The following is a 144,179-nucleotide window of genomic DNA, read 5'->3' as shown; positions in this document are numbered from 1 at the left end:
TATTCCTTAAGCTTCAGAAATCTACATCTATGACTACTTATGGCTGTTCTAATAAGTCTTCACTCCTTTCAGGGTCCTGAAAATCAAATGCTCCTGTGTCCTTTTCTAGGTCCAACTGCATCCTCCAAATCACCCTTGTTTGAATTTCTCCTGCAAATTTCATTCTCACTTGTGATTCTTTCGCGGGGCAGTGACGGGGGGGTGGGGGGGTTGCGCACCGCGGGGCTTGTGGGATGTTAGTTCCCCAACTAGGGATTGAACCCAGGCCCTCTGCAGCGAAAGCCTGGAGTCCTAACCACTTGACCACTGGGGAATTCTTTTTAGGAGATTCACTTCCTGCTTACCTTCTCTTTGCTATTTCTTCCTCTATAAAGAAAGGGAGGAAAAATAATAGAAAAATATGAGAGTTGCTCCAATTTTTCTTAAGGCAAAGAAAAAAAAAATTATCCCATCATTAAGAAGTGTTCCCAAGGAGCTTCAACTGATACAAACTTAGGTTAGTGCTACTAGGAATCAAAAACACTGACCTTGATAACAGAGCAGGGATAATTATTACACTCTGCAAAGAGAAATTTTTTTTTTTTTGGCCACACTGCATGGCTTGCAGGATCTTAGTTCCCCAGCCAGGGATCGAACCCAGGCCAGGGCAGTGAAAGCACTGAGTCCTAACCACTGGACCTTCAGGGAATTCCCAGAAACCATTTCTTTACAGAGCCACAGATTCAGTATATATTTCCTCCAACATAGAGTACACATGCCCTTATTCTAATAATTGAGAGGTGGAAGGGGGAGAAAATAATGCAATTCAAACACTAGCAAATAGAAATCTGATTGAGAAGATAATACAAAACAAGCAACAGTATGTCACACTGGGATAAGTGCTATTAATGAACCACAAAAATGTACGCTGAGCAAGCCCTGAATGAGATTCTTGGAGACATTAAAGAGAAGGTGATTTGGCTTGTGTCTAACAGCAACTTCTCCGCTTTTGAATTTCACTAGGCAAAGGGGATAGACTCTACATTGTACTTTATAATGACTGGGATGGCTCTAATGTCCTGACTCCCCTGAAATCCAGATACTGTTGTCATTGAGATCTGCTTTATATGCATTATCTTCACAACAACTTGATGCTAACCTCTGAGGCAGGTGCTATTATTATTCCCATGTTACACCTGAGGAAGAGGAAGCCCAAGTGAGCAACTAGGCCCTTGTATCACAGGCAGTAAGTGATAGAGCAAGAGTACAAGCCCGGTTCTGAGCCCCAGAGTCTGTGTTCTTAGTCATTATACTGTAGTCCTTCTTCTTTAACATGTGCTTTCTCAGTCCGCAGAGGCAGCCAACTACTCTGACTCTCCCTGAATCTGTCTCTTCCTTCTGGCCCTCTGCACCATTTGCTGGAAGAACTCAGGAACTGAGTCCTGAGACAATGAACTGGGAACTCTTCCTGCAGCTAGGCACCATCATCAGTAGGAGCTTCAGCATCTCCATCCTCTTCTCCCTACTAAGCCTGGGAAATGATGACTTCCCTACAATCTTTTTTTTAAAAGAAAATCACTGAGGGTAGGGAATGGTGCCATCATGGCCCCATTACCTAACAGTATACCCTATGGAACTGCTATGGGTGGTACTCTGATTGCCTAAAAATGAAACCAAACATCTTGGATAGCAATGATAGTGATACTACTTCTAGACCACCACCTTAGAAGGATGGAAAATAACGCATCATAATAATATAATTACTCATTTTCATACTTAGTCTATTTTCTTCCATTAGGTTGTACAAGCTCTTTGAGGGCAGAGATCATATCTGTTTTGTTCATATTTTATCCCCTATGCATACCAAGGTGCCTGGCAGATAGCAGGTACTCAGAAAATATTTGTCAAATGAATAAATAGGTGATATCCCCCCAAGCATATTCAACTATTCCCTTTTCTTTATTTATTCAATCATTCAACATTTATTGAACAGCAGCTACAAAAAGAAACAGCTTATTGGAGTGATTAAGTACACAGAATCTAAACTCTGATTTCCTGGATTCAAATACTGGTTCTGTCACTTACCAGCTGTGTGGCCCTGGGTGAGCCAGCTAACCTTTCTGTATTTTATACTCCCAATCTGTAAAATGGGGGAGGTAATAGTACCAACCTCACAAGGCTGTTATAAGGATGAAGTGAATTCACATAGATGAAGTATTTAGAACAGCACCTGGCATATAATAAATAGTAGGTGTTTACAATCATGATGAAGATGAGGATATTCTAAGCTTCAGGGCACTGGAGGTACAATAGTGAAGAAATCAGACAGGTCCCTGTGTGCATGTTAACTTACATTCTAGTGGGAGAAACAAACAATAAACTTACAAAGGATCAGTGAAACAATTTCAAATAGTTTTAAACACTGTGAAGGAAATGACACTTTCCTGGTGTTGAGAAATGAACACTGAGGTGGAATTTTAAGAATTTTACTAAGGAGGGATCAACCTCTGTGGAAGGGAGGAAAAGGAACCAGAAGCAGGCAGAAGGAGAAGCTGCACTGCAAAGCAGGCCCAACGATAGCCCCAGCCCATGCTACAAGGAGAGCTGGAGTGGAATGACCCTTTGGGGTTGTCCCGAGTGGGGCTGAGGTGACCAGACCTTTAGACACCTCTCTGGACGTAGGCTACCCTAGGAAGGGTTATGACCTTGCTCTCTGCAGCTGAAGCAGTCCCTAAAGGGGCTGACAGCTGAAGACTGCCTGCTGCCATTGAAGGGAGATAGGGCAGCACAACACAGTACGCATTCCACCCAGCAGAGGTGATGGTGGGGGTGGGTCACTACCTAAAAAATGTGGTCATGGAAGGCCTCTCTGAGGAGGTAATATTTAAGCTGGTAACTATACAGTGAGGAGGTGGCAGCCACATAAATAGAGCGGAGAAGGCATTCTTATTAAAGGAAATAGCCAGTACAGTGTCCCCCAGGGCAGAGCAAGTCGGGAGTGTTCAAAGTTCAAACAGCCAGTCAGGCCAGAGAGTTGTATAAAATGAGGTCTGAAGAGGCAGGCAGGGGCGAGAGCATGAGAGCCTTGCCACAGTTTGGATTTTATTCTAGATAATGATGAGTAGCAATTGGAGGGAGGAGGCAGGACCTGATTTATTCTTTTAAAAGATCCCTCTGGCTGATATGTGGGGAATAGATTAAAGAAAGGATACAAGTGAAGGCAGAAAGGCCAATTAAAAGGTTGTGGAAATTTTCTGAACAGGCAATGGTATGTTGATGAAGATGAGAAAAGTGGCTGTATTTATATGCAGTATTCTGCAGGAAACCCCACAGGGCTTGCTAATGGATTAAACGTGGAAAGTGAAGAAAAGGAGACTCAGGAATGACTCCTAGATTTTTGGCTTGAACAACTGGAAGGATGATGGTATGTACTGAGATGGCAAAAGGCAGATTTAGTGTTGAAAATAAAGAGTCCATCTTGGATTTTTTTGGTTTGAGATACCCACTAGACATCAGTGGAGATGTCAAGTAGTCAGCTGGATATACAAGTCTGGAGCACAAAAAAAGAGACCTCAAAGCCTAAAGATTTATATTTGGGAGTCATAGGTAAATAGATGTTGCCATGTAACCATTCCCAACACTCAGTGGCAAAAAACAACAATTTATTTTTGCTCACATCTGTAGATTGTCTGGAGTTTAATCTAGGCATCTCTGCTTCAATCTGCAGGTCTATGGGTCAGACAGGTAGCTCTACTCTATATGTCTCTCATCCTCCATCAGGCCAGCCAGGCAAAGGCAAAGGCAATGGCAGAGGCTCAAGAGGACAAGAGGAAACATGCGAGGCCTTGAGAAAGTCCTAGGAAATGAAAACAGGATGTGAAAAAGATATCTGCACTCCCATGTTTACTATAGCAGTATTCACAGTAGCCAAGATGCAGAAACAACCTAAGTGTCTGTCAGTGAATGAATGGATAAAGAAAGAAGATGTGGTATGTATGCATACACATACATACATAATATTTTATTATTATATATTGTGGAATATTATTCAGCCATGAGAAAGAAGGAAATCCTGCCATTTGCACAACATAGATGGACCTTGAGAGCTTTAGGCTTAGTGAGATAAGCCAGATGAAGACAAATATTTTATATCACTTACCTGTGTAATCAAAAAAAAGCCAAACTCGTAAAAATAGAGAGTAGGATGGTGGTTAGGCCAGGTTCACACTTCCAGGCTGCTGTTCAGACTTATTCCCCCAGTCCCTGCTGCTCTCCTTCCCCCATCCCAGCCCTGTCTGTTCTCCCAGACTGCTCACCGCACACTGAAAATTCACGGAGTTCAGAACATGGCGATAGCCCTCACCGTGCTAGCATAGGCTCTATTCTTTCTTCTCCAGTCCTCCTCATCTCAGGCTTGACATCTTTCCACCTTGCACAAATGCTTTTCCTACTTAAAGTCCCACTTGGCCCCTCTAGGGACTCTTAGCAGGGGGTTGAGGTGGGGAGAGGGTGTGAGCAAGTAATGATCCTGAAAAGCAGCCATTCTGTCTACTACATGGCTTAATCTGCACCACTTTCCAAGAATCCTAAAAGGCACCAACAAATATCTCACATAATGAAATATTATTGTTGGTATTATATAGTAGTTTGGCTTGGAGAATTTATCCTACATTCTCATGCCAGGGCTTCCATCAGAACAGGTGTTGTTTCCTGGAACACAAGGATTACTTGAAATGAGCTATAGTCTAAAATGAGAAGTCACTATGGAATAGATGCTAGGATTTTCCTTGTTGATTTTAAGGGACCATGATGTTTATCTATAACTCATACATCTTCAGTTGCTATGCATGGTATTTTCCTGTTGTCTGTTAGCTAAATATTCTTTCGCTGACTGGTCCTAGTGAGGTATGGAGAAAATCATAAAACGAAATTAGGAAATAATGACATCAGCTTTCAAATCACAAAAGACAATAGGGAAACAAATAGTTATTCCCTGGTACATGTGGGGCACTGGTTCCAGGACCCCCCACAGACACCGAAATCCACAGATGCTCAAGCCCCTTACATAAAATGGCGTGGTAGTTGCATAAAACCTACAGACATCCTCCCATCCTCCTGTATACTTTAAATCATCTCTAGATTACTTATATACCTAATACAATGTAAATGCTATGTAAGTAGTTGTAAATACAATGTAAATGCTATGTAGACAGTTGCCAGTTTACGGCAAATTCAAGTTTTGCTTTTTGAAACTTTCTGGAATTTATTTTTCAAATATTTTTGATCCTTGCTTGGTTGAATCTGTGGTTGCAGAAACCGCAGATAGGGAGGGCTGGCTGTATTCTGCTTTAATTCTGGTTCACACTGTTAACAAAGGATTGAATTTGGCAAAGCTGGAAACTGCTAACTGCTTGGTCACTGCCATATAGTAAAAATTTATTTCCCTAAACTCAACAGTACTTCATCTGGCTGTGGTGCTCACTGGGAAATTTCCAATAACATGTGAAACTCTCTCAGATTTCACCACTCCTGGGTTCTAGTTATATCTACTTGCCACAAAATCATTTTGTGGTCTCTGCCTCTTCCTTCATTCTTTGCCCTGCAAATAAGGCAAAGAGTAACTATGGTGCCCACCTGATGACAGAGCCACTCAGAGCTTCCTGTGCTCACATTAATTCAGGCATCTTCAAAAAACAGCTTTAACTTTGGTCCCTGCTCTCAGGCTATTTCATTATTTGATTTACTTGAGAGTTTGTGATACCCAGACTGAATTACTTTTGCCTGGTGGGGACCAGAGTCTCTTTAGTCTCAGGCTCCCTGCTGCTCCCTTCAGCCATGGCTCGCCCCAGTGGCAAAGCTCTTATACGTGCTGATGCCCCTTGCTGCCTCAGGAGTTGGTTACACTTCTTAGAGGGACACTGCAATACCTTTGTCAAAAGGTGGTTCATAGCAGTTTCTCCACTGAATATACATATTGCTTGCATAGATAGTATCTCATAGCTCTTCCCAAAAAGCCTTTTTTGAATTAAACTTGTGTAAGACCCTAAAAATAATTAAAGTGGGGAAGCTAAAGGAACACACCACAGACACACTCAAAGCTGCCGTTTGACTTTATCATTTGGGTCTCTGAGGCAGGACACGGGCCCACTGACTCTCTTTCAGCTCATGTCTTTGAGTGTGTTCTTGGCCCTCCCTGCATGACTACCAGCCCTAATACCACCCCCAGATGAAAAAGTGGTGCATGTGCAAAACAAGCCTTGAGTATTTCTTAGTTCCCCCAACACAGACCTACAACACCCTAGGTTATACTCGTAAAGGAATGGATTCTATGACTAGAGCCTGTGTCAGAGTCAATTCAACTTCAAATATTTACTGAGAACCTTGTTTATGCCCAGTACCAAAAAGTTCTTGGCACCCAGCTATCATCACTAGTCCCGACAGGTTTCTCTGAAAGCGTCATTACATCACATGCTTTTCACAGCCCTCACTGCCCTCCAGTAGCTATGGTGCAATACTGGGTAACTGTGGACTGTTGAATGGAGCAAAAGCCTGGGCCACAGATGGACCAAAGACAGACGCAGTACAGCAGACTCCTCCATCCCTCCTGTACCCTCCAAAAGGCTCCAAGTAAAGAGTACCTCTATGTTACCGTCATTATTTTGTACTTCCCTCCTTTGCTTCATTACCTCATATCTGTTACTTAGACTGTAAACATAGACCAAATGCCAAGACAGAGATCAAGTCACTAGGAAACCCAGTTCCGTGTGCCAGACCCACCTTTGTGCTATGTTTATTTAGAGATGTCAGGGAAAAGGTGCCACATGGCTCACTGCTCATTTGCTTCCTGCTCTGTTAGGTATTAAATCCCAGAAACCTGCGCAAGGCTCAGTCTCCCTTACTATGGCCAACTGACTAGAACACTAACCCCCAGCTTTATGCTCAAAGAGTGTTTTCTCTTCTCCTCTCCTCTTCTCTTTGCTTTTTACTTCTCTTCTCTTCCCAAGGGCCTGTGAACCAAACACCATAACATAACAAGCAAGAAGTATATGTTGCAGAGACTTCTCTTCTTTATGGTTCCACTCATAGAAAAAAATAAATAAAAAAGAACTGTTGATTATCTTAACCTGCACATAACTTGTAGGACAAAAAGATTCCTGTGAAATAATCCTCCCTTAATAAATTCCCTTCGCCATTGTAAAGTAAGACATGACCTTCAAGCATTAATAACCAGACAATACAACATTTGTGTGTTATTTAGCTTATTGCTTTTGTTAATGTACACTCCTATGGTTACACTACTTTCCACTCAAACTTGAAAAAATATTTTTACCAATGCATCCATACTTTTGCTCCATTTTTTAATTATTATTTTTTTACCTCCTAGCCAGGATCTTTTAATGTTTTGAGATTATCTCATAACAATGGCTAATTTATTAAGTCCTGGAAAATTATAACAACAGTAAGTTTTTGTGCAAACTTTTGGCATGCTGGAGATTTTTGGTTAAAAAAAAAAAAAAAAAAAGATTGTGACAGATCCAGCAGAGACCACTGTCATTTTTGTACCATCTAATCCCCACTATGAAGTGATTTTTATCAAAATGGGAAGTGATCATCTGGCAGCATAAACAACCCTGGAAAAGCTAATTCAATAAATCAGAGGGGTTATTCCATGTCATCTACATGCTCAAACAAGAGGGAGAGCACATGGGCTTTAATAAATCCTCAGTTTCTAGCCAAAGGCCTTTCAGAGCTCTTGGCTGCCTGATCATTTGTCTGGAATTATGAAAGAAAGGAAGTTTTTGGAGATGAAGGAGGAACTCTGATTTACCATAAAAAGAAGATTTGGACTGTACAACTTGCTCAGTATTCTACATGGGTATCTAATAATCATGTAATTATCTAATAATTATTATCTCATTTTACCTATGGGGAAATAAGACTAAAAAGAGTTAAGAAATTTACTCATTGTCAGGCAGCTGGGAAATGATGGATCTGGAATGCTAACCTTTCCACAACGTCCACATCATACAAGAGGATATCAGAGGGTGCTGCTGGTCTTTATCAGTGATTCCATTTCAGTCCTACACATTGCCTGGTTACTGGGCATGATGTATATCACTGGTGACTCAGATCACAGTGTTGATGGGGCCCAGAGTCACTCAGTCATAACAAATATTATTGAGAAACTACCATGTGCCAGGCGCTGTTCTAGGTGCAAGAGATACAACAGTGAATAAATGGACAAAGTCCCTGTTCCCACTGGGTTTACATTCTAATAAGGGGAAACTGACAAACAAATACGTACATAATAATGTCAGGTAGGGACAAGCACTATGAAGAAAAATGAAGAAGCTTAAGGAGGAAAAGAGAAAACTTCAGTGGGGGTACTATTCAATTTAGATGGTCAGGGAAACCCTCTCTGATAAGAAGACCTCTGAGCAAAGACTGAAGGAAATGAAGGGAGGGAGAAGAAAGTGAACCATGTGATATCCATGGAAAGAGAATTCCAGACGGAAGGAACATCAAGTGAAGAGCCTAAGGAGGGTGCTCTGTACATTTAGAGGAAAGCACTGAAGATGCCAGTGTGGCTGCAGCAGAGTAAACAAAGGGGAGAGTGCAAAGAGATGAGGTGGAATGGGTGGCAGGGAGGGAAGATCATTAAGGACCCTGTAGATTCTGTAAATGTTTTGAATTTCACTACAGTAAGTCCCCTGCATACGAACCTTCAGGCTGTGAACTTTCAAAGATGCGAACGTGTGTTCCATTAATGTCAGGTGTGAGTGAAATTGCAGCTTGCCCTCCATCTCCTATTGCTGACGATCCTTCAGCTCTACCATCTGCCAACTCCTCTCCCTCCTCCAGTCAGTAACTCTTCTTGCCTGTTCACTTGATGCCAGCCCCCGTATGCCAGCTGTTGTACTGTACTTTTCAAGGTACTGTACTGTAAGATTAAAAATGTTTTATTTTTTGTGTTTGTTTTTTATGTACTAATTGTGTGAAAAGTATTATAAACCTATTACAGTACAGTACTATATAGCCGATTGTGTTAGTTGGGTACCTAGGCTAACTTTGTTGGATTTAGGAACAAATTGGACCTACGAGCGCGCTCTTGGAACGGAACTCGTTTGCAGGTAGGGGACTTACTGTAATGGAAAGTCTTTTGGAGGTTTTCAGCTGAGGAATGACATGGTCTGGGTTATGTTTTGGGAGAATCACTGTTAATTAGCCTATTGACTTGGCTGCCTCTAGTCAGTAAGGCCCCAAACTACAAATAGAATGAGAAGTAGGATGGTAGTGCAAAGAACATGGGCTTTGGAATGAGACTGGTCTGGGTCCAAACCTTAGGGTCAATCATCTGCTGCTTTATTAACTTTACACTAGTTATTTAAGCTCTCTGAACCTCAGTTTCCTCAACTGCAAAAGGAGAATAACTTAACCTACTCTACAGAGCTATTAATTAAATGAGATATTTATAAAGCAGCTGAAATATAGTAGTCAGCACTAAAAAAATAAAAATAACTAACCATTGTAGTTATTTAACTTAGTGATTAAGTTTTGGATTATTTTATCATTATTATAAATAATACAGGCAAGCCTCAGGTTAAATTATATTTCTTCTCTGCTATGAGAATAATAACAATAACTAATTTATGGGAAAAACAAAGGAAGTGCTCTTTCTCCCTCCTTAAAAAACAACTTTGTATTTGGGGAAATTTCCAAATATATACAAAATTAAAGCAAGTAATCTAACGAATCTCCATGTACGCAGTGTCAATAATGAGCATTTATTCAATCTTATTTCACCTTATTTTTCTGGAATGTTTTAAAACTAAAATATATTATCATTTCACCTATAAATACTTCAGTTTGTATCCCTAACAGAAAATAACTTTTTTTCAACATAACATGATCATATCTAACAAAACTAACAATCATTTCTTTTTTTTAAAACAATCATTTCTTAATATCGTCTAGTACCCATTCCAATGATCAAATTTCCCCGTTGTATCAAAAGTATCTTTTTACAATTGTTTTGCTCAAATCAGGATCTCAACCAGGCCCACAGATTTTGGTTGGCTGACATGGCCCTCAAGTCTCCTTTTATCTGTAACAGTACATCCTCCTTCTTCTTCTTTTCCCCCCAGGATGTCTGTTTTTGAAGAAACTGTCATTTGAAGGATAAGCTAATTTAATGGCAGGTTAATAATGTTCCCTCCATGTGCAAAGGATAAGAAAGCTACATATTGTACTGTAGACACGTTCCAAATGCTTTCAGAGAATAAGAGGAAAGTTTTATTTTTCTAAGAGAGGAGATTGACACTAGCAACTCTTGTAGAGAAAATGCCACTTAACATGGTGAGGAAATGACCAAGAGTGGACTTAGACTCTTTATGTCTAAGTCCTTTAGACTTAGACATAAAGGACTGTTGTGGAAATGGACCATATTACCTGAGGGCTTTCTTCCAGTCCTAGAATCCTCTGAAACCTATCATTAGATATGTATTCAGAAGATCACCATGGGATAATGACCAACACAATTCCTGTTTTATGTTAAAGAGCAATCAGAAATTTTCCTTGTTGGTAGGAAAAGACAAGATTACTTCCTGTCCTAGTGAAAAGGGGATGGGTCAGTTATTACTATGGAAGGCCTAGATTGCCCGTAGAACTGATGGCGCAATTGGGTTGGGTTAGCTAAATTCAACTCTCTAGTCATAGCTAGAGCTAGCTGGGTTTCACTAGTTCTTTCAGGTAATTATCTAGAACAAGACCCAAAAGAATTAAAGGGCTACTGATAAATTCTGATTGAGCATAAGTGATTTTTTTGAGATGGGAGGAAAGAAAACCAGGTAAAGGTAGCCTCTATTGATTCCATATCATGTTATGAATAAGTTTTGCCAAAGGCTCACTTGTAGAAATAACTACTGAGGAGCTAAACTGTCAAGATCTTGTCCAGGAACTGACTTCTGGAAGGAAGTCAAAAACTTAAATTTAGATATTGGTTCCCGTATACTTTATTTAACCATCAAGTACAAAATTCCTTTATAGACCTCAATTAAAGGCCAGAATTAGAAATGAAGTATTTGTATTCATTGCAAATTATTTTGGACTTGGGGATCCTTTGAAATGTCCATGTGAGTCAACATGGGGTGGGAGTTGGAAAAAGAAAGCATGGTCTCCCACTCATAGCTAATTCTGGCTCTGGTAATCAGGGAAACACAAGAGGCAGCCAAGTATGGACTGGCAGCTCCGACTAGCTTATTTTGTTATTTTGTCTTTCGCTCAATAGTCAACCTTCCTTCGGCATTCACTGGAGTATGACCTAGCACTAGGCCCACTGTGTTCTGAGTATAATAATTCTTCATCAAAACATGAAGCCAGGAGTCTGGTTTAACACTGACACTCACTCTTAATTAAGATGAATAATTCAGAAAGAGATTATTGTTGGCAAACAAACCACAGAAGGAAATTAGCGGTCTACAGCAGTGGTCCTCAACCTTTTTGGCCCCAGGGCTGCCAGTTTCACGGAAGACAATTTTTCCATGGACTGGGGTGGCAGGGGGGAGATGGTTTTGGGATGACTCAAGCGCATTACATTTACTCTGCACTTTATTTCTGTTATTATTACATTGTAATATATAATGAAATAATTATACAACTCACCATAATGCAGAATCAGTGGGAGCCCTGAGCTTGTTTTCACTTGCCACTCACTGATGGGGTTTTGGTATGAGTCTGCAAGCAATTGATTTTATTATGGTCTCTGTGCAGTCAAACCTCTCTGATAATGATAATCTGTATTTGCAGCCACTCCCCAGCGCTAGCATCACTGCCTCAGCTCCACCTCAGATCATCAGGCATTACATTCTCATAAGGAGCACACAACCTAGATCCCTCGCGTACACAGTTCACAGTAGGATTTGCGCTCCTATGAGAATCTAATGCCACTGCTGATCTGACAGGAGGCGGAGCTCAGGCAGTAATGCGAGCGATGGGGAGCGGCTGTAAATACAGGTGAAGCTTCGCTCGCTGCCCGCCACTCACCTCCTGCTGTGCGGCCCGGTTCCTAACAGGCCGTGGACTGGTACTGGTCCATGGCCCAGAGGTTGGGGACCCCTGGTCTATAGGACACAAGGTAGAATAGTGGAGAGAAAACAGAATGACAGGAGAAGAACACAGACAGGAGAAAGAAAGAACATTTTTTAAAAACATACCCCAAATATCTGATGAAAAGGAAAATAGAAGATATGGGGGGAAAATGTGGGAAAAGAAATTACAGTGATAACTTTGGGTACAAAGATGTTTTTAAAAGTTGGCACACTTAGGATTGGGGGGGGGAAATGTCAAGTCTCTTCTGTGCTGGGCTGGCTGTGGGGAAGAGCAGGAGAGGTCAAGCATAGCCTAGTATGTGCTTCATCAGTACTAACAAAAAGAGGAATGAGTGAGGCTCTGTCTTGGGTAAGGCCTCCCCTGTGCAAGCAAAGGCCTGAACTGCCCCACCGGGGCTAGGTCTCTGGGGTATGGGGAAGACATGACCAGCCTATCCAACCTATATACGCTTTTTATATTACTATTCATCTCTCTTAAAGCTCAGAATTGACAGAGAGCAGACTTTTTTTTTTAAGTCTTTAATTTTAAATTTCAATGGGAGGAATTTTGGTTAGATTTAATCGACTTGATAATAAGTTGCTTTAAAAGAAAAAAATGAAAAGCTGTCAACTAATAAGGGCTTTTCCTTGGAAGAAAGCATAATGTATTGATTGTGTTTCTTCCAACTAGAATCAGTAAGACCAATGGGAAAATATGGGGAGACAGATTTCAACTCAATACACATAAGGACTTTTTAACACTTTTATCAGCCCAATCATGAAACATGCCACCCCTTGAAGAGGTGAGATCTATGACACTGGAAACAGTCAAGATGGGATGACTTCCCATCAGGAAAATTGAATACTAGTGGTTTCCAACATTTGTGGGTATAAGGACCCCTTTTAGGTTTAGTATTTGTGCTCTTAGTATCTATTAAGAAACCGTGATGACTAATGCCACAGAACTATCCACTTAAAAATGGTTAAAGTGGTAAATTAAAAAAAAAAAAAAAAAGTGGTAAATTTATGTTGTGAATAGTTTACTACAATAAAAAAAATCACGATGGCAAAATATGAATTTAGTAATGCTTTTAAGATAAATTTGTATTTTTATGACACATATGTTAGGAAAAACATGTTCATTATTTCCTTTATTTGTTTATTTATGTATGGAATGCATAATATATCCCAGGCACCAAGTGAGGCACTAAAGATACAAGAGTGAGTAAAAACCAATATGGCACCTGACTTCATAAAGCACATATATATGCAAGACTTGTTATTTATTGATCCACAGACAGTGCTGTTTCACATGCTGATTAGAGAACCCTGTCTCTAATTCCCCAGTATCTCAGGAGTCCTCAGCTCACAGTTTGAGAACTACTGGTATAAAGCAATCTCCTCCTTCTTTAACCATCAAATCTCTACTGCATGCATTATAAATGAAAACACAGGTCAGGAATAACACTTGGCTACAGGTAATATGTTAAAGTGTGAAAAGTTCATCCCATGCTGACTTGGTCACAAGAAGATAGATTTAGGATCTTTTTCATGGTAACCCAATATGCCCTTGACAGGAATATGAAGGTGATTGATACATGTTGATTTGTTATTCTAAGTTTGGACTTTTGTTGCTATAGTACGAAAGCTAAAAAAGAAAAGCACACTTTTTTAAAGTTCTTATGAAGGATTATTTAGGGGCATCTAAAATAGGACTATGAACAACTAGTTTAAAATAAAGAGGTTTTGCTTTAACATCACACTCAATTTTGGTGTTGTAAAAGAACAGTCAGATAGTTAACAATTTACCTGATATCTTGGGTGTCTGCCAAGGTACTTTCTGATTTCATTCTAAAATGTGTCCTGCCAGGGGCTACAAATGAGAGGGATTCCTCTGTTTTGTATCTGTGTTTGATACATGGTTTTTTAGGAGAGGAGCCAGGGGAGAAGGAGGGTCTTTTTTATTCAGCTATACACTTTGACAACGCAGAGCCCCTGAATAATCAGATTTTTTTTTCCTCCACTTGGCCCCCAACTGAGCAGGTTGCAATCCTTTCCTAACTGGAGCGCTGCAGGGGGTGTGACAAGTGGAGACTTTACTGGACATTTGCATTCAAAGAATTAATAAAAATTCCTCATTTGCCTGAAAGCCCCATGAAGTTTATAACCTTGACGCTTTATAACCCCCTACACTGGTTTCTCTCCTGGTATGGCCAAACAAACCAACATAAATCTGTATTTTAAAGAATGCAATTACTAATGTGCTACTGGACCACATACTGGAACTATGCAGTTCCCTGGCCACAGAATTTCACAAAAGGGAAACAAACAATACAGAACAATGAAAAGCATTCCCTGGGCTATATTAACCTTTAGGTCACCATATTAATGGCAGCTATTCCATGTGAACATTTCTTATTTCAGGCAAAGTCTATTGAGGACAAAAGGTCAAAATGGCCTTTCTTTGGGGTTGACAGAGAAGAACTTTTTTCCCCTTATTCTTGGTTGGAAATTGATATTATTGGTGCTTCCTGGGGGTGATTTTCAAGGTTTAGTTTGCAAATCTACCTTAGGGTTCTCTGTGATCCATTTCTACAGCAGTACCTGATCCCAGTCTGCCTCTGTGGTCCTCCTGTACTCTACTTGGGGCAACACAGAAAGAGGTAATTAGGGCTGTTGCCAAGACCACAAGACTCCTGAGAATGGGTCTGGCAGGAGAAAGTGATAGACTCTACCATCAACACCCTGCAGTGCAGGGGGAGCACCAGGAAGAGGGTACCTAATGGAAAATTCAAAAATGTTTCCTGAGCCAGGGGAGAGAGAAGGAACCTGGCCCTGCGCATGGCACTGAAGAAGATAGAGAGCACAGGACATCGATTAAGACCCCACAGGGCTGCCTCTCTTGTGTAACCTTAAAAAAGGAATTTCTTAGAAGTGGAGTCCCAAACTAGCTAGACCACTGAGGGCTTTGATAGAGACCCAGGCGCCATCTAGAGGCGACACTGAGGTTTCCAGTCACTGTGTGGCTTGAGAATGTTTGGGAAGGGGTCGGGGGTAGTTACCAAACACATAGACTGGAGAAAGTCCCCAAGAGCAGCAGTACGATTGGGAGCTGCCAAGGAAGCCCAGGTGATGAGAATGGTTCCCAAGAATAGCAGTGTCGGGCTCTGTCTTCTCTTCCTGTTTGTCACCCTTGAGGGAAACTGAAGTCAGTCTTTACTGACTACATATACCTGGGGATGGAATAGGGAGGGAGAAAAGGTGGTCTTCCCTTCTTTTGGAAACCACTCTGTGATCTTGAGCCCTAAATTTATCCTAAATTAGCTAGATCCTGGACTCCAAATTATTTCCTCTTATTTCTTCCCCTGAAAAACCCTTGCAGACTTCAACATTGCCACCTCCCCAGCGGCCTGACTAAGGCTGCTGCCTCTCACAATGACCCTGATGAGACAGTTACTCTATTAAGCATATCTTTCTTCAGCTGGGTCACCACCACTGCTCCCACTGCTCTGGCCTTGGGGATGCAGCACCATTCTCCTCTTGGCCATACATTTTTAAGCATGCAACAGGCCTTTCTAGTAATTCATCACAGCAGACTACCACCTATAAGAAGACTTCAACAAAGAATCAAAAGTAACCAACTGGAAGAGACCCTAAGATTATCTGCTGAATTTTGAACTAAATGCATTAGAATTATCTGAAGTGTTTGTTACAAACAAGATTAAGGGCCCCACTTCACACTTAATTAGAATTTCTGCAAGTGGCTCTCAGATATCTGCATTCATAACAAGCTCCCCAGAAGATATATATGCACACCAATATTTGAATCACTGCCATGGGAAGTAATTTATGACTGCTATAAGATGTGGCTTCTTTCAGAGCCCACAGGACCAGCAGCCAACAGGAGGAAACCTCAAGGCACATCCATGCCTCCTAGTTTTTAACCTGCATTCATGTGGCAAACATTGGCTCACCCCCACCACTGGTAGTGTACTGGCATGTCCATGCAGCAAAACCCAGTCAAAACACCAACAGGTCCAGTGAGAGAAGAGTTCTCCCCTCATCCTGTCTAAGGCTCATCCAAGTGCTGCTTTATTTCCAGTCCCAGGAACTGTTTCTTTCAAGATGACTGAGTTTCCAACATGACAAATTTCCACTGGCATCATGGAAACCACCACCCCAAACCCACAAAGGTATGGTCTTACTCTGAGAATCTCAAGGATAATCACTTCAATATACTTCCAAAAGCCTGGGTCATTCCTTTCCCAAATAACACCAGAGCTCAGGCATAACAGTCCAAGTTGACTTCACCAATTTCAATCCAGTTCTTTTTAGAGTCCCGCCTCTCTTCTAAGATAAAGATAGTGCCTATATCCCCTCCCTATAGTTCTCTTGGTCCTGGCTTGGACTATGTGATTAATCTTGCTTAACTAGAATACAACAGCTCTTCCCAAGAAAAAGAGGTAACACACAGAGGAGTCTTGATCCATACCTGGAAAAGAGACATTCCAAATTCTTTGATTCTAAAATGCCATCAATTCTCAGACAGAACATCAATAAAATGCCGTTTTTTTTCAGTTACTTGCATACTATCATAAATACTTAAATTTAAATTTGGATCCCTCAATGTCACTTAAAATAATTTCAAGATTACACTTTAATGTAGCATTGAAAAGCTGTGTATTTAAAAAAGCATGAAAATAGAACAGTATACTAAACGTACACAAAAATGTTTTACTCATTGACAAATAGTATATATTTATCCATATAATTATTCTACTTTATTATACAATATTACATAGTTTGAGACTTTTTTAATTTATAAACTTCCACATCACTTCTTATAGACAGCATGATATGTGACATCAAACACTGACCTCCATTTGGCCTAACACTTGCTGATTCCCTTTACCACTTTTAGGATTAACAAGATAATTTCAAAGCATAGTAATTAAAGAATGCCAGGATGGAGAGGGCAGACAGCAGAAGCAAGAAGAACTACAATCCCGCAGCCTGTGGAACAAAAACCACATTCACAGAAAGATAGACAAGATGAAAAGGCAGAGGGCTATGTACCAGATGAAGGAACAAGATAAAAACCCAGAAAAACAACTAAATGAAGTGGAGATAGGCAACCTTCCAGAAAAAGAATTCAGAATAATAATAGTGAAGATGATCCAGCACCTCGGAAAAAGAACGCAGGCAAAGATCGAGAAGATGCAAGAAATGTTTAACAAAGACCTAGAAGAATTAAAGAACAAACAAATAGAAATGAACAATACAATAACTGAAATGAAAAATACACTAGAAGGGATCAATAGCAGAACAACTGAGGCAGAAGAACGGATAAGTGACCTGGAAGACAGAATGGTGGAATTCGCTGCTGTGGAACAGAATAAAGAAAAAAAGAATGAAAAGAAATGAAGACAGCCTAAGAGACCTCTGGGACAACATTAAATGCAACAACATTCGCATTATAGGGGTCCCAGAAGGAGAAGAGAGAGAGAAAGGACCAGAGAAGGTATTTGAAGAGATTATAGTCAAAAACTTCCCTAACATGGGAAAGGAAATAGCCACCCAAATCCAGGAAGCACAGAGAGTCCCATACAGGATAAATCCAAGGAGAAACATGCCGAGACACATAGTAATCAAATTGGAAAAAATTAAAGACAAAGAAAAATTATTGAAAGCAGCAAGGGAAAAACGACAAATAACATACAAGGGAACTCCCATAAGGTTAATGGCTGATTTCTCAGCAGAAACTCTACAAGCCAGAAGGGAGTGGCATGACATATTTAAAGTGATGAAAGGGAAGAACCTACAACCAAGATTACGCTACCCGGCAAGGATCTCATTCAGATTCGACAGAGAAATCAAAAGCTTTACAGACAAGCAAAAGCTAAGAGAAGTCAGCACCACCAAACCAGCCCTACAACAAATGCTAAAGGAACTTCTCTAAGTGGGAAACACAGAAGAAAAGGACCTACAAAAACAAACCCAAAACAATTAAGAAAATGGTAATAGGAATATACATATTGATAATTACCTTAAACATGAATGGATTAAATGCTCCAACCAAAAGACACAGGCTCTCTGAATGGATACAAAAACAAAACCCATATATATGCTGTCTACAAGAGACCCAATTCAGACCTAGGGACACATACAGACTGAAAGTGAAGGGATGGAAAAGGATATTCCACGCAAATGGAAATCAAAAGAAAGCTGGAGTAGCAATACTCATATCAGATAAAATGGACTTTAAGATAAAGAACGTTACAAGAGACAAGGAAGGACACTACATAACGATCAAGGGATCAATCCAAGAAGAAGATATAACAATTACAAATGTATATGCACCCAACATAGGAGCACCTCAATACTAAGGCAACTGCTAACAGCTATAAAAGAGGAAATCGACAGTAACACAATAATAGTGGGGGACTTTAACACCTCACTTACACCAATGGACAGATCATCCAAACAGAAAATTAATAAGGAAACACAAGCTTTAAATGACACAATAGACCAGATAGATTTACTTAATATTTATAGGACATTCCATCCAAAAACAGCAGATTACACTTTCTTCTCAAGTGCGCACGGAATATTCTCCAGGATAGATCACATCTTGGGTCACAAATCAAGCCTCAGTAAATTTAAGAAAATTGAAATCATATCAAGCATCTTTTCTGACCACAATGTTATGAGATTAGAAATCAATTACAAGGAAAAAAAGACAAACACATGGAGGCTAAACAATACGTTACTAAATAACCAAGAGATCACTGAAGAAATCAAAGGAAATAAAAAAATACCTAGAGACAAATGACAATGAAAACACGATGATCCAAAACCTATGGGATGCAGCAAAAGCAGTTGTAAGAGGGAGGTTTATAGCAATACAAGCCTACCTCAAGAAACAAGAAAAATCTCAAATAAACAATCTAACCTTACACCTAAAGGAACTAGAGAAAGAAGAACAAACAAAACCCAAAGTTAGCAGAAGGAAAGAAATCATAAAGATCAGAGCAGAAATAAATGTAACAGAAACAAAGAAAACAATAGTAAAGATCAATAAAACTAAAAGCTGGTTCTTTGATAAGATAAACAAAATTGATAAACCATTAGCCAGACTCATCAAGAAAAAAAGGGAGAAGATTCAAATCAATAGAATTAGAAATGAAAAAGGAGAAGTAACAACTGACTGCAGAAATACAAAGGATCATGAGAGATTACTACAAGCAACTATATGCCAATAAAATGGACAACCTGGAAGAAATGGACAAATTCTTAGAAAAGCACAACCTTCTGAGACTGAACCAGGAAGAAATAGAAAATATAAACAGACCAATCACAAGCAGTAAAATTGAGACTGCGATTAAAAATCTTCCAACAAACAAAAGCCCAGGACCAAATGGCTTCACAGGCAAATTCTATCAAACATTTAGAGAAGAGCTAATACCTATCCTTCTCAAACTCTTCCAAAATATAGCAGAGGGAGGAACACACCCAAACTCATTCTACGAGGCCACCATCACCCTGATACCAAAACCAGACAAAGATGTCACAAAGAAAGAAAACTACAGGACAATATCACTGATGAACATAGATGCAAAAATCCTCAACAAAATACTAGCAAACAGAATCCAACAACACATTAAAAGGACCATAAACCATGATCAAATGGGATTTACCCCAGGAATGCAAGGATTCTTCAATATATGCAAATCAATCAATGTGATAAATCATATTAACAAATTGAAGGAGAAAAACCATATGATCATCTCAATAGATGCAGAAAAAGCTTTTGACAAAATTCAACACCCATTTTATGATAAAAACCCTCCAGAAGATAGGCATAGAGGGAACTTACCTCAGCATAATAAAGGCCGTATATGACAAACCCACAGCCAACATCGTTCTCAATGGTTAAAAACTGAAACCATTTCCTCTAAGATCAGGAACAAGACAAGGTTGTCCCCTCTCACCACTATTATTCAACATAGTTTTGCAAGTTTTAGCCACAGCAATCAGAGGAGAAAAAGAAATAAAAGGAATCCAAATCGGAAAAGAAGAAGTAAAGCTGTCACTGTTTGCAGATGACATGATACTATACATAGAGAATCCTAAAGATGCTACCAGAAAACTACTAGAACTAATCAATGAATTTGGTAAAGTAGCAGGATACAAAATTAATGCACAGAAATCTCTTGCATTCCTATACACTAATGATGAAAAATCTGAAAGAGAAATTAAGGAAACACTCCCATTTACCATTGCAACAAAAAGAATAAAATACCGAGGAATAAACCTACCTAAGGAGACAAAAGACCTGTATGCAGAAAACTATAAGACACTGATGAAAGAAATTAAACATGATACAAACAGATGGAGAGATATACCATGTTCTTGGATGGGAAGAATCAACATTGTGAAAATGACTATACTACCCAAAGCTGAGCACATACCCTGGGATTTCCCTCCCCTCACCTGGCCTTTAAAATGTTTTGCTGAAAACCCTTCAAGGAGTTAGGGGGTTTTTCTGGCAACAAGCCACCTGTTCTCCTTGCGTGGCCCTGCAACAAACCTTCTCTGCTCCAACTTCGACGTTTCGCTTTGTCTGGCCTTACTGTGCGTCAGTCACAGGAACTTGCGTTCAGTAACAGAAATAGAATCTTAAGCCAGTAAGTCAGGAACTACCCAATCAACACTAGTGAGGTAATCTGCCTGACAGACCCGTGCCATCCCCTAAAAGAACGTGACCTTGACACAACCAATCCACTCTTTTTTTTTTATTTTTGTATACAGCAGGTTCTTATTAGTTATCTATTTTGTACATATTAGTGTATATATGTCAATCCAAGCCATAAAAAGGAAGTAAATTGGGTCATTTGTAGAGACGTGGATGGATCTAGAGACTATCATACAAAGTGAAGTAAGTCAGAAAGAGAAAAATATCGTATATTAACGCATATATGTGGAACCTAGAAAAATGGTACAGATGAACTGGTTTGCAGGGCAGAAGTTGAGACACAGACGTAGAGAACAAACATATGGACACCAAGGGGGGAAAGCAGCGGGGGGGGGGGGGGGGGGATGAATTGGGAGATTGGGATTGACATATATACACTAATATATATAAAATGGATAACTAATAAGAACCTGCTGTATAAAAAAATAAATAAAATTAAATTAAAAAGAAAAATAAAGAATGCCAGGATATATTCTGTACTCTGCATTTGTTTCTATTTTCTTAGTTGAATTACATATGACTAAAAATCAGACAGCTTTCCTTGACTATTATCTAGAAAATTTTGACTTATATTTAGTGCCTGAATCTTTCATGTGTGAATCAGTCAAACCAATCTCTCCTATACTTGGCAATTTCCACTGCCTTTAACTGCATTGTCAGTCCTCTGACATACGTCACAGTAAGAAAATTAAACAGTATTTGTGTGCGGCTCCCCTTCTTGGAACCAAGCATGTGGCTTTTGCCAATCAAGAAAATACAGACAGCAAGCCAGTCTTAGAATGACAAACTTTTGTTCCCTCATAAAAAAATTTATATCCCACAGATTTTTTTTCATGCCCTTTTGAATATACAGTAACTTTACAATGCTACATTAAAGTGTAATCTTTTTGAAATTATTTTAAGTGACACTGAGGGACGTAAATTTAAATATTTATGATACTATGCAAATAACAACCAATGTGACAATCAGATGATAGAAATTTCTATACAGGGCTAAGTTTCCATGTACCTATAAAATGGTAACTATGTAAAATGTCTTTTGATGCACAGCTCTGTTGGCAGTTGAGAATTTCAGAATCATTAAAATGTAAAGAGGGAAAAAAAAACCTGGAAAGATACAACTCTACTTGCACTGTAAAAAAATCTATTTTTTAACATTCAGACATGAATAAGTAGTTTTATATGTAGAAAAAATAACTCACACTATAGACACACACACACACACACACACACACACAAATCAGCTCCAGGAAGTTTAAAAATTTAAATATGAAAAACAAAACTTTGACACTGTTTAGAAAAAAAATATAGGATTTAGAAAAATGATCAGTAAACATCTAAAGACATATTCAATCTCACTAGTAATCAGAGAAATGTAAATGTAAGCAATGAATGAGATGCCATCAGATTGACATAAATTAAGAAGTCTGATAATACCCAGCGATATTGAAGGGGTGGAAAAAATAGGAACTCTAATACACTGTAATTTGCATAACAGAGCAATTTGGCAATATCTAACTAAGTTAAATGTACATCCCACTTGTTGGTTTATACCACAGAAAAGCTCTCACACATGTGCATAAGGAAACACATCAAGTAAAAAACCTAAACATCCACCAAAAGAAGAATAGGTAAATAAACTATGGTATATTTAAACAATGGCACCCTGTACAGCAGTTTAAATAAATGTATGAGAGCAACATCTGTCAACACATATAAATCTATTATGTTAAGCAAAAAAATAATAATAATTTGCAGACTATAGGCACAGTATACCATTCATATAAAGTTTAAAATCATGCAAACAACCCTACCTATTGTTTATGGATGCATAACTCAAAATAAAAAGAGTATAAAACAGGCAAAAATAAGACAAAAACAAAAACAGGCATGGGATGATAAACACCAACTTCAGGATAGTGGTTATCACAGGAGAGGGACAGAGGAGGGGAACACACCGTATCTCAACCAGTATATATTACTTTTTGGTACTCTTATCCCAAAAAAAGAAACAAAAAGATCTGAAAGAAATGTAGTTAAATGCTAAGATTCTTTTAAGCTAGGTAGTGGTCATTTATTATTTATCATATTATTTTATATACCTTTTTTGTATGCTTACTATATTTTATAATTTCATAAAGGGGAAAGACATTATATAAGATAGTAACAACAGAACTTTAAGACAACTGATACCTTGTTAGCTTTGTCTTCCACTGTAGATGAGAGTTATTCCAAGTAGATAAACGCAAGTCAAAAGTTTTCTGTGACATACTTTAAACTTTAAAGTACTTTAAAGCATCAGCATAGGTATTCGGTATTTTAGCATATTGATTATTTCAACACAGGGGAACACAGGCTATTTCAACTAGACATAGCCTCTTAATCAAATCTGGACATTGAATTAGTTCATCTCTAAATTCCCTTCCACTCTTGACTATGAATACGTTAATTTATCTTGAACAGTATATAGTAAGATGGTGGTAAGTGAAAATAAAAAGCAAAGTGTAACCTCCAAATGAAAGGTAAGCATTTCAAAACTCCCAACCAGTGGCCTAATAGTCTAAATCCAGAATACAATTTATTTAGGCATCAAGTAATAATCAAATCAAATGGTCAATTGACTCACAGAGGTATTTCTAATCTAACACTATCTGAATGACCTTCTTGGCGCTTGGGAAAAACTGAATTGTGGAGAATTTAAAAAATTAAGAGAAGGACACTATAATCTCTTGTTCTCAAACTTTCTAATGTATCAGAACCACCTGTGTCTCTTGTGTTAAATACAGCTTCCTGGGCTCCACTGTAAAAATTCTGAAGTTTGAAGTGGGACTTAGCTTTGTCCTTCATGAGCCCCACAGATGATTTTAATGTACACAAACATTTGAGAAAGATACCAGCAGATTTACTGGTCATTTTACTTGGTTATTAATTACAGAATTGAAACCACATGGTTACAATTGTTCAATTACTATTTACCTCCTCACTTAAAAAAAATTGATGCAACAGTGATGATAATGATAATGATAGCAGTTAATAGCAAGCATATATTAATCTGAGGCAGAAATCATCCTACAATGCTCTACATTAAATAATCTCTTTAAAACTTCATAACAACCCCAGGAGATAGGTAGTATTACTATTATTATTATTAGTAGTAGTAGTAGTAGTATTACCATCACCTGGTCCGACTTAACAGTTAGTGAGTGGCAATGCCAGGATTCCAACTCTGGCAAATTGACTTCAGAGCCCATAAGGCCCACTATCAGTGGTCAGAACCCCAATTCCTGCCCAGGTTTCTCCTTTTCCTGGCATTTTACCCTTGTCCTGTCTGGGTCAGTCATTCTCTATGATACAGTGACTCTAGAAATGTAGTGTCCATTATATCTGCTTCTGAAGGCCAAATATTCATTTTGAATACATACCTGCCCCTTAAGGATAAGTTTTAATTTTCCCAGCCTTTTAAGGCAGTGGTTCCCAAATTTTGTTTTGACTGCTCAACCCTATCAGTAAAACATTTTGAGCACTAGTCCCACTCTATGCATATTTATTTATAAATTATATCATACAATAGGTACTCATGTATCATGTATTTCATAAAGCATGAAAAATGTACATTTTAAATGAGATTTTAAAAATACAAATATACAAATATTTGTAATATTTTTTTCCAACATCCCTACTTTGGAGACTATATAACTGTAAGAAGCTCTCACTAGGTCGATGGCCAGAGTCCATGATCACAATTTAAAACGATAAAGCTTCAAGACAACAGCTCCTAACCTGACTGAGTTGAAAAACTTTTTTAAAAGATAGAATCTCAAGTCCCCTCCCCGCAAAGATTCTGACTTAGAACCTGTCAATGCCTCAGCTGTAGCTGATGCTCAGATGTGGAAACCACAGCTCTAAGAGACCCAGCCCTGGCCAGAGGACCACAGGGTCACTGACAACAGGGATTACATCTGTTTGGTCCTAACATCACCTCTCTCTATCTCATGTCTCTGATAAACTCTGTCTCACAAGATTTCGATTATCCTTCTTATCTCGCTTTAATTTGGGAGGAGGGATTATTTATGCCTATGCTTTGGTTTTAGGTGGAAGGAAGACTGTCCTAGGTAACAACAACTTTCCTGGTGGGCTGGTGCTCTATCCCTTTTAAAGAAAATTCCTTATTGTTCCATAGTATTATAGCAGTGCAAGCACAAAATAGCTTTTACTGTTTTTTTTTTTTTTGGCTGTGTTGGGTCTTCGTTGCTGCGCACAGGCTTTCACTAGTTGTGGCGAGCGGGGGCTGCTCTTCGTTGGGGTGCGTGGGCTTCTCATTGTGGTGGCATCTCTTGTTGTGGAGCACAGGGTCTAGGCGCTCACGCTTCGGTAGTTGTGGCACTCAGGATCAGTAGTTGTGCCTCCTGGGCTCTAGAGCACAGGCTCAGTAGTTGGTGGCGCACGGCCTTAGTTGCTCTGCGGCATGTGGGATCTTCCCGGACCAGGGATCGAACCCATGTCCCCTGCATTGGCAGGCGGATTCTTAACCACTGTGCCGCCAGCGAAGTCCCACAAAATAGCTTTTAAATCTTCTGACTTTGCTCAATGCATAAAAATTATTTATTAAAAATTAATTATTGGGCCTCCCTGGTGGCGCAGTGGTTGAGGGTCTGCCTGCCAATGCAGGGGACACAGGTTCGAGCCCTGGTCTGGGAGGGTCCCACATGCCGTGGAGCTACTGGGCCCGTGAGCCACAACTACTGAGCCTGCGCGTCTGGAGCTTGTGCTCCGCAGCAAGAGGGGCCGCGACGGTGAGGGGCCCGCGCACAGCGATGAGGAGTGGCCCCCGCTCACCGCAACTGGAGGGGGCCCTCGCGCGGAAACGAAGACCCAATGCAGCCAAAATGGATAAATAAAGAAATAGCGTTCCCTTAAAAAAAAAAAAATTAATTATTGCTTGTCCATGACGTTTGGGTTACATTTGCACTCAAAACACTACCACTTCTGAAGTGAATATTTTTAATAATTATTTTGATTCACATGGCTGCATTTTGGGGCGTGTTGGGGAGAGGTAAATGATTGAAGCGGAATAAAACTGTGCAATCTGTTCCCAGGGCCTACATCTTAATAACTAAACTGTATCCAATACTCAAATGTTTGCATAAGCCATTGTATTTTGGCATATTAGGACAAGACTGTCACTAAGCCAGCTGACTAGCATTCATTAAAATAGATTAAATTATCTACTCTGGTTCTCAGACCCATTCTGACCAGCCTCAGTTCTCACCATTTATTTAAGTCCTTCTTGCCTGATTTGGTATTAATTCCTAATCTATCTTTGGTCACCAGTCTTTGTCTCTACCTCCACCCTCCAAAACCTTGCCCAAATGACAGGAGTGATAATGTCAAGCCTGTAGCTGTAAATGGATTGCTGTGAATGAAGCAATGAGGCACTCATGCAGAAGGGGTCTCCAAGGCAATTTGTTCCCCAAATACATTTTGCAATGCTTACAAAATCACATACACAGAGCCACTGATATAAAGTTTCATTCGTTGGACAAGCCAAAACTATCTTTACCATTAAAAAAGAAAAAAGATTATTTTGTTAGAGAATTTATTTCTCACATATAGAAACTGAAACTGTTGACTTGAAAATAATAAATTTTTAAATTATTCACCCATTAAAGTCGAGGTGACTATAACTTTGGACTCACTAATGTTAAACTTAGGAACTTATCCTAAGAAAATAATCAAGATGCATCCAAAGATTTATGTTCAGTGGTATTCTGCTGAATGTTACTATAAAAAGGAAAAATTGAGCCCAATCTAAATGTCCAACAATAGATATTTTGTTAAATAAATTGTGGTATGTTTGTCTGATTAAGCTTTAAAATCATCTTACCAAATAATACTGAAAGAAATAGTAAAATGTATAAAATATCACATTGTGAGAGCAAAAGCAGATAGTAAAACACTGTTGGATTTATATAGATTTTTATATCAATTAGGTAAAAGAGAAAATGGTTGTGTGCATTTTTTAAAAAAGACTGGAAAGATGTAACAAAGTATTTGTTTTTATCTCTGATAAAATTTTAGGTGAAATTTTTCCAAATTTTCTACAACAAGCATTCTTTTACTTACATACAGATATATATATATTTTTTGGTTTGTTGAAACACTGAAAAATGATTTTATTATGGAAGTATGCTTTGGTCCCTAAATCACTTTAATTTGAAAATCAGTGTAAATATAACTTTCAACATTTTATTATGGAGACCACTCAGTGATTACATATTATTTATATTACTAATTTAATTGTCATAAAATATTTATTTAAGCCTATTCATTTATATATATATAATATTTATTATATATATATATATTTTATATATATATAATAAATAATATTCCTATGTTGTTTTTATCTCATCTGCTTTTCTCATTAACTATGCATGAAAATAATATAGAGAAAAATATTACCTGACATCCAGTACTAAAGAATAATAACAATAAGCATTCAAAGGGGCCTGCTAATAATAATATTGTTTCTTCTGTAGGAAAAGATAAATTTTAAGACAGTTAATCATAACCAATAGATGACTTTTGCTATGCAATGATACAACTTGGGTTTCCCATGATCCTGTATTATCTGTCTTTATATTAAACAGTGTCAGCTTATATAATTGGGGGGCTTTAAATTACTAACACTAAAAATGATCAAAAAGAGAGCTACAGCTTATTCCTCAAGGTTCTTAGTCTTTTCGAAACAGTAAAAAAGGAATAAAGTTTTCAAACAGATATTTAAAAGTGTTGGCTTTTGTAATTCTTAATAGACCATCTCTTCATGGGATTTACACCATTGAAACCACAGATAAATCACAGAAGGAAAGCACCATCCGTCTTATCATTCCAATGAGGATGTGGCAGAGAAAGGAAGGGGGAAGTTTCCACCCAACAACCCAGCTTCAAGGCTTCATGGGTTGTTGGGACATAACAGCATGACCAGTTTTAACACGCCCATAAAACGGTATTCCTCTGACCACTTATTTAAAAGATTAATGCCACACACTAGAGGGAGGGTGTGAGTGTGAAGGCTGAGTTTAGTTGGTTTAGCGTGGATCGTTAAATTGAGCCATCAAATAATAATAATATTTTTCTCCAACTATGCAACATAGGACAAAATGGGAAGCTTAAAAGAGCTATTCATCCGAACAAAATCTGAGCTCTGAGTCAACTGTTTACACATTGCAAATGTATTTCATCCACTTTAACACAACACCACCCCTGGGTGGCAATGCCTGCCAAGCTGGAGACTGTCAAGTTTAAGGGCCCAAAGAAGTTGACTATGGACTTTAAAATGTCCCCAAATGTACTGTTATCTCAGATGAAAAGGAAGCACCTGGATTTTGGACTAGCCCTTCTCATAAATCTGCTGCTGTATAAACTCCCAGCTTGGAATCTCTTCCTTCTACTTATACAGATGGTATCATAACTGGAAAGGGTTTCCCAGATAAAAAGTAAGCATGGTTCAAGGTTGAGACCTTATTAGCATTTCCAAAGAGCTGTGAAAAGCCTCTATTCTCTCTCCCCTGCCAAGTAAATTTTGTTTTGCTGAGCTTTGGCACTGTTCCTCTGTTGTCATGGTGGGGCATTATTGTCACAGCTGTCTCAGGGGGTGCTGCCTTGAATATGTTTAGAAAATAACACACAAATAAGGAACATGACATTTGCTATACCGAAAGAACTTTTATAAGGCAACCACACCTACTACTGAAAAATCCAAACTAGTAATATAAATATCACTTGGCACTTTTAAAACTATAGAGCCAAAAGATGAAATTAGGTAAATGAATAAATGTGCTATTTACAACAGAGATGAGAACATTAAACTGAATACACACTGATGTCTTCACTAAAAAGAGAGGGCAAATAAAAAGAATACTCTGAAGACCTTTTTAATATGAACAATCGATACAAATTTTCTCAAAAAAAAAATTATAACCCATTCCCTCCAACCTCCTGCTTCACTTAGTAAATTTTCTTTTTCAAAGTGACCAATTCTTTTGTTGTCATTATCTTGCTCTTCAGAAAACAGTGGGCTATCAGCAGCATGAAAGGAAGTTCTTCTCAATTTCATATTGATTATGAATAAAGAAGATGGTCAGAGAAGTTAATAGTGCATGCAAAGCCTTAAATGATGGGTAAAATGTAAATGTTATGCAACATATTGGAATTTCCTTTACAAGCATGCTGCCTTTAGGATATTTATGTTTAACCAGGATTGCAGGTAAGAACCTGCAACTAATGTGCATTTAATGAACTGTTATTCATTATATCCTTATCAGTAAATACATGGCTCAGAGGTGATTTGACATTTCCTTAGCACTTTCACAATGATTTCAGGTTAAAAACAAAAACAAAAAAGTTTAGTTGTTACTCCTGACATCTTCAAAATCAAGGGAAATGGGAGCATTTCTCAATACCATCACAGACTTGCCATGGGATTTTGAGAAAGTTACTTTCCAAATCATTGCTCCTTTTTCCTAGAAGTAGATTAATGATTAAAATAAAGTAATAATACTTCTAGTGGATCATGACTACAAATATTTAGGGATTCCTCACAATAAGATATAGTTGCATTAAGACATTGGTTTGAACACCTTAACAGAATCCAACATAACAGTGACTTAAGTAAGATTAAAGAATTATTTCTCCTTCACATAAAAGTCTGAGCTAGTAGATGATGTGGATTGTAGGGTGACTTTCTTCCATGAGGTGGTCCAAGGACCCAGATTTCACCTATGTTATTGTTCCACTACAGCAGGGGTAGAGAAACTACTGCCAGTAGGGTGATTGCTTGTTTTTATTAAAAAAAAAAAAGCTTTATTAGAACACAGCCATGCCCAATTGTGTAAGTATTGTCTATGGCTGCTGTGACAGCAGAATTGAATAGTTGTGACAGAGATCCTATGGCCTATAAGTCAAAATATTTTCTATCAGGCCCTTTAAGAAAATTTGCCAACCTCTGCAAAGAAATATACTAAATGAAGTTCTCTACTGCACAGTCAAATCTGGTTCACCACCACACTGCAGCTTATGTGAAAGGGTAGGAAGATAAGTAAAGATATTTTCTTTGGCCAGAACTTAGCTATATGGCCTACATTCAGAGGAAGCTGGAAAATGCTGTTTCTAGCTTGAGAGCCATGTTCCCAGCTAAAAACTGGCACTTCTGTTAGTAAGAGAAAGACTGACAGAATGAATATCAGAGGCCAATTAGTAGGCTCTTCTACAGACCACCTCTGGCCACCCAAGTATTGATACATACCCTTCTGATACATAAGAACGAATTCACCTCCTTCCCATGGAAACCCATCCAACGGTCCCACCCAGTTACCACATCTATTGGAGTCCAAGATCTCTGAGTGCTAAGCAGTCCTTTCCATCATATTTGGATGTGGCTCCTTTTTGGAGTAGTGACTCATAAGACAGCCAATGTGCAGTGGTATGACAAAGACAAGCTAACCACAATAAAAACTCCAAGTCAGAAAAGGGAAGAATGGGAAATACATAGTAATCACTAGTCCACAGCAACTGTGGACTATTTTCTTTTTTTTTAGATTCCACATACATGTGTTAGCATACGGTATTTGTTTTTCTCTTTCTGACTTACTTCACTCTGTATGACAGACTCTAGGTCCATCCATCTCACTACAAATAACTCAATTTCATTTCTTCTTATGACTGAGTAATATTCCATTGTACATATGTGCCACATCTTCTTATCCATTCATCTGTTGATGGACACTTAGGTTGCTTCCATGTCCTGACTATTGTAAATAGAGCTGCAGTGAACACTGTGGTACATGACTCTTTTAGAATTATGGTTTTCGCAGGGTATATGCCCAGTAGTGGGATTGCTGGGGCATATGGTAGTTCTGTTTTTAGTTTTTTAAGGAACTTCCATACTGTTCTCCATAGTGGCTGTATCAGTTTACATTCCCACCAACAATGCAAGAGGGTTCCCTTTTCTCCACACCCTCTCCAGCATTTACTGTTTGTAGATTTTTTGATGATGGCCACTCTGACCGGTGTGAGGTGATACCTCATTGTAGTTTTGATTTGCATTTCTCTAATGATTAGTGATGTTGAGCATCCTTTCATATGTTTGTTGGCAATCTGTATATCTTCTTTGGAGAAAAGTCTATTTAGGTCTTCTGCCCATTTTTGGAATGGGTTGTTTGTTTTTTTGATATTGAGCTGCATGAACTGCTTGTAAATTTTGGAGATTAATCCTTTGTCAGTTGCTTCATTTACAAATATTTTCTCCCATTCTGAGGGTTGTCTTTTCATCTTGATTAAGGTTTCCATTGCTGTGCAAAAGCTTTTAAGTTTCATTAGGTCCCATTTGTTTATTTTTGTTTTTATTTCCATTTCTCTAGGAGGTGGGTTAAAAAGGATCTTTCTGTGATTTATGTCATAGAGTGTTCTGCCGATGTTTTCCTCTAAGAGTTTTATAGTGTCTGCCTTTACATTTAGGTCTTTAATCCATTTCGAGTTTATTTTTGTGTATGGTGTTAGAGAGTGTTCTAATTTCATTCTTTTACATGTAGCTGTCCATTTTTCCCAGCACCACTTATTGAAGAGGTTATCTTTTCTTCATTGTATGTTCTTTCCTCCTTCATCAAAAATAAGGTGACCATATGTGCATGGGTTTATCTCTGGGCTTTCTCTCTTGTTCCATTGATCTATATTTCTGTTTTTGTGCCAGTACCACACTCTTTTGATTACTGTAGCTTTGAAGTATAGTCTGAAGTCAGGGAGCCTGATTCCTCCAGCTCCGTTTTTCTTTCTCAAGATTGCTTTGGCTATTCGGGGTCTTTTGTGTTTCCACACAAATTGTGAAATTTTTTGTTCTAGTTCTGTGAAAAATGCCATTGGTAGTTTGATAGGGATTGCATTGAATCTGTAGATAGCTTTGGGTAGTAGAGTCATTTTCACAATGTTGATTCTTCCTATCCAAGAATATGGTATATCTCTCCATCTGTTTGTATCATCTTTAATTTCTTTCATCAGTGTCTTATAGTTTTCTGCATACAGGTCTTTTGTCTCCTTAGGTAGGTTTATTCCTAGGTATTTTATTCTTTTTGTTGCAATGGTAAATGGGAGTGTTTCCTTAATTTCTCTTTCAGATTTTTCATCATTTGTGTATAGGAATGCAAGAGATTTCTGTGCATTATTATTATTTTTTTTTTAAGGGGAAACTATCTTTCTTTTCTTTTCTTTTTTAATTTATGGACTTTATTATTTATTTATTTATGGCTGCATTGGGTCTTCATTGCTGCATGCGGGCTTTCTCTAGTTGCGGTGAGAGGGGGCTACTCTTCGTTGCAGTGCACGGGCTTTTCATTGAGGTGGCTTCTCTTGTTGCGGAGCACGAGCCCTAGGCGCGCGGGCTTCAGTAGTTGTGGCACGCAGGCTCAGTAGCTGTGGCTCGCAGGCTCTAGAGCGCAGGCTCAGCAGCTGTGGCACACAGGCTTAGTTGCTCCGTGGCATGTGGGATCTTCCCGGACCGGGGATCAAACCTGTGTCCCCTGCATTGGCAGGCAGATTCTTAACCACTGCGCCACCAGGGAAGTCCCTGTGCATTATTTTTGTATCCTGCTACTTTACCAAATTCATTGATTAGCTCTAGTAGTTTTCTGGTAGCATCTTTAGGATTCTCTGTGTAGTGTATCACGTCATCTGCAAACAGTGACAGCTTTACTTCTTCTTTTCCGATTTCGATTCCTTTTATTTCTTTTTCTTCTCTGATTGCTGTGGCTAAAACTTCCAAAGCTGTGTTGAATAATAGTGGTGAGAGTGGACAACCTTGTCTTCTTCCTGATCTCAGAGGAAATGGTTTCAGTTTTTCACCATTGAGAATGATGTTGGCTGTGGGTTTGTCATATATGGCCTTTATTATGTTGAGGTAAGTTCCCTCTATGCTTACTTTCTGGAGGGTTTTTATCATAAATGGGTGTTGAATTTTGTCAAAAGCTTTTTCTGCATCTATTGAGATGATCATATGATTTTTCTCCTTCAACTTGTGAACATGGTTTATCACATTGATTGATTTGTGCATATTGAAGAATCCTTGCATTCCCGGGATAAATCCCACTTGATCATGGTGTATGATCCTTCTAATGTGCTATTGGATTCCGTTTGCTAGTATTTTGTTGAGGATTTTTGCATCTATGCTCAACAGTGATATTGGCCTGTAGTTTTCTTTCTTTGTGACGTCTTTGAAAGACCCACTGCCTTTGGTGAAATAGTGAAACTACTGGATCCACCCTACCACTGGAGTTCCTCTTATGTGAACTAACACACTTCCCCATTTTTAAGTCAGATTGAGTTGTATATTTCATGAGTGGCATCAACATCCAGCTTTTATTAAATACCTACTGTGCCAGGGACAGTATTTGGCACTGAAAGCATAAAAATGAAAGACAGTCAATTGTCCCATTGTAGAATTTTTATTGTAAAAGAGGACATGGATCCTTAAAGAAATAATTATGATGGACTTTCCTGGCGGTCCAGTGGTTAAGACTCCACACTTCCAATGCAGGGGGCACAGGTTCGATCACTGGTCGGAGATCTAAGATCCCACATGCCATGTGGTGCCGCCAAAAAAAAAAAGAAAGAATTATGATTTGTGCTGTAATAGAGATAGGTGCAATGAGAGCCTAACGGAAGAAGAACTAGTTCTGCTTGACTGGGAAATCAAATCTACCTCCCTTACTAAATTCTTAAGGGCAAAGAATCAAATCATTTTCATCTTCTCATTCTAGATATTTGGCACGATTTCTTGTATGCAGGTGTTGAATAATATTTGATTAATTTAGCTTAAGTACTTAACAAAAGGATCATTTTTTACTAGGTCCTCTAATGTGGTTGTTAATTTTTTAGAGGATAATATTGAGTCCAAATTCAACGTATGTTTCTGTTAATATTTCCTCCTATTTTGCAAGAAGTCTCTAGCCCGATCTAGTATGTATGTGCCTATGTATATTTATTGTACTTCCAAAATGTGTTTAAGGTACTTTAAAATATAAAATATAAACATACCTGGATAGGAACTTCCCTGGTGGCGCAGTGGTTAAGAATCCGCCTGCCAATGCAGGGGACATGGGTTCGAGCTCTGGTCTGGGAAGATCCCACATGCCACGGAGCAACTAAGCCTGTGCGCCACAACTGAGCCTGCTCTCTAGAGCCCATGAGCCACAACTACTGAAGCCCATGCATCTAGAGCCCGTGCTCCGCAACAAGAGAAGCCACCACAATGAGAAGCCCACGCACCACAACGAAGAGTAGCCTCCTCTCGCTGCAACTAGAGAAAGCCCATGCACAGCAACAAAGACCCAATGCAGCCAAAAATAAATAAATAAATTAATTAATTAAAATATATATATACCTGAATGGACATTTTTCCAAGAAGACATATAAATGGCCAACCATTATATGAAAAGATGCTCGACATCACTAATCATCAGGGAAATGCAAATCAAAACCACAATATGGGAGATATCACCTCACACCTGTTAGAATGGCTACTATAAAAAAGTCAAAAGGTAACAAGTGTTGGTGAAGATGTGTAGAAAAGGGAATCCTTGTGCACTATTGGTGGGAATATAAATTGGTACAGCCATTACAGAAGACAGTTTGGAAATTCCTCAAAAACACTAAAAATAGAAATACCATATGATTCAGCAATCTCAGTTCTGGGTACATATCTAAAGGAAATAAAATTACTATCTTGAACAGATATCTGCACTCCCATGTTTATTGCAGCTACTCATAACAGCCAAGGTATGGAGACAACCTAAGTGTCTCTCAACGTATGTATGTATATATTCCATTCGAATATTGTAAAATATGGAATTCATAGAAACATGGAGTAAAAAATTGACTGGTTGCCAGGGGCTAGGGGGCGGGAAAAAATAGGGAGTAGTTGGTAAAAGGGTTCAAACTTTCACTTATTTAAAAAATAGCCTTCTGGGAATTCCCTGGCGGTTCAGTAGTTAGGCCTCGGTGCTTTCACTGCTGGGGTCCAGGGTTCAATCCCTGATCAGGGAACTAAGATCCCACAAGCTATGTGGTGCAGCCAAAAAATATTTTTTTATTTTAATTTTAATTTTAATTTAAAAATAGGCTTCTTCTTGGAAATGTGAATGACAGTTGTTAAAATTTTCAAACACAATTTTCATATAATTTAGTAATTTTTCAGAAGGTGAGAGGGCCAGAGCTAGAAGTGGTTTCCTTAATCCAGCCAGGTAGAGCCTTGTCTGACAAGATTCTCCATCCTAGTCTTCTTTCAAAAAAATGTATTGCTACCCACTGGGAAGTTTTAGACCAAGAAATATATTTGTAGCATCTCTTTAGCCTGAAATATTAGAAATATAGAAACCAGAGAAATAATTGGAATTAAGGAACTCTGGCATGTACCTCCTTAGAAATGCCTGTTGGGGACAGGTGATAGTGATTTCAAGATGTGCTGAAGATGTGATGAGTCCACTGAGCATAAGCTATTTTCTGATGGATATGTCAGGAGAAGTGAAAAGGACACTTCTAAGTACGGATGATCAGTAAACTTGTTTTTAGTTCATCTTAACTGCCAGCTTTGTAATTATATGTTTTTTTTTAAACGAGTACAATTTTAATTTTTTTAATTTTCTTTTTTTTCTTTTTCTCTCTTTTTTTTCTTCTTTTTTGGCTGCATCGGGTCTTAGTTGCAGCATGCGGGATCTTCGCTGAGGCATGGGGGAATCTTTCGTTGTGGTGCACAGTCTCTTCGTTGTGGCACTTGGGCCTCTTGCTAGTTGCAGCTCTCGGGCTTCTCTCTGGTTGTGGCGTGTGAGTTTTTTTCTCTCTGTAGTTGTGGCCTGCGGGCTCCAGGGAATGTGAGCTCTGTTGTTGTGGCACGCAGGCTCCAGGGTGCGTGGTCTCTGTAGTCTGCGGCACGCAGGATCTCTAGTTGAGGCACACGAGCTCAGTAGTTGTGGTGCTCAGGCTTAGCTGCCCCGAGGCATGTGGGAACCTAGTTCCCCAACCAGGGATTGAACACGCGTCCCTTGCATTGGAAGGCAGATTCTTTACCACTGGACCACCAGAGAAGTCCCTGTAATTATATATTTTATCTTTACAAAGAAAACTGCCATAATCCTCCAAGATTTTCCAAGTTTGAGAAAGTCTTCTGCCTTCTACTTCTTCCCTTCCCACTTTTTTAACTTGAATTTGGCCTGTTCACTTTGATTAGTGATTTTCAGTTTTAACTGTGTCTGAATTTTCTCTATCTATCTACCTACCTACCTATGAATGACAGATACAAATTGTATATATTTAAGATGTACAACATGATGGTCTGATATATGTATACATTGTGAAATGATTACCACAATCAAAGTAATTAACATACCCATCACCTCCCATAGTTATCTTGTGTGTGTGAGTGTGTGTGTATGGTAAGAACACTTGAGATCTACTCTTTATGCAAATTTCAAGTATACAATACATTATTACTAGCTATAGTCACCATGCTGTACACTAGGTCTCCAGAAATTAATCATCTTATAACTGAAAGTTTGTACCCTTTGATCAATATCTCCCCTTTTCCCCTATCTTCTAGCCTCTGATAACCACCAGTCTACTCTGTTACTATGAGTTTGACCTTTATTTTAAGATTCCACGTGTAAGTGGTACCAGGCAGTTTTTGCCTTATTTTACCTAGCATAATACCCTTCAGGTTCATCCACGTCATCTCACATGACAGGATTTCTTTCTGTTTTAAGGCTGAATAATATTCCTGTGGGGGGTGGGGTATGAGTGTGTGTGTGTGTGCGTGTATGTGTGTGTGTTTACAGAGAGAGAGAGAGATTTTTTTGATCCAGTAATCTGTTGATGGACACATGTTATTTGCATACCTTGGCTATTGTGAATAATGCTGCAATGAACATGGGAGTATAGATATCTCTTCAAGATAATGGTTTCATTTCCTTTGGATATACACCAAAAAGTGGGATTGCTGGATAAGAAAGGAATTTTTAAGGTTGCATAAATTTTCCTTAAAGAATAGGTTGCTATTAATTGACTCAATTAAAAATGATTCAGGGGCTTCCCTGGTGGCGCAGTGGTTGAGAGTCTGCCTGCCAATGCAGGGGACACGGGTTCGAGCTCTGGTCTGGGAAGATCCCACATGCCGCGGAGCAACTAGGCCTGTGAGCCACAATTACTGAGCCTGCGCGTCTGGAGCCTGTGCTCCACAACAAGAGAGACCGCGATAGTGAGAGGCCCGCACACCGCGATGAAGAGTGGCCCCCGCTCGCCACAACTAGAGAAAGCCCTCGCACAGAAACGAAGACCCAACACAGCCATAAATAAATAATTAAGTAAATTTTTAAAAATTTTAAAAAAAAATGATTCAAACACAATTTAAATGAGTTTAAGCAAAAGAGCAATTGACTAGGTTAGCTGAGAAGTTTAAATACAACTATATCCAGGGACCAAACCAATACTGGCAGCTTTCATTTTCTCTCTGTTTCTCCACTCTGCTCCTGTGTGTTAGTTTTCTCTTAATATAAGACAGACTCCGTGAGGCCAGAGAAGATTACTATGTGTAGCTCCATGCTATATCCTAATCTAGCAGCTTCTGTAGAAGGAATCCTCTCTACCATCATCCATCAGTTGAGTGAAAGTCTCTGATTTGTCCTGCTTAGGTCAATGCCCACTCCTGAGCCAAACACTGTGTTTAGAAGAAGAGGTTACTGTGAAAGGCCAACCTTGGTTCATGTGCCATTACTGTGGCCAAATGAGTGAGCCCCTGGGAAATGTAGCCCATAAGAATCAAAGGAAGCAGAGGAGAGGCAGTTCTTGTAAAGAAAGGATGCTAGATAGAAAAAAAAAAAAAGAGTCCAGTGTAGTAGGAAAGGAGAACTTCGGGTAAACGATATTACCCCAGAACATTTGCCTTCAAGTATTTAAGGAGCTTGTGACAATTAGTGCTCTTCCAAGTTGAAAGGTTTAGTGGGGAGGGAAAACACTGGCCTCTTGCCCTGGAACTAGTAACCTTACATCATGGGAATTTGCGTTGTGTTAACCTTACAACCTTATAGTTGTCCCATAGATCAACTCTTCTATTTTGCTCTTACCTCAGATAATATATTTAGCTCCTAGATATTCTGAGTATATCATCTGTGAGACAGGATAAGTGGACCCTAATATGGCATGCAGTCCTTTTCTAAAGCACTTTGAAATTCTGGGAAGACCGGGGTTATAGCATATGCTCCAGTGAGCCTGTTAAGATTACTCATAATGACTCTAGGCTATGTTTAGAACTCTTTCTGAAGTGAATAAACAGATGGTCAGCAGTGGCTAAAATTGAAAGTAGTTTTAAAAATGCGGAGAATCAATTACTTTAATACTCTCCAAGCTTAAAAGTCCTTTAAAAATGACTGGACAATATTTACTAAGAAACATGTTCCTTCTGGAATGAATTCAGCTCAAGGAGAGCAGATGTGCTGTAATATTCTGAGACGTGATGTGAAAAAAAATTACTGGTTTCACATTGATATCACAGAAGTCCTGAGGCATAATTAATTGATGATGATTGCTTCAGAAAGAGTCTGAGCCCAGACTCCACCAAAAAAGGGAAATATTTTTCTCATTAACTTTCTAATAGCACATATTACTCACAAGAAATTCACATGGATGGACATGTTATGTCTTGGAAAAGTGACCCATTTAGGAGTATTCTTGAGCCAGAAACAGCAAAATGGTGGGAAAGGCGAGTTTCAGGATTCTGAATCCTAGAAACTATGCCAGTAGGATTTTCTGAGGGCCAAGAAAAGACAGTGAATCAGCCAGTCCAGCTGTGAGAATGCAGCTGTGAGATTGCTGAAGGAAATGATGAAGTAGAAAGCAAGCTCATAAAATGGACACACCAACAAGCTGAGCTCATAAAATGGACACACCAACAAGCTGAGAGCAATATTAGCATGCTGGAGGATAAAAATCAGTATTCAGAATGACTCTGGCAAGTTAGAGACTTGGGTCTAAGGGGAAAAAAAGAAAAAATTTCAATAAGAACAATCACAAATTGGTATGAAGAATCTGTAGGACCAACACAGGGCTGCAGGCAGAAGTTGAGTAGCAATGTGTTGAACAAGGTGGACCACACTCTAATTGAGAGTTTATGCTATATGGAAATTATCTTGTCCAACTAATTCATCTTACAGATGAAAAAAAGTCTTGCACAGAGAGAGTGTTTCAGTTGTCTCTTGCTATTTAACAAATTACCCTGAAAAACAGTGGCTTTAGAAAGTTGTTTGTTTGCCTATAATTCTGCAATTTTGGCAAGGCGTGGCAAGGAAAGCTTGTCATTGCTCCACATGGCTTCAGATGGGGTGGTGCAACTATAATTAGAGAATACATCTACTTCCAAGATGGCCTCACTCATGGGCAGTCAAGTTGGTGTAGTTGGCATGGTCGGTTAGGTCGGTGAGGGCTGTTGGCCAGGGATTTGGTCTCCTCCACAGGCCTCTCCATGTGGCTAGGTTGGGCTCGTGGAGAGGCCATGTGGAGCACAAATGTTCACAGCATGGCAGTCTCAGAGTAGAAATATTATATAGCAGCTGGCCTTACCCCAGAAAGCGGCGAGGTCTTCTTAAGGCTTAAGCCTGGAATGAGCAGTGTCACCTCCTCTGCATTCTATTAGTTAAAGCAGGTCTCAGCGCCAGCCCACATTCAAGGGGAGAACACCACACAGGGGCATGAATAAACAGGAGGCATGGTTCAATTTACCACAGATGAGATGTGACTTTTGTAAAGTTAACTGTATACTACTGTCAATTAGAGTAAAATTTGACTCTAATATGTCTGTATAATAAAACATAGGGAAAAAAAGAGTATTGTTTTGCATGGCCAACACAGGAAAGAAAGAAAAAGAAAAGGAAGAGAAAAGAAAGAGGAAAATAGGCAGAAATTGTAAAACAATGATTCTGTTATAAGGACCATGTTCAAATCTCAGCTTCACAGCTTAAAAGAAACCTGGAAATTTTGGAGATAAGTCTGAGGAAAGCAGTAATTACAACTGGAGGATAGGAAAATAAAATTTATGATGAAAACTTTTAAAAAATTATATAGCCTGGAGAAAAGAAGACTGGAGAGTGACTTAATGATCCTCAAAGCCTGTATATGAACATTCACCACCAATTCCTATTCTCCAAGAAGAGAAAAAGAAGATATCTGTTTAAATTGATCATATAAGATTTAGGTTGAAACAACTTCCTGGAAGAGATGATGGATTAGAAAAAGGAGACACAGGGCTTCCCTGGTGGCACAGTGGTTGAGAATCTGCCTGCCAATGCAGGGCACACGGGTTCAAGCCCTGGTCTGGGAAGATCCCACATGCCGCGGAGCAACTGGGCCCGTGAGCCACAACTACTGAGCCTGCGCGTCTGGAGCCTGTGCTCCGCAACGAGAGAGGCCGCGATAATGAGAGGCCCGCGCAACGCGATGAAGAGTGGCCCCCCGCTTGCCACAACTAGAGAAAGCCCTCGCACAGAAACGAAGACCCAACACAGCCATAAACAAATAAATAAATAAATTTTAAAAAAAGAAAAGAAAAAGGAGACACAAATTTTTCTTTCTATGTGGGAAAGTTTTCTCTGCCCTGGACAAAATGGAGCCCTCCATGATGACTCCCTCATGTTAAGCTGTGAAGCTCCTAAGGAGGGTGATGCTCTCTATAGATCAATTGTCTATATCTTCCCGCCTGCATTATTATTAACCCTTTAATGCCCCTGTCTTTGCTCCCTGCCCTACATCCCACCTATATCAAAGGTTCCTTGAGGGCAGGGACTACGTCTTGATCTTCTTTTCTCAGAGCCTAAAACTTGCTCTTTACAGAATATGTGCTTAATATATAAAGTGTTTAGATACCTTTGCCCATGCTGATTGGATGCTAAGCACAGTGATTAAATAATTGTCCATTTATTCAATTCAATTGATATTCACTGCGCATTGACTCTGTGCCAGGCACTACACTATATGCAATGATATACTGTGGTCAGCAAAACATAGTTTCTGTCCTTATAATATAGTAAGACACTGTATGTATATATAGTTTTTGAAGGAAAACTATAGGATGATATGAGAGGTTAGGGGAACTATTACAGAATAGTAAGTGATTATATTAGCACAGGTTGTGGAGTTGGGCAGACCATAAGTTTCTTAATTTGAACACTAAGTTTTTTGATCTGTAAAATGGAAATAATAGAATCTATCTCATAAAATTGTTTCAAAATGTAACCTTGGTATAATGTCAGTGTCCACTGGACTCATTTTTGATTTTTGAATTTCTTTTTTGAGCAGTTCTACTTGTAAAGATTAATTTTTCATAGAGGTCTTTATTTAAGAAGATTGATTTTTTACCTTAGAGGTCTTAAAAAACAAAGAGAAGTTTTGCTTTTTTATTTTTTAGGTTAAAACTCATTATATCTTGCAATTACCAAACAGGTCCAATGAACTCTTTAAAATCTAACATATGGTGTCTTAGAGATATTTTTCTCATATCTTCAATTATTTTGCTATGTCATCATCCTTGAAATTAGTTCATCATTACTGACCAATTATTCTCAACTGTGATTTTTTTAAAGAATAAAATAAGAAAATGGAAGAACTATTAAATTACCTAGAAGCATATGCACTAGTGAAATAAATCACCACTGATATATCACTCTTCAGTGTCTTATTGTACTAAACAAAATGTTGTATCATCTTTCAAAAGGTATAAAAGATATAATAAAAACTATTTTTTTGTTAAGATTTTTTAACACAGTTGAGAGATTTGAGTATACAAGTCAATTTCTGGAAACAAGAGCGTTCAGAAAGGGGGAAGTAATACTTCATGTGGTACACATGACAACAAAGAAAAATAGTAAATGAATAATTAAGGTGCAGGAAACACTCCGCTTGATCATCTTAAAATCTTTCCAGTCCTGGGCTGTGCTGGGCTCACAGTATGTTTTCAATAAACAATTGATTAACTGAGAGAAATGGACTCAAATCAGTCCTTCGTGTCAGTAAAGTGGAATGATTAGAAATATGAATCTTGCAGCCCAATTATCTTGGGTTCTAATTCCTGTGCTGCCCCTTGACTAGATGTTTGACCTTAATCAAATTACCTTTCTGAACCTCAGTTTCATCATCTATAAAAGAGAAAGTAACAGTATCTACCTCAGAAGACTGATATACTTATATGAGATAATGCAGGTAAAATACTTAGAAGAGTACTCAGTAAGTATTATTAGCTTCTTTTCTTTTTCCCCTGGTTAACAGATATTTTTCATCAGCATAGCAGTCAAACGTACAAAACCAAATGTCAACAGCATTAACACAATAGTCTCACACGACTATTTTTTCCTAGAGCAGAAGCTGGCTTTTCATTTATTGTTATGATTTATGATGGGATTACATTTGTCAAGGGAATGAATTTAAAACCTGGGCCTAACTTTTTGCTTAATAAACCAGGAAAGAGAGTTCCTTAGGAATCATCAAATGACACTGAATTATAGCTTATAAAATCAAAAGGGAAGAATAAAATTCTCTTTTTCATATGAAAGGGATTACAGGAAAACAACCTAAAATTTGAAACTTTTTCAGGATAAACTTAATATAATGTATGTTCAACAGAAATGTTATAATATTCTTTTCCACTTGTACCAGCTCTTCTCCATGCTTAATAAAAACAAAGCTTGGGAAATTACACTATGTTTTTTTCAAGACATCTGCCAACTAGGTGAGAATAATAATAATGGTATTAATAATTATGATAATGATAGCTAGCACTTAATAAGTACCATAAGTATTTCATATGACTTATCTCATTGAAGTACCATACTGATATGATTATGTAATGGGATTACATATTTAAAAAAATGACACATAAATGGTTTTAGAAGTTGATCCCAAGAATAAGAAGGGTGCATGAGATAGACATTGTGGTGTGCCACCCAGATTCTTCTTCGCTGATGGACTTGTTGCTTCAGCTAGGAGAATACTAGGAGTACTCTTGGCAGACAGCCTTACCCTATGTTAACACCTTTCAGGAATTACCTCAATCAGTCTTCTGCTGTCAGCCAGCCCCTTCCAGGATTGCCTCAGAAGCAGAGACCCTTGCCTGAAACCTTGCCCAAAACCATGCCCCTTCCAGGGTGGCCCCTATCCAATGACTGGTTGATGTGGGAGTATAAAGACTTAACCACCTAGGGCCAACTTAGGACAACCCCGAATGGCCATTCTAGCTTCAGAGCTCTTTGTGGGGTCAGCTGAGACTGTGGTTGGTGCGCACCACAGCTGGATTTATCCCTCTGCTTCATCCCCCATGTTTCAACAAGCTTTAATCCCAAGGGCACTGCTTAATAAACATCCTGCATGCTAAGCTGTGTCTCAGAGCCTGCTGCCTGAGGAATCCAGCTGCAACACTGCAAGTACACTACCAAAAAAAAGCCATCTTTACTCACACAAAATATCTCACGTCTTTAATAATTTATGTTACTACATTTAGTTATTGTAAAATATGGAATCTGAAAAACAAGTTACATTATTCTTAGTCTTATTCTGCACATTTGTACAGCCTGTAGGTCGGAAGGAAGATAGTCATGGCGTAGCTGTGCTTTGACACGCATAGCACTAGTTCCAGCTTACAGCTGTAGATGAATATTGGGAAACAAAATTTGTCAGACTGATAACTGATCCTCTTAACCAAAATAAAATCAAAATAAAGAAAAGTAGGATCTTCTTCTGGAATAAAGGACAATTGTAAGAAATACATTCTGATTGGGGGAAATTTTAATTACAGAAATTTTATAAAATCAAAAAGGAGGGCTTCCCTGGTGGCGCAGTGGTTGAGAGTCTGCCTGCTAATGCAGGGGACACGGGTTCGAGCCCTGGTCTGGGAGGATCCCACATGCCGCGGAGCAACTGGGCCCGTGAGCCACAATTACTGAGCCTGCGCGTCTGGAGCCTGTGCTCCGCAACAAGAGAGGACACGATAGTGAGAGGCCCGCGCACCGCGATGAAGAGTGGCCCCCGCTTGCCGCAACTAGAGAAAGCCCTAGCACAGAAACGAAGACCCAACATAGCAATCAGTCAATCAATCAATTAATCAATCAATCTTTAAAAAAAAAAAAAGGAATGATACACCTCTTTCCTCACCTCAGCCCCTGTCCCATTCTCCAGAGGTAATCGCTGTTGGTTTGGTGTGAATTATTTCCAGAACTTTTTCCATGGCTACTTATTTATAGGTGTACATATGTTTGAATATGAATTTTTAATAAAAACGGAATTTACTCTGTGTGTTGCTCAGCAACCCACCTTATGGAAGGTAATCTGCTTTACTCAAACTACTGACTTAAATGTTAATCACATCTAAAAATACCTTCACCACAACATCTAAACTGGCATGTAACCAAACATCTGGGCACCATAGACAAGCCAAGTTTATACATAAAATTAATCATCACAAATCCACTACTTGTCAATTTGGTACTCTTTAAACCATACCTGATATCTAAACAAAGATAATAACAAGTGTCTTAGTTCAGGCTGCTATAACAAAGTATCCTAGACTGGGTGGCTTATAAACAACAGAAATTTATTTCTCAGTTTTGAGGTTCGGAAGTCTGAGATCAGTGTGCCAGCATGGTCAAGTTCTGGTGAGACTGCTCTTCCAGCAACTCTTCCAGTTACTAAGTGCAGATTTCTTGTATCCTCACATGGCAGAAAGCAGGAAGGGATAGGAAGCTCTCTTGTGACTCTTATAAGGACAGTAATCCCATTCCTGAGGGCTCTATCATCATGATCCCATCTAACCCTAATCCCAAAGGCCCCATCTCCTAATACCATCACATTGGGGGGCAGGTTTTCAACCTATGAATTTTGGAAGGACACATTCAGTCCATAATAATAAGGTTATACTTCCAGCTAATATAATACAACTGTACTTTGTTCAACTGAAAAAGCACTAATACTTTCTCCAAAAGAAGATGCAAAGTTCCTGGGTGATGTTCACTCTTCTTGATACCATACAACTTAAATAGTATAGTGTAAAGGCAATACATCTAATGTTATATGATAAGAGGATAAGAGAGAGAAGAAAATGAAGATACTTGCTAAGAATACACACACACACATATTCATAACAAAATAAGGAAGAAATACTCATGACAATTACAATTCTTATTATTACTGGTCATGTGGTCACAGCTGGTATTAATTAATTAATTTATTTTAATAAATTTATTTTATTTTATTTATTTTTGGCTGTGTTGGGTCTTCGTTCCTGTGCATGGGCTTTCTCTAGTTGCAGCGAGCAGGGGCTACTCTTCGTTGCGGTGCACGGGCTTCTCATTGCGGTGGCTTCTCTTGTTGCAGAGCACGGGCTCTAGGCACACGGGCTTCAGTGGTTGTGGCATGCAGGCTCAGTAGTTGTGGCTTGGGGGCTCTAGAGCGCAGGCTCAGTATGTGTGGCGCACGGGCTTAGTTGCTCCACGGCATGTGGGATCTTCCTGGACCAGGGCTCGAACCCGTGTCCCCTGCACTGGCAGGCGGATTCTTAACCACTGCGCCACCAGGGAAGTCCCACAGCTAGTATTTAGAATACATTCTTCCACTCCCTATTCTGCATTTCCCTTGTCCTCAGCAAGCACCTCAGCTGGTCGTGGTTCTTTACCAGGTAGATAACTCAAACTTTCATTCCTAAAGGGTCTGTGTCATTACTAGTCCTGCCTGAATTAGGTTGCTGTAGTTTTCCATCAACTTTGATCACAGGGCATGGTAATAATACGAGACACCCTAAGAGATCTGTATGCCAGACATACACTTCCTCACCTCCACTGTGACGTAGTAGTCCAATTTCCCCTTGGTTTTCAAGATCAATCACCCCAGCCAACATAGTAACTCTCTTCTTTGCCTGTTTAGAGGCATGAGGAGCCCTAAGTGGCCGGGTGGCAGTCTTAACTTCCAATCCATTGTTGTGTCTCCTGGTAAAGTTATTCTTCCATTTAAAACTAAGACCTCTAGGCCAGCAGAGTATGAGCTCATGAGGACAGGAAGAAAACACTTTGCTCGTGGGTCACCAGGGGAAAAATGGTACTGCTCCCATTTCCACCCCTTGATTCCTGGACCCATGAATCCTGGCTATGGGAGAACAGCAGAAAGTACAGAGCACATAGAGCCTCCTGGTGAACATTGCCCTAGTCCTACAAGATGCTGCCACCTAGCTGGCACTATAACTGAGTCTTCCAAGGGCCATTCCACCATTCTATGAAGCCAGCTGCCTCAGGATGATGGGAAACATGGTAAGACCAATGAGTTCCATGAGCATGGTCCATTGTCACACTTCATTTGTTGTAAATTAAGTTCCTTGATCAGAAGCAATGCTGTATGGATACCATGACAGTGGATAAAGCATTCTATATGTCTATGGATGGCATTTTTAGCTGAAGCACTACATGCAGGGAAGGCAAATCCATTTCCAGAGTGTCTATTCCAGTAAGAACAAAATGCTGCCCCTTCCATGATGGAAGTGGTCCAATGTAATCAACCTGCCAGCAGGTAGTTGGCTGATCACCCTGGGGAAGGATGCCATATCGGGACTCAGTGTAGGTAGCAGACTGAGCACGCAGCAGTGGCCATAGCCAGGTCAGCTGTGCTGAGTACAAGTCCATGTCACTGAGCCCAGGCATAACCCCCATCCCTGCCACTATGGCCACTTTGTTCATGAGCCCATTGGGCAATGACAGAGGTGGCTGAGGAAAGAGGCTGACTGGTATCCACAGAATGGGTCATTCTATCCACTTCATTATTAAAATCCTCAATTAATAAAAAATAATAATAATAAAATTAAATTAAATTAAAAAATAAAATCCTCCTCTCCTGAGGTCATACTTTGGTGAACATTCACATGAGACACAAATAACTTCACATTTTCACTCATTCAGAGAAGTCTACCCATATACCTCTTCCCCAAATGTCTTTGTTACCAGTTTTCCAGTCGTGCTCCTTCCAAGTCTCTGACCATCCAGCCAAACCATTGGCCACAGCCCATGAGTCAGTGTATAGGTACACATCTGGCCATTTTTCCTTCCAAGAAAAATGAGCAAGCCGGTGTGCTGCTTGATGTTCTGCCCACTGGGAGGATTTCCTTTCCCCACTGTCCTTCAGGGATGTCCCAGAAAGGGGTCGTAGTACTGTAGCTGTCCATTTTCAAGTAGTGCCTGCATACTGCACAGAATCATCTGTAAACCAGGCCTAAGATTTCTCTTCCCCTATCAACTGATTGTAGGGAACTCCTGATGAGGTCACAGGCACAGGCTGGGAGAAGGAAAGTAATGTAGTAGAAGTGGGAATCCTTTTACATTTATACTATAAATCTAGCTCATTCATTTTATCATTGTATTCCATTTTATCATTGTACCAGAATACAACCATCCCACTGCAATGGGCTTTTAGCTTGTCTTCAATTTTATTTTTTCCTTTTAAAATGTTCCAGGGAATTTAATAGGGATTGCATTGAATATGTAGATTTCCTTAAGTAGTATAGTCATTTTTACAATATTGATTCTTCCAATCCAAGAACATGGTTTATCTTTCCATCTGTTTGTGTCATCTGCAATTTCTTTCCTCAGCATCTTATAATTTTCAGAGTACAGGTCTTTTGCCTCTTTAGGTAGGTTTATTCCTAGGTATGTTATTCTTTTTGATGCAATGGTAAATGGAATTGTTTCCTTAATATCTCTTTCTGATCTTTTGTTGTTAGTGCACAGAAATGCAAATATCATATGATATCACTTTTATGTGGAATCTAAAAAAATGATACAAATGAACTTATTTACAAAACAGAAAACAGACTCACAGACATAGGAAACAAACTTACGGTTACCAAAGGGGAAAGGCTGGAGAGGGATAAATTAGGAGTTTGGGATTAACATATACACACTACTATATATAAAATAATCAACAAGGACCTACTGTATAGCACAGGGAACTCTACTCAATATTCTGTAATAATCTATATGGGAAAAGAATCTGAAAAAGAATGGATATATATATATATGGATAACTGAATCACTTTGTTGTACACCTGAAACTAACACAACATTGTAAATCAACTATACTCTAATATAAAATAAAAATTAAACTTAAAAAATGTTCCAGGGGGACTACCCTGGTGGTCCAGTGGTTAAGATGCCATGCTTCCAATGCAGGGGGCACAGGTTGGAAAAAAAAAATGTTCCAGGGAATGATGAAATTTATTACAGGTATCCCTGACCACTCAGAAAAGAAACTAATGAAATTCTCAAGAGAATGTGTGTGTGTGTGTGTGTGTGTGTGTGTGTGTGTGAGAGAGAGAGAGAGAGAGGGAGAGGGAGAATCCACAGTTGACACTTGAACAACACACGAGTTAGGGGCATCGACTCTGTGTAATAGAAAAGCTGCATATAAATTACAGTCAGCCCTCAGTATCCCAAGTTCCTCTGTATCCACGGTTCAGCATCTGAGGATTCAACCAACCTCGGGTTGTGTAGTACTGTGTTATTTACTACTGAAAAAATCCACATATAAGTGGACCCACACGGTTCAAACCCGTGTTGTTCAAGGGTAAACTGTACATATTTTATCACCTGTTTATATTACTGAGCTAACATTTAAACCAATACAGGAGCAATTCTTTTCACCCACAATTTTGAGGTGGATTAGCAATTATTGTCACCCAATGAATTTTGGGTATTCAACAGTTAGAATATAGTCCAACTTATTTAAATTCTTCTGTTTGGGACTTCCCTGGTGGTCCAGTGGGTAAGACTCCAAGCTCACAATGTAGGGGGCCTGGGTTCAATCCCTAGTCGGGGAACTAGATCCTGCATGCATGCCGCAACTAAGTGTCCACATGCCACAACTAAGAGTCCACATGCCGCAATGAAGATCCTGTGTTCCGCAACTAAGACCCAGCACAGCCAAAATAAATAAATAAAGAAATATTTTTTTTTAAAAATTCTTCTGTTCACTGCAAGCACAGCTCCACAAATTACCTACTCGATCAGTTAGGTATTTAGTACTCTCTGATGATTTCTTCTATCCCAGGAGACGATCCAATCTTGGGGATAATTATTTAAAGAATGCATTTCAAATTCAGTAGAAGTCTTATACTTATGCATAATGATAGATCTTTTCTAACTTTGCCAAACTAGTGATCTTAACAATTTATACTTTATAAGTCAAAGAAACTCATTCCATTCTAGCCAAGAATATAATTTTTCAGTTTCTTTTATGAAGGACTTATAAGTTTCATACTTTGGTGGCTGGTTATATTTCATTTCACTGAACTGAAAATAGCCATCTCATAACATGGACAACTAAAATGTGTATCTCTATTTACAATTCATTGAGTTAGTAGAGATTTCACCTCTTACAGAGCAAAAACTTCAGGCAAAGTGTTTTAAATCTTTGTCAATTTCAAAAGAAACCAACCTCCAAGCTAGACAGGGGTCTCTTCTTTGGTGGGCCTTCTGCAAGCAGAAGCTGATTGTTACTCACAAAACCTTACACGTGAGTCACGTTGTGAAAAATTGCTCCACATTTTTAAAAAATAGCTTAAATTCCATTATCTGAGATTTTATTAGGGGTCTTTAAAGCCTTTCAGTCTTCTTTAAAAAAATCTCTTAAAATACAAATTCCTGGGGGAGTTAATCCCTTAAGCCAAGAGAGCAGCAATCATCTTCATTAAATAATTTAGAAATGAGATGCAGGGTTTGGGCAAGGAGATAAAATCAAGAAAGGAGGTGGCCAGAGAGCCAAAAAACAATTTTTGGCCTGTTCTACAATACTATCAATAATCTACCCTCATAAGATTTCAGGTAATAAATGAATCATAAATAGAAGTCCATACTAACTTAGTTAGGCTTGGATATGAATTTGTCTTCTAAAATATTTCAAAATATCGATCTGATAACTCTAGATGATACCTTATTTATAGATAGCTCTTCTCTTAGACACACTTTCTTTTCAACTCATGAACTTTCTATACCTTGTTCCTTCTAGAAATCATCAATACTTGGCTAACTCTGGAGAATGGATCTTCTGTTATTCTCCCATCCCCCTAAAATTAACCATTATCTTTACTTTTATCATAATCATGTCCTTGCTTCCTTTAGTTTTACCACTCATGTATGTATCCTTAAATAATATAATTTAGGTTTGTCTATTTTTGAACTTTATAGAAGTGGAATCATACTATATGTATTCTCTTTGGCTCTATATTGTTGCTTATAGCTATACTTGTGCATTTTCATTTCTGCCTAATTTTCCATTTTCTAAATATCCTTTAATTTATTCCTCCATTGTACAGTCGATGGATATTTATGATGTTTCCATTTGGGAACTACTAAGAACAATGCTGTTATGAATACTGTTAAACATGAACTCTGATAAACATAAGCACACAGTATATTCCTAGGAGTGGAATTCTTATGTCATAGGATATGAGTATCTTCAACTTTACTTGATGGTGCAAACTAATTTCCAAAGCAGTTGTGCCAATTTACACTGCCACTAGAAACCTATGAGCGCTCCGGCTGCTTCTTCCCCTGGCCAGTCCTTGATATTGTCAGATGTACTAATTTTTGCAAATCTGGTAGGTGTGTAAAGGTATCCCACTAATCTACACAGCCCTGATAGAAAATGAGGTTGAACATCTTTTTCATAAACTTTATCAACCATCTGGATATCCTTTATTGTGAAATGGTGAAATGTTATGTTTAGTGATTTCTGTGACTTGTTTTAGGGCACTTAACCCTTGAGGTATTCTCCTGTATTGTCTCCCAATAGCTTTATAGTTTTGACTTTCATATTTAAGTCATTAATCTACCTGGTATTGATTTTTTTCTATGGTATGAGGTAGAAGTCAATTTCATTTTTTTCCATAGAGATACCCAATTGTTCCAGCACCAATCCTCCAGAGCAAGAAAAGAGGCTTCTGAGTTGATTTTCTTTTTCTTTTAATACAGGTGTAGGAAACCTCTAGCCCTTGACTCAAATGTTTTCAGCTCACAGAGAAGGTAACAAGAAGGAGTTCAATTTATTCCAATAGTTGTTAAAACTCAAAAGAGTTTTCTTTATGTTGTTAGTTGTAATAATTTAAGAGAGGCTGAATGTGGAAATAGGATTTTCTATCTAAAACTGAGATTTCGCATGCCTAATTTATAGTATAGAAAATAGGCTTGGGACTTCTCAGGCGATCCGGTGGTTAGGACTCCATGCTTCTACTGCAGGGGGCACAGGTTTGATCCCTGGTCAGGGAACTAAGATTCCGCATGCCCTGCGTCACGGCCAAAAAAAAAAAAAGAAAATAGGCTTAACTATATTAAAAATGAAAGAATGGATAAAATATTCCTGGGCTTATAACATTTAACCTAATTCAATTCAACAAACACTTGAGAAGTAAAATATAACATTTATTTTATGCCTAAAGGATATGCATATTTAATTCTTTGCTTATTTATTTATTTTCACAATATTTGCAAATAAATTGAGTTTTGAGTTTTTTTACACTGAAGGCTTTGGCAGAATTGAGGCTATATCTCTATCTCATAAACTTTATCCTATTGGCATGGCATCTTTATATTGAAATCTTCTCTACAACATTACTGCCCAATGGCCAACTATTTGAAGAGCTCAATACTGAACGAAGTTTGACCAATCCCTATTTTTTCCATTCACTGAATAAAATTCAACTTGGAGGGTCCTTCCAGAAGAAGCCTGATCCTTCTTCCTCCTCTTGACTCTTCCAGTCTTGCCTTCTTCAGACTAAACAACATTAAGATTCTTTCATTCTTCCTTGATGTCCTAATTTCATATCCCCTCATCACCCTAGCTCTTCTGAAGGAAGGGGCTGATCATAAAATTGACTAGCAGAAAGTAGAATAAACTGTCACCTTCTTTACCTCAGATATAATACTTTCATTAATGTATTTCCTTTTTTAAAGATTTTTTTTTTTTTTTTTAATTTTGTTGGCCGCGTCGGGTCTTAGTTGTGGCACGCGGGAACTTCGTTGAGGCACGCGGGATCTTTTGTTGTGGCGTGCAGTCTTCTCTCTAGTTGTGGCATGCGGGTTTTCTCTTCTCTAGTTGTGGCGTGCGGGTTCGAGCACTTGAGCTCTGTAGTTTGCAGCAGTCTCTCTAGTTGAGGCGCGCAGGCTCAGTAGTTGTGGCGCACGGGCTTAGTTGCCCCACTGCATGCGTGATCTTAGTTCCCTGACCCGCATCCCCTGCATTGGAAGGCGGATTCTTTACCATTGGACCACCAGGGAAGTCCCAATGTATTTCCCTTTTTTGAAGCCACTTTCCATTGTTTTTGTATGCCGTCTACAACTAGCCATAATAATGACATAAAATTAAATGTTTATTTTTTAACACTATCAAATAGCATTTTGTTCACATTTAAAAAGTGACAGAGTCTAATATTTCTACATTTCTCTCATTCTTAAAAAATAACCTCAGTTATGTTGCTTATGTACTTATAGATGACCCCAAATGGTTTAAAACACATACACATTTCTTGAGAGGAAATAGAACCACTTCTAGTATAACATGTATCTAAGAGACTTTTATATTTCACTCTTCAGGTAAAGATTTTTTTTGTCACTTTGTTTTCTTCACTATTTTTTTTTAAGCGGAACAAGGAAAATTGTGTTTCTCTGCTTATTCACAGTTCTCAGCCTGTGAAGGGGACAACACCTTTTCCCCTTTTGAAAGTTTTTTTTCTAGCATAGCCAATTATAATTTTGAAGTCTTTCCTTTATTCAACTGTAGAGGGTTTTTTCTTTTTGAAGAATTATGACTGATGATCCAAAAAAACTCAATTATGCCTAGCAAAATTCCATTATCTAATTTCCCAAGGGTTACTAGTGAGCCCTGCCCCACAGCCAGGATACACAAGAACTCTGTTTTAAAGCAGTTCCACGTGAATGCCTGTTTCTCCCTTGTGTCCTCCATGACTGGGAATTACCTCTTTGAAAAACATAATGCCGTGCTGAATGTGCGCTTTTCATTAAAATGTGGCCTGTTACTAGGCTGGTATCTGTGCTCCACATTCAACTAACCCTTTGGCTAAATTCACACCCACATATTTTGGACATTCTTCTGGCCTAAAGCTGCACCCAGAGCATCTGTTCTGTGAAAAGGATTAACGGAAAAAAATGTGTGTGCAGGTCAGGAGCCAGTTTAGTGACTGCCCTTCCCCCTTCTGATGCTTGATCAGCCCACAAAATGTGTGAAACCACTATCAGCCACATGGAGTCTATGGCTCACTTTAAATCTTAAAATTTTTAAATTTATAGATGGGAAAACAGCAAGAAAAAAAAAAACTTAGAGAACATTTTCTTTCTTTGTTTTAGTTCTTGGCCATTTGATAACCTCTTAGGGTTTCTAATATTAGACTCTTAAAGAAAGTCTTTTCCTTAGGATATTCCATTATAATCAAGAATCTAGGAAAAGTTTGGGGTTTTCTCCCACAAGTGTAAAGAACAAGGAAAATACTATTTTAAATCTTAAAACTGAGGAGGAAAAAGCTTATGTACATTTTCCTTTACCCAGAACTCTTTCTTTTCCTCATTTCTCTGCATCACCTCTAGAAAAAAAGAAAGAAAGAAAGAAAGGTAACCAATTATCGGAAGTGGAACTTAACATATATTTAAGAAAAATGTATTTTGGGGACTTCCCTGGTGGTCCAGTGGTTAAGAATCCGCCTTCCAATGCAGGGGATGCAGGTTTGATTCCTGGTTGGGGAACTAAGATCCCACATGCCACAGGGCAACTAAGCCCACGCGCTGCAACTAGAGAGAAGCCCACACGCCACAACTAGAGAGAAGCCCACATGTTACAACGAAGAGCCTGTGTACCGCAACAAAAGATACAGTGTGCCACAACTAAGACCAGATGCAGCCAAAAATAGATAAATAAATAAATATTTTTAAAAATAATAATAAAATAAAATGAAATACCAATTACTAAAAAAAAAGAAAAATGTATTTTTAAAATATAGATATTGATATGGATATATCTTGTTTTTTTAAAAAAATTAATGCCATGCATAAAGAGGACACTAAAGACTGATGAATAGAAATTATTCTAAAAATCTCCCAAGTTATACTATTTATATAAATCCTCAGCCAAATTTCCCTCGTATATAGAGTTAAATGGTCATAAAGATGACTAAAGAGGGACTTCCCTGGTGGCGCAGTGGTTAAGAACCCACCTGCCAATGCAGGGGACACCAGTTCGATTCCTAGTCCAGGAAGATGCCACATGCCTCGGAGCAACTAAGCCCATGCGCCACAATTACTAAGCCTGCGCTCTAGAGCCCACGAGCCACAACTACTGAGCCTGTGCACCACAACTACTGAAGCCGTGCTCCTAGAGCCTGTGCTCCACAACAAGAGAAGCTACCGGAATGAGAAGCACACGCACCACAACAAAGAGCAGCCCCTGCTCGCTGCAACTAAAGAAAGCCCGTGCACAGCAATAAAGACCCAATGCAGCCAAAAATAAATAAATAAAATAAGTAAATTTATGTTTTAAAAAAGATGACTAAAGAAGTCTCACGGGGCTTCCCTGGTGGTGCAGTGGTTGAGAATCCGACTGCCGGTGCAGGGGACACGGGTTCGAGCCCTGGTCTGGGAGGATCCCACATGCCACGGAGCAACTGGGCCCGTGAGCCACAACTACTGAGCCTGCGCGTCTGGAGCCTGTGCTCTGCAACAGGAGAGGCCGCGACGGTGGGAGGCCCGTGCACCGCGATGAAGAGTGGCCCCCGCTCACCACAACTAGAGAAAGCCCTCGCACAGAAACGAAGACCCAACACAGCCAAATAAATAAAAATAAAATAAAAATAAATTAAAAAAAAAAAAATCAACTGGTGAAATTTAAAAAAAAAAGAAGTCTCACGTAGTTTTGCCTAAGGAGATGGGTTTAGGGAATATATAGCGAGAACCACTCTTTTATAAGCAAAGATATAACATTTCTCTCTATCCCTCTACTATATACCAGGGCCATTTGCCACCCAGGCAATAAGGAGCCAACACCTTCAGACATCCTGCGGTAGAACCCTGTTGGTGACCTTGACTAGTTAGTTGTCCTTCACAGCATTCTGTGCCTGGAATAGCTACTATGATTGCCTCTCATTTTCCCTTCCAGTCTATAAAAACAGAATTGAGTTTCCTCCCCACTGTGTCACTCCCCACACTTAGGAAGGCAAGAATAGAACCTAAGAGCTGGTCAATAAATGTGGCAGAGGTTAACAGAAGAAGTTACAGAAACACTGACAGAACTTTGCAAGAAAGCAGTTTCAACTACAATGCATCCCCACAGCACTGGCCAAAGACATAGTGAAAGTAATGCCACAGAAAGGAACTAAAGTAAAAGAGTAAATACTAATTCCTCAAGACATGGCTTTAGTTCCCAAGCCAGCAGAATTCAAGTGTAATTTTGGTTTATTGTGTATTTTGTGACATGTCATCTTTCATTAAACCATTCACATCCACTAACCTCTGAACATATTTCTTAAAAAAGGAAACAAGGGTCTACACAAAATGACACTGGTTATTTTAAATAGTTTTCACTATTTTTTTCATCGTTTTAATTTAAGTTGACACCTTTCAAAGGTTAGTGAGTCTGGATGAGAAGTAGAATGAACAAATCTACGTTTGCTTTTTTTTTAGGTAACCAAGTAGAAAAGACAGCGGCTTTGCTGAAAAGTATTATCCCAGAGCACCCCCTTATGGCAAAATGCACTAAGGAAAGTGCTTCATGGAAAAAGTCAGAAGTGTTTCAAATCTTCAATATAAAGAGGTAGATACTGCTTTTCCACCTTTAAGACCTTTTCTCCTTTTTTGATGGGAAATTAGAAACCCCCTTAACGACTTCCCTGGCGGTCCAGTGGTTAAGACTCCGCGTTTCCAATGCAGGAGGAGCAGGTTTGATCCCTGGCCCGGGAACCAAGATCCCACATGCCGCGCAGCCAAAAAATAAAATTAAAAAAAATAAAAAGAAAAAGAAAGAAATCCCCTTGGCACTCAAAAGAACGGTCTCAGTTCACTTTATAAGTAGATTCATTTACTACTTCAAAAGTTAATTTTTTTTCATTCTAGAATAACATGGAACCCTATACTGTAGATTCATTCAATCATGGCAAACCTAAACAAACCCAGTTTTTATACTCCTGATGAGCTTAATTCCCAGATGGATTCTTATACCACCAGCTGGACTTGAAGTATTTTGTGACATGTCATCTTTCATTAAACCATTCACATCCACTAACCTCTGAACTCCTCTTGTATGCCAGCTTCAGAGCCCGTTCATGTTATGAGCACCATCTGAGCTGTTATTCACTGAACAGGATCATTGATTCTTATTGTTAAGATCATGAATGACTCCAGCTATAAACATGGTTTTCTTGAGGGGTCTTGCTGCAGCTGGATAGACAAGACATGAGATAATAGTTACGAACCAAGCAGGCAAATGTTTATAATAATTTAGCATGACAGGAAATTCACACATAACTTCTGTTTTCTGGGGTTTTTTAACACATTATTTAGACTTTACAAGTATTCTGTAAGTTAAGAATAAGTCTCTATGTTCTTATATTAAACGTCAGAAAAAGGCATTCAAATTTAAACATATGACAGAGCTTGGTTTAATAGTATTTTTAAATGCTGATCAAGAGAATAATAGTAGATATTGAGTTTTTCTTTCCCTTTGAGAAAACATTATTAACCTATGATCATGCCATCCTGAAGACACACTATATATCCCATCATAGCAGGGTTCCAAAAAGGTCAGCCCTAACTAAAGAAGCCTGAGCCCTACAGAGTTAGATGAGATCTAGGTGTTAAACATGGGACCAAAGCCAGGGGATGGTGACTTGAGAAACAGGCTCACGGGTACAAGACTAAATACCAGGTTAGAGGGGGCAAGGGCAGAAGGGATAACTGACAGACAAAAGGCCCAAACCAAATGTCCAAACCAGCTGTTCCCCACCATGAGTGGGCCAGCTGCTGCCACGGCTTGGGTTCTCATGAACAGAGTTGGGGCAGCGTATCCTCCCCAGAGCAAGCAGGAGTGGGCATATCCTGAGAGGTAAGTCCAATAAACACTTTTAAGGACTTCTAAGGAGCAAAGCAGGTAACCAAGGTCAAGCAGGTCCAGTGGGCAGGAAACATGACCCAGAGCCAGAAAAGGGGCCAGAGTAGGCCCTGGGGAGTGACTGTGAACAAAGCTTTGCCTTGTTTTGGTTGTTGAGTAAGGCTGGATAAAAGGTACAGGGTGAGGGTGAGAAAGACAGAGACTGGGAGATAGAGAGACTATTTAGCCCTGAGTTGCAATTTTTTAAACGTTTGTTTCCTTCTCTTCTCCCTACCAACATGTCCTAGCACTCAAAACAGAACATAAATTGTGGAATACTTACCTTCTCTTTGCCTACAAGTTCTATTATGACTTCAAATCCCTCTCACTGTTTATTATTCAAAGAGAAAATTTCTTTTCCCTAAAATCAATCTGGTGGGTTGGTCATAACCTAATCCTTGGTCCTTTAGAGGAATGTTAGTTCCAGGAAACTCAAGGTCTCTTGAAGCCTCTTTTAACCAGTGATGAAACTTGCTTCATTCAAATGTACCTCCCTCACCTGCCCCAGCCTTGGCCTTGAAGATGACTGTACATCCAACTGAACTTCAAGCACTAGGTAGCTGAATAGCTGCTCTAATTTCAGTGGTCTGCCCCTCCACCAGCAATGATGGCTCCTTATTCCAGAATGTCCCGGTAATTACCGTAAGAGTCCACTAGAGGTCACCTTACTGTCACTTGCAATGGACGGGGAAATTTCAGAGCTTCATTTCCCCTAAAAAAGGTTATGAAAACAGGAATAAAGACTCAGACGTAGAGAATGGATTTGAGGACACGAGGAGGAAGGGTAAGCTGGGACGAAGTGAGAGAGTGGCATGGACTTATATATACTACCAAATGTAAAATAGATAGCTAGTGGGAAGCAGCCGCATAACACAGGGAGATCAGCTGGGTGCTTTGTGACCACCTAGAGGGGTGGGATAGGGAGGGTGTGAGGGAGACGCAAGAGGGAGGAGATATGGGGATATATGTATATGTATAGCTGATTCACTTTGTTATAAAGCAGAAACTAATACACCATTGTAAAGCAATTATACTCCAATAAAGATGCTAAAAAAAAAAAAGGTTATGAAATAGTGTTGGTATTGAAGTTGTAAAAAAATATAATAGGAAATTGGAAATAAATTGTCTTTCCCGTGCCACAGTGCACAGTGCTCCAAGAATTTCAAACATATGAGGCTAAAAATGTGCATGGAAATTATGGAAAAGTGGGAGGAAATCAGTTTATTGTTTCTCAAAAGCCACATTCACTACTTATTCCTTCATGTTAGATCAGAACCCATGTGACTCTAGAAGGACACTAGAGCAGACAGGTTCCTAACTTGGAGATGGTACACTCATGGGTATCAGAAGGTCTGTGAACCTCTAAAATTGTGCATTTTTCTGAGGACAGAAAGATTCTCAAAGAGGTTTCAGAGATGAGAGAGAGAGAGAGAGGGAAATTCAGAACCACTGAAAAATGACTTTTTTCCCACTCTTTATGACACCAAAGAAAATTCAAGCAGAAATTTGGACTCAGAAACCCCCTCCAACGCTGACTACTTCAGCCAGAGACAGATCAAGGAATTGATGTTTGAGACGCTGTTCTTTAGAAAAAGCCTGAATGACAGAACTGAAAGGCTAGCAAAGCCTCAGCATTCACCACCAAACTAAAAGTTACAGAATAAATGATAATTGTTGATGGTTAGGGCAGAATGCAGGTTGAAAACAAAAGGAAGATAAATGAGAATGGCTCACCAGGACCTGAAACCCCGGGCCCTGGGGACAAATGGGGATCATTGACAGAGAAAAAGGGGTGGAAACCCCCAGTGTGATGCAGATTTGTTTGAAGCTGAGTGACCAGCTCCTCGAGATGGGGCTCCCCACAGGCCAGCTCACCCCTCCCCCACAGCCCTGTGTGAGCTCACAATACCTAGCCTTCTGATGGCAGTTGCCTCATAGGGATTTAAACTGATCAAAATGGAAAGCTTTGGATGAGCGGAGCCGGAGTCTGCCATCAGTGTGTAGTTTGCGAATTCAGAAAGGTCTGAAGCGTGGGCAGGTGAGGCTGATGGGAAAGAGAATTCAGAGAACTGTGATTTCTTTCTGTTCCTTTAGGGATTGAAGATTTGGGCTTTGATGCATACTTAAACCATCTCAGTGGAGTTTGGAGTTTAGAATATATTAGAAAATAAAGGCCTTTGTTTTTTACTGTTATTCCTGACCCTTCCCATCTATAAACTAAAAGTGACTTATTAACAATATCTAGCAAAAATCCTGTCCATTTAAAGATGGGGCTACGTATCCTTGTACCTAACTACTCTCCCTAATCCTTTGGGGAAAAGACCATGTTCTTTTGTTTTAGCACTGGGCTCCATCAGAACTGGCCAGACTTAAGGAAAGAACTGGGTTTTATACTATGTCTTAAAAGCAAGCAACCTGGAAATCCTAGAGTGAAATCATCTCAAACTAGAGGCATAGCCCAGTTTTGGAGCAGTATGCCATCCATAGCATCCTAAAGATACCAACCAGTTCTTTTTAAACGAAAGGATCAAACAGGCATCACTGTCTGCAAGCCCTCTGGGGAAAATGAGCCAAATTTATACTTTCAAGCCAGTGACATCCAGTAGGCTACACAAGCAAGTAGAAACAGAACCAAAAGACTGCAAGACTGATTCCAGCTCCAAAACAAGTTCTGTGATCTTACCTTCTCTCTACCACAGATAATCCATTTGACCTGACATGCAGTGTATTACAGAGCAAAGATTTAAAGCCCAGGCATTCATCTTTTGGGAACTCTTGAGTTCTTAATGCCAAAGTAGTCACTTTCTAGTTGGGTGATTTTGAAGTTATTTAATCTAAGTTTCCTCACCTGTAAAATGGGAATAATAAGATCTAACTTGTAAGGATTAGGGTCGTGTGTGTGTGTGTGTGTGTGTGTGTGTGTGTGAACTATCCCAGCCTCCCTCTCAGATGAGAGGGTTAGACAAAATACCATGTACTACACAGAAAGCACCTTAAAAACAAAAAGTACTATATAAAGTACTATCCACAGTAGTGATGTAAAGAATATTGAGGGCTCTCTTCTGCCATCACGCACAACAAAAATAGATTAAGACTTGTTTCAGACCTATTGAAATTGCTCTTTCAATCACTTGTAGGATGAAAAAGAAGCTACCAAAAGACTAATTCCCACTCAACAACAGGAAAAGTTACAAACAGTGGTCCTAAAACAGAAGGGCTGCTTCTGGAAACTGTGAGTTCTTTGTTACTAGTAGTAGAACCTTAGGAAGGGGAAATAAGATCTGAGGGGAATGAGAAAGGGACTCAGGGATGTCCAGATCATCTATTGGCCTGTATTGTATAAGGTATTTTTTCAAACCTAAAAACTCTTAGCTAGAGAAACTATAGAAGGAAATTCTACATCAAGGCTATACTCGACCTAGATTACTACTCTTGCATGACTTCCCAATAAGCATCTTTCCTATACAGGTTACACTAACTAAAGAAAAAATGTCATTACCTGCTTCTTTGCACGTATTCTTAAAAACACTCAGTCATAGGGACTAAAAACCTAGCTCCAGGAGACAGTGGCTTAAAAAGCAAAAGCTACATTAATGATGTAACAGAGCATTTTGCAGTATTATTCAGATTGGTCAAAAACAAATCTTTATGTGTATATTTGAATTCAATTCTCCAGTTTATCTTTTAATGAAATAGTTGCCTTTTCATAAGAATTCTAAGAAAAGCAAAAATATTTTTTATAAGAGTATCTGAATGCCTATTTACACTAAGTTTTTAAAAAGTTAAAATAGTCTAGAAGCCACCAAACAGATCTTGTGTGTGATATACCTAAAGTAGACCCAAGGCAGAGAGCCTCCTTTGCCTCAGTGTGTGTACAGATCAGGACATTGTAACATAGTGGAAATATGAACAGGAATCTCTGGAGTCAAACTTCCTGGATTCAATTCCTGGTGTTGCCATCTGCTAGCTACATGACCTAAAATAAGCTATTTGATCTCTCTGTACCCCAGTGGCTTCATCTTTTAAATGGAAATAACACTACACTTCATGGACTTATTGTGAGGATTAAGTAACAAAATACTGATAAAGCTGCTTGCACAGTCCCCAGGCATGTAAGTGAGTGCTTATAAAATAATAGCAACTATTAACACAGTGGCTCCATCTGGATGGGTGAAAACAGACCTTTTGAAATATTTAAGAATGAAATTTTTATTATAGAAATAACATATGCTTATTGTAAAATGTGGAAATGACTACAAAGAATTTTAAAAGAACGTTAAAAACCCCTGATCCTACCAGTCAGAGAAAAGCTACTTAACATTTGGTTTGTCTTCTATTTTTCCTTGCACACTTTTTCCTAATTGGGGATCACATGTACACAGTTTGATAGAATGAGGACTAGGGTTTGGAATCTGGACTGTGAGATTATGTTGCACTTCTTTCAGTGTCATAGGTGAGCTATATTCCCAGAGATACCACCTTGAAAACCGTATTTTCCTTTTCCTATTCTTCACTATTCTTTTCCTCCAGGAATTTGCTATCTACCTGGTAAGGACATAGCCCTATGATCCTTGGCTTCTTAATGTAAATTTGGTCACTTTCAAATGTATATCTCTTTCCTTAACAGCCTCTGGAGGTACCCTCTCCTTAGATAGTTCACAACTTCTCCTTTCCCTTTCTCACCAACACCCAAACTCCAGATTCAGTCAGGCTCCACAGTCTGCCCTGCAGAATTCCTCCCCTGATTGTTGTGGAGAATGATATTTAGAGATGGAACGTCTTCCCAAAATAATTTCCTTCAGCATGTTTTAACTATACAAATTACGTAAAGCTTCATAGATATAATTACCCATTTATCCCCATATTAGATGTATGACAAACATAACTTTAATCTGGATAGTCAAGAAATTGATTATTCCCGACTCTGTAATAAGGACCAGTGGTTGGCAGAGTCAGAGATCATCAACTGCTACCATCTAATCTAGCAATTTTAACTCTAGTTCACTCTTACTATAGCTATTGCTATTTTCAGCAATAAAATATGTCACCATAATAATAAGGTACTATCCCTACCATCAGCAACCACCTACCATTTATCATATGCCTGAATAATTGGTTATATCTATTACTTTTTACGTATATTAACTCATTCAATCCTCAAAACAACTCTGTGAGATCACCTATTTTGCAGGTGAAGAAAATAGGATTTGAATCAAGGTTTGTTTTAAATCCAAATCCACTGAAATTTTATTCTAATTCATACCTTGAAAACCTTCTCTGGATCACTCTTGATTCTGGAGTCTGGGCACAATAATATTTCATGATACTCTAAAAAAATCTTCTAGATTTATGCTAGAATATTAGAGCTGAGAGAGAAAGACATAAAAAAAATAACTGTGTCTGGGAAGGCAGTCCTCTTTGAAAGGGTATAGTTTCTGGGGGAAAAAAACATGAAATGGGGAGACACAGAGAAGATGCCTGTCCAACTAGCCAAATCGGCTAAATCAATCCTAGAGTCAGCTATCACATCCAGCACAAGCACAGCCTCACAAAAACAGGTTGGTAATAAGACATTTCAGGTAACCAAACCCCCTGGAGAAAGTGCAAGACAGTTCAGTGTGCCATCAAGTACTTCTGCTCTTTGGCTGACAGAATTAAATAGAGGGTCTTAGGTTAAATCTTTCTTATATGACAATTATCCTATCACTTGGTGAATTATTTTCCAGCCCAAACCCCATAATCTGGAGTAACAGTATAATCTGTGTATTTTCTTCTGAGGGCTAAAAATAAAGTAAAAGCTCAATTTTCCAAAATGCTCTGGGAAAAGATACCTTTTAATCCATTTCCCTGCCTCTCTGTGACGGGTCCTTTACCTGGCCAGGGGCAGTGACAGTAGCAAGGGACTCAGGGAGAACAAGCTGCCACTGTGCTGCCATTTTCAAGCCTCTCAAAATGAACAGAAAACAAGCAAAAAAATTTAATATCTGTCATGCTATCTATAATATCCATCTCTGGTTCCTCCCCACCCCACCCCCATTATCTGGCTTATCTGAAGCTTCTGGTTGGTCATAGACCCTCATAAAAGCAACTTTCTTATTATTGATCCGGTTGATGATGGCTCAGAGAGCCAGGTTGGAGAGAACAGCACATGCAGCATGCACATGTACTCACACATGTGGACACACATGCACACATGAGATGGCCAGCAGGACACACATACACAAAGGATATGCAGAAACAGATGTACCACAGAATTAAAGTAATGTTATTCTAGAGCATAAGCAAAGAGCAGTATTAAGAGTTGAAAGGAGGGCTTCCCTGGTGGCGCAGTGGTTGAGAATCTGCCTGCCAATGCAGGGGACACGGGTTCGAGCCCTGGTCTGGGAAGATCCCACATGCCGCGGAGCAACTAGGCCCGTGAGCCACAATTACTGAGCCTGTGCATCTGGAGCCTGTGCTCCGCAACAAGAGAGGCCACGACAGTGAGAGGCCCGCGCACCGCGATGAAAAGTGGCCCCCGCTCGCCATAACTAGAGAAAGCCCTCGCACAGAAACGAAGACCCAACACAGCCATAAATAAGTAAATAAATAAATATTTAAAAAAAAAAAAAAGAGTTGAAAGGAAATATAAATGAACACTGATAGTCAAATGAACTTAGAAAATTTAATCCCAAAAGTCTGACTAAATGGAGGTATGATTTCATAAGACCAGTCTTTACTCAATGACCACATATAGCAAAAGTTCAAAAAGGCTGCAAGGCAGACTGCAAGGCATACTATCAATATTAGTATCTTAACTTGATTGTTGTTCCATGATTTAATAAGGACCATCACATCCATTCTCTCATTAGATCCTTACCATAGTTCAGGAAGGTGAAACTAAGACATCATTTTTGTTGTTTACATTCAATTCCTTCCTTCCTTCCTTCCTTCAACAAAATATAGAGTGCCTAATATGTGCCAAAGAGTGTTTGAGGTACTGAAAATTCAGCAGTGAACAAGACAGATAAGAGTTGCTGTTCTCATACAGCTTACATTCTAGTAGGAGAGAGACAATATACAATTTGCTTATATATATATATATATAAACAATTATATAGTTATTTAGAACATAATATTAGAACAATGAAGTAATTTAGAAAGTACTAAATACTACAGAAAAATAAATAAGTGTAATGGGACGTGCTGGGGGAGGGTTGCAATTTTAAATAGCAGTGTCAAGACAGGCGTTATTTGAAAGAGTATATCTGGGAGAAGAGTGGTCTAATCAGAGGGAACAGTCTGTGTAAAAGTCCAGGGTCAGGAGCTTGCCTGGACTGTTTAAAGTGCAACAAAAAGACAACTGTGATGAAGAAAATGATAAGAGGTGAGGAAAGACAAGGGGGAAGGGACAGGGCCAGATCTTTTAGGACCTTAAACGTCTTTGTAAGGACTTTAGCTTTTACTCTAAGAGCAATAGGAAGCCATTCTGGCTGTTTTGACAAGCAAAGACTGTAGGGTGGCAAGAGTAGAAGCAGGGAGACTAGTTAAAATGCTATTACAATAATCCAAGCAAGAGATGACCGCAGCTTGGTCCATGGTGATAGCAGTGGAAGTAGTGAGAAATGGATTCTGAATATAATTTGAAAGTAGAAGGGACCTCTTGATGTAGAATGTGGGTGGCAAAGGCACATGGTGCCAAGGAAGATGCTAACATTTTGGGCCTGTGCAACTAAAAGGACAAAGATGCTATTTACTGAAATAAGAAAAAATAGAGCAGATTTGAAGAATTTGAATTCAGTTTTGCAAATGTTAAGTTTAGCTATCTATTTGACATCCAAGTAGAGATGTTGAATAGGCAGATATATCAAGTCAGAAGTTAACGGGAGAAGTCTGGGTTGGGGATAAAATTTGGGAATTGTCTTCATTTAGATGGCATTTAAAACCACATAGATAGGGACTTCCCTGGTGATGCAGTGGTTAAGAATCCACCTGCCAATACAGGGGACACAGGTTCGATCCCTGGTCCAGGAAGATCCCACATGCTGTGGAGCAACTAAGCCTATGTGCCACAGCTACCGACCCTGCACTCTAAAGCCCGTGAGTCACAACTACTGAGCCCACATGCCACAACTACTGAAGCCCACGAGCCTAGAGCCCGTGCTCTGCAACAAGAAGCCACTGCAATGAGAAGCCTGCGCACCGCAAGGAAGAGTAGCCTCCGCTTGCCACAACTAAAGAAAGTCCGCGCGCAGCAACAAAGACCCAACGCAGCCAATAAATAAGTGAACAAATGAATAAAACCACACACACACACACACACACACGAAATTACTAAGAGAGTGAGAAAGAGGTAAAGACCAAGATGAAATTACTAAGAGAGTGAGAAAGAGGTAAGGTCCAAGAAATGAGCCCTAGTGCTCTCCAATGTAAAAGGTGGGGAAAAGGGAAGGATTCAGCAAAGGAAACTGAAAAGGAACAACCAGTGAGGGAGGAGAAAAACCAGGAGTGTGTGGAATTCCTGGGAGGCAAAGGAAAGACAGTATCTCTAGGAAGAGGAAGTGATCAATTGTGTTGATGCCCCTAATGATGAAAATTAAAAACTGACCACTGCAAAGAATATACAAATCAATTTTCACTGCAAAGTAAAGGAGCTGTTACAGTGGAGGATTACTGGACTGAATGTCAATACTATGACATAGTATGAGTGTGTTTCATGTTTGGTAATTGCAATCATTGTTGCTTTTGTTGTGGTCATCCATGTACAATGCTTGGTGTCAGTCTATTTATCTCTTGTAAAAATAAAATACAGTGTGTGTGTGTGTGAAAAAAAAAAAAAAAAACTCCATAACATATATAACAGAAAAAAAAAAAAAAAAAAACTGACCACTGTATTTAACAATGTGGAAGTTACTGGAAGCTCAACAAGAGTTGCTTCTATGGAATGATGGAGATGGAAGCCTTATTGGAATGAGTTTAAAAGATAATGGGAAGAAAGGACCTTTGCCATTAAGAGAACAGAGGAATGGAGCAATTGTTGCTGGAGTTAAGAGATGGTATTTTTAAGATGGGAGAAATAACAGCATGTTTCTATGGTATCAGTAATAATCCAGCAAAGAGGAAAACTGATGACACAGGGGAGAGAGGCAAGGGTTACAGTGTACTTGAGTAGATGAGTGTGTATGCAATCTCATTCACAAACCAAGGCACAGAAGAGTGATTTACTCATGATTATACAACTAATAAATGATAGAGCCTATATTTGAACCCAAGCCCCATGGTCTGCATTTCTCTACCACACCATAATGGAGAAGGCCTTGGTGTCTGTCACCCGCTATAACATGCCTGGCAAATGGTCATCAATCTCTGCCTACATTATTACATTATTTCAGAACATTCCTGATTTCATAGGCAATTCATTTCGACATACTTAGTGTTTATCTAATATGTGTCAGGCACCAGATTGGTGGGGATAGAGGAAGGAAGAATATAAAGGTGAATGACATACTTTCTCTAAGGAAACTTACAATTTGGTGAAGCTTAAATAACTAAGAGAAGACAAAATGAAATTAGTGTACTACTGAACAGTTCTATGATGAAAGTACTTCCTCTCACTGAGGCACACTCTAACTCTAGGCAATGTCTCCCAATTTGCTTCTAAATCTGCCCTCTCCAGAAACAATGACTAGGGAGTGTGGATGAATCACAAGTCCTTCTCACTGGTAGAAAACTGTTCCAACTATGATCCGGGAATAAACAATAGATCACAAGCCCATAAGCATATATAAGGTAAAAGTAATGAAACCACCAACATGAACTTATTTTATATTACTATTCATACTTAAGGTATTGAACTCAGTAGTGGGACTATTGCAGGGTTTTACAATATGGAGATAGTTTACATTCCAGAAAATTCTCAAACTTCTTCAATTCTCTTGACATATGTTTTAAATATTTCAGAAGAATAATGCTTTTTTAGTACAAAAACATGAGTTCTATCCCTTAGCAAAATACCTTATGTGTGTATGTGTGTGACTTCTCTAGGTTATTATAATGCCTTGTCAGTTCTTTTTATTAAAACATATATAAGCTCCATTTCAAAGTCCTATGGACTTACAGAGAACAGAATTTGTGATCCAAGTATCTTTTTCTTTCTATCTAATAACTGAGAGCATTTGCAAGAAAAAAAAGCATTCTCTTCTATCTAGGGTATTCTTTAAGGAAACCAAATCTCCAATGTATTGGATCTGCAGCAACTAACTGTGATGATAACTAAAAAAGAGCTAATATTTTGACGAAGAAAAGCATCAGGAGCAGGCAGACATAAGAAAGCCACAATCTATATATTTCCTAGGCCTGGAATTCCCATGTGCACTCCTTTTAGCAAACACCTATTCAGTCTTTTAAGAGCCTTTGCAAATGTCAACTCCCTGGCAAGTCTTCCCCACTGCATCCCCATCCTCATCCCCACCTTACAGTCTCTTTGCTGCACTCTCATAGCATTTTGTAAACAACTCTATTGTGAAACTACATTGAATTTACTGTCTCTAATTTACTTCCTTGAATTTATATGTCTCCAAATCTGTGAGCTTCTTGAGGGGAGGCGGTTACTGTATCTTTTCTTTGTGTTCCCAGTGTACCACATAGTGCCTGGAACATGGAAGGTATTCAATAAATGCTGATGGAATGAAGGAATGATGAATGAGTCAGTGAATGAGTGAAATAAAATGGAAAAGCAAAAATAGAACTAAGGGTTAGGAATAAAAAGAGCAATGAGTTTTAATAACTAAGAGGTTCCCTTATTTAGTCACACCCCTTCACTTTACAGAGGAGGAAACTGAAATGTGTATTAGTTAAATGACTTGTCTAAACTAGTTACTGTCAGAAGCAAGGCTATAGAGCAACAAGGGTTTGAATCTCAACTAAGCCCCTGACCTTTTTTCATTATTATAACACTGACCACACTATATTGTCAGTCTTCCCATCACGTCTAATTCCTTGAACACAGTAATGATGTTTTATCTATCTCTAAACTATACTTTGATTATAACGATGAAGGTAATGAATATAGCCCAAGGTACCATAGAAATAACCTCAAAATTAGACACATGGACTTACAATCCCCTTTAACACAACTTGGCTATACTAATTTCCAGAATGCCAAAGATATCTGAGTGGGCTTTAGTGAAATAGTAAACAACCCTGAGCTTTAGAACCAAACACAATTGAGTTTAAATACCAGCTCTGACATTTACTGGGTGATATTAGGCATATTATTTAAAATTTTTGAACTCAGTTGCCTCATCTGCTACCCGGATCAGGAAAAGGGGGATATGGGTGGAGTCAAAGATGATTCTAAGTTATCTAAAATAAATGGTTGACTAGATGATGATTCTATTACCAAAAAATAGGGAGTAAAAGAAAAAGAGGAGATTGGGGACTGGGAGGAAGGGAAGGACAAAAGATATTTAAGACATTAAATCTTTTGCAAGTAGGCACAATTGGGCATTAAAAAGAGAGGGAGGGCTTCCCTGGTGGCGCAGTGGTTGAGAATCTGCCTGCTAATGCAGGGGACACGGGTTCGAGCCCTGGTCTGGGAGGATCCCACATGCCGCAGAGCAACTAGGCCCGTGAACCACAACTACTGAGCCTGCGCGTCTGGAGCCTGTGCTCCGCAACAAGAGAGGCCACGATGGTGAGAGGCCCGCGCACCGCGATGAAGAGCGGCCCCCGCTTGCCACAACTAGAGAAAGCCCTCGCACGGAAACGAAGACCCAACACAGCCAAAAATAAAATAAATAAATAAATAAATTTAAAAAGAGAGGGAAAGAGATCTAAGATACTGAAATTTCTTGGTTGGAGATTTTTCCTTAGGAAACAAAGCCACTTCTGATCCTAAACTGCACAAAGACATAAAAGAGACTGGGGTAGGGGGTGGGGGACATGGAGAAAACAGTTTGTTCAGTGAGGCCCTACAAGGCAGAAATAGGATCAGAGAGTAAATGTTACAAGTAAATTTTGATTTGCCCCCGGGAAGAATTTTCCAATAACATGAGGACCTGGTTATGGAGTCACTACATCTTGGAAGAAACAGCTCTGCTTTGGAATCCTGGAAGCTTAAGTATCCCATTGTTTTACTTTGGACCAGTCATTTTACCCCCCACTGCAGCTGTCTCATCTGCAAAATTCAGACCAAAGATTTTATCCTTTTTGTTTGGATGCTGGTGCTTATTAGGACACTTCCTGTATCCCTGAATGTAACGGAAGAAATTGATTCGTGACCATCAATGCATTTCACAATCAAATGCAGATGAATAAATGAGGATATAGCTCAGATCAAGAAGAGGAGGAAACACCTCGTGTATGAACCAGTTGATCCTCACACCCACCCTTATAATGCGTAACTTAGAGAACACATGCATTTCTGTTTCTTCTCTGAGACCTTTCTTTCTTGTTTTTCTGTTCACTCTCCAAGGTCATGAGTTTACCTATGGGTGAATAAATTATGGTGGAAGAGCTTCTATAAATTATAATAGAATGGCTTTTAAATCGATTTGGACACCTTGAAACGTATGTCAAATTAGCTTGGCAAGGCAGCTATCTAACAGAAGATAAGCTGTAGGTAAAATTCTCTAAACTATGTTTTCTCATTATAATCTATACAAATTCTGTTTGGGGGTTCCAAAACACTATTCTGTCTGATTTAGGCAGTCAGATTTAAATCCATTTTTTTCACAAGTAGACAAGTTGAGAGGGGAAAAAATGGTTTTAATAACTATTACTCAAATCACTTCTATGGTATCTATAAGGTACACGGTAAAGAGCAATGCCTGGTCCTAAGAAGACTTGTCTTCTAATCCTAGTCTGATAATTGCTGTGTGGCTTCAGACAAGTCCCTTATTACCTTAATTTCCTCAGCTATATAATGCTAAGTATGAAGTAAGAGAATGTGTACGAAAATCCTCTGAGAGGTCTAAACTGTTCTGCAGTGAATGACTTTATCACTAATGCATAATTCTTCTTTTCCTCGTTCTATTTATGTTGAAATGATGTCCTTAATATATCTTTGGGATAACTCATTATTCTCTCTTCCCTCCAGCAGATTTGTTAACCAAATTGTGGGAGGCATTTTGGGAGAAAGGTAAAAGATTTAGTGAAAAAACTTGCTAAAGAAATAAAGCCAAATGCCTCTGAAAAAGGAAAGGGTACGTTAAATGAAAAACATCAAAGACCTACATTTTATGTGTTCATAAGACAGATACTGTGTCTGTATTATTTTTCAAATTTGTCAGTTAAAAAACAAAAGTAGTGGTGTAATAAGAAGTTCAGTATTACTTTAATCAAAGCTGACAACCATGAAAACCATTTACTGTTGTATTTGAACCACTAATTTCAGATGAAATCTAAAACACTCAAGTTCCAATTGTTAACACTGACATGCCAACAAAAACCTTAAGGAAATCTTTTGTAGCTAGATTACACTGTTGTTATGCACTTACTTGAGAAAACAAAATATGTATGTAACTAAATCCTACTGTATCTCTACAATGGCTTCAATAAAACACACCCAGTCAAAAGTTGAATAAATTACACTATATAGCTTAATTTAAAATCTATGTTGTCATCCACTGAATTCTGACAACTATACTATACCAAGGTTGCATTTCCATTCCTACAGGAGTCAGTTAACTTGAAAAGGAGAGAAAAAATGGACTAGATAAAATTGTGGATGGACAGCCTGGGCAAAAAACTCCTTGAAATGCCATCTTCACAAATGAAGTACAGTAATACTCCAAACTCCAGATAAATAGGAAAAAAACAAAAAGCTCTACCTAATCTAAATATAGAAACAGGGCATGTTGTGATCCAGTTAGGAAAAGGCTTTCCTCTCTATTGCTAAACCTAACACTTCCCAGAGCAGATCTTGTTCTGATGTGTGAATTTGAGCAAGTTGATTAAATTCTGAGCGTGTTTCCTCAACTGTAAAATGACGAAAATAACACTGACCTCCACAGGATAGCTGTGAGAATTATGGTAAACAGTGAATACAACTGTGTGGTGATAGATGTAAACTATATTTTTGGTGGTGAGCACACTGTAGAGTATATAGAAGCAGAAATATAATGTTGTACACATCAAACTTATATAATATTATAAGCAAAGTTACCTCAGTAAAAAAAATACATCTAAAATTTTAAATGAGGGAAAATCAATGAATACAAGCTAACTACTAAGTGAAAGCAGCAATAGTATTAGCAGGAGCAGCACAAGCGGCAGCCACTGTTCTCACGCTGTCCTGATGCCTGCATAGGTCTTTAGCATAAAAACTAAGAGCGTTTTAAGAAGGAAAGGGTGATCAACTTTAGCCAGTGGTGGAGGAATATCAATGGCTTTTGAATTTGACAAGAAAGGAACTGCTGGTGACCCTGTTTTAAGTGAACATTTTCAAAGCAGAAAGGTGGGAAGCCTGATTATAGGTGGCTAACAGAAAACACATGAGAAGAAAATGGAGGTAGCATGTATAAACCAGGGATTTTCAACATTTTGTATCCACCAATCACTATCGTAGAGACATGATGATTTTCTAAAAATCGGGGAAGGACTGTTTCTAGGTTTTTTATTATAGTTCTCATTTACAGAACGTTTTAGGATTGAGAAAAATACTACTGAGACTGTCTTGTTCCATGGTTCTAATTCACAAACATGAAAAATGTTCCATTAGTGCTTGACAATATATAAAGCTATTATTATTTCTACAGAGCACTTTGATGATGAATTAAAAATTGGTAAGTACAGTGGGCAGGGGGAGGCCTTCATATCTCTAAGTAGATATGGAGATTGAAGGAGAATGAATTTTTAGTGATTGTGATGAAATGTAGTTTCATGCCAACTAGATTATTTCTGTGCCATTGAGATCTACTGATACAACTTCTCATTGATGACATAAAGGAGAAGAGAAATAAAGTGGTTGAGACAAGAAGCAATAGGTCAAGCAATTACTTCCAAGTTGTAGAAAACTGCGTGTTTTAAAGCAGATGTTAAGGGGCCAGCGAAAGGGAAGAGAATGAAGATACAGAACAAGGGGAAAAGCTAGCAACAAAGTGCCTCACATATTAGGATAAGATTCAGTAATATTTGCACCTAGCATTTGTTGGGAACCATTATCATTTAAAAACTTTGTTAGATCTCTGGGGGTTTTTTTGTTTTTGTTTTTGTTTTTGCTGCACTGCGTGGCATGTGGGATCTTAGTTCCCCCAACCACGGATCAAACCCGTGGAGTCTTAACCACTGGACCACCAGGGAAGTCCCAGATCTCTGTCTTATACATAATAACAGCTAACAGTTATACTACAATTTAAATCTGATTTTTATTGGTGTCAATATAAATTATAAATTAGGTAGAAACATCATTTATCCACCTTTTAGACTTAAAATTTACCTTGAATTAATGTAGCTTCATAGTTTACAAAAGCTTTCACATAATCCTCACAAAAACAAAGTGAATCTGCAGTCAGTTTTGTAATTCTCATTTTCAGATAGAGTAATTGAAGGCATGAGGTTAAATGACTTGCAAACGAGGTTTTTTAAAATTTTCTTAAGTACAGAGTTGATTATGAAGAGTTATTCTTCTCAGAGAATTCTTAGGTTTTTGGTAGATATTTAAAGTGTTGGACTTACTGACTAGCACTTAGTCTTCCATAAAATGTTTTGCATGCATTCAGATTCCCTCTTTCTGTTTCCCCAAAGACCTGTGTCCTGATGTTGCTCCACTCTTGATCAGGCCTCCCAGAGGCAGCATAATATCCATGCACAATTCTCATTTTCCCTCCTTATTCCCTAAACTTAACAACTTATTTCCCATTATTTTCAGAGCACTGTTAACTTACCTAATTCATTAATTTGCACTAAGATATCAGAACTAATAACAGTTTAACAAATTACCTCCTCCCAGATTTGCATTTTAACCTGGGCCTCTTAAACTTTTTAATAATATGGGCATTTCTGACCCTCAGAACGGAGTCAAAGAAGCTTGGTCTTTCCTGGCATCCCATCACACCACCACAGCAAAAGCATACTTTATAGGCCTTTTTGTAGGAATAACCCTAATATTCATTACATGATCATATTAAACAAAATAATAAGGGGGAAAATATTCACAATAAGACTAGTTAAAATTATAATTCTTTTGTACAGTTTAATTTTGTGATTGGCTAATGATAATGGTAAAACCAGATTTAATCTTAATTCAATAAAATGTTATGGGCATAAGCAAGTAAATTAAATGTTTAAGCCATCCTTTAATACTATCATTGATTTTTAAGAAGAGAAGAGATAATTTCATAAGTGTTTAATGGTGAATTTATACAAATTTCCTATGATCATTCCTGAGGCATTTTAGAGTTTTCATACAAACAGACAAAAGAAAGAAGACTTCATACTTGTTAAAAGAAACCTCCTTCATGTCACATTTTTTTTTTTTCTGACTGACTCATCCTTCATTATTTTTCTAAAGATCAGGAGCCATATATTTAGTTTTGAAAATTAAGAAATCTATGTCAAGTGTCTTTTCTGCTTAGTTCTGTAAGTACTAGTTCGGGATCATAGATAAAATGAAATAGATGGGGCTATCTCCTTTGCATACAATCGCCTTGCCCCTTAAGAATCTCCTGTGGAAATGTGGTTTTCTAGGACTTCATTAATCTCTGGTTAGCTGAGGCAAGGGAGGCTTACAGACCACTGAACCAATGATTATTATCGAGAGGGCCTTTGACCTGAAAGGAAGCAATCTTAAGATGGCAGAGAAAAGCAGGGTGATCATCCTAGTTCTTGCACATGAAGAATTGTTAGTTCTTTTTATCGCATGCATACATCCTGCATCTACAGTACATGGTTTCCTTTATATGATGCAGTACCTACTGCATTGACTGCTGTTCTCTATTCAGCTTTCTTTTTAACAACCCAGGAGCAACACTGCAAGATTTTAATTTCCAAATGGCTTGGGAAGATGTAAATAATTATACAAACAACTATGGTTAACCACCTATGCTTTTCTTATTCGACTTTTTTTTTTTTTAAGAAGTGGGGTTAAAGAAATGTACAGGATATAAAATAAAATTTAGGTACCTCAATTATCTTCCCTCATGAACGATTACTAGTATCTTTTTGGCATGGTTTATTAAAACTTTAAAAGTTAAAAAAAAACAAAAAACAAAAAAAAAACTTTAAAAGTTAAAATTTCCACCCCTAATGTTTTTCCTTTCCCTTCTCTCTCTCTGCTTTTCCAGATCCTTTTCCCCCTGCTGTAAGAAAGGGAGACTAAAACTTTGTTCTGCATGTTTCTCAGAGTACTGTAATTAATCTGAAACTTAACAGTATTTATCCTTCAACTATTACTTTAGTACAGAAGTAAAACTCAATTCAAAGGATTATAAATATGAACAAAACTCAGTTCTTGACCTCAAGGAACTTTACAGGGTGGTAATAATCCTAAGAGAAATAATAAGGATAAATACATTTACTTTTCTCTTTACATGTAAGGAAGGGTTTGCACATGCAAAACTTCATTTGATATTTAATACATCCTTGTAAGAAAGACAGGACAGATACTATTTTCCCAACATTACAGAGGAGATAGAGATAAAACACACAACATATGTAAAGAAGTAAAAATAACTAAATTCATACACTGTGATTATAAATAAATGTTATATAGTTATCTATGTATATATATGTGTTGACTTTTAAACAACACGAGTTTGAATTACACAGGTCCACTTACACATGGATTTTTTTCAATAAATAAGTACTACTGTGCTACAGGGTCCATGGTTGGTTGAATCTGTGGATGTGGAGGAACTGTAGGATATGGAGCACTGACTGTAAAGTTACACTTGGATTTTTGACTGCGGGGAGGGGTCGCCGCTCCTAACCCTCACCTTTTTCAAGGGTCAACTGTACACACACACACACACACACACACACACACACACACACACCATAGCTTATCCTTGGAAAGGTGTCTTGGCTTAAGAAAATATTTATCCCACTAATCTGCTACAATGCTTAAAATTTCATTTTAGAAACTCCATACTCTGGTATCTACAAGAAGTCCATTAGAACACAGACCTAAATAGAGAGAAATGCAAAAAACATTACTAGATGCTAAGAATTTACAAGTGGGTCAACTTACCACATGATAATTGGGCTCCTTAGAAAAATGGAAGGTTGCGATAACAGTCCTAGAACAAAATGGGGAGAGTTTTGATGGGAGGAAAGAGAGAAAGGCCTTGATAGATGGAGGTGAAGCCCTGGGCAGAAGCAGCCTGAGGATCCCTGAAAAACTGAGTACGGTGGAGGTGGTGAGGATGTTCAAAGGACAGAGACATTCACTAGCTTCTCAATGTTTCTTCCATCAACGCCAAAACCCTGGGCTCAGTTTCAGTTTCCAGTAGGCCTACATTGGCAATTCACCTCCAAGGTGCAAGTTTCCCTCACAGACCTCTAAATAAACACTTAATGGTCCTTCAAAATTAAATCAGCTTTGGTACCACCTACTTCTCAACTTGCACTTACCTCCCCTATCTGCCACCATCCTCGTTCTTTCCTTTTTTTTAAAAAAAAGCCTAGTTCTAACGCCATTTTTTTCTGTTCTCTTTCCTCTCTATTCACTTACTGAGGACAAATCTTGCCATCGGCAGTTCTGTTTTCAATACTACTCTCAACTTCTTTCTTACGTCTGCCACAGATTTAAGGTTCTTTGGGTCGTTCATTTAAAAAAAATTCAACTGCACTGTGTTGCTGCATGTTAATCAAACTTTAGGTCTGAGCTCTTCAGTATTCTTTTTACCTACTTCCTCCATTCAATCCTTCATCTCCTTGTAACACTGAAATGAAGGCTGTGGATTTTTCAGTGCCTAGCATGGTGCCAGGCACATAGGTACTCAAATAATATTTGTCATAAGTTATAACTTTATATAACTTTAAAGTTAGATAGGAACATTCAGTATGTAAAACTCTGAAAATCCTTGAAAGTGGCTTCCTCAAAGCTAACAAGCTCATAAATTCTTCATTTGTCTACAATTAGGATTCCTCTGTTATTTCTCAGATTCATGAAAGACTGGACTAGAAAATTCTAAAAATCAAAGCATAAAAAGCAGCTCTAAAGTTTAAAATATTTGCAGTGTGTTTTGTCTTCCTTTAATTCATTCACACCTGCTTCTCAGGATATAGAAACAAAACCAGTTTGTTTTTGCATCCACTTCAGAAGAAGCTGGATACGGCCTCAGAATTGAGTATTCGAGTCATTAAATCTTAATCTTGTTTAGGAAACTGTCTTCTTACCTTGGGAAAGGGGCAAATTGCCATTTCTTCCCATCTGGAGACTGTGGAAACAAGGGAAACCCCTACACATCTTTTCCACATTCCCATATTATTCTAGGGAACTTCTAATTTTGTTAATTCATTAAACATTTTAAGAGCATTTTCGGCCAGCACTGTGCTCAGTAAGGTATACAAATGGAGCAAGTGCATAGTCCTTGCCCCTGAAGTTACAATGCAAAGAGAGAGAACCAGGCGGGGAACTCAGAACAAAAGCTGTGACTGCATAATAATGTACTAGTGGGGGTAGGGGATGGGGAATCTGGAAGCCCAGTTGTTACTAGGAAAGTGGTTTCCAGAAGGTGAGAGCTTTTAGGCCAGCTCCGAAAGAGGCTGATTGTAATGATTTGCAGGAGTGAAAGTTGGAGGGCCTTCTACTTAGGAGATAAACATCTGCACTGATTTAAAGGTGGGAAGTGCCTGAAGTGAGGGAGAAGGTAAGGGGACTGGCTTCCTAGCAGTCAAAAGGCTGATTTGGGGAAAGACTGATTCTGAGGATGTAATAGGCAAGTTTGGGGAAGTCAGTTGGTGAAGGTGGTAAGAGACTGAGATTTTTTCGTCGCTGTTAAATAAAAAATTTAGATTTGACGTGGTGGTAAAAAACAAATAGGGAAATTACATGAGAAGAATGATTTTATGACAGCTATGTAAAAATGAGATTACAATAGAGAGGTCCCGGAGCTCAGGAAACAAGCTAGATAGGTCATAATTTAGGCCTAGTTTGTTAAGACCTGGAATAAAATGGTAGCTGAGGAAATTTTCAAAGTTGAATAAATGGTAGTAATAATAAAGAAAAGGCTATGTTACAAACTATCCAGTTACTACTCTTTAATTATCAACCCAATTAACAATGATCTCCAGATAACTTATCTCCAGTTCCCCCTTCCTACCCAGCACCTCTCCCTAGCTTACACCTTTGTATCAAAGACATTCTACTCAGGACATCCTCTTCAGTACCCTCCACCTCTGCCTGTTCAGCTTGCCTTTGCTTCATCTTCTTCTCATTTCACCTCCTCCTCTTCATTTAGTCAAATCATTTTAGTCCTTAAAAGACCCAGCCACCTTTCCCTTGAAGCCATTTATGATCTCAGAAAATTCTCTCTGAAATTCTGTCTGCTAGTCACTTTGACCACTTGGCAACTTATTTTCTGATTAGAATTTTTGACTATTGATGGTCTTCATTCTAATTAATTCTAAGTTTTTTTTTTTAATTATGATCATTGTAGAAAATAAAAGTCACTTGTAGTCTCACCACCATTATTAAAATGCTGATGTATTCCTTGCAAATGTTGTTGAATGTGAATAATTTATACATATTTTAAAATACAGTATATACATCTTTGCATCTTGCTTTTAGTTTTTACTTTCAGTTATTTTAGAGGCTCCTAGAATCCAAGCATTTCTACTCAGAATCTTGTAAAGACCCATGTTACTGCTGCTTCTCTGTAACTCAGCTGCTACTCCCTATATCCTCTGATTATTCGTGATTTCTGCTTCCTTGTGGTTCTTGCTGCCTGGTGTACACCACTTGCCTACCCAATGCACCTTTAAACCATTATTCAATCCACTTCAACCCCTCTTTCTCCTTGAACAGTGTTTGGGTAGAGCTTTAACAAGCTTTCTACAGATCTATTGCCCTTGGGTCTATTGTCCATGCCAGTCCACAAACTGCTGCAAAGAGGCAGAAGGGGTCATGTAGTGCCATAAGATAATTTTTGAAGAAGGAAACTTTTAGAGGAATGGGAATGGCAGATACAGTTGTCTTGACCTATGTTCCTTCATTTCTTACTTTTTGAAAATAAGATTTTTGATGACTACATAATATTCTGTCCTGTGACTATTCCAGATGTACCTAACCATTCCAATAGTAATGAACAGTTAGCATGTTTCTGATTTTCACTATTCTAAATAACAGTGAGATGAATAGCCTTCTAAGCTGCCTGAGTCTCAGGTGAAAACTCTTTGGATTTCTAAAATTTGAATTACTACATCAGAGGTGGCACTCTTGATAGAGTTTGCCAAACAAACTTCCAGAAGGGTTTTATGACATTAAAATACGAGCAAGGATTTTGACTTTTGTTATATTTTGCTTTCTAGGAACCACAGGGAAATCCATACTGTATGCTAGAAATACTTAATTGGAAGAAGTATTTGCTCTCATGTAATGAACTTAGTGCATTTTAGAAATGAAGGTGGTAGGGAAGATTACAAGACAGCAGTTTGTGTTTTGAGTGGGAGGAATGCACTGGGGACAGACTTGAATTGGAAAGAATTATTATGCACTTAAGTACATAGAAAAAAAGAATGAAAGGCATATTAAACTATACAAATTCATTCTTTAACCTTTATGTGCATAACTACATTTTATGCAGTTGAACCTTCATGTACATATTTGGTATTTTTTCAAGTATTAATTGATAAGGCTATTGCCATTTTGTGATCTGCATAAGAATTCCTGAGGCCAATATGCCAGAAGCTAATTAGCCATTTCCTTTCGGTTAGATTTTTTTTTTCCCCCTTCAAATTTTTGTTGTTTGGATAATATGCTATGAATAGCTTTGTGCACTCATTTTTTTTAAGGTCATATCATTGAAAGATATTCCCCAAAGTGGAACTGATTAAAAGATATGAACAATTTTATAGCTTGCCTTATATACTGCAAGATATTGTACTCCATTGACATGTTATTAACTTCGCACGTTTGTCTCGCTGATTCTTCAAGTTCCCCCCTTAGGAAGACAGTGTCTTTTCATTTTCCATACTCCCCATGGGGTAGCGGAGCAGAACTGGCTCAGAGCCGAGCGCAAAGTAAAAGCTCAATAAATAGTAACGGATTAATCTTCCCGTACCTATGGGCTTGCCTTTCCTCTTCTCCAGATTTTTATCCCTCAGTCTCTTCCCTTCGTTTCTTTTCGGAATCTACTTCATTACCTTAAATTGGCAATTTCAGGTAAAGTAACGCTGGACAGAGGTGACTTTCGTGTCCCTTACCTCTGATTTCTCAGGGAGTTTCCCATTCTGGAACCTTCCTTGCCCGACTGCCGTCTGAAGAAGCCAAATTCAAAGCAGTCGCCGCCACTTGAGCTCACACGTGAGTGCATCCTCGAGAAGGAAACGTTTTCTTGAAAACTTTTTACGCCAATTTGGGCAGATTCTGACGACAACGAGGTTGGCGCGCGTTTCTGTCAACCAATTCGGCGCTGAGTGGCAGAAATTCTATGAAGGAGTAAGGACGCCCCGGGGATATTGTGCATCTCGCTGACTGGGAGGAAACACTGGATGCCCCGTCCCAGGCCCCGACAGCTACGACAGGTGCGAAGCCCGCCCCGGAGGAGCTTCTACTGCCCGCGCAGAGCCACAGGCGGCGCCGGGGGACGTCCATCCCCGGACACCCAGTCGGAGCCCGGGCGCGGGTTTCCCCCTCAGAACGGCAACCCACGGGTCCGCAGTCGCCACGCAGCGCGGCCCGCCCCCTTGGGCCCTCCGAAGGCTTGGGAGGGGAGGGCGGTGGGGCAGGGAGGCGGGGTCGGTCGCGGCGTCACCGCTGACGTAGCCGCCCGACCGGGCCGCCGCCGCCGCTGCTGCTGCTGCTGCTGTCGCCGCGGCACCGGGGAGCGGGGAAGGGGGGCGCGGGAGACGAGCGCTAAGATGGCCGCTCCGGCTCGGGCTGGTGAGTGTGCGTGAGAGGCGCGCGCGACTGCGGCGGTTGGCTGAGCGAGGCTCCCTGCTGGAGCAGAGATCCGACGGGAGCCCCCAGGGCCGGGAGGCACTTAGCGGCGTTTTCCCGCCGCGCAGGGCGCAGGGGTCCTGAGGGAGGGAGAGGGGGCTGCCGACGGACTGAGGGGAGCGAGCCTAGGGGCGCGTGGAGGAGGAGGCGGCGGCAGCGGCGGCGGGTCTGGCGAATTTAGAATTGGCGCCTCTGGGAAGTTAAGGTGGGTCGAGCGATGCCCTGGCCAGTGCCGGCACCTCATGAGTCCCCGGAGATGCTGCCAGGAGCGGCGTCCCCTGTGGCCAGGGTCACCGCGTTGCCACCCTGCGCTCGGCTGGGGGCGGGGGACGAGTTGGGAGAAGGGGCAAGATTGGGGGACTTGAGGGGATGCAGAGGGGGAGTTGTGCCCCGACCCGCGTGCCGGAGCGTGGAGGAGATGTAATCGCGAATCTGATCGCGTATCTGATGCGGGCTGGGGCGCTCTGTGGAGCTGGCACTGTCGAGATAAAACCGCATCATCCTCCTGGCTCTGAGTGCCGCCAAGTGATGCCCGAAGCGCCCCTGGGATGCTTTGGAAGGGCGGTTCTAGTCCTCCATTTAGAAGGAATGTCTTGCCTTCCCTCCATTGATCGGGTCGCGGCACTGCCAGCACCTGCTGCCACTTAGAGACACTTGGGATTTTTGAATACCAGCTTTCTAAACCATTCCCGCTGGCCTTCGGGGAAGGAATGCTAATAGGCTAAACTTATTTGGGGGGCATAAAGAAATGTGTCAGCATAGGGAGAAGAAAATGACTGCTCAAGTTTACGAAATAGTAGGACTCGCCCTCTCTCCCACCCCCGCAATAAAAAAGAAAGTGAAACATGGTAATTGTTTCAACTTCAAGTTTGAGCTGTTGTAAATTCTACTGGTAACTGGATAATTTCTTGCAGTTTTAATTTTGGAAGTTAAAAAATAAGCAAGTCTTGAGAGAGCCGCTTTATCCTCAAACCCCTGCTCCCCATTTTTAAGCCTTAATTGTCAGATCCTGCGAGTAACGGGGTTGTGAAATTAGCATAGAAATACGACTTTCAGGCCCTGCACTTGAATTCCTTATTATCTGTTAAGTAGCTGCCTGTGGGGTAAAAGTAGGGGGGTGGTAATGTTGGGCCTGGAATTCCATTTTGAGTTGTCTTTAAAACCAGCTTTAGGTATAAACAAGGAAAAAGAATTGGCTGTTCACTGTGATCAAATTCGGAAAGCCAAGCATAAGTTAAGCACATGTTTGTAGAATATTTCATAATCACAGTGAGATTCAGTACTCAGTTGTCTTAAAAGAGATGAACACTTTGTATTCTTGGAACCCTAATCTTTTTATCCTTAATTTAGCGTCTCAGGCCATTTGAAAGAGATTTAATACATTTTGTCTCATTTAGCCTCTCTCCCCGGCACTGCCATTTCTCTAGCTTTTTGTGTCCTAGCCATTAATTTTGCAATCAGTAGCAGATTTTTCAATCCAGTATTTGTCATTGTAGACTATTCATATTGAAATTTAGACACATTCTGATATTGAACAGAGTTCAATACATACATTGTAGAAAGTTGCAGTGTTTTGACTGGTTTGATTGTGCATAAGTCTTATTTTTCGTTGAAAATATTAATGTCCCACATTTTTTTTATTTTTTATTTTTTTAATGCTATTCTTGTCTGCTTACATTCTTTTTATGTATGTATGTATGTATGTATGTATGTATGGCTGTGTTGGGTCTTCGTTTCTGTGCGAGGGCTTTCTCTAGTTGTGGCAAGCGGGGGCCACTCTTCATCGCGGTGCGCGGGCCTCTCAGTATCGCGGCCTCTCTTGTTGCGGAGCACAGGCTCCAGACGCGCAGGCTCAGTAATTGTGGCTCACGGGTCCAGTTGCTCCACGGCATGTGGGATCTTCCCAGACCAGGGCTCGAACCCGCGTCCCCTGCATTGGCAGGCAGATTCTCAACCACTGCGCCACCAGGGAAGCCCCCACATTTTTTTTTAAGCTTAAAAAATTTAAGTGATTGGTGAATCCGCATTTAGTGTAATTTACAATGATAAACTTTTTGGAATATTTAAAATGGGAAATCCGTTGAAGATTTGGGTTAAATGTTTGAAGTATATTGTTTCTACCCAATTCTCTTTACCCCCCTTTTTCACATAGTTTTTTTCTTGCACTCCAAAAAGAAAGAAATAAGGTATCATATATACCTCTACCAAACTTTTCCTCTACACACTTGAATCTTACTGAGTGTTATAGCATTGGTGGTACATAAGAGGATTTTCTGCTTGTTGGATTGTTTGAGGGCAGAGTCTGATTGTATTTTATTTGTAACCCTAGCACCTGACTTACTGCTTAACATGGAGGGAAAACCTCTGTAAATGTTCGCTCAATTGGGTTTTTGGATCGTACAGAAGTACAGGGAAAGGCAACATTTTGGCATCTTGGTAGCAGAAAAAAACGTGCTTTGAAGTTTTTCTCCTTCCTGACAATGTTAGCCAGAAGGAACATTGCCAGATTCTAATGGAGTTGCCTGGTTGAGGGAGATTAGAGAGAGGCTGAGAGCATGGGCTTAGGAGTCTAATCAAGATAGGAAATGTATGCCCAATCATTTCCTGAATTCAGTAATGGGGACAATTTTGCCATTAGGCACAGCCCAAACAGGTGACAAGTAACTAAAATATAAAAGGATTCTACCAATACTGGCTTCTGACAAAGATTACTATAAGAAGTACAATTGATTTTTCATAGCACTTTCAGACATCATAAAAACTTTATTATAAGAAATTCATTTTTAATGGAGTTTTACATGCCATAGAAAACTAATTTATAGTCCAAGAATATACTTGTTAGGCCAAGTCATATATGTACTAGAATAATAGTCTGGCCATTTTACACAAAGTATTTGAGCTCAATTTACTAGACCCATGGTAGAATGCTCAATCTTTTTATGAATGTTTCCCCTATTGTTATGAAGTTAGCTGCAATAGGTTGATGTAATGATAAATATTCTGGAACAAAATTGCCTATGAATGAAATACTTGAAACTTGTGGTGGGTGAGGAAATCAAATAATCTGGCAGCAGAACTTGCTTTTCAGGAGCTTTTTCTTAGATGGTCAACTAGATACAATCTCTGTGCCTCAGGAGAGGCATGCTAGAGACCTGAAGAAGGCCCAGGGAAAGAGTATCCTTTATTGTTTAATGAGTTTCAAGCAAGATCTGGGTAATTATAGATTCTAGATCTCTAGAGGAAGAAAGAATAACCAGAGCCTTTCTAAGGATAAAGGAAAGGAAATACATCATGATTGACAAGGAGAGGTGCCAAAACACATAATAGGCATAATAGCATACCTAAGACGGAGCAGAGAGAGTTTGAGAGCCCATTGTGTTTATTCATTCAATAATTTATTCATTCAAAAATATTGAATCCCTTTATATGTACCAGGCACTATGCCTGACCCTTGACATTTTATAAACATCTCTTAAGAGAACAGGGTACTATGGTGGTTCCGTGAAATAAATGGAAAATTGAAAACTACTTATAAGCAGTGGGTAAGGTTTGCCCTAATTACTGTGGATAGTTATTTTCATTCTTATCCAAATGCATGTAAAGATTGTGGTGGTTAGTAATTCCTAAGGCCTACTTCCTATTGAAATTGCCATTTCCTCCTATCTTTTATCATGGAAAATAACAAATCTTCCTACTTTTAATAGCTTCTAGAGGATCTGTTTATTTGGTACTGTTAAAAGAAAAATAAGTTTTGTTACAAAAATTATCTTTGTTAAATAAAGATTCAACATATGCCATCCCTCTTGGGAAGTCTCGAGAGAATTTTCTTTAATGAGATAAAGATGGTTACTGTGACAATTTTATTTAAATATTCTACTTTATGCCCAGTGGTACATGTTTTTTTCTTCAATAAGAATATAATTTATATAAGTATTTATATAAAATGCGCATACCCATTTCCTATGAAACAATAGCTCATATCCCAGTTATGAAATGTTTAAAAAATTAAACTTATTCACCATGTGGTCATTGATATATAAAAACATTTTAACAAAAGATGTGTGGGAAATGGCTGGTCATAGATAAGAGTAGAAAAGTACATATTGTGCCACAATTTGAAAACTCTTACATGCCATGTTAAGGAGTTTGGATTTATCATGTGGTCTTACAAGAGTTTTAAACAGTCCTTTGACAGTTGTAAAAACTGTGCCTATAAGACACACTAGGCATTATCTGAAATGTAAATCTTATATGATGATTATTTGACTAAGTATGAACTATGAAAGAGGGAAGTTTCTTAATAGAGCATGATGATGTTATATTAGTGACTATTCAGATTTTAAAGTACTCTTTCTAGAAATGTATATTAACTATTTCCCTCATTTTATGTCACTTTTTAAAATAGTAATTTAGTTTGGCTATTTTTGTGTGTTTGTTTTTCATGGTAACTTCTAGACTTCCATAAAACATTTTTAATGAGAAAAATCTGAAAACTATGCTACTAATTGCACTGATTAGAAAATCTAAATTACTTTCATATAACTGATCTTTGGTACCTAACCTCTTGTAGTTTCTATGCTTCCTTTCTAAGTGTCTTCTAAAGAAACTGAGGTGGAAAGTGAGTGGTCAACTGAGAAAGATCATTATGTTAAAGATAACTAAAAATTTATAGTGGAATGTTCATTTTTGAAGTAAAAAATTAGTTACCCTTCTAATTTTTCAGTGATTCTTATAGCTTTTAGTAATACTTATATTTGGACCACAAATATTTATTTAAAGGGTCACTACATGTCATACCAAAATTTAAAATACCCCAGTTAGGGTTGGGGAAGTATTTCTCAGTTTGCTTTTGTGTAAGATCTATTTTGGGCATCTGGAAGCGTGTAGGATGGGACAAGACACATGGTAGGCTTTGGTTAATAACAGAGGAAGTAGGATAATGACATCACAAACTATCAGGAAACTGCCTTAGCTGGGCAAAACGGTCACTTGGTTAAGAGGAGGAGGCAGTTTTGGTCACTGGTGATCGATGACTTTCTATTCTTAACCACTGATTTAAAAGCCACAAAGAAAACTGAAGTGGGCCTGCAGTTAATACTAGTTGACTGACTGTGCCAAGAATTTGGTAGCCTGAAACAGTATGGCTATAGAACCTAGAGGATCTTCATAAAGCCCTTACCTTTTTTTATTAAGGAGATAAAAGATGTTTGAGAAGTAGTCCCTCCCTTACCACAGGGAACCTACCCAGCAGATAGTTGGCAGAGTAAGGATGTGCACACAGATAAACCGAAGGATTCACATTTGGCACAACTCAAGGCTTTTAGGAAGTTAGGAGAGAAGAAGATTTTCTTAACTAGAAATACTTTATGAAGGAGTTGGGCCTTGGAGGATAGATAAAATTTTTTAAAGGTGGAAGTGAGGGAATGAGGAAGATGAGTTCAGGAAATGAACTGGAGATTACTCCTTTTGGCTGGAGTGCTCATGACAGAGGGGTAATAAGATGAGGCGAAGAAGATAGGCTGGAATCTGGAGAATTTTGAAAGCACGACTGGCAAATGTAAAGTATTTTTTTATTGCAGTATTTGAAAAACTGCCGTTTAGTGATTTGTGACCAGCATTTTCTTTTTAAATGAAATAGAATAGGAAATATCAGAATACATTATTTTTATAAGGATTGTTTGTGAAACTTTTGCTCCAGGTATGTGTGTTACATGTGTACACACATTTACTGGAACCTGATGTAAAGTTTCTAAGGAGTCTTAGTCGAAGTTAGAAATCCACTGCTTTACTTGACTATGAGGAACAGAGGATTTTAAGTACAAGAGTTAAAGGCTCAAAGCAAACTTGAAGATTAATTTGGCAGGATAGTACTATGAAGGAAAGCGAGAGTCCGGATGATGGGAGACCAGTTTGGAGGTTACTGCTGTGCTTCAGAGTGATTTGTCCATAATGAGAATGATAGTTCTGGAAATGGAAAGGAATGAAGACTTGGGGAATGATAACCCTACTATATATGACAAATTGAATGTTCGCATGGAAAAGGTGGGAGGGAGGAATCAAAAAAAAAAAAAGTTTAAGATTTCTAGCCTGGGTACTTGAATGATAATGCAGTATCTTTAATAAGAGAATATTGGAAAAGCTAATTTTGTGAAGGCAAGATGTATAGGTAAGCTGAGTTGAAGTGTGCCTGGCACTGGTTCAGAAGGGCTAGGTCTGAAGATAAAGACTTGGTAGATGGCTATCTAGATCTGACCATTGAACCTCTGCTGGTAGAAAGGATTCATTACAAGAGGTTTGAAGAGCCATTAAAATAGATTCCACAGAGTCCTCACTGTGTGGTAAGTATAAGCAGTTTTGTGCTGTCGAACCGTAACAAGTTATATATTTTACCTGTAATCTTATTTGATGTTTGTGTGTGATATAAACCTTTGAATATAAATGCCATATCTAATAAGATCTTACGTTTTATTTCTCTTCTAGTCATTTTAGCTTTCTATTTTATAATTGCTTTAATGGTATGCTAACTGTAAAATAATTAGGTTTCAACAAGTCAAATACAATTATTTTGTAAACTTTAGAGATTTGCTGAAGGAAATTGTAAAAATAAAGGTGCTTGTTCATTTATATGGCATGAAAAGTTTGAATGGCTTGAATGGTTTTCTTTGAACAAATTAAAATTTTTATTGTCTTTAAGCAGTGAAGAATGACAAAGCGAAGCTTTCAGAATATTTATAAATCCATTTGTCTTTAAAATAGGTAGCATATCTGGTTTAAAAAAAAGCCATTTCATAGCTATTAATTGGAATTTAAAGTGTGAAACTTTTTAAAAATATGAGAAAATGATATAGGTAATTTTAATCTTTATATATAGATTTCATTCAAAACATCTTGACTATTTGTATATTGCTATTATATATAGATACAGGTAATATTTTACCAGAATCTACATGGGGGATGCCAAAATGTTTTGTTAACTCTCTATAAAATGAATATACTGCCCCAAATCACTTATCCTATCTGCTGGAGCCAAACAGAGCTAATACATAGCTTCTCAGCAGTGGATTAGCAAATGAAAAGAAGTGCTCTGAACCCAGTAGAGGAAAATAGGAAGTGTCAAGAAATACTCCCATCCCCCTTTCTTCTCTTCCAAGCTTGTAGATCTTTGTGTGACGAGGCCCCTTTGGGGTACTCTAGTAACTGTCTCTGAGCTGTGGCTCCGGGCAGCAGAGCAAACTGGAGATCTCTGGTGGCAGCAGCCTGGCTCTCTAGCTCCTGCTTTCTTCCCTGCCCTTTGCTTGGTCGTCCACCCCCTACTGGTTTCTTTCATAAATAGACTGAGCAAGTGGGCCCCCTACTCTAAAATATTAATCTCATGATCTGTCATTCCACCATTCTGGTTTCACTTCTTTGGATTTTTTAGAAGATTTTATCTGAAAGATCCCCTTTTAAAATGCAAATACCCCTGGGAGAGGTCTGACCTTAGTCCTCAGCTAACATCTTAATTATCAGTTAGTACCTAAGTTTGCCTTAGTACACATTTGCCTGAGAAGAACCCCTGGCTAAAAGTGATAAAACTAGAGGGAAGCTAGCATTTATAATATTAATAGTAGTGGTAGTAATACTATTATTGTTGTTGTTGTTGTTGTTGTTATTATTATTATTATTATTATTATTATTATTGGCAGGTAAGATGTACTAAGGGCCGTATTATTAAGTGCCAGGAATTGTTGTAAGTGCTTTACAAATATAAATTTCCCTAATTCCCTCATCAACCCTATTGATGTTATTACTACTGTTATTTTACAGATAAGAAAACTGAGTATGTGGAACATAAATAATTGTCTATGTCACGTAATAAATGCAGCCGAGTGTTAGACTCAGGCATTTGGATTCCTTAGGGGGGTTTTGCTGTGAGACCTCTTCCCTGCTATATTGCCTCTCAGAGAGATGGCATCTGATCAACATTTCACCCTTTTCACAATTTTGCATCAAATGAAATTATGCTATTTGATTATAGGCCACTTCCTGTTGAAGGTTAGGGGCCTTGCCATCATCTAAATAGATTTTTTAGTAACAACTGTAACGAAATAGGAAAATTCCTTGTAACTAAGGGAATGTATTTGCAGGATATAGAGGAGAAGGAAGTAAAGAGGCTAGTCTATAATCTAGCACTATCTTTCCTATTTAAAACTTATTTTGGGGAATTTAAAAATATGGATTAATAAAATAATTTGTAGTCCTAGTACCCTGAGATAACCCAAAAATGAATGAATGAATATATATTTGTATATATACATATACACATACATGTGTGTGTGTGTATATATTCTTTCTAGGTTTTTTTTCTTTTGAGCCTTATTTTCTGAATGTTCTGCAAAGTGTCAACTCATACCACCTCTTTAAAATTTTAGAATGAAATAATTTCCCTTGAGTATAAATAAACAGCATTTCCCACTTCATCTCTATGAGAGATTGAACTAATAATTATTGTCTATGACTTGCCAGAAACAAATGTTTAACTAAATTATCTCTGTGTTCTTTATATGATCCTTTCTAAGTAAAAGTAGATAGAAGAGAACCCTAGATTCTTCACTTAATCTCCATATTGAGTCAGTTCTTTCAACCAGTGTTTGGTCAGCACTAATCTACCTCTGCTCCTGTCTTTGCTTCAGCACTGCTACAGCTTTAATTTCCTTGTAATATCTGGAGCAGTAGAGTCTCCTTTAATTACTCATCCCTCCTCTAGATCTGCCGTTCAGATCCCTCTGTAACCTACATATCTGATTGTGTCATTCTCCTTTATAGAATTCTTCAGTGGCTTCTTATTGCTCGTATGCCCTGGAAGCAGGTTTTGAGGATGACTGGGGCAGGGAATTCTCCAGGTCCCAAGTAGCAGTTTAAAAGGGGAGTTTGAGATGTATGCTTGTTCCACATCCCTTGACTCTGCTGAGTCCACATAATGAGGGCCAGGCAGGGGCCCTCTAACGTGTCAGGTCTGGGCCCTCATTGTCTGGGTCTAAAGGCAGAGTGTGCTGCTGCTGTGTGGACAGTAAACTTTCGGTGGCAGCAAGGATCAAAGCTGGGAGACCATTTAGGAGCCTAATTGCAGTAATCCACTTGATTGTGGCTTGGTCCAGGGTGGTGGCAGTAGAGATAATAAGTAATCAGATTCTAGATATATTTTGAAGGTAGAGCCAAACATTCTCCCTAAAGGATTGATGTGGGGAGAGAGAAAGAGAGGAGACAAGTATGATTCCAAGATTATTAACCTCAGTACCTGGAAGGATTTAGGGTAATGGAGCATATTAATCACTGATGTCTTACTTTTGCCATTAGCAGCTATTGTTGAATGCTAGTTCTAATAAAATACTATATTTGACCAGATTTTGGACCTCAGGAAATTTTAAGGGAAGAGAAGTGAAATGTGTGCAGTTGTGAGGGCTGGGGCTGGCAGTCTTAAATCTTTATTCAGCAAACCCGGTATCTAAAAGTTAAGACATTGGTGGTGGGCAGGAGTATCTCTGATTGCTAGGAGATTTTACAAAAAAGAGGTGGGAAGAAACCAAAAATCAACTTTACCTTTGCAGTTTTCTTAGGGCTTTGGAGGCAGCATCTGCAAGTAACATTGAAATTCATATTGTCTTGCTGTCCTAAAAAATTTAAAGCATTGATCATGCTACACACAATGTTCTGAGTGTTCTGTATCTAGGTCCCCACCTGCAACCTAAAATTTGGGTTCAATTTATGTTAAATCAATGAAGAAAATGTTTTGTGATTCCCTACTTTTTAACTAGATTTCGTTTCACTCTTTTTAGGTTCAGGTAGCAGATGTGTTCCTTTAACTGATAAAGGAACAAGTTTCTGGGTCAGAATCACATTTGTTTTATTATGTTAAGTTTCTTTGGTGTGTGGGTTTGTTTTTTGGAATAAGCTTCTAATTTCAGATAATGCTTAGCCTGCCAGAATGTAGAAGTTTATTATATTGCCACTCACTTCATATTTTTCCTCTTTTTTCTTAATTTGCTTATACATCCTTGCACATTCCTGAGAGTCTATTCAAATACAAAGACAGAATGAGAGAATGCTTTTCTCTTTCCTTAAGGCAAACTGTCAAGTCTATCAAATCAGACTCTATCATTACAGAGCCATGAATTAAAGGTCATTATTGGTTTACTACTGGAAAGCCAAATTTTAAATCGTAGTTAATTAGAATATTTAGTATTATTATTTAGTATTATTTAAATAAATAGAATGTAATATTGATTTGTTCACTATAGCTATGTGTCAGATAAATATTAATTGTTTACTGAGCATTTACTATGTGCCAGATATTTTGTTATCTCAGTCCTTTAACAATTCTGTGAAGGTGGTATGATTTTCCCTGTTTTACAGATGAAGTTTAGAGAAGTTAGAATATTTGCTCAAATCAGACATATAAACAGTATGTGGCAGAGGTAGCATTCAAACCTAAGTTTTTCTACTTCAAAACCCATGCTTTTAACTATGATTATATTTTAGTAACTCCACTTAGGGCTCTCAGAATATAGACACTAATGAGATGTATTTGGGTCTTTCCAGTCCCAATTTTTAAGAAAATGAATATTTTTGTAAACTGCCTTCAGACTATTGGATAAAAGGGGATGTGAAAAGGGATCACTACCCATTCTTTACCAGTAGACGGTGGCATAAAATTAAAAACAAAGTTTTTAAAAGGAACCATCAGAGAAAGTAAAGTGATGTGTGTGTGCTTTCAGAGCAAGGTGGATGAAAGATTAGTGAAGTTTAGAGTAAATGAAAAGTGAGAACTGCCTATGGTATTATGACAGGCAGCCCAGATATTGGGAGCAGAGAGAGCAATTTTATAAAATTATTCCTGGAAAAATAAAATAATTCCTGGAAAAATACCTTGTGAAAAAGAAAAATATTGGCTTTTTGTTTTTCTTTTATTAAAAATTGACATTGTTCTGCTTAGTTTTCAGATGCTTCAAATATTATGAACAGAGACTTGTTTGGATTATGTGTTTCTCAGCTAGACTAAATAAATGCTAACAATGGATAAGTGCAAACACATTGGGCAGTTGCGGCTTGCTCAAGACCATTCCATCCTCAACCCTCAGAAATGGCATTGTGTGGACTGCAATACAACTGAGTCTATTTGGGCTTGCCTTAGCTGTTCCCATGTGGCCTGTGGAAGATATATTGAAGAACATGCACTCAAGCACTTTCAAGAAAGCAGTCATCCTGTTGCATTGGAGGTGAACGAGATGTATGCTTTTTGTTACCTTTGTGATGATTATGTTCTTAATGATAATGCAATTGGAGACCTGAAGTTACTACGAAGTACATTAAGTGCAATCAAAAGTCAAAATTATCACTGCACCACTCGTAGTGGAAGGGTTTTACGGTCTATGGGTACAAGTGATGATTCTTATTTTTTACATGATGGCACCCAATCTCTACTTCAAAATGAAGATCAAATGTATACTGCTCTTTGGCACAGGAGAAGGATACTAATGGGTAAAATCTTTCGAACTTGGTTTGAACAGTCACCCACTGGAAGAAAAAGGCAAGAACAATTTCAGGAAAAAATAGCAAAAAGAGAAGTGAAGAAAAGACGGCAAGAATTAGAGTATCAAGTTAAAGCAGAATTGGAAAGTATGCCTCCAAGAAAGAGTTTACGTTTGCAAGGTCTAGCTGAGTCCACCACAGTAGAAATAGCTCCTGTTCAAGTACCACTGCAAACCTCAGCATCACCAGCAAAAGATAAAGTAGTATCTACCTCAGAAGATGTAAGACTAAAAGAAGCCAGTGACTCCTCTGTTAAACGAAGGCCAATAGTAACTCCTGGTGTAACAGGATTGAGAAATTTGGGAAATACTTGCTATATGAATTCTGTTCTTCAAGTGTTAAGTCATTTACTTATTTTTCGACAATGTTTTTTAAAACTTGATCTGAACCAATGGCTAGCTGTGACAGCTAGTGATAAAACAAGATCATCTTATAAGCATCCTCCAATCACAGATACAGTATATCAAATGAATGAATGCCAAGAAAAAGAAACATGCTCTGTTCGCTCCAGACATCCAAGTTTATCATCAGGACTAAGCGGTGGAGCATCAAAGAGTAGAAAGATGGAACTTATTCAGCCAAGGGAGCCAAGTTCACAATACATTTCTCTCTGTCATGAATTGCATACTTTGTTCCAAGTCATGTGGTCTGGAAAGTGGGCCTTGGTCTCACCATTTGCTATGCTACACTCAGTATGGAGACTAATTCCTGCTTTTCGTGGTTATGCCCAACAAGATGCTCAGGAATTTCTTTGTGAGCTTTTGGATAAAATACAACATGAACTAGAGACAACTGGTACCAGGTTACCAGCTCTTATCCCCACTTCTCAAAGGAAACTTATCAAGCAGGTTCTGAATGTTGTAAATAACATCTTTCATGGACAACTTCTTAGTCAGGTATGGATTTTTTTAAAACCTTATTTTCATCTTGGGGAATTCATAAAGTGAAGCCTAAAAAAATGCATATTCTCTGTATATCTAGTATGTTAGCGCTAGCACTGTTCTCAGGTCAAAATTGGTCACTTTTACAATGTATGAAGAAGTCGCTCACCCTTACAGTTGCTTCCTTCATGAATCATTGGAAGTAGTTTTACATCCATGGTATTAAAGCTTTTTGATGGGGAGAGGGAATCAGGAAACAGAGTTCTTAGGTTAATAGTATTGCATTCGTTCTCTGAGGGATTGAGAAGAGTTTAATCCCACAAGGAACAGATTTGAAGATACTTTTGTACTGGGAATGGATTTGGTGTACACTTGAGAAATTTCAGGGACCAAGGAGTAGCCCTGGAGGATTTCCTATAGAACCTAAGGGGGCAGGGTTTGAAAACTTTTAACAAGTAGGTAGCGAAATTTTAAGATAAATAAATATGATTTCATCTAGAAAGATCCTAAATGGTTTTCCTTTATTTTAATTACACCCACAAAAATTTCCCTTGTGAAAGTCACAAAACCAGAATCTTCCATCTAATTACTGATTCTCTAGAATGAGTGGACTTGTTGGTAGACTATTACTAGACATCGGCTCTCTACTTTTCCAGAGCATAGAGCTTTAAAAAAAGTTTATTCAAAATTGAGTTATTTGTAGTGAAGTGGATGGACCTAGAGTCTGTCATACAGAGTGAAGTAAGTCAGTATGCATATGGCTGATTCGCTTTGTTGTGCAACAGAAAGTAACATAGTATTGTGAAGTAATTATTCTCAATAAAGATCTATTAAAAAGTTTATTTGCAAGAGGGAGGAGATATGGGGATATATGTATATGTATAGCTGATTCACTTTGTTATAAAGCAGAAACTAACACACCATTGTAAAGCAATTATATTCCAATAAAGATGTTAAAAAAAAAAAAGTTTGTTTTTTAACTGAGGCAATTAGGCCCCTATACACATGCCTCTGTTCCTCAGTTCAACTTTCATGGTAATGATACCACCTGTTGTTTTTATAGCATACTTTTCTGTAATGTAGTTTAAATGTTTCAAATGTATTTCTTCTTAGGGAATATCTATGAAGTTTATTTCCCTTCATATTTCAGAAATGTATAGATTCTACACTGTGTCAGTTAGCACATAAGAGTTGTGCTTCTTGTGTTGCATGCAATTTTATTTTTCCACCATCTTTCTCTGTCATTTTTAACTTTTTATGCAAAAGTTAAAATACACAATTATAAAGAAAATTATATATACCATATAGAAAATCTATATGGTACAGTAAATCTATGCAGAAGAAAAATCATCCCTTAGTACCATAACTCCACATAACGCACACATAAAACTATTAATATTTTGGTATATTTCCATCTAGGTTTTATTTTTCTTCTGAATATTTATACATATTTTCCCCCCTAATTGTATGGTCATGTTGAATTTACCTGCTTTTTTTCACTTGTTCATTTAATAATGTAAGGATTTTTCATAGTCATCAAAATATTTGATCATTCTTTTCACAACATTTCAGTGTCCATCATATGTATATACCATAATTTATTTACATTTCCATATTGTTGACTTGTAAACTGTTTCCAGTTTTTCCATCATTATAATGTCACGATCAATTAATACTGTTTTTCTAATGATTTCCTTAGGACAGAGTCCTAGAAGTAGAATTACTTTGTCAAAATTTAAGACTTTTGATACTTGGCTGCAAATTTCTTTCCAGAAATTTACCATTTTATATTTTGAATAGTGCGAGAGTGGTTATGTACTTGTTTTTTCCTTTATGGATGAATTTTGAAATTAATAAAAATTGTTATGCCAGCATTTTGCTTTCTTCCTTTCAATGTGTAATAAACACTTAAGAAACTGGTCATCTCAGGAGATTCAGAGGTTGGAATGCCCCGCCCCACCCCGCCCCCAAATTCATGAAACTGTTCTCAAAAGGTCAGATCACGGTCCTAGTGAGTCCCCAAACTAAACACCAGGAGTATTATTTTCTTTGTGTCAATGTGTTAAATCTAAAATCTACATTAAAATTGGCCTCTTTATTTTTTTGTTTGTTCCAGGAATATAGCTTTTATGAAAGAGTTTAGTGATATTTCGTATCATGTGTGGATTTTTAGATCTATAGAGTCTGTCTTCAGTTACGGGCAGTGTTTGTTGGCATTAAATCCTGCTGAATGCTTTACTGAAATTATTATTCTTTCCTTTTCCAGTTACTGTATTTCCTACATAAGTTGTTAGAAAGGCCTCATATTCTGTGTGGTTCCTATATTTTGATGAGGATTTTAATGTAGTAATGTTTGCTTTAAGTGGGAGTATTTATATTATATGTATAATATTTATATTATATGTATATTTATGTTATATTTACTATCTTTTGAAATTATCAGTTGGTAGGGCTTCAAAATATATACTAAATATACCATATATAAAAATATACTATATTTTAAAATCTGTATATAAAAATATACTAATAGTATTTTACTTGTATCATGCTTAAAAGGTTATAGGGATTTGGGGAGAGAAAATCAATCAGTGAAAGATGAGGAAGGAAAAAGGGCAAAGAACCTCAAGTCTAATAATCTAAACACATTAAATTAAATGCATATAAATATATCATATATATTATATATGTATAGACACACATACACACACACATATATATACACACAATGGGTATATAACTGAGTCCACGGTTTGGTTTTCTACTAAATTCAGACTTGACTAATGCCCTTGGAGCTTTTCGAATGCCTAGTAGTTAAAGCCCATCAATGCATAATGGGTTTATGGAAGAAAGAAATTATTCCCTGAAAATAATATAAAACAGATTATTCAGAATTCTGGTAGTACATTTTCAGAAGAAGAGCTAATTTACTGGCAGTGACTTCTAGTGAACGGAATAAATATTTTGACAGAAGGATTGTAATCTGAGAAACTAATATTTTTATTTGCAGGTTACATGTCTTGCATGTGACAACAAATCAAACACCATAGAACCTTTCTGGGACTTGTCACTGGAATTTCCAGAAAGATACCAATGCAGTGGAAAAGATATTGCTTCCCAGCCATGTCTGGTTACTGAAATGTTGGCCAAATTCACAGAAACCGAAGCTTTAGAAGGAAAAATCTACGTATGTGACCAGTGTAATTGTAAGTAGAAGCTGTATATTCTCTTTGCTTTTCTAAGGTTAGCAAAGAGAAACACAAATGAAGGAAGCTGGAATAAATTCCTTTAGTAGCAGGTATAGAAATAAACTGTTAGTTTATCAAAAGAAACTTGGCTGGATAGTTCTACTTTTTAATTGGCATTTGTGAACTATATGTTTGTTTTGCCTTATTGATGACATTAAAATTTTTTTGATCATATAGTAAATTATAGAAAGGATTCATAAAATAAAATTTAAATTAATATGTGAGGGCAGAATAAAGTAGCAAAGGGGAATAGTAAAAGGTAACCATGTTATTTAGTACTGAATGAAATGTTTGCTTTATGAGTCTTTGCTACATATCAAAACATTGATATATAGATAATATCTGTATGTGTGTGTGTGTGTGTATACATGCTTATATAATAGGAAATAAGACATATAGCTGGACTACTGCTATGGACTTTTGCTTCATAAAAACAAAAATTTATTCAAAAATCATCTACTGCCCGTCTCTTCTATATTAGTCATTGTTCTAGTTGCTGTGGATAGAGGTAAGACACTTTCAAGATGCTCACATACCTAATGGAGGAAACAGACAATTAAGATCTACTATGATAAGCTCTCTGATAGAGGCAAGCCTAGGAACCCAGCACTGGGGGATGAAATAGCCATTTCAATTAAAGAAGCATCATCCTCCAGGCAAACGGTATATAAAACCACATCGGATCTTCTGTGTCTTTATCCAGTTTCTTTATCTCTGTCGAAGTGTACATGGCATTTTAGTGTTTATACTTTGTATTTGCAGATATTCTCCTTAAGCTCCATGTCTGAAAAAATGATTCTAGGGCTTTAGATACTAAACTTCTAAGGTAATATAAAAGAAACATTGGCTGTTCCAGCATTAAAAAAATGGCACATCAGTTGATAGTATTCTAGAACAACTTATACTAACATTGTTTTCTGTGTGCTGCCTAATATAAAATCTGTTAATTTATAGGAGCCTAAGATTTATAAGGTTAAAAGAAAATAAACCTTTATCAAATTTGTATAGTGAAGTATTTTTTTTCTTGGACATAAATGTGAATGGTCCTAGATGCTTTCATCACCAAATCTGGGAGTAGAAAGATATGAATAAATGCAGAATATGGCTTTATAACATGTTTGTGTGTGTCTCCTGGGTCCACCAAATAAGGGCCTAAAAGAGCTGCTTTAATTTAATACATAATGGCAAATGTTTAAAATTATAATTCAAGGAGTTAACATCGTTTCTCTAGCTACACTTGGACCATATATTTCTGGATGACAATCCAAAGGTAGGTCCTCGACGTTCAGCAGCAGCCCGATACCTGGATCTCAGGGGCATAGACCTGGAGGAAAGGCTTCTGGTAGCAAGAGGAGATGGGTTAGAGGACAGCCTCATGGTGGGCTGATTCTACTTCCTACATGAGAAGCAGCTGCTGCTACGGCTGGAGTCACAGTTGTTGTACAAGTTGAAGAATAGCTCCTGGACATCAAGAGCATTTTGGTAGCCAATGGCCCAGCCAGGACAAGGTCCATAGGTGGACCTCTAGAGAAGCAGGGGGGTAAACAAAAAGAATCCTCAGTTCCACTTGTTTAAGATTTGGTACTAAAATAGCAAGATACTGAGGGAGACCTCAGATGCTGAGCTAGTAAAGGCTTGCTTTCTTGGGCAGTGCTGGGGTGGATCCCCAGGAAGCAGGGATGGGTGTTCTTGGAAGGAAGGTCCCATGCCCTGGGGATCCTGATTAGCCTCAAGAAATGAACTGACCATGAAACTTTTTAATTAGACTTTGTTAAGAGTATATTAAAGTATGTTTAGGGAGAGTTTTAACTTTTCCTCTTAGTTGGCATAGCCAAATCTATTTAAAAATATTATAGCACAGCATCATTCTGTTGCCTTATTTTCAGGATTATATTAAATCATGTACAGTATATGTGGGGGATTGGTTCCAGGTGCACCCACTTTTATACCAAAATCTACCGATGCTCAAGTTCCATAGTAGGTCATCTGTATCTGCAGATTTCGCATCAGCGGATTCAACCAACTGCGGATGTAAATTTCGATCCATGGTTGAATCTGTGCATGCGAAACCTGCAGAGGGCCGACTGTACATTTATTGAAAAAAATAATAATCTGCATGTAAGTGGACCCATGTAGTCCAAGCCTTTGTTGTTCAAGAGTCAACTGTGTTTGTTTACATGTCTGTATACCTTGACTAGCTCATAAGTTTTGTGTGTTTACATGATTCTAAGTGTCTTGAGGGCAAGGCCATGCCTTTATCTCTAGCACAGTAAAATGCCTGTAACGCAGTAGATGTTTAATTGATAATACATGTCTGAATTATTTTGAGTTTACTCAGCTTTTCCTTATATCCTTAAATTTGCATCTCATTCTGTCTTTAATATCACAGCAAAGCGTAGAAGGTTTTCCTCAAAACCAGTTGTACTCACAGAAGCCCAGAAACAGCTTATGATTTGCCACCTACCTCAGGTTCTCAGACTACATCTCAAACGATTCAGGTTAGTAGTAGAATAAATTTTAATACTTGGCTAGATGACTTATCTACTTCTGTGGTTTTTTTTTAAGGGAAAAAAATTCTGTCATTGTCTCTAGCCCTAATCATAGACACCATGTTCAATAACTATCCTTGATTATCTGCCCTTGCAGAATGCATTGCTGATCAGCAGACCCCTCGCATTTCGGTCTGCTAGTATCATTCTCCTTGTAAGTCTCTGCTTATAGTGTTTAATATTCAGCATATTTTAGGTATAAAATTTTTAAAATTTAAATCTATAACTTGAGAGGATTTGATTTGAAAGTACTCGGCATATTTTAGGTATAAAATTTTTTTAATCTCAATCTATGACTTGAGAGTATTTGATTTGAGAGTATTCAGCATATTTTAGGTATAAAATTTTTTAAATTTACATCTATAACTTGAGAGTATTTAACCCAATTGCTTCATGCTTGGAAAATATTTGAACAATGGTATAGCAGTTCAGTTCCAAGCAGTTAAAAAAAAAGCAAAAAACTTTAGTCTTCAGAAATACATTTAGATAAATTAGTTGGCAAATCTGTTGGTTAATCAAAGCATATGGTTTCATACCTTGTAATAACCATGTTTTATTTTATTTTATTTTATTTTATTTATTTATTTTTGGATGCGTTGGGTCTTTGTTGCTGTGCATGGGATTTCTCTAGTTGTGGTGAGCGGGAGCTACTCCTCGTTGCAGTGGGTGGGCTTCTCGCTGTGGTGGCTTCTCTTGCTGCGGAGCACGGGCTCTAGGCGCGCGGGCTTCAGTAGTTGCAGCACACAGACTCAGTAGTTGTGGCTCGTGGGCTCTAGAGTGCAGGCTCAGTAGTTGTGGCACACGGGCTTAGTTGCTCCGCGGCATGTGGGATCTTCCCGGACCAGGGCTCGAACCCGTGTCCCCTGCACTGGCAGGCGGATTCTTAACCACTGCGCCACCAGGAAAGCCCAATAACCATGTTAACTTGAGAGTTTATTGTTCTCTTAAGAAATGAGAAGTTACTTTATGTGCTATGATTTGAAAACTATTGAGATCATGTTTCTTGTACATATGAGTTGTTGCCGGTTTCTTTCTTTTTTAAATTAAAGGAATACATGTTAAAAAAAAAAATTCAAACATTACAGAAGGTAATGTAAAAGCCCAAACTAAAAGTACCTCTTCCTCTCAGTCCCACTTCCCAGAGATAATCACTGTTAATGGAAGTAACTGACTAAAGTTATTTATTTAAGCTGTTAAAAGTACGGTCAGCAGATACCATGTGAGTGCTTTTTAATGCCAGATGTTGTTTCATATTCTTTGGGGAATATAAGGTAGGATTCTTTTCTCAATAAGGTTATAATCAGGCATGCACAGAAATAATGGTGAAGTAGAAATATCAAGTATCACAAACTATATACAAAATGATTTATCAGCGCCTTGGAGGAGGGAGTTACGCAAAACCTAAACATTCCCAAAGCCTCTCTAATGGCATAGAGGACTTTGTATAATTTAAATCTCAGTTCATATTTCATCTCTTTAGAGAGGACTTCCCTGACCATCCTATTTAACAGTAGCACCACCCAACCTTCAGTGTCACGTTACCTACCCTATTTTTGCTTCATGGCCAAAACCACTATCTGCAATAGTTTACTTATTTCTCTCCCCACGAACAGAAAACTCAGTAATGACAGGGATCTTGTCTTTTTCATTCCTATATTCCAAAGCCTAGAACTGAGTACATAGTAGATGCCCCAAAATATTAAGTGAATGAATGGGGTGTATACAGGAGGAGGAGCACTTTAGCCTGAGAGCAACCTGAACAAAGGTATGAAGGAAGGAAAGGGTGTATAACAAAAGGTTTAGTGAAAAGTCTGGTGAGACCTGCCATGGTGTGTAAAATCAAGTGGAATGAAAACAGGAAGATTGTTAGGAGGTGAATATTGTTCAGAGCCAGGTAGCAAGGGCCAGGGAGCATGGAGAGGTGAGAACATATAACATTCCATAAAGACAGAATTGAAAGGACTTAAATTTCTGGTACTTAAATTGGTACTTAATTGGCTACTATAAATTGTTGAAGGACCTCCTGTTCTTCATAATTGCCTCTTTAATCTGCCATATAAAGCTCACCTTAATTTAAACCTATTTGACCCCCTTCCATCTTCTGCCCAAAACATTTTTGACACTTCATGCCATATTTCTGATTCAGAGACCATTTTTATGCCGCCTTTACCACCACATTTATCTCTTTCCTTTCTCTTCATCTATTCAAAAAGTACTATTGTATTTGCCAGTGTATACAATACATAGGGTATATAAGATAAAAGGGAGAATGGGATTGGGGAGGGGAGCCCGAGAGCTTTTAAGAAGCATAAGAAACAACATTTCTAATACCTTAGAAGCTCCAATGTGTGTGCCTCCTAGTCCTATTCCCTCTCCCTCTCAGAAGTAAACCATTATGAATTTTGGGTATAGTGTTATCTTGTTCTTTATCATTTTACTGTATTTTATCAGCAGAAAAAACCGTTGGGTACCCACCTATTGATAGAAATGAATATTTTTTGTTTGTTTAATTTTTATTTTATATTGGAGTACAGTTGATTTACAATGTTGTGCTAGTTTTAGGTGTACAGCAAAGTGATTCAGTTATACATATACATATATCTATTGTTTTTCAGATTCTTTTCCCACATAGGTTATTACAGAGTATTGAGTAGAGTTCCCTGTGCTATATAGTAGGTCCTTGTTGATTATCTATTTTATATATAGTGGTGTGTATAGGTTAATCCCAACCTCCTCATTTCTCCCTCCCCCCGTATCTTTCCCCTTTGGTAACAATAAATTTGTTTTCAAAGTCTGTGAGTCTGTTTCTGTTTTGTAAATAAGTTCATTTGTATCATTTTAGATTCCACATGTAAGTGATGTCATATAATATTTGTCTTTCTCTGACTTCACTTAGTATTATGATCTCTAGGTCCATCCATGTTGCTGCAAATGGCAGAAATGAATATTTTCTAATTAGATAACTTTTAAGTATTTATTTAGCATAATTAAATAATTTAAGGTTTGAATTTTATGGTAAAATAAAAGGGAGATAAAGTGAGAATGACAGGAACTTAGGTTAAGCAAGTCCCATTATTTTCCATGCTTGGTCTTCCATCTTTACTAAGATTAAAGGTACACTGGATACAGGATTTTTTTATACATTTAATAGGGAAAGATTGGGATATGACTTCTAGTCCAGCAGACGACATAATTTGCAAGTCTCACCTTTAGTTCCATACCACATTTTACATCATACTAATAAGCATTTTCACATTTTTTTCCTTCATAAAACCTGTCTATATGCCCCTCTCCCTTCTCTACCTCCTACTGTCTTAACCTCATGTTTTAATACTTTTTTAAACAATTTATTTTATTTATTTTTGGCTGCATTGGGTCTTTGTTGCTGCGCACAGGCTTTCTCTAGTTGTGGCGAGAGGGGACTACTCTTCATTGCGGTGCACGGGCTTCTCATTGTGGTGGCTTCTCTTGTTGCGGAGCACGGGCTCTAGGTGCGCGGGCTTCAGTAGTTGTGGCACGTGGGCTCAGTAGTTGTGGTTCGCGGGCTCTAGAGCGTAGGCTCAGTAGTTGTGGTGCACGGGCTTAGTTGCTCCGCGGCAGGTGGGATCTGCCCTGACCAGGGCTCAAACCCGTGTCCCCTGCATTGGCAGGCAGATTCTTAACCCCAGCGCCACCAGGGAAGCCCCAATACTTTAATACTATATTTTCATCTGTCTCTCTTTTGTCTCTGCACCATACCACCCCAAGTTGGATTATAATCTCTTGAAAGAACTAACATATATTACATTATTTTCCCCCTGTAGCACCAATTCATACTATGCATAAGATGAAAACATTGCTTTACATGCATAGATCCCGTACTGGGAAGCATGACCAACAGATTGAGAAACTGACAGTACAGGGACATTTTTTGAGTTTTGTCACTAACAGGTGTTATACTGATTTACACACAGGTAAGGGTCACAGTTTTTATTTTTTTAGTATGAAGAGCTCTGAAGTGTTCTGAGGAATTAGAGGTGCCCTGTTTTGTTTTTTCTCCACCCCTGGCCAAGAAAGGTCCAGGTTATGTCTCCCAGGAACAAACTCTAGGTTCTGGGACATCCTCCTCAAAGTATGGACAAGACAGTAAAGAATTAAAAACGCTTTGGTGTCTTGAATTTCTCTTCAAAGGGGGAAATGCCATAGTTGCCATGTTTTTCTGAAAGTTAATTTTCTTCCTATACTGTCATCTAACTACAGAAGCCAAATAATTTATTTTACAACCTGACTGTACCTGTTTGGTAAATAAGCCTACATCCTCTATTATAGCCAACTTTAGCATTGAAAGGATTTTCTATTACACTATTTATTATATATATGATTGTACTCTACGCTGAGGCCTTCTATTATTATGAGTTTGGACCTAGTATGTGGTTATTTTCCCTTGATTTTTGTTGATAATTTACCCTGATTTGTTCGTAGGTGGTCAGGACGTAATAACCGAGAGAAGATTGGTGTTCATGTTGGCTTTGAAGAAATCTTAAACATGGAGCCCTATTGCTGCAGGGAATCCCTGAATCCCTCAGACCAGAATGTTTTATCTATGATTTATCTGCTGTAGTAATGCAACCACTGGAAAGGATTTGGCTCAGGACACTACACTGCCACTGTTATAATTCCGAAGGAGGGTAGAGACGAGAAAAAAGTATTTTATCTTGGTTAGACTTTTGGAAGCCGGAGTTCAGGCTTTCGGGGTTTCTAAACTGACCACTAAGTAATCTTAAGCAAAGCCACTTGACCTCTTTGTTTTCTTTCAAGAAGAATGCTTCTGCAGTATTGTTCATAAAAAACAGGGGGATTTGTGCAGAAATGGGATATTTTATGCAGGATTGCAGTAGTTTTGACTTATAAGGGCTGAAGGGATAAAATAGTAAGGATGGTCTCAATAATTAAAAGTCAGAGAAGTGCTAAAGGCACACTTCCAAGAGTAGGTCCATCTGTTTACTGGTTTAATTCAGTTACTTTCGTTAAAGAACAGAGCATCTACGAACTGGGGGATCACAGATATTTGGAACAAACTTTGAGTTCAAGTTCTAACAAACATATAAAATTCACTTTTACTTACTGCCTCATGAACCTTAGAAAAAAGAGGTATGGACAAAAGGCCCAATAACCCATGAAGGCAATTAATTTAACACTAACATGAGTTGTACACTATTTGCTCTACAGTAATAATTACCAGCAAAGCATTAACTGGTAAGATTATACCAGGAATTAAAGCTAGTGTCAAGTGAACTATCGAGTCAGATTCTGTAACTTCAAATTACTTCTAGGATAAAGGTAGATATTCAGTAATACATACTGCCCCAAGCTGTATTTCTAATTAAAAGAAATAAATTAGCTAGACAATTATTTTCCCTTTGAAAACAGCTTAACTCTCACTGAAACTGTCTTTAAATCCATGTTTTCATTTATACTAGAAACTTCTAAAGTTCCTTTGTAAATATTAAGATGTATTTCTGTGCTTCACTCTAGGGTTCTGGGTACACTGCAATGATTCCAAGCTAAGCATGTGCACTATGGATGAAGTATGCAAGGCCCAAGCTTATATCTTGTTTTATACCCAGCGAGTTACTGAGAATGGACATTCTAAACTCTTGCCTGCAGAACTCCTGTCTGGTAGCCAGCATCCCAATGAAGAAGCCGACGCCTCTTGTAATGAAATCCTTAGCTGATCCAAAGACAGTGGGGCTTTCTTCTTGTGATTTGTATATATACTTTTTTTAAAAGGGCTGACTTAATTTTAAGCTTCATTGTTTTTATTTTTACTTACTAATCAGTGCACACTATGTTTACACATTTTGTATCTAACTACAACAAATCTCTTTTTTACAGACGAAGTTAGCATAAGTATATGTGTATCAATGTCAGCAGGTAACTAAACTTTTTTCAAGTACTTGGGAGTTTTAAACTTTTAGTGTTTACCTCAGACTGGTGTTACCTCTTTTATATTTTTATGTCTTAATTGGCTCAGATCATGAATTTGTGCAATCTTCTACTGAAGAAGTTCAGGTGGCATCATTTTATACATTTCTTATTTATCTTTTATAGCTATTTTCTATACAAATTCTTATCAGACAGAATATTAGACTTTCTTCACTAATAGTCTTACCAAAAAAAAAAGGGCATTTCTTTCAGATTTGTATACTGAAGTCACCTTTGCCTCCTAAAGGGAGTTAAACTACTACAAAGTGAAATATCAAGGTATCACCTAAATACTCATCGATCACACTCATTAATATTCCTGAGGCTATGTGTGTTACAGGGCTCAGAACAGACATTATTTTGGTTATTGGAACTTCCTTTTTTCAAAAATTTATTAAGTTTTAATAATTGTTATTTGGCATAGTCAAACTGTATACATATGAAGATGACAGCTTTATAAATAGCATGTTTAAATGACTTCAGTACTATGGACATGAAAACAATGATGGCCGAGACTTATAATAATGATTTGTCTGGCAGCAAATAGGTTTGTCCAGATTCTAATAAAGCAGTCATTAAAAAACTGAATGTAGCAAACAAACAGTATATTATGATGTAATACAAGTACAGTTCAACTTGGATATGAGTTCATTTTATATATTTAACATTAGATCTCTTAAAGCTTTGTACTATATTGTATCTTGAAATTTTTAGTTTAAAGGGATAAAAATAAGTCTTGAGGAGAAAAAATTGCATAGGACACAGAAGATATTGGCATCTGGGCAAAATATTCAGTATCTCATTTTTCTAAATAACTAAAGGCTGGATTAAGTTACTCTTGCTAGGATTATGTGAATACTAAGAGCCTCTTAGATATTCAAACACTGGGCCCTGACTTTTTTAAAATTAAAAATTACACTTGCATTTTATTAAAAATATAGTATGTAATACTCTTTGCTCTTCCCTAACAAGCTTAAAGTCCTACAGCTGCTAATTTAATTTTATTCAGAAATATGAGAATCCACTAACCTCTATAGATGAGCTATGGTAAGATCTTAGCTAAGTGTTAACCACTGGAAGATCATTTATCTTTTTTCTCAAGTGGGTTTTGCTTGCAGGTTGAAATCATTTGAGGCAGCTGATCATGAAGTGCAATGAGAATTTATCACTGAACAGACAAATCAATCATTCATGCCAAAACTACAGCTCGAGTATTAAATGGCTAAGGTTTAAAATCATTCATCTATTAAATACCTATGCAAGTTGTTACCTCAACTGTTAACATTATTATACCTCATTAAAAATTTACTGTGGTCAAGATACCTGAGTCTAGCGTTTCTTAATGTCAAGGATTACTTTATACTTAAACTGCTACACGTTTTAGTACCTAATTTTAGTGGAACAGTTAAAAACAACTCCGAAAGCTATGTTGTTTACAATGGTATGTATAGTTGCTTGTTTCAGTATTTACTTCAATGTAAATATATATGAGAAAGTAGTAAGTAAGTGACTTAGCCCTTTACTTTTTAAATCCTTAAAACTAAAACCAACGGGGGGGGGGGTTCTGTGTGTCTGAAGTCAAGGAAGGGGGGTACATGGGAACTCTGTACTTTATGCTCAGTTTTGCTACGAACCTAAAGCTGATCTAAAAAAATGACGGCTATTAAAATAACAAAACTAAAACCTAGTCAATGAACAGAAACTTACATTTCTTACAGTACATCTCATTGTGGACTTATACATTCTGCTAAGTTGATCTAACAAAAAACAACGTGTTTTGGTTGTAAAATAATTTACTAAAGGCACTATTGTTAAACATCAAGCTAATAATTTGTTACCAATAAGGTACATCATTGTAAACATGACAAAATGGTTTCAAGAGATACATGGCTAGTAGGTGAACAATACAATTTTTAAGTAACAGCTTTCCTATTTACAAGATCATATCCCTTGCCATTCCGGGGCATGCAGTGATGCCAGTGCTCCCAACTTGGGAAGGGAGCTTCAAGCTTATAATTGGTTTGAGATCACTACTGCTAAAGAGGTTTTACAAAGCTACAAATTCTTGACTCGATTCGAAAGTTCTTGGGTTTAGAAATCAAGATACTTTATACCTCCCACCAAAGCACATCAGAAAGGTATGGACTCAAAACCCCAAAAGAGCTAGCTGGAGGGCCCAAACCCTGTAACATGTCCAGGCGTGAATTGGTGAGCTCTGCCACTTGCACATCATCACAGGAAATGGCGAAATTATTCAAAGGTAGCTATTGAACATTAGCACCATAATAAACATGGCTCATATAGCTAAAAACTATACTGTTTATCCCACAAGATAACATTTATAGCTCTAATGTGAAAGAGCAACTTTTTAATGTATAATAAATGATTTAGTACAGAAGTCAGGTTTCTTAGGAGAAAAATGTTAAACAAAATACAAACTAAACAGCATCCCAGAGGCAATCTTATTGTGCTAAAGCATATACAAATTAAGGCTTTACCCTGCTACATAACAATTTTGAAATTACGTGGGAACATTCCCAACGAATCATTTACACGGAATTCAAGCAATCTGTTCAAGAACTGTGGGGCTCAGTTCAAACAAGTATTAGACAGCTTACATTTAACTTCTGCACTTAGCTGCTATGAGCGTCACTGTAACCTCACTTCCTGAAATACTACCCAAGTTGTTATGAATTCAAGCCAGTACAGGGGCAGGGTGTTAGAGAATTTGGTTCACTAATGAAAAAGCCTAAAAATTAACTAGAACAAGATCCAAACATGGGAAGTACTCCTGTTTTTCTTTATTTGTGTGGTTTTAAGCGCCCTTTTCGCTTACTAAGCTGAATACATATTTCTCAATAAACAACTACCACTGGACAAAGGATCTAAAGGTTGAGATTTTAGTAAATCAAGGTTTTAAGTTGGTACAATGTTCCTACTAAGTTATGTTTTAATTAGATCTTTCCAATGTCAGGAGAAAAATGAAAGACAAGGACTAATATGGTCCTAAAAAGAAAATAAAGGTAAAATATTCCTAAAGCTGTATATTAATTTATGAAGATTCTCCTCCCACTTTATGCATGTATAGATCTTGTTTTAGCCACTATGTCAGAAGAAAAGTTTCAGTGCGGAGGTCTACAATCCAGATAAAAGGCTCTACATTTTCCTACATTAAGCTAAACTATTTCCTGTACAGAATTATAACCACAGACATTGAAATATAGCTCTCAGATCCGAAAATGTCTTTATTTTTTAGAAAATGGATTCCAGGAAGGTTAAAAAGCAATACCAGAGGGTATAGGTGCAGAACTGGATGTAGTCATTCAAAGCATTCAATTAAGAATACGGCAATATAAATATCTGAAAAGCATCTCTTAGGTGTTTGAAACAAAATGTATTAGGTCATTCCTAATTAATTGGAGCTTTATAGCATTTCCTAGACAGAAGGAAAACAGTTAACATTTCAAAGTCCTGAAAGCTTTTTCCTTGGTTAATTACATTAAATGGTTTGCCTTTTATCAAATTCCTTCCTTTTTAAACATGGATAAAAGTATTACATAGGTCCACTGTTAAACAGACAACAGGTTGCAAATTAATTCTGGTATAATGTATTCCAACAAAGCTTAGAAAATAAAAGGTGTTGTGGTGGCTCTGGACTAAATTTAATAGTCATCTCCTCTGCTGACAACTTCTTTACATGTTGGACGCAAAAGTATGGTATGTTCAAACTGCGCTGTATATGATCCTTTAATGTCACATAATGGTGGATATGGATCTACAATACCCAAGTCACACAGATTCTTCAGAGCCATCAAGTATTTACTTTCTCCCAAACGATCCAGCCATCTGCGGCAGAAGGCAAGGGTGCCAAAGTTTTCGTTGATGACATTTAACAAGTGTTTTGTTCTTGGAAGCCTAAGACAAGAAAATCCAAGATTAATAGTTGGCTAAAAAGTTAGCAACTCATTTCCCTCATTAAGGAAAACTCAAACCAAAGCTATGACTTCACTTACTAATTAAAGTTCAAAAACTCTTTTTTGCTGCCTCTTCCAACATTCAAAAACCAGAATGTATAATACCCAATTATAGACAGCAGATGAATAGGAGACCAGATGAAGGCTATCTTATATTTATGTGTCTATGCATGTGTGTGTTAAATTCCAAGTACAGACTCATCAATAGTATGAAGGTGGGAATTTCCCTTTTGGGGGAAATTTCGGCAGTAAGCTGAAAGACCCGAACAAAAAATAGACACTTCAACCATCTCCGAAAAGTAAAAAAAAAAAGTACATAAAAATATAAAGTTTACCAATGGGAAAATACTAAGAACAAAAACCCAGGAATGCCAGCAAAATGATAATCTCTGAAATTATTACACTTGTTGGAAACTGGATATGAAGAGAATACTTACATCATTTTCATCTCAGTTAAAATTTTTAACAGGACAATTTTTCTGCTGAATTATAGAAATCCACAGAACTTATTTTTAGGCCATAGAACTGTGCATTTATGAATGTGCCACTGTGGATGTCCGTCACTTTTAAAAATGCTGTTAACTGGGAAGAGAAACTCATCAGTCACATAAAAACTATAGTCTCTCACCTTATTGGCACGTGTCCAACATCAAAATTTTTCATGTAATGTGAACATTCCATATCATCATGAACCACGCCTTTTCCTGTGCTACCAAAGGTTTCAATGGCATATACTTCTCCTTCCTAAAAATATATATAACGGTCAAGGGTAGAGAAGAAAAATTCAGAAATTCAGAACTAGTTAAAATTCCCATCTCAACTTCAGGCTGAGGTAGTCCCATACCTGGCAGTCCTTATCTACCTTTTCCTGCTTTATCTCCTTAGTACTTTTGGTCTTTGTGTCATCTATTAAAATGTAAGCTTTACATAAGCAGGGAATTTTGTTCGCTACTACTGAATACATTCCAGTGCCTACTAAAGAGACGGGCACCTACGAGATGCTCAGTAAATATTCACCAAGTGTTGAATGAACCTTTGACATGCCTCACTTCCACAGCTGACTGAGCCCCAGTCTGACCAGACACAATCTGCACACTCACACAGCCCAATTCCTGTCGGGGTGAGTATGGATGGCAAGTTAATTTTGCTCAACATACTATATACTCAACTACTACTAGCTTCATAGTTTGGTAGAAAAAAAAAGTCAAAATGCTTCGCAAAAGAACAGTGTTAATGGCATACATACCTCCATTCTTGTTGCCTCTCCTCCTTTCACAATGGGCACTGTTTTCCCAGCATGTATTCTATATGGCCCAATTGAATGGCCATTTAGATTACGGATTGGTTTCACTGGCGTAACAGAAAAAAAAAAAGTTATTCAGGGTCTCTAAAAGCACAAACAGGTATGGCTCTATTAAATAACCCCACATTAAGACAGTTAAATACAAACTGGAAAACTACTGGGATATTGCAATGTTATTGATTAAAAACTAGAAGTAGGGAAAATGATGGAAAAAGAATAAACTATGTGATGAGGACATGATGGGGGTCCATCTAGGGAGTTATTGTTAATAAAAATACAGTCATAAAATATCATGTATATAAGCATTACAAACATGAAAAATATGTATTTTCATGGTTATGGACCAAAAGGTAATTTGAAAATGAGGATTCTGTGTCAAAATAATAGAATTAAGAAACCTTAAATTTTTTTAATTACATCAACATTTCAAATGTTAAAGAAAAAAAATCTAAACAATCCCAAGGTCCTGGGATCATTGATAGAATAAACAAATTGTGAGTACATTCACACAATGGAACACTTACTCAACAATAAAAATGAAAAGCTACGGATACACTGACCTGAAATAAAACCAAATGAGCAAAAGAAGGCACAATTATATACATACGGTGCAATTCCACACACACACGCACAGTTCAAAATTAAGCATAATTAAACTAATGTTTAGGGATGCATAATAGATGGTAAAGACAAAGAAAAGGAAATGCCAATCCTTAGTGCTCAAGATAGTGGCTTATTAGAAGAAGGCTTCTGTAATTGAGAAGGGGTATATAGAATGGGGGGGGGGGCTTCTGTAATGCTGGCAGTATTCTATTTGTCAAGGGGTAAGGTTACATAGCTTTTATAATTGTTCAGTTGAAGTTTTATATTGTGTGTATTTCCAGTTTTTATTATATTCCACAATAAAGGTTAAAAGAAAAAAATCTAGTTCTGCAGTGCTAGAATCTTCAGTGTGAGTTACCTTTCTTCTAGGGCAGAATTAGGTAGCAAGGTTTTTTTTTCAAATCTTTAATAATGACAAGCATATTACAAATTTAGGGGGTGGTACAGAAAAATAAGACTCTTAATTAGCTCTTAAAAAAAAACTTCCTTCTTATATAAATGATAAGCTAAATTTATTTTAAAATTCAGCAAGCATTATTATTCCTCTAACACCTGACAAACTGACCCCCCAGGCCAACCAAAAACACATTTAAATAAAAAGATTTCTTAGCCATACCAACCTAACACATATAACTAAGTTACGTAGAAGAAGCAGGGCTCAGGGGTATCCATTTTTATAGTATACAGGTTGTGGACAGTGGCAGGCTAATTCTGGAACGAACGGCTATAAAGGTAATTTTCCAATTCTATAGCTTCTTGGATCAGGTAAATAAAACCCACTCCCTTGAGGGCCCGGCCATGGTTCTGTCATGTGGTTTTTGGGAAATTGCTTCTTAAAGTTCAGCCTATTAGTCCATTTCTTCATCTTCCCAATATCATGATTGTCTATACTCTTTACGCTTTAAACTAGTAAAAATGAATTGTCACCCTCAACTAAGAACCCTGATCAACAAAATAACTGGTATAAAAAAGTGGGTACCGAAATGATAGAACCTAAAATGTTGCATTGGCTTAGTGGAAGAGGTAAGAAAGTAGATATTAAGGATCCCAACACTGCAGGCTAGAACTGTTATGTGGTGACTAAACATTAAGTCAAATTGTCACCTAATATACCTTGAAAGGAGGACCACATGCCAACCAAAGTTGTAGAATTAGGAGAAAATAGAAGGGAAAGATGATTTGAGAGAGACGTGAATATGTATTATTTGTTGTGGCACCGATCCCAAAACTGGGGGTGGGAAACAACAAATATTTGTTGAATACCAGTAAATTCCAGGCACTGTCATAAAATTTATATTTCTCAAAAACAAAACGAAACAAAACAAAACACGGTATCTTGAATCCTATTACAGTCAAAGAAACCTGGGTTCTTAGAGGGACTTCCTTGGTGGTGCAGTGGTTAAGAATCCGCCCGCCAATGCAGGGGACACTGGTTCAATCCCTGGTCCAGGAAGATCCGACATGCCGCGGAGCAGCTAAGCTCGTGAGCCACAACTACTGAGCCTGAGCTCTAGAGCCCACGAGCCACAACTACTGAAGCCTGCGTGCCTAGAGCCCATGCTCCGCAACAAGAGAAGCCACAGCAATGAGAAACACACGCACCACAACGAAGAGTAGCCCCCTCTTGCCACAACTAGAGAAAGCCTGCATGCATCAACAAAGACCCAATGCAGCCAAAAATAAATAAAATTAAATCTTTAAAAAAAAAAACTTTTTAAAAAGAAACTTGGGTTCTTAGAGGTGACATAATTTATCTAAACTCAAAGGTAGACCTGCCTAACCCCAAAGCATGTTTTCTTCATTAGCCCGTAACACCTCCCATCCAAGTGTGAGAAGTCTTAAGAATTTTTGACTTGTACAGACGTTCACAGGTTTAAGGATCTGCAAGAGAGCAACAAGGACAGGCTCTGTGTCAGGTCTTAGAGGAAGAACCACTGTGCAGTTGGTAGAACACCACAGTCCAAAAGTATCTACAGGGGAATGCAAAGGATGGTGAATGATGTGAATTTACTGAGGGACAAGGAAGCATGAGAGTCTCCATGCTAAATCAGATTACAAAGGAGTCAGGATTTGGTTAAAGGAAATATAGGAAACATTCTATAAGAAAGTTTTTAAGACAGCAGTTACAGAGAGCATGAGCACAGATTAGGAAGGAGAATGGTGGCTGGAGAGTGGTCAGATAAACCCTGGGAGTTGGAGAAAGGCTGGACTGACAACACCAGAAAGCACAGGTGACTCTGGGATTGTGTACACAGGCACTGGCTGGGAAAGACTAGGCAGCAAGGGGAATAAAGATTAAAGGAAGGACACACAAGGAATTAACTGGCCTCTAAATTTTGAATTCAACTTAAAAAAAAGGTGTGGAGAGTCATCAATGGAAAGGGCCTCTGGCTTCTGTCTGAGCCTGTGATTAGTCACAGAAAATCTAGCCTACATTTCAGCCATCCTGGGATAAATCCCCAGGTGTCTTCTTATCAGCTACCAGGGTAGATGACAACAATTCCCACCAGCTAGCTACGACAGAATTCCTACCATGAACAGGTCATTTCCTTTGTTTTTCCTCTTTATGTTCCCAGTTCCCAAGAGATAAAGATGAAGCAGCTGATCTAAAGAAAGAACTCAACGCTATCTTGCAAAATTATTTCTGCCAAGGTCACAGACATTTCAAAATAAGATGCATTTTTAGAGAACATACCTTGATATGTCTTCCCATCTATTTCAACTTCGTAGGATTCCATAACTTCTTGGATGGCCTCACCAACATCACATAGACGGACGTCGATTCCAGCACACTAAAAATAGAATCATGTATACTCTGTTATTCAAAGTGCAGAATTTTATAGCAACTTAACTTCTTAATATCTTAAAATAAGGGACAAGCAGAAATAACTTTCTCTATAAAAGCCTTCCATACACTGTATTACAATAACCCACTTAAAACCCTAAGGGTGGTGGACCAGTCTTACATAACCCAAACAGGCTATAAAGTGCTCAAAATATGTTGCATGAAATGGTGCTTACAATTCACATACCTTTATTCCAGTGTTAGTGGCATCTTTTACAGCTTTTAATAATGTATCATATTTGGGATTAAAAGTGACAGTAAAAGCGCAGTCAATAATCCTACCTGAAAGAGAAAATTTGTCTTTAAGTTTACTTATCAGCTAGTCAAATGATCTACTTTATAGTATCTACTCTATTAATTAACCTTGCTAGTTAACAGAAACATAAAATGATGGGCTCAAATGAAGGCAGCACATCAAGTACCCAGACAGCAATCATAATCAAAGGGAAAAAAAGTGTAAATAAGTTATACAAAGGTTTTGAAATGAAAAAATTAATTCCAGGGTTGGTACATACTACTTCAAGACAGCACCAATTCAATATTCACCCAGGCAGTTATACAAAAATATAAACAGAAACAAATCAAAGTGAGAAAAGCCTGGGGAACTAAGGAACAGCACGGTGGGCAGAGAAAATGTATAGGTCCACAGGACACTAGCCATCAGACCAGCTTCTCCAATTTAGTAAAACCTCAGGTAAGTATTTAAATCTAAGCTTTGCTTTCTCACCTGTTAAGTGAAAATAAAAGGTACTTACCTAACAGGGTTTGGGAGAGAATATAGAAAAGTTAACAATTATATATAAAGGTTGGTAAACTCAAAGGTTCTAAGTAAATGTTGTTATTATATGAATAAAAAATGTCTACAACAATGAACTGAATGAGATGTAAGATTCTATTTTTCATGTCTTGATACAATAGGTAATAAACCTCAATTATCCAACAGTTTTCACTGTACTCCACTAAGTAGGATGCTTTAAAGTAAATCTCAAAATCTGCCTCAACATAGCTCTACTGAAAAGTGAGGCATCAAGAAGAAAACATGAGAGTTCAGTATCTACAGCCCCACCCAACAGGGACAAGACTAGAGTTTTCAGGAGGAGGGTAGAGTGGGAATTATTTCTAACAACTCACCACTTATATGTGTTCCAAAGTCTATCTTACAGATGTCATCATACTGTAATACTGTTGTGTCACCAGCATTGGGAGTATAATGGGCAGCACAGTTATTCAGAGAACACCCAGTAGGAAATGCCAGGCCTGCATTTAATCCATTCTCTTTTATTAACTTCCGTGAACAGTCTTCCAACTTTTCACTTAAAAAAAAAAAAAAAAAAAAGGAATTTGTTTACTTTTATGTTCCTACCCTTATATACCTTACAGCTCATCAACTCCAGAAAGTTTACTAAAACTCTTAAATTACTTTCTGGGAGTGATCTGAGCACTTTCTGGATGTGACTAAATAACAGTCCTTTGACGCTATGAAAACAGTAGTTCATCTCTAAAAAATAAAGAGAATTTAATTCCACTAGAAATCTGGAGAAACAGAAAAACACGATCCACTTTCAACTTGATTTACCAGGAAATAAGATTCTTGACTTAGACTTAATTTAAATGCTGATTACGTTTTATTTTCTCAATGTTGCATGTTTTGAATATTCTTGGGATCAGAGTATTAAGTTGCCCTATAGCTTATTATTTCTCAAGGGGAAAGCTGGAGAAATAATTACTTTTATTGATTTCTTCATTGCATTATAAATGTTTTGTGTCCCAGAATTTTAATTTAATACGATTTACTGGATAACAAAGTAACAGATTTCCAAACAGAAAATAAGAATCAGTAATGTGTACATTTGTACACATGAGAGTACATGAGTACAAAATAGGGTGAATGAAGTTGCAAATGTCCTTATGGTTTCCTCATTACATCGACACTACAAGAATTTAGAAGGTATTTCTAGAACCTTCACTTAAAGTTTTTTGGCAAAGCATTACATAATGAAAGCCAAACATTACAATTGGAGAGTTAGCTCTAAATTTTTTTTATCATGTTCTTACAAAAACATCCCTTTTACCAGATTTCTATCATTGTCATCCCAGGCTTGATCCAGCTCATGACATATTTTCTAACTTGTCGATGTGCTTCTGCAGCTTCTCGAAAATCGTTCCAAATCTCTTCACTAGCTTGATCTAATGCTTTCTTTTCTTCACTTGTAGTTCTCCAAGCAGCTGTTCGCCTTTATAGTACGCATAGTATAGCATTAGTCATTTAATAAACAGCAAAATAAGCAAAACAGCTGAGAGATAAAAATACACTAACATATTTTGGACAAAAAATTACATAGTTTCTTTTATTAAAAGTCGGCAAAGTTTCGAAATACAAGTACCCACACAGGTACAACCAAACCTAATCAAGTTAAACCTTTCTTAAGACTCTTAGAAAAAAAAAAAATCCTCAAGTGGGATTTTATCCATAGTCAGAGGGACTAATACCCTGTACCACATAAAATAACACAAAAGTAGAGAACCAGAAAAGTCAGAAAAGAGTCCTAGAAACAAAGCAGAGGGGAGGAAAAAAAGTCATCCTTCCACTTGAGGTAATATAAATTTTCAGGATGCACCAAATATTAACATTTAACTTCACCAACAGGGCAAGTACTAATCCAAAGACTTGACCTGGCAACCTGCATATATCTTCCTCAAAACATAAAATATTATGTGCTTTTGCAGGATTTTTCTAATTGTATATATATTAGAGGTAATCTTCCTTGAAGGAGATGGCTCATATTTTAAAACTGCCAAGGATAACGAACAGATTTTTATATTCAGTATTTGCAAATGAAAAGATCTACTGACTCCCTTTTTAAGCAGTACATTTCAAAAACAATAACTGCTTCAAGTGAAAATCTTTTTTAAAGTTACAGCTTTCACAAATTCTTAAGCAATACTGAATACAGAATTCACAAGTCAGTGATCACAGAAGTATAAATTATACTTAGTATAAAAGTGATGCCTTCAAGAAATAACTCGTATTTGCCTCAAAGCCAGTGGTCAGCAAACTACAGCCTGCAGGCAAATCCAGCCTGGCACTTGTTTTGTAAATAAAATTTTTTTGCAACGGGACTTCCCTGGTGGCACAGTGGTTAAGAATCCACCTGATGGGCTTCCCTGGTGGCACAGTGGTTAAGAATCCGCCTGCCAATGCAGGGAACACGGGTTCAAGCCCTGGTCTGGGAAGATCCCACATGCCGCAGAGCAACTTAAGCCTGTGCGCCACAATTACTGAGCCTGCGCTCTAGAGCCCATGAGCCACAACTACTGAAGCCCGCGTGCCACAACTACTGAAGCCTGCGCACCTAGAGCCCGTGCTCTGCAACAGGAGAAGCCACCGCAATGAGAAGCCTGCGCACCGCAATACCCCTGCTCGCCACAACCAGAGAAAGCCTACACACGGCAACGAAGACCCAACACAACCAAAAAAAAATAAAAAAAAAAAAAATAATTAATTAAAAAAAAAAAAGAATCCGCCTGCCAATGCAGGGGACAGGGGTTCAATCCCTGGTCCAGGAAGATCCCACATGCCGTGCAGCAGCTAAGCCCGTGAGCCACAACTACTGAGCCCATGTGCCACAACTACTGAAGCCCGCACACCTAGAGCCCATGCTCTGCAACAAGAGAAGCCACCACAATGAGAAGCCCGTGCATCGCAACAAAGAGTAGCCCCCACTCGTCGCAACCAGAGAAAGCCTGTGCACAGCAACGAAGACTCAACGCAACCAAAAATAAATAAAAATAAAACTAAAAAATAAAAAGTTAAAAAAAAAATTTTTTTGGCAACATAGCTATGCTCATTCATTTATATACCATCTATACCTATTTTCATGCTACAACAGCAGAAGTGAATTAACATTCAAGACCTGAAATATTTACAATATGACCCTCTATAAAAAAGTTTACCCAACTGCTTTAAACTACAGCCCCCTAAGTTAATGCCCCAAAATGTTTTCAGAGTTTTTGTGTGTGTCAGCATCAAGTTCATTATTATTACTTCCTATCGCAGCAGCTACCTGTGCCAACACCTACTTCCTCTGATTTGCTACAAAGGCCCAAAGGAGCTGTCCTATGTGAAATTGAGGGTATTTAAGAGTCACAGAGGCTTCTATAGCTTATTTACTGTTGGGAAATATATTTTGGATCTATCTACTGCTGTTATTAGAAAACTGAAATATTATCAGTTTAAGGTCAATTTTAAACCCCTTACATACTTAAATGTATTATCAATTATTTTTATAGGAATAGTAAAAACTAAGAGGCAACTTGTAATCAAAGTATTCAAACAAACACCCTAAGAGCAGAAAGTAACAGGATAAGATCCTTTAAAAAGTATATTCTCAAGATGTGACTCAACCTTTTTCAGCTGCAGTACACTTATAGTTGCTCGCTCCATGCCCAGACAGACAAGCCACAATCTCCTGACCTCTAGTTGTAACTCTAGCCCTGTCTCTCCCAAAAGTCCAAAAATCTTTCCTGAAAACCAGGAATCCAAACATTCTAAGAATAAATCATTCTTAGGCACAAGAGTACTAGCTTTATTCTCAGATCAATCTTTAAGCAAAATAAATCACAATTCTTCATCTTTTACATGGACCATAATCCTGGCACATATACCTACAGCCACACCTGACAGTAAAGTCTGAAAGCACCTTCTGCTTCAAAAGCCAAAGATTTTTGTGGAAAGTAAAAATATCAGCTAATATTTACTCTAGGGTGGTAAGATAAAAGACTATGTCCACAGGGAACTGATGGATATTATGCATGTAGGGATGTGAAAAAGGAATTGGTCATTATCAATTCCCATTTCTTCTCCTCAGTCCAACCCTTAAGATTCTTCAAATCGGGGATTAACCAAGATGGCGGAGTAGAAGGACGTGCTCTCACTCCCTCTTGTGAGAACACCAGAATCACAACTAGCTGCTGGACAATCACTGACAGGAAGACACTGGAACTCACCAAAAAAGATACCCCACATCCAAAGACAAAGGAGAAGCCACAATGAGACGGTAGGAGGGGCACAATCACAGCAAAATCAAATTCCATAACTGGTGGGTGGCTGACTCACAGACTGGCAAACACTTATATGACAGAAGTCCACCCACTGGAGTGAAGGTTCTGAGCCCCACATCAGGCTTCCCAACCTGGGGGTCCAGCAACGGGAGGAGGAATTCCTAGAGAATCAGACTTTGAAGCCTAGTGGGAATTGATTGCAGGACTTCGACAGGATTGGGGAAAACAGAGACTCCATTCTTGGAGGGCACATACAAAGTAGTGTGCACATCGGGACCCAGGGGAAGGAGCAGGGACCCTAGGGGAGACTGAGCCAGACCTACCTGCTGGTGTTGGAGGGTCTCCTGCAGAGGTGGGGGGTGGCTGTGTCTCACCATGAGGATAAGGACACTGGCAGCAGAAGTTCTGGGAAGTACTCCTTGGTGTGAGACTTCCCAGAGTCCACCATTAGCCCCACCAGAGAGCCCAGGTAGGCTCCAGTGTTGGGTTGCCTCAGGCCAAACAACCAACAGGGAAGGAACCCAGCCCCACGCATCAACAGTCAACTGGATTAAAGTTTTACTGAGCTCTGCCCACCAGAGCAACAGTCAGCTCTACCCACTACCAGTCCCTCCCATCAAGCCTCTTAGATAGCCTCATTCACCAGAGGGCAGACAGCAGAAGCAAGAAGAACTACAATCCTGCAGCCTGTGGAACAAAAACCACATTCACAGAAAGACAGACAAGATGAAAAGGCAGAGGGCTATATACCAGATGAAGGAACAAGATAAAACCCCAGAAAAACAACTAACTGAAGTGGAGATAGGCAACTTCCAGAAAAAGAATTCAGAATAATAATAGTGAAGAGGATCCAGGACCTCGGAAAAAGAATGGAGGCAAAGATCGAGAAGATGCATGAAATGTTTAACAAAGACCTAGAAGAATTAAAGAACAAACAAACAGATGAACAATACAATAACTGAAATGAAAACTACACTAGAAGGAATCAATAGCAGAATAACTGAGGCAGAAGAACGGATAAGTGACCTGGAAGACAGAATGGTGGAATTCACTGTTGTGTAACAGACTAAAGAAAAAAGAATGAAAAGAAATGAAGACAGCCTAAGAGACCTCTGGGACAACATTAAATGCAACAACATTCGCATTATAGGGGTCCCAGAAGGAGAAGAGAGAGAGAAAGGACCAGAAAAAATGTCTGAAGAGATTATAGTCGATGACTTCCCTAACATGGGAAAGGAAATAGCCACCCAAGTCCAGGAAGCGCAGAGAGTCCCATACAGCATAAACCCAAGGAGAAACACGCCAAGACACATAGTAATCAAATTGGCAAAAATTAAAGACAAAGAAAAATTATTGAAAGCAGCAAGGGAAAAACAACGAATAACATACAAGGGAACTCCCATAAGATTAACAGCTGATTTCTCAGCAGAAACTCTAAAAGCCAGAAGGGAGTGGCATGATATACTTAAAGTGATGAAAGGGAAGAACCTACAACAAAGATTACTCTACCCAGCAAGGATCTCATTCAGATTCAATGGAGAAATAAAAACTTTACAGACAAGCAAAAGCTAAGAGAATTCAGCACCACGAAACCAGCTCTACAACAAATGCTAAAGGAACTTCTCTAAGTGGCAAACACAAAAGCAGACAAGGACCTACAAAAACAAACCCAAAACAATTAAGAAAATGGTCATAGGAACATACATATCAATAATTACCTTAAAAGTGAATGGATTAAATGCTCCAACCAAAAGACACAGGCTTGCTGAATGGATACAAAAACAAGACCCACATGTATGCTGTCTACAAGAGACCCACTTCAGACCTAGGGACACATACAGACTGAAAGTGAGGGGATGGAAAAATATATTCCATGCAAATGGAAATCAAAAGAAAGCTGGAGTAGCTATACTCATGTCAAATAAAATAGACTTTAAAATAAAGAATGTTACAAGAGACAAGGAAGGAAACTACATAATGATCAAGGGATCAATCCAAGAAGAAGATATAACAATTATAAATATATATGCACCCAACATAGGAGCACCTCACTACATAAGGCAACTGCTAACAGCTCTAAAAGAGGAAATCAACAGTAACACAATAATAGTGGGGGACTTTAACACCTCACTTACACCTATGGACAGATCATCCAAAATGAAAATAAACAAGGAAACAGAAGCTTTAAATGACACAATAGACCAGATAGATTTAATTGATATTTATAGGACATTCCATCCAAAAACAGCAGATTACATTTTCTTCTCAAGTGTGCATGGAACATTCTCCAGGATAGATCACATCTTGGGTCACAAATCAAGCCTCGGTGAATTTAAGAAAATTGAAATCACATCAAGCATCTTTTCCAACCACAACGCTATGAGATTAGAAATGAATTACAGGGAAAAAAAACATAAAAAACACAAACACATGGAGGCTAAACAATATGGTACTAAATAACCAAGAGATCACTGAAGAAATCAAAGAGGAAATCAAAAAATACCTAGAGACAAATGACAATGAAAACACGACGATTTAAAACCTATGGGATGCAGCAAAAGCAGTTCTAAGAGGGAAGTTTATAGCTATACAAGCCTACCTCAAGAAACAAGAAAAATCTCAAGTAAACAATCTAACCTTACACCTAAAGGAACTAGAGAAAGAAGAACAAACAAAACCCAAAGTTAGCAGAAAGAAAGAAATCATAAAGATCAGAGCAGAAATAAATGAAAGAGAAACAAAGAAAACAGTGGCAAAGATCAATAAACCTAAAAGTTGGTTCTTTGAGAAGATAAACAAAATTGATAAACCATTAGCCAGACTCATCAAGAAAAAGAGGGAGAGGACTCAAATCAATAAAATCAGAAATGAAAAAGGAGAAGTTACAACAGACACCGCAGAAATACAAAGCATCCTAAGAGACTACTACAAGCAACTCTATGCCAATAAAATGGACAGCCTGGAAGAAATGGAGAAACGCTTAGAAAGGTATAACCTTCCAAGACTGAACCAGGAAGAAACAGAAAATATGAACAGACCAATCACAAGTAATGAAATTGAAACTGTGATTAAAAATCTTCCAACAAACAAAAGTCCAGGACCAGATGGCTTCACAGGTGAATTCCATCAAACATTTAGAGAAGAGCTAACACCCATCCTTCTCAAACTCTTCCAAAAAATTGCAGAGGAAGGAACACTCCAAAACTCATTCTATGAGGCCACTATCACCCTGATACCAAAACCAGACAAAGATACTACAAAAAAAGAAAATTACAGACCAATATCACTGATGAATATAGATGCAAAAATCCTCAACAAAATACTAGCAAACAGAATCCAACAACACATTAAAAGGATCATACACCATGATCAAGTGGAATTTATCCCAGGGATTCAAGGATTCTTCAATATATGCAAATCAACCAATGTGATACACCATATTAACACACTGAAGAATAAAAACATATGATCATCTCAATAGATGCAGAAAAAGCTTTCAACAAAATTCAACACCCATTTATGATAAAAACTCTCCAGAAACTGGGCATAGAGGGAACCTACCTCAACATAATAAAGGCCATATATGACAAACCCACAGCAAACATCATTCTCAATGGTGAAAAACTGAAAGCATTTCCTCTGAGATCAGGAAGAAGACAAGGATGTCCACTCTCACCACTATTATTCAACATAGTTTTGGAAGTCCTAGCCACGGCAATCAGAGAAGAAAAAGAAATAAAAGGAATACAAATTGGAAAAGAAGAAGTAAAACTGTCACTGTTTGTAGATGACATGATACTATACATAGAGAATCCTAAAAATGCCACCAGAAAACTACTAGAGCTAATCAATGAATTTGGTAAAGTTGCAGGATACAAACTTAATGCACAGAAATCTCTTGCATTCCTATACACTAATGATGAAAACTCTGAAAGAGAAATTATGGAAACACTCCCATTTACCATTGCAACAAAAAGAATAAAATACCTAGGAATAAACCTACTTAGGGAGACAAAAGACCTGTATGCAGAAAACTATAAGACACTGATGAAAGAAATTAAAGATGATACCAACAGATGGAGAGATATACCATGTTATTGGATTGGAAGAATCAATATTGCGAAAATGACTATACTACCCAAAGCAATCTACAGATTCAATGCAATCCCTATCAAATTACCAATGGCATTTTTTAGAGAACTAGAACAAATCATGTTAAAATCTGTATGGAGACACAAGAGACCCCGAATAGCCAAAGCAGTCTTGAGGGAAAAAAACGGACCTGGAGGAATCAGACCCCCTGACTTCAGACTATACTACAAAGCTACAGTAATCAAGACAATATGGTACTGGCACAAAAACAGAAACATAGATCAATGGAACAAGATAGAAAGCCCAGAGATAAACCCACGCACCTATGGTCAACTAATCTATGACAAAGGAGGTAAAGACATACAATGGAGAAAAGACAGTCTCTTCAATAAGTGGTGCTGGGAAAACTGGACAGCTACATGTAAAAGAATGAAATTAGAACACTCCCTAACACCATACACAAAAATAAACTCAAAATGGATTCGAGACCTAAATGTAAGACCGGACACTATAAAACTCTTAGAGGAAAACATAGGAAGAACACTCTTTGACATAAATCACAGCAAGATCTTTTTTGATCCACCTCCTAGAGTAATGGAAACAAAAACAAAAATAAACAAATGGGACCTAATGAAACTTAAAAGCTTTTGCACAGCAAAGGAAACCATAAGATGAAAACACAGCCCTCAGAATGGGAGAAAATATTTGCAAATGAATCAATGGACAAAAGATTAATCTCCAAAATATATAAACAGCTCATGCAGCTCAATATAAAAAAAACAAACAACCCAATCCAAAAATGGGCAGAAGACCTAAATAGACATTTCTCCAAAGAAGACATACAGATGGCCAAGAAGCACATGAAAAGCTGCTCAACATCACTAATTATTACAGAAAGGCAAATCAAAACTACAATGAGGTATCACCTCACACCAGTTAGAATGGGCTTCATTAGAAAATCTACAAACAGCAAATGCTGGAGAGGGTGTGGAGAAAAGGGAACCCTCTTGCACTGTTGGTGGGAATGTAAACTGATACAGCCACTATGGAGAACAGTATGGAGGTTCCTTAAAAAACTAAAAATAGAATTACCATATGATCCAGCAATCCCACTGCTGGGCATATACCCAGAGAAAACCACAATTCCAAAAGACACATGCACCCCAATGTTCACTGCAGCACTATTTACAATAGCCAGGTCATGGAAGCAACCTAAATGCCCATCGACAGAGGAATGGATAAAGAAAATGTGGTACATATATACAATGGAATATTACTCAGCTATAAAAAGGAACGAAATTGAGTTATTTGTTGAGACATGGATGGATCTAGAGACTGTCATACAGAGTGAAGTAAGTCAGAAAGAGAATAGCAAATATCGTATATTAACGCATGTATGTGGAACCTAGAAAAATGGTACAGATGAACCGGTTTGCAGGGCAGAAGTTGAGACACAGATGTAGAGAACAAACATATGGACACCAAAGGGGGAAAACCGCGGTGGGGTGGGGATGGTGGTGTGCTGAATTGGGCGATTGGGATTGACATGTATACACTGATGTGTATAAAATTGATGACTAATAAGAACCTGCAGTATAAAAAAACAAACAAACAAACAAAAAACTAATACTAAACTTTCTTTGGGTTATTTGTATGGAAATATGTTAATATAAATGTTTCAGATATTACATGAAATTTCTAAAAATCTTATATGTTCTGGTATCATGTTATGTCATAATTCTAGTTATTACTTTAAAATGTATATCTCAGAAATAACTAAATTTCCTTGTCAATTGCATTATTATGAACTTTCATCAAATCTTTAACTGTGGTCATTTTTAAGTCTTTTGTCATTTACAGACAGTTCTGGGTGTACCGTGATGCTTTTGCAAATATGTTCCTATAAAAGGGTTTCATCTTCAAGGAATTCATGGAAAAGACTCTGACAAGTACAGGTTTCTGGTAACTGACTATACTGCTGAACTGAATGAATAAGCATTTTCAGAACTCTAATGGAAAATTGATGAATTCATTAAAGTGCTAACAAAAGATCAAGATGAAAAAAAAATTAATTACATGGGACTGAGTGAACCGATGAGGATGATTATAGTTTTTGTGACTTTCTGTTTGAATAAAATAAAAAATCCCACAAGAACTCAGAGGCAAAAAATATACAAATCAATTTTCACTGCAAAGTAAAGGAGCTGTTTCAATGGAGGATTACTGGACTGAATGTCAATATTATGACATAGTATGAGTGTGTTTTGTGTTTGGTAATTGCAATCATTGTTGCTTTTGTTGTGATCATCCATTTACAATGCTTGGTGTCAGTCTATTTATCTCTTGTAAAAATAAAAAAATAAAAAAATAAAAAGATTCTTCAAATCGACTTCTTATAGGTTAAAACATAAGTGTAATTAAATTTCAAACGCTATTTGACATTTTAGAATCAGAACATGATACAATAAAGATCCCCAATACTGAAATCAATAGATCTCATGACTATTTTACACTTCTGAAGGTTGAATGGCTGACTCTTTTTTTTTTGGCCTCAGGGTGGCATGTGGGATCTTAGTTCCCTGACCAGGGATCGAACCCGCACCCCTTGCAGTGGAAGCATGGAGTCTTAACCACTGGACCGCCAGGAAAGTTCCTGGCTAACTCTTAGAAGCAGTGGATTCTTCAAAAGATTATGGAATGTTCTGCATTGTTAGTAAAGAACTATCAATCAATTGAATTAAATAAATTCTTTTGCTAAGTCTTGAGTTCAAGTTGAAAGTCATCAGTGATATTCGAGAGCTTAGTGCCAGGGTCTATAATTATAATTACAGGCCCAAATGAAAGAGAAAGATTATGAAGGAGTTTTCCCTTTTCCTAAATTTGATTTTTTGACAGTCTATTTAACAAAAATTTATAAATAAGATGAAAAAAATCATTCTAAGTCATACCAATTATTCCAAAAGGCAGTTAATTAAACTGAGAGTCAGGTGAGGCATGCCTTTAAAAAAAATTATGTCTGTAAAACAAAACTATCAAAACAGGGCTTCCCTGGTGGCGCAGTGGTTGAGAATCTGCCTGCCAATGCAGGGGACAGGGGTTCGAGCCCTGGTCTGGGAAGATCCCACATGCCGCGGAGCAACTAGGCCCGTGAGCCACAACTACTGAGCCTGCGCGTCTGGAGCCTGTGCTCCACAAGAGAGGCCGTGACAGTGAGAGGCCCGCGCACCGCGATGAAGAGTGGCCCCCGCTCGCCACAACTAGAGAAAGCCCTCGCACAGAAACGAAGACCCAACACAGCCAAAAATAAATAAATAAATTAATTAAAAAAAAAAAAAAAGATATAGAACTTTAAAAAAAAAAAAAAACTATCAAAACAACTGCTTGAAAGAGAATCTCTATAGGAGGTGTTTATACAATATATAGGGACTTCCCTGGTGGTCGAGTGGTTAAGAATCCACCTTCCAATGCAAGGGACATGGGTTCGATCCCTGGTCGGGGAACTAAGATCCCACATGCTGTGGGGCAATTAAGCACACACGCTATACTAGAGGGCCCATGTGCTGCAATGAAGAGACTGCACGCCACAATGAAAGATCCCACGTGCCACAACTAAGACCCAACGCAGCCAAAAATTAATAGATAAATATTTTAAAATAATAATAATATAGAGTATGTAAATTCTTCGCACCTCTTTGATATTTGAGTCTTTTTAATATTTCATCATCTTTACTGGTGGATGTATTAAAAGCAGAAAAATATAAGTAAAACCAAAAGATACAAAGGTATCTGACTATTAATTTCTAATAGTCATAAATGTTTCTGAACTCATTGCACAGATAACTTAAAAGTGATTATATGTGCATTCTTAAAGCACTATATGACACATTTACAAAAACCATTTAAAATGCGTATCTATAAAAAAATACATATCTTTAGCCCAGAAATAGTTAAGAATGATGCAGCTATGACACCAATTCCTTCCTCTGGAAACTGGTATTTAAAGAGAAAAAAAAAGGAACTCCCTGGCGGTCCAGGGGTAGGACTCCGAGCTCTCACTGCCAAAGGCCTGGGTCCAATCCCTGGTTGGGGAACTAAAATCCCACAACCCACAAGGCACGGCCCAAAAAAGAAAAAAAGAGAGAGAGAGAGAAAGCATGTTTAACTGCCTATAAGAAGAAATTATAGTTGATCCCCAGCTGGTAAAGGAAAATTCTTCTTATAGAATAATGTCAGCAAATAAATGTAGAAGGCATGACAGAATTAGAAATTCACCATTATTAAGTCCTCATAAAATAACTAATAAAGCAAGGATCATCAATGGATATTAAAATAATTAAGTGAAAGGTTGTTAAAAAAAGGATTTTCCAACAGTACCAAAGTATCCCACAAGATTTCCAAGATTACTTGGAAACTGCAAAAAGAACAAAGTACCTTTAAAAAAGAAACAGCTGGCTGTCACCACATTAACCAAGTGATCAAATACAGTAAAACTAATAGTAGACAGTAAACAGTGGTTTTAAATCACAGGCAGAATTAAGGAAATTTTTACTTTTTTTTTGCTTATCTGTATTTCCTAACTGTCCTATAATGAACATGTATTGCTTGTAAAATTAACAAGTGTCTCAAAAAACTGCCTACTGAATTTAGAAATATATATCAAGAATTTCAAAATAATTCTTTGTTCTATTTCTAGAGATCTAGAAAAAGGGAAAAATCAGATCCAATTAATGTATAAGATGTTCATCACAGAAATTTTTCTAGTGGCAAAAAACTGAAAACAGTATTAATGTTCAAAAATAGGGTAATAGCTAATAAAATTGTGCTAGATACAGAACAGAACAGCATTATAGCTATTAAAATTGGTTTCAAAAAATTTTAATGACAGGGCTTCCCTGGTGGCGCAGTGGTTAGGAATCCGCCTGCCAATGCAGGGGACACGGGTTCGTGCCCCGGTCCGGGAAGATCCCACATGCCGCGGAGCAACTAGGCCCGTGAGCCACAACTACTGAGCCTGCGTGTCTGGAGCCTGTGCTCCGCAACGGGAGAGGCCGCGATAGTGAGAGGCCCGCGCACCGCGATGAAGGGTGGCCCCCGCTCGCCGCAACTGGAGAAAGCCCTTGCACAGAAACGAAGACCCAACACAGCCAAAAATAAATAAATAAATTTATTTATTAAAAAAAAAAAAAAAAAATTTTAATGACAGGAAATGCATGCAGAATGTTAAATTTTTTAAAGAGCAACAACCATCCTAGTAAAAACTGATTAAAAAATCATGGATTTCTACGCGTAAGGAAGATGTTCCTAAGGCATGAGATATTTACATTCTCAAAATAATTTCCCACAAAGTACTAATTACAAGAGGAAAAACAATAATGATATAATAGAGAAACTGGTTAATACCTTATCCAAGTGAAAGAAATTGACATCGTGTGCCTTCATATTTGACAACCCTGAAAAGGACACAATATCTACTTATCTAGTAACCCACCCCAAAATGCACAACCTATTCTCAAATACTTCAGAAAAACAGTATGTGTACAGATTCACCAATATAACATTTTTCCACATTTGCCTTCTTTCTATCTTCCAAGGAGAAAATGGAGAGTTATTTGTGTATTATACATAAGTGTCATATTCCATTGAGATTAAGAACGATAAAGCAAATGTGACAAAATGTTAAAGATACTCTGAGAAAGGTATGCAGGAGTTCTGTGTACTAGGCTCACAGAATGGAATTACTTCTGTTAAATATGAAATTACTTCAAAATAAAAAGTTAACATAATGCACTCAACCTGGGTGGCAGTTACACAGGTAAGTTCTTTGTAATAATTCATGTAATTTTCAATCAAGGAAGGGAAGATACAAAACTATATTTAATACTTTACCAAATCCGTAAGAATGTTGATTGTAATCTATTTGCAAGTAGTCAAAACTGATTATATGAATCTCAAAAAAATTGAGATTTACTAAAGAACAAACATAACCACAGTATCTTAATTTCTTTTGTATTTCTCCAGGACAGCACACAACATTGCTTTCAATATTTAAGAAAAGTATTATCCCAAGAGATATTATAATATATAATTAATATCTTCCTGTATTGTTTCAAAAATGGAACTTATTCCACCTATACAATGTTTAGTTTGCATTAGAAAATGATAGCAAATAGTTTCTAAGATTTACAAAATCCCAATTATTTTTTCTTATATTAAACATTACTTCAAGTGTTCCACCATATTCATGTTGTTAAAAATATTAACAGTGTGTTAACAAGTATAGGAAATCTATGGCTTTCTTCCCCTTTAGCAATAAGAAAACAGAAATGGAAATGGGAATAAAAATATCTCGTTCACATCAGTAACAAAACAATAGAACACTTAAGAACAAACTTAACAAAAAAGGGACAGGACCTACATTAAAAAAAAAAATCAGAATAAGTTGGAAAATATACAATGACAATGGATAAGTCAATGTGATACAACTGTCAGTTTTCTGAAACATACATAAGTATGATGTGATTCCAATAAGAAAGGCATTTTTCTATGGGTATGTGTATTAAAACTAAAAATATGACCAAAAGTAGCTGAGAAAAGTAAAAATAGAACTGTTTGGTTAGGTTGTGTGGCAGAGGAGAAACAACTGACTTAACAAATTATCAAAATAAACAGTATTAGTATAGAAATAGACAAATAGATGAGTGGAACAGAATAAGTAATACAGAAATTGGTTCCATTATATAAGGTAACAGAGTTCCACTACATAAGAATAGTATATGGCAAAAGTGGTCATTCAATTAAATAGAATGAACTACTTAAGAAACAATTCTAGCACAACTAGCTATCTATTTGAAAGAAAGTAAAATTAGCACTCCCAACCTTAGACAAAAAATTCTAGACCAATTAAAGATGTAATAAAACAAAAAATAAGAGTTTGAGAAAATAGAAGAGACTGCTAGGAACCCAGAAGTACAAAATATGAATATATACTGTTATTTAAAATCTTTAAATGCCCATCAACAGACAAATGGATAAAGAAGATGTGGTACATATATACAATGGAATATTACTCAGCCATAGAAAGGAACGAAATTGGCTCATTTGTAGAGACATGAATGGACCTAGAGACTGTCATACAGAGTGAAGTAAGTCAGAAAAACAAATATCGTATATTAACACATATATGTGGAATCTAGAAAAATGGTACAGATGAACCGGCTTGCAGGGCAGAAACAGAGACACAGATGTAGAGAACAAATGTATGGACACCAAGGGGGGAAAGTGGGGGGTGGGGGTGGGATGAATTGGGAGATTGGGATTGACATGTATACACTTACATGTATAAATAGATAACTAATAAGAACCTGCTATATAGCACAGGGAACTCTACTTCACTTCGCTGTACAGCAGAAACTAACACAACATTGTAAAACAACTATACCCCAATAAAAAATAAAATAAAATAAAAGTATAATCTTTACACTTCTGCAAGAGCAAAAGAATAAAGCCAATAATCAAAAGATGCTCAAAAATCACCAGCAATCTGGGAATCATAAAGTATTAATATATTCTTTGATTCAGCAATCTCACTCCTGGAGAACTATCACATAATAAAACTGCCAGCACATAAGGAGATATATATGTGTATTCCCAAACACATATATGTATATATACATATATATGTATATACTTAAGAGAGATCTTTATTGCAAATGGTTTAAAACAGCAAAAAAAATAACTGGAGGCAAAGTGAATGCTCATCAATTACAAAATAGTGGAATAAAGTATGGTATATTCATGCCACAGATTATGAAGCCATTCTAAAGAATAACAGAGCTATTCTGATTGACTTAGAGGGACTTCCAAGATGCAGCCCTGATGAGAAAGTCAAGAAGGAGGAAAGTGTGCCTACGATTCTGTTTTTGTAAACAAATAATGACCAAAACACTCTCCTTACACAAACAGAGATAGATGTACACATACATGAGCATAAAACATATGGAAGGCTACCTGCTAGGTGGTTACATGGGTTGGGAAGGAAGAGGAAACAAGCAAAAAAAAAAAAAAAAAAAAAAAAGATTATATTAAAAAATAAGTGTCATCACATCATATGTACTATGAAAATTTATGTAATTAATATAAAACTGCATGTTTGTAACACTTTAAAAATAAATGTTTTAAGACAGGGATAGTGATTTATGTATTCAAATTCAAAGAAAAGATGCCCATGCCATAAAATATAACATCGTGTTCCTTTCTAAGTTTAAAGAAAAACAATGATGTCTTTACAGGTCAAAGAAACATTGCTACAGTAGAAGCTTTCTTAACCAACTATTGCAACCACTGGATTAACCAATGCTCCTGATCCCCCTGTAAACCATACGAACCAATGCCCACTGTATTCTGAATACTAGTGGCTAGGTTCCTGTTCTGAATAATAATAATAACAGCAGCTAACACTTACCTAATGCTTACGACGTGTCTGTCACTCTTCTAAATGCTTTACATATATTATTCCTCACAACAACCCTTTGCAGAGCCCATTTTATGGATGAGGAAATGAAAGCACAGACATGATAAATTACTTGCCCAAGTCACAAAGCTAATAAGTGTTAGAACTGGGATTCAAATGCAGTTAGGTCCCAGCTTCCAGGCTCTTAACTAGTCTACATAATGCCACTTCAAGTGTCTGCTAACCAAATAAAATGCATTCTTTCAGAACACTTCCAAGAATCAGGTTATCTGTGCCCAAACCTGTGTAAGTCATCTGTACTTGTTATTGTAATTATGTAGTTTAATTATACATTACATAAAAAGAATTGTTTCTATGAAAACTAAGTTGACTACTCAGAGAAGTTTCAATAAAGGCAAGTCGTCAAAAAATACTTCTGTCAAATGGAACTGTAAATGATTTCAGGAAAAAAAATGTAGATATAGGCATCAGCCCGCAGATTACTTAGTTCTTACTGTTCACAGAAACTCAAAATGGAACAGACCAGACAATGCATTATGGATTCAGCCCATGGAAAAAAAAAAAGTGGAGTTCAATGCAATCCATGCTCAAAGATCAAGAATGATGAAAAACAAATGTTTGTTTTAAGTTAACTTTTATCAATAAAGATTAACCAACTACTGGTCCCAATCATTTTGGATAAGAGGGCTTCTACTGTATCTTCTCTGCAACAAATTCATAAGCTTTTTTATTAAGGTAGTGGAGCAAAGTCCTAAGAAAAATCAAATCTGCTTTATTGCTAAACTACAACTTTCAAAAGTCAAACTGGAAGTTATTTTATGATCCTTACCCATCTTGTGTGGGTGGGTACTCGCATTCTTGTCCTTTGGGAAATACACCATTAGGATACAGGTCACATATTGGAACTGAGGGAGGGTCTGTTTGAACTTTTGCTGTGAGATACAAATAAAGCATTAACTTCTGTAGTTAAAAACAAAATTAAGCAGTTAGCATTAGTTTTTCTCAGTTCCTAATTGTTATTATATGTCCTGACTTTAAGGAGCCTCCCTGGTATCAATTTACAGTTAAAAACAAGATATTTCACCACAATAGCCACCTCCTGATTTATAATTAATTACTTGGGAATAAAAATATTCAACTCCTCAGAACTCCATTATGTATTTAAACAGTATATGCCTTGGCACAAAGAACACTTTTAATCTTTTTGTCTTCATTTACTATACTGGAAATGGAATAGCATACAGAGGCTGGCTTTCGCAAATAAATATCAAAGAAGCAACAAGAAAATAAAAAAGAAATCCTACAGCGATAAAGTAAAAATATAAAGCTATTGTGTATTAATAAAATAGGTAAAAAACTTATTCCAAGGGTATATTATGTATAAAAGTTAGTATACATAGTATGTATACCATGTATACATACATACATAGTATATTAGTATGTATACATACCCCAGGGCTAAAAGACTTTAGGTAGCCATATACAAATTTCCAGATACTTGAAAAAAGTTACAGTACTTAGCATATGTTTTAAGGACACATTATTTCCCAAACTATATTCTAAGACACCAGTGTTCCAAAATGCTTTTAAAAATATTTAGAGATGCGTCTTCTAAAAATCTGTTTAAATGCATAAGAACTAGTTCTTATATAGTTCTTATTCTACAAAGAACTTTCTTTTAGTAACAAGTGCTGTATCCAAGGAATGTCAGGAAGTTACATAAGACTTAATTTATGCAATAATATATGACTTTCAATGTATACCTGCAACATGTAACAACTACTGAGTTGAAGTGTGTGGTTTTCTTTTGATTTTAACCAGTCTTATGGGTTTTTATCTGAAATTTTAACACATATTTTAGATTTTTTTGTTCTGCAATGGGAAATAAAAGGACGCATATAAAGAAAAATATGACAATTTACTGAGCCAAATCATTTATCTACAGAACCATTTTTTGGTTCCCTCTTTTAATCTGAATATTCAATATTTCACAAACACTCACCGTTTTCCTCTTTTTTATATAATGTTTAGAAGTGTTCTATGGACAAGTAAACTTGGGGAATGCTGTTTTAGGTTCCTCCGAAGAGGGAACATTTAGAATTTGAAATCAAAAACGACCTTAGAGGTCATCTAATTTAGCTTCACACTCAAATCCAGGAATCCTCTAACACCCCTGACGGATGGCACCAAGTGCCTGACAGCGGAGGCAATCACTATTCCCAAGCTAAAATACATTCATTTGGGGAGAACTGTAACTGTTAGAAAGCTCTTCCAACACTAATCTCCCTGTTACTTTCATCTGTTAGTTCTACTTAACTCTTTGCAGTTAAAAAAAATTTACTTTTCATTTCTACTGCTTCCTTCCTCTCTATGATGAGAAACCACTTTAAGGGATGCGGTTCTTAACACTTGCACTCATATTCTCCAACCTTGTCAATGTTCCTTTTAAGTTGGTACTAGAATTGACTTCTATTAATAGTTCAAATAAGGTACAATTAGTATAAGAATACACTGTTGATTCTAAAAATCCTACTGCTACTGAAAGGTTAAGATTCCTAGCTTTTTGGTTCACACTGTAGAAGCACTCAAAATCCTTAGGATTCTATCACCTTATACTCACTTCATATATGCTCATTTAAATTTCAGCTTGTTAATATTAGCCTATTGTCTCAGTTTTCTTTTGAAATCTTGATTTCTGTCAACCAAAGTATTATCATCCTCAGCTTTATATTTCATCTACAAATCTAATAAAGATGCCTTTTATATTGTCCACAAATTATTAAGACAAGATAGTTAAAGGACTCAAAAAGTTCATTAGAGAAAAAAATAAAGAATTTGTCATTGAAATAAGTTGAAGCCTAGCCTTTACCACTTATTAGCTGTGACTTGGACAAATGCCTAAATGCGCCAAGCCTCAGTTTCCTCATCTACAAAATGAGGAACTAGGTGAAATCTTGGATAACCTTTGAAACTTATAACATACTATGTCCAAGTTATTATCTAAAACTATGATTATAAATATCTGTATTGCAGTTATTGTTAACTATCACTTACAATTCTCTCACTTTATAGATGAGGAAAATGAGGGCAGTAAACTGCCCCTGATTACAGTATTTGGCTTATTTCATAAGTGATTTATGACAGCCTACACAAATAAGAGACATTCAAAGCAAATCAGAAAGCAAAAATCAAAACACAGAAAGAACCTAAAATAGAACATGAAATAAGGCCAATACAAAACCAGATTTGACTCTAAATCCTCTAGTAGCCAATATCAAAAAAAAAAAAAAAAAAGAAAAGGCTAGGTTATTTGCATAGTTCATGGTGCTTCTGCAATAAAACACATTACTCGGAAAAGCACAATTATTCTTGATACTAAGACCAGAAAAAAAGGGTCTCTCAAGACTGCTCATAAAGAAATATAATGAACATTAAGTTCAACAACATCCTCAGAGGAGGCACAACAAAGGCTGATGGCATCATACTAAAACACCTGTCAGTGGAAGAATTCTACCAAGGGCAAATACAAAGCAGCCTCTTAAAGCTCCTCCCTGCTTATCTACCTTCATTAGGAAGCAATTTTAGAGTATTTGGAGAAATAGATCTTTCTCAAGCCATTCTCAGGTAATACGTCTCACAAGCACACTACAAACAATTTTTGAATGGAAGGAATATGACATCATAATACCTGGAGATTCCTGGAATGCAAGTAATCTGTGCTCATTAAATACAGATTATGCTAGGGGCAAAACTGACATCCTGAGTAGAAGGATCTAACCAGGATAGAATGCCTGACTAGAAAGAAGGCTATTCCATCTCCACCTAGAGACATATCAGGGGAATGGCTGGCAGAGCCAATAGCTTTCTTAAAAAATAATTTAAGTATTTCAACCCAGAGATAAAAATGAAAGTCAAACCCTCAATATTCTCATTCATAAAATTTCAGCCTGAAGATTTTAAAGGAAGGTTTAGCCAGACACTCAATGGTCCCCAATAACCAAAGGGCATCCAAGATTAGAACTTGTTCTGATTCTCAACCCAACCTTTATTCCCCAATACTATACAGTCTCTCCTTAGTCTCCCTAAGAGTTTCAGGTCCATGAAGACGTTTGGTTATATCGTTTATAGAAACAAAATACAAGTAGGATCATATTTTAAGTGAATTTGAAATAGTGCAATACATGTTATTAATAAAAATTCACCATACACAAATTTTAAATAATGGGACTCCTCATTAAATATTCGTCAAGAATCTCTTAATATCAAAACTGGCAGGTGAACTGCAAACTATGTTTATCCTATTACCACTTGGTGGCATTACTTTAGTCATCACTGACAAAATTATTTGAATTATTCAAATTTTAAATTAAAAAGTTTTTAGGAACTCATCCCTAACATGCAGTAAAATGCAACAAATTTATTATTAACATCCCCTGGCTGAATAACAGCTAAAGAAAATAACAAGACTGTTAAACCAAAGTACTTGCCAAATAGCTGTGAGTGTCACTAAATTCTACCTCTATTAAGCCTACATTTATTTCCCTAACATATACCAGGATCTTAAGTAACTTTAAATCTACTCTTCAAACCTGCTGGTTAATAACCATTTCTAATTTGGCAAGTAGGATTAACTAAAGACACTAACGTCCTCTCTTCTTCTTCTTCTTTTTCTTCTTCTTTCCCGCTGCTCCATCTCCATCACCATCTCCATCTAAGAAAAGACATGTCAAGTTCACTTAAGCCTTATAAGCAGAGGGACGAAACAAGCACAAGCAGACAAGTACACACACACACACACACACAGTGCTTTTTTTTTTTTTTTTTAATTTATTAGTTTTGGCTGTGTTGGGTCTTCGTTGCTGTGCGTGGGCTTTCTCTAGTTGCAGCGAGCGGGGGCTACTCTTCGTTGTGGTGCGCGGGCTTCTCACTGCGGTGGCTTCTCTTGTTGCAGAGCATGGGCTCTAGAGCGCAAGGGCTTCAGTAGATGCGGCGCGTGGGCTCAGTAGTTGTGGTTCGTGGGCTCTAGAGCACAGGCTCAGTAGTTGTGGCGCACGGGCTTAGTTGCTCCGCGGCATGTGGGATCTTCCCGGACCAGGGCTTGAACCCATGTCTCCTGCATTGGCAGGCGGATTCTTAACCACTGCGCCACCAGGGAAGCCCACACACAGTGCATCTTAAATAGCATACGACAAAGTTGACCCAATACTCTTAGAATTTTGTATACTGTTAGCTTTAAGTATCAGAATTTGACTTGTGCAATCAAAAGCACTAGTAAACTTTACTTTGACTTCCTCTACTAAAAGAATTAAGATATTTTTAAGAATAGAAAATGTATTAAATAACATCTTTTTTTTTTAAAGCAAAGAAAAATAACTAGTGTTACTGAAATACCTGTAATAGTGACTATATGACTTCATATGAAATAATAATAGTTACAGTTTATATACGCTTTGCAGTTAAACACCTGTATTTCATGACCTCATGTGATCCTAAAGCAACCCGATGAGGTAACAAGGAATGTTTAAGGGACATGCCCAAGATAATCGTAACAGATAAACAGCAAAATTGAACCAAGAATATCACCTGATTCTTAATCCAGTGAGAGGTAAATGGGGTCTCATATTTTAAAATATCTTTTCCTGGGACTTCCCTGGTGGTCCAGTGGTAAAGAATCCGCCTTCCAGTGCAGGGGACTCAGGTTCGATCCCTGGTTGGGGAACTATGATCCCACATGCAGCAGGGCAACTAAGCCTGTGCACCACAACTAGAGAGAAGCCCACACGCTGCAACGAAGGGCCTGTGCGCTGCAATGAAAGATCCTGCATGCCTCAAAGAAAGAAGATCCCATGTGCCGCAACTAAGACCAGATGCAGCCAATAAATATAAATAAATAAATAAATAAATAAATAAAATATCTTTTCCTGCATAGTTGTTATTAGAGAAAAAGAGCTCTCCTTCTTTCTGGATCAAATTGTATACAAAAAAATTTCTACTTTTCCTAGGTTCATAGTTTTCAGATTTTCAAAAGAACCCAATAACCAAAAATAAGAACTATTTCAAAAAACAGCTGGCAAAAGAATACACAAAATAGCCATGATCTGCCTGTCGGTTTTCATAACAACTTTGCTTGAAGCTCAATGACCATACACTTAAACTTTGAGAAAAAATAAAGAATACGATTATGACCAAGATTAAACAGTGAGTTAAAATATTTTAAATAAAGGTATCAAAAATAGACCTAAGTGTCTGAATTTCTAAAAATGCTGCTCAATAAATTTCAACAATCATTTCTGAAGTATGCTAATCTACCCACAAATAACTAAAATAACTAAGAGCAAATAACTACGATATTCACTAAGCTTATTTTGGTAACCATTTTATGATGTATCTAAGTCAAATCATTATGCTGTATACGTTAAACTCACACAGAACTGTATGCCAGTTATAGCTCAATAAAACCGGAAGGAAACAAATAATGAATAAACAAACAAAAAACGGTAAAAAAAATTGCTCAAAAGCTCCCTCAATGAATCGTCTCATAATGAGGCCAGTTTGCACTGTTCACTACACTTTGTCCTGCCCCAAAATGGTCTCTTTTGTTTGGTTTTAAGTCCCATTCCTTCCAATGAGCTTTCCATCAGCATTCAGCCCACAATTCCACCTCCAAATTTCAATAAATTTTATTGCAGGTACCAGTATATCTTTCCAACTCTATATTTTGTCTCTCCACAATAATCAGTTTTCCTTTAGAACAAAGATATTGAAATATTAGCTTTCCATCCTCTCAAAGACTTCTCACAACAGTTTAATAGTACTGGTTGATCCTGATTATCAAAATGAATTAGGAAATGATGAACCCAAACTGGAGAAAGCTACTGATATTCCTAAAATCTTCTTTAGTACATTGAAGATTTCCATTCTGACAAGCAAAATTTCCTCCTTCAACGTCAAGAGATTCATATAACTTTGCAGAGGTGCAATGAAACAAGGCAGGCACTGTCTTCAAATTAGCACTGTGATTGATATTCTACACACAGTGGGTCAACAGCAATCTATTATAATACCCTGAATTTACAAATACCTTTCTTGTTAAGAGTTCAAAATATGTTTATAATCTGAAGCATAAACCAAGGAAGAATGGACAAGAGATTTGCTTAAGGAGAAGGAAAAGCTAACTATTCCCTTGAATCTGAAACCAAGCAGGACCCTGTGGGGCCTTCCTGGGGACAGACCCCAAGTCTCCCACCTCTTTTGTGAAAAAGCTTTAGACTCCTAGGCTTTCCCTGAGTTCCAAAGAGCAAATTTAATCAGAGACATGAGAAAAATGCAAGAACAAAGGAAAACAATCAAACAAGACAAAATAATAATAGTTTGGCCATAAAAACAAAGTTAAGGAACTTTAGTTTCTCCTCAAGGGCTATAGATAATATCTTGAACCATATCCTTGAGTTGGTTGGCAGATACTAAATCCCCAACCAGGTGGAAAAAGTTAGCTGTATGCTGACCACCAGCACACAGACTCCAGATCAGTTGAAACCAGAAAACTAATAACTGAGATTCCCAAAAAGTCACCCTGTTACTGCACAACCAACCAATCAGAAGAATGTCCACAAGCTGATCAGGCACCTGGCAACCCTCACCTCTAATGTTGCCTTTAAAAACCCTTCTCTAAAAGCCTTCAGGTCTCTTGGGCATGAGCTGCCCATTCTCCTTGCTTGGCATTTTGCAATAAACGCTGTACTTTCCTTTGCCGCAACCTGGTGTCCGGGTTTGGTAACAATTCTTGGCACTTTTTTCCACTAAATTTGACTGTAAGCTCCTTGAAGGCAGAGAATTTATTCTTCTAAAGGAAAAACAACTGCTCTGCATTATCCTAACATGATAAAGTACAGCAGGTATTTGTTGCTAAGTACTGGAAGGCATAAGCCCAAACTGGCAGTGCTTGAGGCAGAACAGTAGATCACAGCAATAGATAATTAAGAATGGGAAAGCCCTATCTCCTCTTCTGCCAAAAGAGGCTGTAGAATAAAAATAGTTCTCCTAACTAATCACTCCCTCCACTGTCTTACTGATAGCATCAATTCCTACAATTCTAAGAGTTACTGTCTTTAAGGAAATCTTTGGCAAAAGCTCCAAAATACCACAAGGATCTGGGGTCAGGAAATTCAGGATAGATTTTAGAAGCACTCCAACATGCTCCTTCGAAAATAAAGAGAAGTACCTTTGATAGAGTAAAAGGAATAGACTTGGAATCAGGTGCTAGGTTTGAAACTCTGGCTCTATTAGTCTACACAAACTAGCTGTGTCACATTGGGCAAATCATATAACTATCATTTCCCGTTTGCTTGGTTTTTGTGAGGGTAAAATGAGAATGGATGAAAGTATCCTAAGATAGTGCCTAGTACATATTAGTTGTTCAATAAAAGTTAGTTAAGGGCTTCCCTGGTGGCGCAGTGGTTAAGAATCTGCCTGCCAATGCAGGGGACACGGGTTCGAGCCCTGGTCTGGGAAGATCCCACATGCCGCGGAGCAACTAAGCCCGTGAGCCACAACTACTGAGCCTGCGCGTCTGGAGCCTGTGCTCCGCAACAAGAGAGGCCGCGACGGTGAGAGGCCCGCGCACCGCTATGAAGAGTGGCCCCCGCTCTCTGCAACTGGAGAAAGCCCCTGCACAGAAACGAAGACCCAACACAGCCAAAAATAAATATAAATAAATTAAAAAAAAAAAAAAAAAGTTAGTTAAAAAAAGTCATTCAATTTTATCTTATTAATACTCACCCACTACTCGGCCTTTTGTTAAGTACATTTTTAAAGTTGAGATCCGTGTTATTTGAGCATTCAACACATCCAACTTTTTAAAGAGTGGCTAATAACTAAATACATTTTCCTTTTCATCTATGACATTGAGGCTTTAACATCAATTAAGTAAAACATCAGAGAATATTGGACTATACGGACAAATAAACAGCTTCGGTTAAAGAATGTCATATATTCTTGCTTTCCTAACCACAAAAATCAAATTAACTATTTACCTTCATCGTCATCAACTCTTTCTTTCTCTTCCAATGCTTGTCTTTCCAATTGTCTCGCTACCTCATCAACCGAGGCTCCTGATTCTTTATCAGGTTCCTGTTGCTCTGCTGATCAAATATAATAACATAAATCAAATCTAATAAAGATCTTCCCACTAGAATATGTTCTAAGGATTCTAAAAGACACGTAAGTCTTCCTGATAAGTGTTCAGAAAACAAAAGCAGAAACATTACTTGAAGCAGAATAAAATTTATTTAATGGCAGAAAAATCTTCCATATCGAAGTGGTACTGCCCATTCAACAAAATACTCATTACACATTCTCTGTGCTAGGAGCTAAACTGTAAGTTGTTCCCTACCCTTAAGTAGTTTTAACTTTCTTAAAGTATTTAACAATTAGACTACAACAAATACTTTATTAACCAAGCAAGGACTTAAGATGGGCCATAAATGCTGAAGGCCTTAGTAAGAGCATTTCTGTGGGGCCCTGGGGGCTTCAGGGGTTCAGGAAGAAAGAAATTGTCAAGCCAGGCTGGGTAAAATAAAAATAAGTAGGAAAAGATATTCCATTACTAAAAAACAAAATTCTCCAACAGCTAAGCACAAGAGCAGGCCTTGCTGTAGAAGTGATTAGAATGTAGCTATAGGAGTAACATGTATGCGTAAAAAGAGGTAGTATTACCATGTAGCACATAATGAAGTGACATGCTGGCTACAGCAGAGAAATCATCCTGAGAGATACAACTGTTAAAGATATATTAGGGTCATTCTGCTGAACACCTTAAAAGGACAAACTGAAGAGTCTGGATTTCATCTGAAAGCCAGGAACAGCCACCAGACTATGTCCTGGGATTCAATTTTGCTCTGGAAGCGTCCCAGCCCCTACAGCTCTCCCTCTTCAACTCCCATCTAATCAAAATTTCAGAAGAAGCATACAGGTTAACCCTCTCTAACCTCTCTCAACTCCACTTCATCACTTCTGGCTTCTCCACTGTCCTCTCACTCTTTCTGTGGCTGCTTTTAACAGTACAAATAACTCTTCCTAAAACCAAGGCCTTGATGCAACAAAAACACTTTACTTCTCACAATCAAATAGTTAAGTTTCTAACTCATAATATAATCCAACTGAAAACTTTCAGCTCTTTTCCTTGTCTTTCCAGTAGATTTAGAGAAGCTCCATTCGGAGCCACAGAATATCCTACCCAGACTGCCTACAAGTGGCATCATAATCCAGGCCTAAAAGCCCAAAAGCTTGACGATACTGTGGGATTAGGCAGGTGAAGAGTCGCACCACCACCACACATCCTGCTATTACTACTCAGTGACAAGAGCGCGTGGGCATTCACATACATACACACACCCCCCAAAAGGGCAGCGCACCACACAAATCTCTCCGTAAACTGGGATGGTGGGGGGAGGTGCTGCTGAGGCACTAAGAGTCGGTTACTCCACCCCCAACCCTCGACGAAAATACGTCCCACGTTGCTCCAGCAAGGAGGCGGCAGTATGGGTCAGAACCAGATTTTTGAGGAGCCGGCCAACCCGCGAGGAAGGTGAGAGGGCTGGGCTGGGCCCTGGGCACGGCTTCAGGTCCGTCACACCGTCTGCGTGGGAGCTAAGCGCCGGCAATGCAGGGGCTCCGGCCCAGCGACCCCACAGAAGCTGAGGCACCCTCTTCTCCACCCCTCCCCCACCAGGTCCCTAATACCACGCGAGAAGCCGCCTCTCCCTGGGACTGGGAATCTGCAGCTCGGCCCGGACACACGTTCAGTCCTGGGAATCAGTCCAGGATTCTAAGTCCCTAGTCCCTGTCAGCCCCGCCGGGCCTGAGTCGAGCCGTTCGGCCATCCCGGCGGGGACTGGGAAAACATAAAAACTCCCTTTACCTGTGGCAGCTCCTTTACTCTTCTTCTTCTTCCGTCTTTTTTTCTTGGCCGCCTCCTCAGCCGTAGAGGCAGCTCCCTCCTCCCTGTCGTCTGGATCCAGGTCGCCATTCAGGTGGCTCCCGCAGGACGCTGCCTCCTCCACACCCGCCATGTTGCCCGAGAGAGCGCGAGGAACTAAGACAGGGCGGCGAGGGCCCGCTCCTTCTTCACCCACCTACACCAGCGACGCCGGAAGCTGCTCTCGATGGTAGGGGCGCGGGGAACGCTGGGACGGTGGAGGACTCAACTGTGAGGCTTGCGCGCGGAGCGGGGCCGGGCTCGCCTCAGGCGGGCGCGGTTGTGAAGGTCGGGAAAACCGCGCGAGACCTGACCCCTGCCTCGTCCCGCGCCTCGGGCAAACCTGCCTGCTGGGGTCAAGTTGAATGCTTGTGCCTGCCCTGTGGATAGGTGCTGTCTGCGCGCGGGAGAGGGGCCTCTCGGCTGGAAACGGAAAGTTTTATATACGTGGTTTTATACAGCGCACCGGAAGCCAGGAGAGGGGCGAAAAAATGCCTTCACGTGTACACACTTCTTTTTTATGACTCAAAAGGACTGCGTTTTTATTCACAATTACAGCTCACGGCGAGGCCGTCCAAACACTTAAGGAAATGTACCTACGAAGGGGCCTGACTGAAGAGGCAGTCAGAGGATAAGAGATCAGGAGGCGTCTATTATTAGAGAAGCCAAGGAAAGACAGCGTCTCAAGGAGGAGGGAGTGATCAACTGCGTTGAGTGCTAAGAGGTCAAGTAAGAGGATGAAAAATGCCAGATGTATATATTATAGTGATATGGAAACCACTGGTGACCTTAGCAAGAGCTATTTAGGTAGAGAGATGGAAGCCAGATTAGAGAGTTGAGGAACGAGAGGAAATAGAGAATCTCTTCATCTTTCAAGTTTCAGCTTAAATGCCACTCCCTCAGAGAATCCTTCCTCAACAATCTATATCAGGCCCTGCTCATACAATCACTCATTGAATTCTTAATTTTTTTTCATGGCAATTTGTAATTAATTTATTTGTGTGATTATTTGTTTTATGTGTGTCTCTCCAACTACCTTGAGCTCCATGAAGACAGGAACCTCGCCTGTTTTGTACTCTTATTACCAGCACTTACCTCTAACCTAAAGCATTGTAGGAGCCCAGTATATACTCATTGTATAAATAGCACTTAAGAAGTGCCAAGTACTTTACATTCATTATCTCATTTAATCCACTTTTGAGTCGGGGAAATTAGAGCTAGAGAGTTTTGGTCACTTGCACCAGGTCATACAGGAAGTAAATAGCAGAGTTAGAATCCAAACCCAAGTCATCAGGCACCAGAAATTTAGTAATTCTGTATTGTGCCTTTCCAGTTGAAATTCCTAATCAGTTCAATAAATACGTATTGATTGTAGACAAGAAGTAATTTTTCTTGGTGGAAAATACAAAAGTGAAAAAAAAGTACCCTCAAGAAAGTTTAGCATTCAATGAGACATATAAATAAATAAGAATACAATAAGATGCTAATACTTTCCTTACATCATTTATTATTTTCTATTCCAGGTTAGTCTGTCATAAAGATGAAGATCTTTTAAAGGGTCTAAAAGATCTTTAGATTGGGGGCAAGGATGTGGCTGTCAACCTCAGGAGGAATCAAAGCTCACCCTTGTTGTGGTGCAAAGCTACTGCCAAAAGCAACCTTATAAGTAAGATCTGCTATATGAAAAATGCCTTCAAGCTTTGTTGTGAATCTTCCCAGTTCCACTATAAGTTCTGGGAACCCTTGGGCCATGGCTACTACCTCAGACCCAGTCCAGTAGACACTGGATCCTATAGGGTCAGTCGATAAATTTTGACAAAGGGTGTTTGAGGTGTAAGTTGATCTACAGAATTATCAATGTCAAAATAAAATTTGTTCAATGAAAAAAGTAATGCTAAAGTGCACTGATAACATAAAATACTGTTTCTTTGCTGCAAAGGGATTGTACTCTACTTTTCCCCCTTTCTTTCCGAAAAGAGGCAAGAAAATGAAACTTTCAAGGTAATAGTAAAAAAAAAAAAAATACATATCTTGACAGTACAGTAGTGAGTATTTGCTGGATGATAATTTTCCAGGACACTGCAGAGTCTGAGATAACTGAATAATTATACTTAACAGCCCATCACTCCTTATTTTCACCATTTTTCTTCATTTGGTTTTCTCTATAAGAGGAAGTTGAATGGGGTAAAGGAATAAGAAATGTTGAAAACTTAAGTAAGAATCTAAGAGAACCTGTATTAAATATAACTCAATACCAGCATAGGCGAGAATATTTTTTCTAGCTAATCACATGAAGTCATTTTGTCTTAGATGGTTAACTAGATAAGCAGACAAAAATAAGTTTTTTCCTTAGAGAGAGACGTTTCCTATTGTAAAATCAATGTAATAAGATATATTTATTATTTTGTCCCAAAAATATATTTTTGGTGAGAAAATATTAATTCCAAACTGAGCAACATAATTAACCTCCGCCTTATTTTCTTTGAAGTCCTTG

General features: G+C 38.1%; 2 protein-coding genes across 4 annotated transcripts; one reads left to right on the top strand and one right to left on the bottom strand.

The window, feature by feature from the left end:
* The first annotated feature begins 79,998 nt into the window (after window positions 1–79,998).
* Window positions 79,999–106,043, top strand: USP44 (ubiquitin specific peptidase 44). Its single transcript, XM_036865154.1, is given in 9 exon segments — window positions 79,999–80,098; window positions 91,128–92,619; window positions 95,612–95,807; window positions 98,239–98,347; window positions 102,860–102,951; window positions 102,954–103,003; window positions 103,005–103,041; window positions 103,044–103,065; window positions 103,914–106,043. Coding segments are annotated over 8 exon segments (2,127 nt in total). The 5' UTR covers window positions 79,999–80,098; window positions 91,128–91,197; the 3' UTR covers window positions 104,113–106,043.
* Window positions 106,044–107,581: 1,538 nt separating this feature from the next.
* Window positions 107,582–141,892, bottom strand: METAP2 (methionyl aminopeptidase 2). 3 transcript variants are annotated; one of them, XM_036865156.1, is made up of 11 exons: window positions 141,629–141,886; window positions 139,743–139,847; window positions 135,356–135,421; window positions 131,540–131,642; window positions 115,160–115,321; window positions 114,219–114,400; window positions 113,275–113,369; window positions 112,938–113,034; window positions 109,583–109,686; window positions 108,965–109,080; window positions 107,582–108,277 (listed from the first exon to the last, which is right to left on the bottom strand). In XM_036865156.1, the coding sequence occupies exons 1-11, from the start codon at window positions 141,777–141,779 to the stop codon at window positions 108,025–108,027; spliced, it is 1,434 nt and encodes a 477-aa protein (XP_036721051.1). In that variant the 5' UTR covers window positions 141,780–141,886; the 3' UTR covers window positions 107,582–108,024. The 3 variants fall into 3 exon arrangements, with proteins under 3 accessions (XP_036721051.1, XP_036721050.1, XP_036721052.1); XM_036865155.1 differs by having other exon boundaries at window positions 139,743–139,850; window positions 141,629–141,885; XM_036865157.1 differs by lacking the exon at window positions 115,160–115,321 and having other exon boundaries at window positions 139,743–139,850; window positions 141,629–141,892.
* Window positions 141,893–144,179: the final 2,287 nt, after the last annotated feature.

Source organism: Balaenoptera musculus, chromosome 10, assembly GCF_009873245.2.
Source record: "Balaenoptera musculus isolate JJ_BM4_2016_0621 chromosome 10, mBalMus1.pri.v3, whole genome shotgun sequence".
NCBI lineage: Eukaryota > Metazoa > Chordata > Mammalia > Artiodactyla > Balaenopteridae > Balaenoptera > Balaenoptera musculus.
Note: the sequence above shows the minus strand (reverse complement) of the source record. Positions and strands in the feature narration are given on the sequence as shown.

Bases quoted from the DNA above. Each gene is read 5' to 3' on its own strand.
- METAP2 (XM_036865155.1), bottom strand. From the start codon at position 141,779: ATGGCGGGTGTGGAGGAGGCAGCGTCCTGCGGGAGCCACCTGAATGGC. The intron at 109,081-109,582 runs GTATGTATGCCA...ATATATTTTTAG, and splicing joins GAGAGGCAACAAGAATGGAG to GAAGGAGAAGTATATGCCAT. The intron at 108,278-108,964 runs GTGAGAGACTAT...TTCTTGTCTTAG, and splicing joins GTTGGACACGTGCCAATAAG to GCTTCCAAGAACAAAACACT.